The sequence below is a fragment of the Monodelphis domestica genome, chromosome 3, assembly GCF_027887165.1.
Source record: "Monodelphis domestica isolate mMonDom1 chromosome 3, mMonDom1.pri, whole genome shotgun sequence".
In the NCBI taxonomy this organism is placed as follows: Eukaryota; Metazoa; Chordata; class Mammalia; order Didelphimorphia; family Didelphidae; genus Monodelphis; species Monodelphis domestica.
This window is the reverse complement of record NC_077229.1, coordinates 3,089,979-3,232,230: the sequence shown is the minus strand read 5'-3', so window position 1 is coordinate 3,232,230 and position 142,252 is coordinate 3,089,979. Positions and strand designations below refer to the sequence as shown.

Genomic DNA, 142,252 nt, shown 5'->3' with positions numbered 1-142,252 from the left:
TAAAGTCAACCCGGAGATCCAGGCTGGCTGGAGGGAAAAACCTGGGGAGCCCGGCAGTACCTCTGGGGCCCTCGTACCCTTCCATTCATGATGATCAAGAAAACCCCAGAAACTCGCCCCGCCCCAATTCTGCTCCCACTGGACCACCCCAGGTGCAGAACAACCCGAAGTCTGCCACAAGCCCAAAGCCCCCCACAAGGTGCACAACCCTCTGCAGCCGGTCCCTAAGCCACACCCTCCCCGGCCTGCTGCATCCACCTCTCATCCTTTCGTCCCCCAACTCATCCCGGGCCCTATAGAGCCCACCCCATCCTCTTTGGTGCGGAGCCCCTCGTGGGTCTTCAGGTCGCCTACAGCACTCTAAACCGCACCCTTTCCAATTTGACCAAGAACTGCTGCCTAGGCCTTGACTCCCGACCACCTTACCAGGAGGCTATTGCCCTCAACACTTCCTGTACCACTTCCGGGGAAGTAGCCCCCCCCCCCCCATTGGAAGAACTAGCGGTCTGCCATCACTATTGAATCCATCGCCGGCCAAGACACCTGTATGGGGAGCAGACCCCCATCACACAGCTGCCTCAATGTCTCCCATAGGGACCCCCACCCTCAGCCAAATGGTACCTCCCTCCCCAAAATAGTTCTTGGCTCTGCACGACGTCTGGCCTCACCCCATGCATAGCCAGCGCCGCTCTGGCACAGGCCAAAGAGGCGTGCCTCCTGGTCCCTCTGCTACCCAGAATTCTTTATCACTCAGGTGACCAGTTCTATCCAATCTGAGCCAGGCAGGTCTCCGCCCCACTCTGGCCACCCTATTCGGCCTGGCAGGCAGAGGAAGGGCACAGCCTCGTTAGCTTCCCAGGAAGCAGATCTTAAAGCTTTGCAGACAGCAGTCAGGGAAGACCTCTGACACCTAGAGAAGTCCCTGGAGGCCTTAGAAAAGCCCCCCTCCTCCCTTGTGTACAAAATATCAAAGTCTTGTGTGTAAAAGTTCTAAGTAAAGGAAAATAAACCTATAGCTAGCTCGCCCTTGCATAAGGGCCTAATTAAAATGACATCATGCAGTTATTAAAAATATTTCTTCAAGCACTATTTCCCTAAGTATGACTCGGTTGGCCTGATAGAATTGCATGAGACAACAACTTACGTTATAGTAAATCAGAAGAAAACAAACAAGTCTGGGACCTAAAAGAAAAATTAGAAATGACTGAGAAACATCCTAATGATCAGGAGATAGAAGAAATCAAGAATCTAAGCACGGTTAAGACTTACACAACATCTAGTTACAAGAAACCTGGTTGCAGACAAAAACCAGTGCAGAGAGAAACTAGGGAATGTTTCTTTTGCCCCAAGAAAGGCCACTTGATTAAAAAGTGCTTTTAAAGAAGGAACATGTGACTAGTAACAACACACGAAATACACAAACTAGGTACAAAAAGTCCTCTTGCTCTTCTCACTGCACGTTAAAGTCCTCAAAGCAAGCTCTGCACTTGCATGAGATGCAACAGGCTATAAAAGCTGGAGCCCGACCTAAGTACTCAGACATGGTTAGGGAAGAGTTATGAAGCCAGGCCTTTAAGGTATTTTGTGAGTCAAATGGAGATAGAAGAAGTCGTGAGAATGAGGCTGCAGTTAAAACTAATAGAAAAAAAGTTGGGGAATGGTGAAAACTCAGTGTAAGAAAGTGAATCTGTGAGTGAAAGCTATTGCAATAAAGCAAGGGAAAGGCAGGAACAAGTGAGAGAGACAGAAAAGGAAATAAAAGAAATCACGTCACAAATTGCAAATGAGATTACAGAAAAGCTACATAGTCCCCAAACAGGAAAAGAGTGTCGATGAAATAAAAACATTTCTAGAGAACTTTTTCCAGTGTAGATTTGATAATGGGATTGACTTGTGCAGAAGAAAAGGACAATCACAAGAGCCTCAAGCAGGAGTTAGTGACAGATACAGAGGCTCATAATCTCAATTCCCTAAAGGTTACTGTTGCTAAAGACGACAAAGCTTTAAAACCAATCACAGATGACCCCTCACCAAACTTAGTTAATTCTGGAAATAGCTTCATGGCAAAGGTACCCTTTGAAAAAACATCTAGTTTGAATCCAGAAGCTGAAACCTTCCATCCAGAAATGCGTGATTTAGATAAGACAAAATTAAGTGAAAATGAAGCTGAAATTACGTTTGAACACAATCATCCCATTCAAAGTAACGGAGGTGACATAACGGTTAAATTTGAATATGGGGATGGAATGGAGGTCGTAGCAACACCCGAGGATTCCGTGTGACGTGGTAAGTGGCAGAGGGGAATCTGGCCAGAGGAACAGCTATGATTTCGGTTTGTGTTCCATTGCAGTAGAGAATACTACCTCACAGGTAGCCTTCCCAGGAGATGAATTAAACCTAAAAGAATGAACTGATCCAAAAATGCATCTGGGTGAGGGTAGCAAAGACATGAGTAGAAATTCGGTGGCAATAAAGTCTGCTACACACAGGCCAGAACCATATGTAGGGATTACGGTGGGAAAGAAGAACTAGAAGGCCCTCCTAGATCCTGGTGCTTCAGAATCTGTCCTAAAGACATGTCCAGGGATACCGACATCGTGCATATGGTTTCTGTAGCTGCAGCAACAGGACAAATACAGCAGGTCCCTGAGCTCAAAAGCTCTGTGGTTAAACTGGGTCCTCTCACCATAGATCATGCCTTCCTGTTCCTTCCACCATGCCCAGACAGCCTTTTAAGATGAGATTTTTTGTGTCAGATTCAAGCAACATTACAATATGAAAAATCTGGGGAAATTTATTTGCATTTACCCAGGAATTCAGTGAAGCACTAGCCATTGTTGTACTTAGAGCAACTAGAAGAAGAACCTGAAAAGATTCAAGTTTTAACATCTATGGATGACATTCCAACAGATATACCACAAGGGGTGTTTGCAAAACATTAAAACGATGTGGGTCAGATCAAGTCAATTACTCCTGTCAGGATTGAGGTCAGGGAAGGAAAATCACCTAAGATACCGCAAAGTAGAGAAGCAAAAGAAGGGATAACACCTATCATAAATCGTTTGCTTGAGGAAGGCGTATTGAGACCTATGGTCTCTGATGTAGAATTGCAGAACTAAGGAAACTGGGTTTGATTGTGCAAAGAATACAGTTAGACTTTTCGTTGCATCAGATAAAACCAGGTGATAAGGTGCATGTCAAGAACTTTAATAGAGAATCTCCTACAGAACCAAAATGGAGTGGACCAGCTACAGTCGTGATGACAACCCCAATGTCAATAAAGGTTGATCAAAGAGATTATGCTCTGAGCCTCATTTCCGTCTAGGCTGCATTCCAGTTTTCTTAGCAGTTTTTACCAAATAAGGAGTTTTCTCCCAAATTGCTTGTTTGCCACTAGAATGGAGGTATTTTCTTTAGCCTGTCCCATTGCTTTATCTCCTTATCTTACCAGTTCCCCAGCTTTAGGATGACGGCTGACTCGTGATCTGCTCTGAGCTCTGGCCATGCTGCTCCCCACTTTTGATGGCTTCTTTTCATCCTTTTCTTTGATCTTTTGTTTTTCCCAAATGAATTTTGTTATGATTTTATCCAGTCCTGTCAGATACCCTCTTCCTCATGGCATGAGGGGCAAAATTACATTTTTTTCTTCAGGATTATATTTTTGGATTTGATATTCTATGAATTCTGTTCACTCTGAAGCTGCTTCTGTGAAATTTCAATAGTGAAATTTATGGGGACTAAAGTGAGGAGCTCCCCCTCTCTGAGGAGAAATGCTGACATGACTACTGTTTCCAGAAAATCTGTGTTCTGCAATATTCCCAGAAAGCATGGTCTCAGCATTTCCTGTGAGGTGATTGAAGAAGCTAGGACAAGCCGACCTTTGTGCCATGTGCTGAGCTGTTTCCCTCTTGGGAAGGAAGGGAGGGCTTTGGGGCAGCGAGGTGTGAATTGTGGAATCATTCTTCTTGTGACTCAGAGCTGGAGCTGGCTCAGTTCCTTTCTGTTCTGTGTGCCTCATCCAAATTCTGACTGTGAAACTGGACCGCTCATACCTGCTGTTTAGAGACCCTCAGCTAAGGCCCAAGCTTAGGTTGACCCAAAACAGTTAGATTTCTGAGACTGATGGAAGTTTTCTCCTCATTGTATGTCTCAGGTATTGAGTGGGTCTTATCTGCAAACTGGGTCCATATTGATCAATCAGTTATTGCTTCTTAGTTCTTTGGATTGCTTACAGGTATTATAAAGGAGTGGGACCCCTTTTCAGGGCACTTCCTCTGCCCCTGTTCCACATTCCGACTTGGCAAGTCTCTAATCTTTTCTCCAATCAGAAAGCAGATGACCCAACATTGGATTTTTTCCTTTGCATTCATTGGTCTTGTTTACTTTATCTCTTTGAAGGTAAAAAAGTCTCTTTCCCCCTGATTTTTATGTCCAGCCCTAATCCCAAGAAAGGGCCTGGTCCTCATGGGTTAGGCACTTGGCACACATTGCTTTAATAAATTGACGTTCTCCAAAAAACAGAGCTTTGATTTTGCAGGCATTTCGTCTTTCACTTGTCAAGTTAACCTCTTTATTTGCTTCTACACTTACATGCAAATTTGGTCTCTGTGCCACCCTGGACACCTCCACCCCCAGTACAAGTTGTAGCCCACCACACCCCTAGGACAAGTTGACTGCAGGTACCAAGTCTCTCTGACCTCAGCATGAGTCCTCATCTCCCTTTATCCTTAAGAATATTCATGAATGGAACCCACTTCCACACTCAGGTAGGGCCTCCATCCTTTCTCCATCTTCTCAGGCTTTGCCTTCATCTCTGTACCTCTTCCCCTGTATGCTCTTCTCTTTCTGTGATGAATAAGACCACCTTTTCAGTCCTCCTTCCCTCAGCCCTATCTGCAGCCTTTGATGCTTTTGTCCCACTCTCTTCTCCATATTCTCCTCTATTTAGGGTTTTAGGACATGGTTCTGTCTGTCCTGGTTTAGCTCCTACCTTTATGACCTGCGATTGTCTCCTCTCCTGGCTCCTTCTGTGAACTTTAGATTACTCCACTGTACTTAGTCTAACAAAAACAGGAACATCTACACCCATACTGAAGGATTAAGTATTTAGGAGGATGGCCTATGACAGACATGTGCTAGCAAATGACAAATCAGAAACAACTGACAGACCCCTGGGCTGTCCTGAGTCAAGCTTAAGCTACCATTGGTACATGTGAGATGCAGGAAACTGATGTAAAAACCATCTATATATTTCGTGTCACTTCCTCTCCGGGCTCTTTGACGGAGGAGAGGTGGCTTGAGGCAGCGTGCTGAGCATCATGGCATCTTGGTGAGGCTGCTGCTATTGTCTGGGTTTAACAGTGACTTTTCCTTGATACCATACTGTTAGAAACCTAGTAAGGTAGTTTAGGTGAGGCATCTTCTCTGAGCTCTCTCGGAGTTTATGCTGATTCTTCCTCCTTTACCTTCCAAACATCATCCTCTTAGCCTCTAATAATCTTCAGAGACCTCGTGGTGGAGGACTTTGAACTCCCCTTGGCACAGTCCAGGTGGGAGAAATCCTATCCCCTTTCCCTCTCTCTTCTCCTTAATTACTTCCCTCTATATTAAATAAACCACCATAGAGAAGTAGAGTAATGCTACCTGTCAATAAATGGGCTCAGGGGATTTGCCTTTGTTAATTCTCCAAATCCTAAGCAGAAGGTTATATCTCTCTGATAGGTTTGGGGGAGCACAGAACAAAGAGCAGACGGGGTAAGTGATGTCTGTCATAGGATGGAGGGTCACCAGTGGTTATAGAGCTGGGATAATCAGGGACGCTGTGACTGAGTGGAATAATCAATAATAAGGGGCCAGCAGTGCCCCAGCCCTCCTTCTTTCCCCAGACTAAGAAGAGGTTTTTGTGTGAGTACAATGCAAGGTCAGGGCCCCAACTGGGCAGCAAAGCAGACATCTCTGGTAAGTTGAGGGTGAAGAAAGACTAGAGCTGACCCACTGGGGCTCACCTGAATCTTCCAAGGCCAACGAATGGCTTGAAATGAGGCTAGAACAGTGATAAAGGGCTCAAGAGCTGCATTCTGCACTTCCCCTGTCACAGGCTGGCTGAGTATGTAATTAGGAGGCAGAGAAGCAGGTCTCAGGCAATTACCATTGAAAAACAGTTACTGGTAAGTAGAATCCGGATCGAGCCTCACCGAAGGTCCCAGCTTTCCTCCTGAGCATCCTAGTGCTGCTCTTCTCAAGCCTCCATTGGGCTCTTGATGACTGAGCATCTAGTGCTGAGTCTGACACTGACAAAGAGCAGGACCTTTGGGCCCCTCCCTTCTCTGTGGGTCATTTTCCTCCTGTAACTGACCAGAGGTGGGCTCTTCCTTGTGATGTGACTTTCAGCCCTCTATGCTCTGCCTTGGGCTGCTCTAGGAGGTGGTGACATTCCAGGATGTGGCTGTGGACTTCACGAGGGAGGAGTGGCGCCTCTTGTCCCCTCCCCAGAAGGAGCTGTACAAGGAAGTGATGCTGGAGAATGCCCAGAACCTTCTCTCTGTGGGTAAGGAGCCTCTCCCTGCTGCCTGAGTCTACCATCCAAGGGAAAATTACCCTCAGCAGCAGGCAGTGTTGGGAGCAATTTTCAGTCATGTGGAAAGAATGAGGGTTGGTATGGTGAGTCCCAGAGCCAGAGCCCTCCTACTGCCTGGTTCTCCTATAAAAGGACTTTGCATTGTGTAATGGAACCTTGTGTGCTCCATTTGGTGCCCCTGAAGTCTGAGATCAAATGATTGTTGGAGAACCTCAGAGGTGGACGTAATCTCAGAGCTGATTCTGTTTCGCCTCTTCCTGGCCCTGAATTGGGTCTCCTAAACCCATCTGGGAAAAATGTTCAGGTGGGTTTTCCTCCTACCCTCTTTCCCTGTATTGGAGATCTTTTTCTCTTCAACCAGCATAAACTCGTAGCTCACAGCTCCTCAGTGTCCCCAGGAGAGATGGTTTGTCCTTAGTCTTTTCTATTAACCTAAGCCTCCGGCAGAGCCAATGAGGAAGGGAGGAAAGGGATGAAGTGTTTATAATGGCCTTCTCCTGTTCCAGGGCTCTTTCTGATTTTGTCTCACCTCTCCTAGACCCGGATTTTTGTTTCCGAAACCCATCTAGGAAAAGTGTTCAGGAGGGTTTTCCTTCCACCATCTTCCCCTCTAAGGTGGAACTACTATTAGGGATCTTTTTCTCTTTAACCAGCATAAACCCATAGCTCACAGCTACTTGGTGTCCCCAGAAGAGATGGTTTGTCCTTAGTCTTCCTACTGCCCTAATCCTCCAGTAGAACCAGTGAGGAAGGGAGGGATGGGATGAAGTGCTTATAATGACCTGCTCTAGGCCCAGAGCTCTGCCAACAATTTTCTCTGTAATATTCTGGCACTTCTTCCTCACCTTCATCTTCCCAATTCAGTGACAGTAGAACTCCGATTTTTACAGATGAGGAAATAGATTGGATTAAGTGGCTTGTTCTGAGGCGGTTTGTGGCCTGATGTAAATGGAGGCCTTCATTCCTCTAAGCTATCGCCCTGGTCCATTCCCCTTCTAGCTGCCTGTCATTTGCAGATAATGGAAAAACTATGAACTCAATCCAGCCTTCTCTAAAGAAAATGTCCCAGAACCAAAATGTAAATACCCAACCTCCTTTCCGCACCCTAAATGCTGGGGAAACCCCCCTTCAGAGCTCCCGTAGGCACTGCTTGCCCTCCTCTGTGATTATCAGGATGAATGGACTGGCTGAGAGATAGCATTGGGCCCAATGAGCATTGTTGAGTTTCCCAGCAGAGGAGGCAGAGCACCAGAAGAGAAGAGTCCATGAGGCTCAGGGAGGTGTTGGAGAGGGAGGAGAATGCAGGGTAATGGAACAGAAGCCAATTCCTCAACGTACTCAGATCCAGTTTGGGAGTTTAGGAGTTTCTCCAAGAATGGACCAAAAGAGAATGGGAGAAGGGATGGGGTTGTTGCTCATTCCAGGTCCCACAGCAAAGGAACGGGCCCATCCTTCCCTAGTCACTTGCATTACATTCACTGAGGAGGAAGGGCAGACTCCTGTGGGAACCCCATTGACAGTCTCTGAGTGGAATCATTGCACTCCCCAACCTTTCCCTCAAGACAACTCAGTAACATGCTTCTCTCAGTTCTCCTCCCTGACTGTTCCCCATGCCCAGGGCTTTTAGCTCCCCCAGAAAAAGTGATCTCTTATTTGGAGCAGAGCAATGTCACATTGATGTTGGAACAAGAAGGTCTGAGGATCTGGTACCTAGGCGAGGGAGGGGAAAAGAGGTGTGGGAGAGCCATGGTGACTAGAGGCTTCTGTATGCTCTGGTGATTCCAGGGCTATTTTGGGGGGCAGGAGGATCCAATTTGTAATTCTTTTTCAGAGGTTTTCGTAGGGACTCCCTGGGCAAGATTTGGGAGCAGGAGGACCCAATTTGTAATTCTTTTTCAGAGCTTTTAGGAGGGACTCCCTGGGCAAGTCCATGAACCTCTGAGCCTCAGTTTCCCTCTCTGTAAGATGAGGCTATTGGATTCCATTTCCTATTAGCTTCCTTCAGGGGATCTGTCTATGATCCTCTTAAGAAGTCAGTGTTTGGGTCTGAAGGGCCTTGAAGTCTTCTGTAGGTGCCAGAACGGCTGAGCTTATCCTCTCTGGCCTCATTAGTATCCAGAAACATGTATGAGGGCTTGCTCTGTGGTGGGTCCTGGGGTAAGTTATGGGTGACATAAAAGGCTGCAGGGAACATCCCCTGCTCTCCTGGAACTCATCCTCTGCGAGAACAGACAGCAGCATGCCAGCAGTTTTGTAGAAACCCTCTAGAGTCCAGCTCCAGGGCAGATGATCATGAAAAGGAAGTTTTTGAAGGGAAGGAGCACTGGAGAGGTCAAATGGGGGGAGTTGCCTGGGTTTTCAAGAGAGCCAGACTGCGGATTCTGGAGGAAAGTATAGTCGAGTAAACAAAGGAGAAGCACCAGCACAACTCACTGGAATTGGCCATGTCTGGTAGTTTAACCATGACCTGGAGGACAAATGTTGGACAGTACCTCATGTGGAGGAAGAGGTCAAGTTAGAGTGTTTAGAGCATTGGGGACAAATGGTTTATTGGTTCTCAGAGGAAGAGTTATTAGCTCCTTAATGTGGGAAAGGCTGAAGATGAAAGAACCATGGGGGCCCTGCAGGGAGGAATAGATGGACTTAGATGAGGGGAGGTATGGGCTTCTTTGCCTGTGGAAAGAGATTTTGTTTAGCCAGGAGAAGAATGACTATTTCCTCTGATCCTGAGTCCAGAGAGGAAAAGGAGGCAACTGAGCTGGGTGAGAGGTGGAGGATAAGAGAGCTCTGCAGAGAGGTCTACCTCTTGTTCAATGAACTATGAGGCCAAGTTCTGAGCTCCGAAGGTGAGGAAGGGGGTAGAAGAAAGCCATGAGGTAGAGCTGGAGGCCCCGGAAATATTTGGAAGGCTGCCTTGTGAGGTGGCAAAGACAATCCATGAGGGAGATGTAACAAAATTACCTTTCCATGGTGAGCACCCAGCAGAGGTCTGGGGTCCTCAATGTAGAGTAGAGGCAGGTAGCTGGTTTCTTGATTTTCCTTCTGTCCATTGACCTGCAACCCATGAGCAGGAATGAAGATTGCTGCCTTCTTTGGAAGTGATCCAAGGCTAAACATTCCCTAAATCATTAGCTCAAGGCCCTTTCCTGGTCTCTGGTGTTCGGTCTTTGTCCTGAGAAATAAGGGCAACAGAGAGACAGAAACACCACTGAGGCCAGAGCATAATTTTGCCTTCCAGGAGAGAGACCAGAATGGAAGGATTCTGGTAGAACTTAGACCTGATATAAGCCATGGGCCAAGTCAGTAAACATGAGTTAAATGAATATATTCTCGAACCGTGAAGGGGAGCACCAGTCTGGGCTGTCCTGGAGCTCACAATCTAGAATCTTGAGATGGAGGTGGTTTAGAAAGAAGCAATAAATCCTGAATCTCACTGAGGTTATTCAGAGGTAAAGGAGTGTTGGGGAATGGAAATGCATTTAATTCATCAGGGAATTCAGGAACTACAGGAGTAAAGAGAATGCAAGTTTACGGAGAAAAGCAATCAAAGGAGGAAATGATCCATATTCTAATGATAAACATAAACACCATTTGAATATGGCCCCATGTATGTGTCATACACTTTATAAATTTTATCGTTTGATCCTCACAGCAACCCTGGAAATCACTTCATGTTATGTCTATATTATAGTTAAAGAGCCTGGGGCCAGCCAAACTTCTGTGCCTTGCCTATGGTTAAAAATTCTAGCAAGGTTCTGAGGTCCAATGAGAATTCACCACCATCTGTATTGGAATTTTTTTAAAGAATATCATGAAAATTCCAGTATCTACATAAGATGTGAAATAGGAAGAGAATTTTACAAGTATTCTTGCCCATTTTCTTACAAAATGATAATCTACTCAATGTATGAGACACATTTTTAAGCTTGTGAAATGCCATGTTTTTGTTTTTGTTAAAATTGTATTTAGTAGTTGGATTTTATTTAATGAGAAGAGGCATTAAAAAATAATAATAAAATTAAAAGAAAATACGTTTAAGGAGTACGGGTCTGAAGAAAATCTTCTGTACCTTGGATAAATGCAAAAAAGAATACCGAATTTCATCATTTGATCTCAGATAATAGAAAAAAATAATAAGGTTAAACGCAAACATGAAGGGGATTACCTAATTCTTACAGAGAAATTAAATGATGAAATAATAGCAATATTTAGTCTACATGCACCCAGTGGTGTTATGCCTAAGAATAGAGGATTGAATGTATTGATAATGAAAATGAAAGTTAAAATATTGAAAGTGAATTGTCTATTATTGTGGACAGAGCATGCCCCATCACAAGATTTGGTCTCCTTTGCCAGGATTTCAGGTCACGTCACTCATCCAGCCTTTCTAAAGTGATGGTCTGAGATAGGAATGTAATAAAGCTAGCCTGTACCAAGTCCCAGTTTTGTTATGAAGAACCAATGAGATCATATGGGAGACTATTAATTATTTAAATTATTCTTTATCATTGAGGCAATGGCATTTTCAAAGGATGGATTATGCCAATTTAAGCTGGAAGACTTCTTACCTGAGGGAATAGGATATGAAGCAATTTATTTTCTGACAGTCAAGGAAACGAGATAAGAGTAATATATGTGTATATATCTCTCTATAAGTATGTCTTACCGTTTGTTTTGTCTTAGAAGGAGAAATCAGACCTGAAATTAAGGCGAATCCAACAAAGGTGAGCTTTCCTGTGGAAGAAGTGAACCTACAAAGATTCATTAATGAAGGTCCTGATAACTTTGCTTCCAGGGAATTCAGTGTTGCATCTCAAAATTCATCTAATATTGGGGGCAGCTGGGTAGCACAGTGGATTGAGAACCAGTCCTAGAGACGGGAGGTCCTAGGTTCAAATCTGGCCTCAGACACTTCCCAGCTGTGTGACCCTGGGCAAGTCACTTGACCCCCATTGCCTAGCCCTTACCACTCTTCTGCCTTGGAGCCAATACACAGTATTGACTCCAAGACGGAAGGTAAGGGTTTTAAAAAAAAATTCATCTAATATTAAACACCAAAAAATGCATCCTGAGGGAAAATCTAGTGAAAATAATCAGTGTGAAAGGACTTTTATGCATGGAGCCAGCCTTTCTCAACATCAGAGAATCCACACTGGTGAGGAACCTTATGAATACAAGCAATGTGGGAAATCATTTATTGTGAGCTCCAGTCTTGCTAGGCATTGGGGAATCCACTGTGAGGAGAAACCTTATGAATGCAATCAATGTGGGAAGACCTTCAATCAGAGGTTCCATCTTGCTGTACATTGGAGAATCCACGCTGGGGGAAAATCTTGTGAATACAAGCAATGTGGAAAGGTATTCAATATAAGCTCCCATCTTGCTCAACATCAGAGTATCCACACTGTGGAGAAACCTTATAAATGTAAGCAATGTGGAAAGACATTCAGTCAGAGCTCCAGTCTTGTGAAACATCAGAGAATCCACACTGGGGAGAAACCTCATAAATGTAAGCAATGTGGAAAGACATTCAATAGTAGGTCCAATCTTGCTCAACATCAGAGAATCCACACTGGGGAGAAACCTTATAAATGTAAGCAATGTGGAAAGACATTCAGTCAGAATTCCAGTCTTGTGGAACATCAGAGAGTCCACACTGGGGAGAAACCTCATAAATGTAAGCATTGTGGAAAGACATTCAATAGTAGGTCCAATCTTGCTCAACATCAGAGAATCCACACTGGGGAGAAACCTTATAAATGTATGCAATGTGGAAAGACATTCAGTCTGAACTCCAGTCTTGCTCAACATCAGAGAGTCCACACTGGGGAGAAACCTCATAAATGTAAGCAATGTGGAAAGACATTCAATAGCAGGTCCAATCTTGCTCAACATCAGAGAATCCACACTGGGGAGAAACCTTATAAATGTAAGCAATGTGGAAAGACATTCAGTCACAGCTCCAGTCTTGTGTTACATCAGAGAATCTACACTGGGGAGAAACCTTATAAATGTAAGCAATGTGGAAAGACATTCACTCAGAGCTGTAGTCTTGTGAAACATCAGAGAATCCATGCTGGGGAGAGACCTTATCAATGCAAGGAATGTGGAAAAGCATTCACTCTGAGATCCAGTCTTGTTCAGCATCAGAGAATCCACACTGGGGAGAAACCTTATGAATGCAAGCATTGTGGAAAGACATTTAGTCGGAGGTCAAATCTTGCTGAACATCAGAGTATCCACACTGGGGAGAAACCTCATGAATGCAAGCAATGTGGAAAGACATTTCGTAAGAGCTCCAATCTTGTGAAGCATCAGAGAATCCACACCGGGGACAAACCTTAAGAATGCAAGCAAAGTGGAAAGATATTGTCATAGTTTCTACCTTGTTAGACATCAGAAAACCCACACTGTGGAGAAAAGTCATAAATAAAACCAATGTGAAAAGAAATTCAGTTGGACCTTCCGTCTTGCTGTACATCAGAAAACCTATACTAGTGAGAACCTGGAGAATCAAAGCTTTGTGGAAGGATGTTCCTATACAGTGCCAGTCTTGTTATTGCGTAAGGAAATTTCCTCTCTTCACCTTTCTAGGGCAGCATTGTGTAATTACAAATCTGTAACCCTAAAATCGTATTATTAGTACCCTATTCTCATCCTGTTTTTATGTGTTGGCATAATCAGAATATAAATTTGGTGGAGCCCTGCCTCTTTCTCTCTTCTCTTCCTGTGAGGGCAGATGAGATCATGGGGATTTTGGCCCGCTAGAAAAATCTTTGTCATGTAGTTATATTTTTTAGATTACAAACTGTAAAATTACAATGATTCGTGTATTAGTCATTAATTCTAATCTTGTCAATTTTAAAATAATCTACGCACATAATATGTATGAGGATACAGGCACTGAATTTAGGAGTCCTTTTCTTTGGTTCTAATAGCTATAGTCAGAGCTTTCTTCAATATTCAGAGGGGAATGAACTGACACAGCCATGGAGTCCAAAAAGCTAAAAATTCAACTCCAGGGTCTGAGTCCTTCCCTTCCCTAGTGTCCTCATCCATCTTTATTCAATAGGTCACATCTCTGGGATCTCTCATAGTGCAGGAGAATTCTGCACTAAGCATAATGTGGAGGAATCTCTTTTTGGATGTGTTGTAGAACCTGGGCATGCCAAAATGGCAAGGGGGTCTACAGAGATGAATTTTGTCCCCTGAATTTCAGTATTATTCTAGCTAATTGCAAGGACCTGTCCTTTAAGAGTTATCAAGCTTCTTCCCCTGAAGATCTTTCTCGAACAAAAATTTTAAATTTGAATTTTTGTTATAATACAAATCCTCCTGTGAACTTTAGATTTCTCTACTTTACTTAGTCTAACAAAAACTGGAATGTCTACAGCCATAATTTAGGATTGAGTACTTAGGAGGATCACTGATGATAGACATGTGCTAGCAAATAACAAATCATAAATAACTGACAGATCCCTGGGCTGTCCTATGTCTAGCTTAAACTACCATTGGTACAGGTGAGACAGAGGAAACTGATGTAAAAAACCATCTACATATTTCGTGTCACTTCCTCTTTCTGGCCTCTTTGGAGGTGGTGAAGTGGCTGTTGGTAGTGATCTGGGCTTTTCAGCTTCTTGGCATGGTGTCAGCTGTTTTCCCGGTTTAATGGTGAGGTTTCCTTGAAACCATACTGGAAGAATCCACTACTCTAGTTCAGGTGAGGTGTCTTCTCTGAGCTCTTGGAGTTTAGGCTGATTCTTCCTCCTTTACCTTCCAAACATCCCTTATAAAGCCTCTAATCTTCAGAGATCTCGTGGAGGGGGACTTTGAATTCCCCCTGTCACAGGCCAGGCGGAAGAAATCCTATACCATTTCCCTCTTACTGCTCCTTAATTCCTTCCCTCTATATTAACTAAACCACCATAAACTTCCAATCTGACTTGGGTAGTTTATTTGGGAAATTCCCTGCCGACCAAAAATTAATTTAGATTAAGTCAAAACCCAAGAATAATCCCTACTCCCCTGAAGTGGGTGTTGAGAAATGCCCAGTTCTGCTCAGTTTGCATGGTTGAGTTATGGGGGGTGGGGGTGAGGGTGAGTCAATTATGAAAAGAGGAAAAACAAAAGAAAAATATGAAGAAAAATAGAAGAACATTAAACTTTTTGGAGAAAAATATTCAATATCAGAATACAAATACCAAAATCTATGTATATGAAATATTAAGTAACCAACAATAAATTCATAATATGCCTTTATTTGGGTTTAGTACATTTTTAAAAGGCCCTTATATTAGTGTCCAATTAAAGTAATTTCTAATCCCAGAAGTCTGCAGGATAGAATGCAGTAATATTTCACTTACCCATTTGAAGATAAGACTACAGGAAGTTGTCATACTATGAGAAGAAAAAGAACTAGAATTTTATTTTGATAGGAAAGTGTTATTCACTGGTCTTACTCTGTCATTCTCAGGGATAGGGGTATGACAGCCAAACTTTGGTACTTGTCTGAGTATTTCACAAAGAGTGTGGATACAAGGAAGTCCTACGACTTAACATATATCAAGCATTGCAACCTCAAGTCTCACTAGGTTCAAGTCCTTTTGTAATGGCTTAGAACTGCATTAATCCTACCTGAATTGATTTCCTTTTCTTTTTGACCTATGTGATCATTTTGGCACCATTCAGGCGCTCTTTGGCACTGTTCTCCTTGGTATTATCCCATTTTCTAGAATTAGATACAATCATTAATCCCCGTCCCATAATATTTTATCAATAAGTGGCAAAATACAGGAATTCAACAACATGTTCCCAAAAACAGTATCCACTTGTCTTTGGATTATTATCTCCAATGCATGTTATAGGATACAATCAGCCTCAACAGAAGATGTTCTCTTTACATGTGAGCAATGAATCCAATCATTATAGCTTTTGGAGTAGTTAACAATATTAGGACTGGCCCTTCCCAGGAAGGCTGAATTGCTCCAGTATGCTGGAAATTCGTAATATACACCTTGTCTCCTGGGTTCAGGTCATGAAGTGAAAAGTCTGGCTTGTACTCAAACTCCGGATTTATGGAGTTTCATGCATTTGCTCTGTAATTCCTGTATGTAGGAAGCAATAGTAGTGTTTCCCCTAATAGTGATGTATATACAGGGGAGAAATGTGGATATCCAAAAAGCATCTGAAATGGTGAGATGTGTAGGTCTCCTCTATGCCTGCTTGAATGATAAAATAGGAAGAGGGAGAATTTCAGGCCATTTTTAATGTGTCTCAGTGCTGTAAAAATGGAGATTTGAACCCCATACTTCAATCCCCAGAAGTCCTTGGTACTTCCCAGAATTCCCTATAACCTCACCTGAGTGAGAGAACACAATTTTTATTTAAAGAGCTCTCACCCTCCCAAGGCTCTGTTCTTCTGCTTCTAAGCACACTCGTGTCTCTACCTGGCAGGCAAGATGTAAGTGTCTTTGAACGGGCTATTCAGCCCTAGTCACATGCTTTACTTATTTTGTATTTTCTTATTTCCTTGATTTCTAATAATCTTAATAAACCTCACAAAACGTAATGTAAAATGTAAAGGAGTTCCTGCACCTCAATGTCATGAAGGAAGCGGTACAGTGTGTCCAGGAACTGGCCTCCCCATCACTGCTCTTCATCTTTGTTCTGAACGGCATCAAGTCAACCCTGGTGCGCAGCACCATTGCCCAGGAACACATGGGCCAGCTGTTGCACCAGCTCCTCTGTGCTGGTCACCTCACTACTAGCCAATATTATCAAGGGCTCCATGAGATTCTGGAAGTGGCTGAAGACATGGAGATTGATATCCCCTATTTGTGGCTTTACTTGGCAGGACTAGTGACACCGATCCTTCAGGAATTTGGGGTGCCCATGGGGGAATTTTTCAGGGAAATCTCAAAGCCACTGAAAGCCCTAGGCAAAGTTTCTCCCTGCTACTAGAGATCCTGGGGCTGCTGTGCAAAAGCGTGGGTCACAAAAAGGTTGGTGCTCTGTGGTGAGAGGCTGGCCTCAGTTGGAAAGAGTTCCTGCCTGAGGACCAGGACATCTCTGCCTTCGTCACTGAGCAGAAAGTGTAATATATGGGGGCAGCTGGGTAGCTCAGTGGATTGAGAGCCACCCTAGAGACGGGAGGTCCTAGGTTCAAATTTGGTCTCAGACACTTCCCAGCTTTGTGACCCTAGGCAAGTGACTTAACCCCCATTGCCTAGCCCTTACCTCTCTTCTGCCTTAGAGCCAATACACAGTATTCACTCCAAGACAGAAGGTAAGGGTTTAAAAAAAAAAGAAAGAAAAGTGGAATATACACTTGGAGAGGAGTCAGAGTTGCCCCGCCGGCAAGAGCTGTCCCTCGACGAGCTGAGCCAGCAGCTGAAGAAGCTGCTCAAGGAGAGCCCCAACAACCAGCTCATTTACAACTGGATCGAGGCCAACCTGAGCAAGTAACAGGTGGTCTCCAATACCCTGGTCAGAGAGCTCATGACAGTCGTCTGTCATTCAGCCATCATCTTTGAGCACCCCCTCCGGTTGGATGTGGCTGTGCTGAAAGCCCAAGCGAAACTTCTCCAGAAATATGTGAGCAGTGAGCAGGAGGAGCTGCAGGCACTCTATGCCCTCCAAGCCCTAGTGGTCACCCTGGAGCAGCCAGCCAACCTTCTGTGCATGTTCTTCGATGCACTCTACAATGAGGATGTGGTCAAAGAGGAGACCTACAGCTGGGAGAGAAGCAAGGACCCTGCTGAGCAACAGGGCAAGGGGGTGGCCCTCAAGTCTGTCACTGCCTTCTTCACGTGGCTGCATGAGGCTGAGGACAAAACTTAATTTAACTGTTACAGTGCATAATTTGCCAATCATATTTTAACTTCTCTGTTCATTCATTCAACTTGGCCTGCGCTCTGGGGATGATATGGTACATGAAATTTGAGAATTATCTCCAAGCAAGAATATATCTGATTTTGGACAGATTCAGTAAAATGTCTTCCTCTATCTGAATCAATGCCAGTCAAGTTATTTCTTTTTTTTAAACCCTTATATATATACTGTATATTATATATATGTATATGTATATGTATGTATGTATATATATATATATGTATATATATATATATATATATATATATATATGTATATGTATGCTGGCAAGCCAAAGTAAGGATTAGCAATAAAAGCCTCTGTGCCTTGGACTGCAGGAGATGCTTCTGGCCATCTGGCCAGTTGATCTACTATGACTAGACAAATTTTATAATGTTCAGCCTTTGGCACTGTTATGAAATCTATCTGTAGGTGCTCAAAATGTGTCAGCGAAATCAGTTCTAAGAGGGAAGATCCACAGGGGTATAGAATGTGATCTTACCCTACAGGGACAGTGAGAAGGGAAAAACTAAGGGAGGGAGTGGGGCAGGAAGTACAAAAAAGGAGGGAAAGAGTGGGGGAGGGAAGTTAATAGACACTAAAAAAATTGAGATTGAGAAGGGAAGAAAAAGTGAGGGGTGGAAAGATAAGTATAAGAAGGGTGGGGATAAGGGGGACTGATTAAAAGCAAATCACTGATTTAAAAAGATAGTGCAAGAAGAATGGGCAGAACTAGGAGAGGTTGTCAAAATGTTGGGGAATCCAGTGGTGGTTATCATAACTCTGAATGTGAATGGATAGCAGTCTTCTGGAGGGCAGCCTCACAGCTGGACCCGGACTGGACAAGGTTGAGGACTTAACTGAACTAAGGGCCTAGAACTTAAGCCTGGTAAAAATGAGCCCATAGCTCAAGTGTGGTTTTTGAGGGCCCCTAAAATATAACTAAGGTTTAAATATGCCTGGACTGCTATAGAAGTGTCAGTGGGGAATCTGGAAGCCCACAAACGTGTGACCTGGAAACATTTAGTGACCCCCAGTTTAGTTAGCTTGAAGATGATCCTCAGCCCCACGTTCCCTAGAAAGGTAATGAAGCTTCACTACTTTAATAGCTCCTCAGATTCCTCCTCTAGAGCTGCATCAATCTCAGGGATTAAGTCCCCAGAGTCTAGGGTGTAGACCCTTTAAATGTTGATGTGCCAGAGTCTGAGTAAAGGGCTGTAAAAATGGAGATTTGAACCCCAGACTTTAATCCCCAGTAGTCCATGGCACTTCCCAGAATTCCCTGTAATCTCACCTAAGTGCGAGATCACAAATTATTTCAAGGGACTCTCCACCTAATTCGGGTCTCTCTACCTGGCAAGAAAATATAAGTGGCTGTGAATGGGCCATGTACCCTAGGCACACGCTTTTTAATTTTGTATTTCTTTATCCTTGATTTCTTATAATCTTTAATAAACCTCTAGAAATATAATACTTTTAGTAGCAAAACAAATTTAACTGTTACAGTTAAATGGCGACCAAATGGGAAAAACTCAATTTAAAAAAAAAAGATAGCCTCGATAATGATTTCTAAGCCACGTTTCTCCAAGGTTTTTCAGTAAAGCCTCTTGACTCATCTTGCTTCAGCCTGCTTGCCTGCTTGCCTTGCTCCTGCCTGCAGCCATCCACTCCTCCTAAAATCTCACTCTGGCTACTGCTCCTGGACTCTCTCTTCCTCACCTGGTCCCGACCCGGCCGGCCCCAGCAACTCTGGCCTCTGAGCGGATCGCTCATCGCCCCAGGCCCAGGATTCACTTCCACCAGCTGGTAAAAATGGGGGTGATTTTTCTTTAGGCTACAATTAGCCTCCACGTGCACTGGAGGCAGGGGATCACAGGTGAGAAGAAATAAAAAGAAGAAACTTTTCCAAACAGGAAGTTGATTAAAAGCATGGGGTGTTTAAAAGGATATCTTTTGAGTGTACTGATTATGTTACTTCAGGGAAAAAATTCAGTTCCCTGCAACTCTTTGGACCAATTTGGGATTCCACAAACTCAACCTCACTACGGAGGTGGGGGGGGGGGTGGCCGCTCAGTGACTCAGTGGATTGAGAGCCAGGCTTAGAGACATGAGGTCCTTGGTTGAAATCTGGCCTCAAACACTTCGTGGCGGTGTGGCCCTGGGCAGGTCATTTAACCTGCTTTGCCTACTCCTTACCAATCTCCTGCCTTCTGACAATAGGCATCTAAATGGATAATTTAAAAAAACCAGGAGCAGCTGGGTAGCTCAGTGGATTGAGAGCCAGGCCTAGAGACGGGAGGTCCTAGGTTCAAATCTGGCCTCAGACACTTCCTAGCTGTGTGACCCTGGGCAAGTCACTTGACCCCCATTGCCTAGCCCTTACCACTCTTCTGCCTTGGAATCAATATGCATTATTAACTCCAAGACAGAAGATAAGGGTTAAAAAAAAAATTGTTCCCAAATTTGTTGCTTCCCTTCTAATTTTGGATGAATTAGTTTTGTTTGTACAAAAATATTTTAATTTGATGTTATCAAAATTAATGATTTTGCATTTTGGATTTTTTCTAGCTCTTGCTTGGTTTTAAAATCTTTCCTTTCCCAAAGATCTGACAAGTATACTATTCTGTGTTTGCATAATATGCTTATAGTTTCCTTCTTTATATTTAGGTCATTCACCCATTCTGAGTTTACCTTGGTGTAGGGTGTGAGATGTTGAATTAAACCTAATCTCTCGCATACTGTCTTCCAATTTTCCCATCAGTTTTTATCAAATAGTGGGTTTTGGTCCCAAAACCTGGGATCTTTGGGCTTATCATAGACTGTCTTGCTGAGGTCATTTACCCCAAGTCTATTCCACTGATCCTCCTTTCTGTCTCTTAGTACCAAATTGTTTTGATGACCACTGCTTTATAGTATAGTTTGATTTCTGGGAGTGCAAGTCCTCCTTCCTTCCCATTTTTTCCATGATTTCCCTGGATATCACTGATCTTTTGTTCTTCCAAATAAACTTTGTTATGTTTTTTTTTCTAATTCAGTAAAAAAAGTTTTATGGTTGTTCAATGGATATGGCACTAAATAAGTAAATTAATTTGGTTGGATTGTCATTTTCATTATGTTAGCTCGTCCTACCCATGAGGAATTAATGTTTTTCCAGTTGCTCAGATCTAGTTTTAGTTCTGTGGAGAGTGTTTGTACTTGTGTTCATATAGTTCCTGTGTTTGTCTCAGCAGATAGATTCCTAAGTAGTTTATGTTGTCTAGGGTGATTTTGAATGGAATTTCTCTTCCTAATTCTTGCTGCTGAGATGTGTTGGAGATATATAGAAATGCTGATGACTTATGTGGGTTTATTTTGTATCCTGCATATCATTCTGGTAGAAGTAAAATAGTGAGCTGAAGAGTATAAATAAAGGGGTGCTCCTTTATCTTGGAGGCTTATAGGGATACAAATGCCCTGAGATTAACTGCCCAACTTCCATTCACATGTGGGAAGGTTGGGGGTTATAAAATGAGTTTCACTTCAGCTAATGGGCCTTACCTCGTGGTAGAGGCAGGCAAAAATAACCAGATTGTTAAAAAAAATTCCAAAAATCATATTTAAAAAACCCTTAAAATCAAATCATTTGAGGTATTTAGCACATTAAATTTCCAAAGGTTGTTAATACAATTATAACCAGTTCTGAAGTCCATCTATCCTCGGCAAAATAGAAAAATGCTGTTTTTTTTTCATATATGGGCTTATTCACAATAATATTTGTTCAACACAGTTATAGGGGAAAAACAACAGAATTTCAAAACTCAGTACATTCAAAATAAATTCAACCTTCAGTTCAAGCAGAATAATATTGAATCCAGTAATAGATGAACTTAAAATCACAAAGTTAAACAAAACAATGTAATAGAATACAGAGATTTGTATAAACCATTGGAGTCTGAAATGCCTTAGAATATAGCCTTTAGTCTCTTCAACGTTCCTTGGGTTCTTATCCATTTAAATGTCTATTGTCCGAAGGCAGAGTAGTAAAGGCTAGGCTACAGGGTTCAAGGGATCCGTCCAGGGCCCCATAGCTGGGAAGCATCGGAGGCCAGATTTTAGCTAGAGACCTCCCGTCTCTGGGCCTGGCTTCCAGTTCGCTAGGCCACTCATTTTCCTCCCCAAAGTTAAAGTTGAATCATTGGGCTGAGTCTGCTCCCTGTCAGGCAGGTAAAGTCAATGAAATTGCCAGAAGAGTCAAAAATCCTTTTAAACAGCCCATTGCTTTTTAGGTTTCTGTTTCTTCTCTCTAGTCTTTTCTCTCTTTCTCCTCTCTGATCCCCCCATGGCCAATACCCCCATCCACGTGGAGGCTTAGCCCAAGGGAAAATTACCTGGTCTCCTTTCCCTCTCATCTCTCTCCCCTCCACCCACGTGGCCAATACTGTTACCAGCTGGTCGCAATGAGTCCTGAGCGATCTGCTCCAAGGATCTGGGTGATGAGCTGGCTGGGGTTGTGCTCGAGGGTCTGGGGCGCAGAAATAGGCAGGCAGCGGGCCGGTGAGAGGCCAGGAGCAGGAGGGGCTGTGGAGGTGGGCAAGGCCGGGACCAGGTACCAGGTGAGGACGATCAGGGCTGCAGGCTGCAGGCAGGAAGCGGCAGGCTGAGCCAGGTGGGGTGGGCAGCAGGTCCGGAGCCTGTAGCAGCTTTGTGAGGGTAGAAAACCTTGGCCAGAGAGATATGGCTCAAAAAAAAAAATTTCTAGGTACTAGATATTAAAGATTAAATCAGAAGATTCAGAGTTTTTTCTCCCGAAGTGGTTACAACAACTGTAAAGATTAAATTTTAGGGAATATGGGGAGACTGAGGCAGGTAGTAATTAGTTTCTCTCTGCAAGAAGTATCATATTTTTTAGAGGTTTATTAAAGGTTAAAGATTAAAGAATATACAAGTAAGAAACATGTGCCTAGGCCAGAGGCCTAGACAAAATAACCTCACATCATGCAAGAGACTTGCCTGCTCCAAAAGGGAAGTCCAAAAAGAGCCAAGAGAGAGTGCGCCAAAAGCCTTTGAATCAGCTTAAATACCTTCTCGATCTCGGCCCAGGTGAGATTACAAGGCATTCTGGGGAAGTGGAGCAAAGGCTCGTGGGGATTGTAGTTCTGTATTCGAGTCTATTTTTTACATTCTCAAGTTTTTTGATTTGCATTTCCAATTCATTGATCTCTGCCCTCCCTAGAAGTAATGGTAGTCTCTCGGGGATCAAGAATGACAACTGTCTTTGTGCATACATCTATTGATGTACCCTCATGTGGCTTCGAAGTCCAAAGGCTGAGGCGCAAAGTTTGTGGCACATGGGGCATGGGACTCCAGTTGTTACGAGAGGTGAGGTTGTGGCCTGGTTTTGGCGTTCATGCGCAGCGGCAAGACGTCGATGTTGTTCATCTTCAAAGGTGGTGGAGGCATGGTTAATGTGGGTTCGCCTGCTGCTTCTGACAGAGGCAGCAAGTTCTAGTTGCTTTGGTGTCATGCCAACCCACTTCAAGTTGGACTTTAGCTGATCCTTGAATCTTTTCTTTGGTCGGCCTTGTTTCCTGAGTCCAGCTGACAGTTCACCATAGAATACCTGTTTTGGTATTCGCTGCGGGTCCATGCGGATGACGTGTCCAGACCATTGTAGCTGGGTTTTGAGGACCAGGACTTCGATGCTGGTGGAGTTGGCTCTGTCGAGGACTTCCTGGTTGGTGATTCGGTCCTGCTTTGGTCGACTGAAGAGGGTCGGTTGAGAAGCTGACTGAAGTGTTCTTTCCACTTGTTGCTGATGCCTTTTTTTATATTTTATGAGAGTGTCACCATCAGAGGATAACAAGGGAGTGGTGGTGGGTTTTAATGGCCCATAGACAGTCTTGAGGGCACTGAAAAATTGTTTGTAGTTTTTCGTATCAGCAAAGCGCTGGATTTCTTCTGCCTTTTTTTCCCACCATCGGTCTTGCATCTTCCTGATCTCACACTGTGCCATGGCTTGGAAAGACTTGAATCTGTCCTTTTTAGGAGCAGAGTTTGCGTTATTTTGCCACTCCAAAAAGGCTTTGTTCTTTTTGCTCAATAGGTCTTCAATAGCAGTGTTGTTCTCATCAAACCAGTCCTGGTGGTTACATTGTTTGGGGCCTAGGACTGCCTTTGATGTTTTCTTCACTGTGTCTCTGAACTGTTTCCATTTCTCAGTTGAGCTTCCAGTGAGTGGTCCCTTTGCAGACAGCTAGTCGTCCAGGCAGGACTGGAATGTTTGCAAATAAAATGGATCTCTAAGAAGACTCACGTTGTAAAATGCGCAAACTGTCTGGGCGCGTTTTGGATGGCGAGGGACAATGCGCATTTGAAGAGTTGCTCCAACCAATCGGTGGTCCTTCCAGCATTCAGCTCCTCTCATGGCTCTGGTGATCTGTACATCTTGGATGTCTTGCCGGCATACAATGATGTAGTCAATGAGATGCCACTGTTCTGATCGTGGGTGCATCCATGTTTTATATTTGTTCGCCATTCGGAAAACAGTGTTCATGATGGCTAGTTCCAACTCTGAGCATTTCTGAGTAGCAGGAGGCCATTGTTGTTCATTTTGCCCACGCCGTGTTTGCCGAGCACTCCTTTCCATCTTTCATGGTCCTGGCCAAAGGAGGCATTGAAGTCTCCCAGTAGTATCAGCTTGTCATTTGTAGGCACTGAGTGCAGGATTGCACTCAGGTCAGAGTATAACTGCTCGATGGTCTCCTCTGGGCTGGTCAGTGTTTGGGCATATGTGCTGATGATTGTGGCATACCGGTCTTTGCTGAGAGGCAAACGGATCTTCATGAACCTCTTGCTGATGCCCACAGGCAAGTCTGGCAGCTGTTTGAGCAAACTGGTCTTGATAGCGAGGCCAACACTGTGCATTCTGTCTTCATTTGAGGCTCTACCTTTCCAGAAGAAGGTGTATCCAGTGGTGGGTTCCCTGAGTGATCCCTCTTCTGGTAAGCGTGTTTCACTTAAGGCTGAGATGTTGATGTTATATCATGCCAGTTCTTTACCAATTAGAGCTGTTCTTCTCTCAGGTCTTGGGGTATTCTCTCTGTCAAGTAATGTCCTGATGTTCCATGCTCCTAGTAGGAGTTTCTTTGTATTTTGCTTCTTTTGATTTTGACCGCTTAAAGGGATGACCCGCCAGTCGCGGTGTGCTGACCGGCTGTTTGTAGGGCAGGCAATGTTTGGGACACCTTTTCTAGTCTCCTTCATTGATTAGGGTGAGCAGTGCTGTCCTAGAGAGGGCTGCTCAGTCGCCCAGGAGGCTGCCGAACGTCCCTGCTGCCCACAGGGCCGAGTGACCACTGGTCCGTGGGCCGCCTACGTGCAGGATCGTGACTACAACTGCCAGTGGTCACCTCCACCTGTTGCATTGCCACTCCCCCATTGCTGCAGGTCTTGAAGAGGGTGGACGGGGTTAGGATAGATGAGTGTGCACAAAGATACTTGTATGTGAAGGAGATTTAAGTGGAAAAGCTGATGCACAGAGACAGTCCCACTCTCTCGGCGTTGGAAGCCTGGGTCCAGTGGCATGAAAAATTGTTACGCCTGGAGACTTCCTCAGCTGCATTGGATGGCCCTGTTGTCTTTTGTGCTCCAACACACCCTGAGCACTCCACAGTGCTTTGCTGTGTGGCCATCTCAGCCTTTGAACCTTCTTATTGGTTTCTTCCGCCTGTTCCACCGAAGCAGTCTTCACATGCTGGGTGAGCAAAGCCCTGGTTCACCAGGGATCGATGACCCGCTGGCTATCCTCACAAGGTTTAGCCGACCTGTCGAAGCCGTTGCCCGGGGTGTGGCCGCTGCCACATGCTAGCAACTACTGGGAGCCACAAGTGAGAGCTGGGTGTCAGGTGTTGGTCGGAGGCTGGAGAGCTGCCGTAGAAGTGCACGACAAGCCCTCCATACCAGAGATACTACCCCTCCCTGAACACCCCATACACCCCATTTTATTAATATATGCACTCAGGGATATGGATTTTCCTCTAAGTACTCCTTTGGCTGCATCCTATAAGGTTTGAAACAATGTCTCACCATCGTCATTTTCCTCAATTAAATTATTAATTGTTTCTATGATTTCTTCTCTAACTATCCAATTTTGGAGTATCATATTATTTAATTTCCAATTAATCTTTGATTTGGCTCTCTATGTACCCTTACTGGTCAATATTTTTTACTACTTTATGATCTAAAAATGTTGCATTTATTATTTCTGTTTTTCTGCATTTGAGTGCCATGTTTCTGTTACCTAGTGTATGATCTATTTTTGTGAATGTGCCATGTGGTGCTGAGAAGAAGGTATATTATTTTTTGTCCCTATTTATTTTTCTCCATATGTCTAATAACTCTAATTTTTCTAAGATTTCATTCACCTCTTTTACCTCTTTCTTATTTATTTTTTGGTTTGATTTATCTAGATTTGATAGTGGTTGGTTCAAGTCTCCCACTAATATGGTTTTACTGTCCATCCTCTTTCAATTCTCCTAGTTTCTCCATTAGAAATTTGGATGCTATACCATTTGGTCCATACATGTTTATTAGTGATATTTCCTCATTGTCTATACTCCCTTTCAACAGAATATATTTACCTTCCCTATCCCTTTTGATCAGTTCTCTTTTTGCTTTGGCTTTGTCAGATATCATGATTGCAACTTCTGCCTTCTTTCTATCAGTTGAGGCCCAAAAGGTCTTACTCCATCCTTTAATTCTAACCTTATGAGTATCAACCCACCTCATATGTGTTTCTTGAAGACAGCATATGGTAGGGTTTTGGGTTCTAATCCAATCTGCTATTTATCTACGTTTTATGGGTGAGTTCATCCCATTCACGTTCAAAGTTATGATTGTCACTTGTGGATTCCCTGGCATTTTGATATCTTCCCCTAATTCTGACCTTTCTTCTTTAGCTATATGCTTTTGAACCAGTGATTTACTTTAGGTCAGTTCTCCTAGTCCCCTCCCTTTATAATGTTCCCTTTCTATCCCCTCCATATTTATGCTCCCTTCCCCTCCCCCCTCTCCTTCCCTCCCTTTTTATGCTCCCTCCCCCCTTAATTTTCCTTTCTTTCTTGCCCTAATGGATAAGATAGAATTCAGGATCCCACTGGATCTAGATGTTCTTCCCTCTCAGAGTTGATTTCACTGAAAGTAAGGTTTAAGTAATACCACTTCACGCTCTCTTCCTCTCCTTCTCATATGAGATTTCTTCCCTTCCCCTTCCCATGTATATCTTTGTATGGGAAAGATTATTCTATTTAGTCCCCCCCCCCATTTCTTGAAGTAAATCCTAATATTATCAAAGATTCCCCCCCCTTGTTCTTTCTTTACCCCCTCTTTCACCAAATCTTCTTGATGCCCCAATCTTTCCCTATGCATGATTCTTCTAACTACTCTTATGATGCATACAATTTTGAGAGTTACACAATACATTTTCCCCACTTATTAATATATATAATTTGATGTAAATGTAGTCCTTATAGAAGAGAGTTAGACTTAAAGAAAAAATAAGATTTTTCTCCTTTTCCCTTTGTTTCATGTTTACCTTTTCATGTTTCTCTTGCTTTCTGTGATTGGATATCAAATTTTCCACTAAGTTCTGGTCTTTTCTTAACAAATGCTTGAAAATCTTCTATTTTGGTGAATGCCCATACTTTCCCCTGGAAGTATATAGTCAGTTTTTCTGGGTAGTTGATTCTTGGTTGGAGACCCAGCTCTCTTGCCTTTCTAAATATCGTGTTCCATGCTTTGTGGTCTCTTAGTGTGTTAGCCACTAAGTCATGTGTGATCCTTATGGGAGCCCCTCTATATCTGAATCTCCTCTTCTAGGCTTCTTGTAGGATTTTCTCCTTTTCTTGGAAGCTCTTGAATTTGGCGATTACATTCTGGGGGGTTGTCTTTTGGGGATTTAGTATAGAGGGTGTTCTATGAACCCTTTCTATTTCTATTTTGCTCCCTTGCTCCAGAACATGTGGGCAATTTTCTTCTCTAATCTCCTGTAGTATAGCCTTGAGGTTTTTGTTTATCTCTGGTTTTTCGGGCAGACCAATCATTCTCAGGTTGTCTCTTCTTCCTCTGTTTTCCTGGTCTGTGACCTTTTCAGTGAGATATTTTATGTTTTCTTCTAATTCATTAATTTTTGGCTTTGCTTTATTAATTCTTGCTGTTTTTCAAGCTCACTGTATTCCAGTTGCTTAATTCTGGTTGTTAGGGACTGGTTTTGCTTTTCAGCTTTGTCTGCCCTTCTATTAGATGCTTCCAGGTCTTTCTCCAATTGTGAAGTCTTGTCTATCAGACTGCTGATCTCTTTCTCCCATTTTTGTTTCCAGAAGGTTTCCATTTTTTGGATAAGCTTAAATTTGAGTTCTTCCAGAGCTTGTGGATAATTTCCATTTGGGGAGGAATGTTTTGATTTTGTTTGGATTCCATCATCTTCCTCTTCTTTTCCTTGGGTACTCCCGCCATAAAAGTTTTCAATAGTCACTTTTCCCCCTTTCTTTTGGAGGCTTGATTTTGGGCTGTGTGAGCCATTTCCTTTGGTGGTTTTATTCCCCTTTCCTTTTTGGTCTGGGGTCTGGGTGATATGGGCGGGTTTTCTGTGAATTTAGGTTGCCTCAGACTAGTTCTTCCCAGCCTCCGAGGTTTCTTAGAGTGCAGGCCCCTGTGCTCAGCGCAACCCCCCCTGTGTTCAGCACGGCCTCCCCTGTGCTCATGACAACTGCCCCTGTGTTCAGTGCTGCCTCCCCTGTGCTCAGCGCAGGATTCTCCTGTGAAACCTCCCTGAGAGGTCATTTCCTAGCATTCTTTAGATCTCAAGGACCCTGGTGTGCCCCCCCCCAAACAGAGACGTTCCTCACTCTGTCCCAGTGAATACTCTGATACCTTACTCTGGTTTGGTGGGGGAGGAGGTGGAGGGAGAAGGGAGGCGCAGTTCATGTTTTTGTGCAAGTTTTTCCTCCTTCTTATGGTGTGGAAATGTTCAAACCCCACATACCTTCATTTCTGTGGGATCCTGGAGAGTCCCTCCGTTCCTCCAAAGGTGATTTTTATGCTCTTTTGAGGTAGTCTGTTTCGTTCGGTGCCGGGGAGAGGAAGCGATCTGTGTCTAGATTGCAGCCATGTTTACCCGGAAGTCTCAATTTGATATTTAATTAACTGGTTTTGGAGAATCGTATTGTTTAATTTCCAATTAATTTTCAATTTACCTCTCCATGTTCCCTTATTAACTATTCTTTTCATTGCATTGTGATCTAAGAAAGTTGCATTTATTATTTCTGCTCTTTTGCACTTGTTTGCAATGTTTTTATGCCCTAATATATGGTCAATTTTTATGAATGTACCACGTGCTGCAGAAAAGAAGGTATATTCCTTTTTGTCCCTATTTATTTTTCTCCACATGTCTACTAACTCTAATTTTTCTAAGATTTCATTCACTTCTCTTACCTCTTTCTTATTTATTTTTTGGTTTGGTTTATCTAGTTAGGATAGAGGCAGGTTCAGGTCTGCCACTAGTATAGTTTTTCTATCTATTTTGTCCTTGAGCTCCTCTAGTTTCTCCTTTAGAAATTTGGATGCTATGCCATTTGGTGCATACATGTTGAGTACCGGTATTTCCTCAGTGTCTATACTCCCTTTTATCAGGATGTAATTACCTTCCCTATCTCTTTTAACTAGATTTGTTTTTACTTTGGCTTTGCCAGATATCATGATTGCGACTCCTGCCTTCTTTTTGTCAATTGATGCCCAATAGATTTGGTTCCACCCTCTTACTTTCACCCTATGTGTATCTACCTTCCTCGTGTGTGTTTCTTATAGACAGCATATGGTAGGGTTTTGGATTCTAATCCACTCTGCTCTTCGCTTGCATTTTATGGGTGAGTTCATTCCATTCACATTCAGAGTTATGATTGCTAGCTGTGTATTTCCCAGCATTTTGATTTCTGCTCCTGTTCCTGCCTTTTCTTCTTTCACTATTTCCTTCTACACCAATGTTTGCTTTTAAACAGTCCCCCTAGTTCCCACCCTTATTTTACTTCCCTTTCTACCCCGTTCCCTTCTTATTCCCCCCCCTTATTTTCCCTGTAGTCTTTCTAAAATTAACCCCCCACCTCCTACCTCCCTTATACTGCTTCCCTCTCCACCAGACTGTTTGTTACCCTTCTACTCCCCTATAGGGCACAAATCTATTCTCTGCCCCCAGTGGATTGGATTCTTTTTCCCTCTTTGAGTCAATTTCAAAGCACATAAAAGTTGAGTATTTCCTGTCTCCGACCTCTTTACCCTTCCAGTGTATTGATGTTCTCCCCCCTCCCACCATAAGCTTCTTTGTGACATATAAATTTACCCCCATTTGTTTCTTTTCCCATTTCCTTTAATATTAACCTATTTTAAGCTCTAGTTATATATATGTATATATATGCATACTCATGTGTATATATTTATGCATGCATATATCTATATACCTATTTAAGTCTTGTCCTTTCATCCTAAACAGTTTGTCACTGTTCCCTCTAAGTGTTCTTCTTTTTACTGCCCAGGTAATGACAGTTTTTAAGAGTTACCAATGACCTCTTTATTTATAGGGATACATATCATTTTAACTTATTGAGTCTCTTAAAACTTTTTTTGTTTTGTTTTGTTTTTCTTTTTCCCCTCTTTTTTAATTACCTTTTGATGATTCTCTTGAGTTCGGTGCTTGGACATCAAATTTTCTGTTCAGGTCTGGTCTTTTCTTTACGAATTCTTGAAATTCTTCTATTTTGTTGAATGACCATACTTTCCCCTGTAAGAATATAATCAGTTTTTCTGGGTCGTTGATTCTTGGTTGTAGACCTCGTTCCCTTGCTTTCCAGAATATCATATTCCATGCCTTTCTTTTTTCAGTGTGGATGCAGCCAGATCCTACCTTATACTCACTGTGGTTCCGTGGTATCTGAATGACTTCTTCTTGGCAGCTTGTAATATCTTTTCTTTGGTCTGGTAGTTTTTTAATTTGGCTATAACATTCCTGAGTGTTGTCATTTGGGGATTAAGTACAGGACGTTATCTGTGGATTCTTTCAATCTCCACTTTTCCCTCTTGTTCTAGGATATCGGGGCAGTTTTCTTTAATAATTTCCTGTAATATAATGTCCAGGTTTTTTCTTTTGTCATGGTCTTCTGGTAGACCAATGATTCTTTTTTTGTTGTTTGTTTGTTTGTTTATTGTTTTTTTTTTAAATAATATTTTATTTGATCATTTCCAAGCATTATTCATTAAAGACAAAGATCATTTTCTTTTCCTCCCCCCAACCCCCCATAGCCGACGTGTGATTCCACTGGGTGTCACATGTGTTCTTGATTTGAATCCATTTCTATGTTGTCAATATTTGCATTAGAGTTTCGTTTAGAGTCTCTCCTCTGTCATGTCCCCTCAACCATTGTAGTCAGGCAGTTGCTTTTCCTCGGTGTTTCCACTCCCATAGTTTATCCTTTGCTTATGCATAGTGTTTTTTTCTCCTAGATTCCTGCAGATTGTTCAGGGACATTACACCACCACCAATGGAGAAGTCCATTACATTCGATTATACCACAGTGTATTAGTCTCTGTGTACAATGTTCTCCTGGTTCTGCTCCTCTCGCTCTGCATCACTTCCTGGAGGTCCTTCCAGTCTCCATGGAATTCCTCCACTTTATTATTCCTTTTAGCACAATAGTATTCCATCACCAACATATACCACAATTTGCTCAGCCATTCCCCAATTGATGGGCATCCCCTCGCTTTGCAGTTTTGGGCCACCACAAAGAGCGCAGCTATGAATATTTTTGTACAAGTCTTTGTGTCCATTATCTCTTTGGGGTACAGACCCAGCAGTGCTATGGCTGGATCAAAGGGTAGACATTCTTTTGTTGCCCTTTGGGCATAGTTCCAAATTGCCCTCCAGAATGGTTGGATCAATTCACAACTCCACCAGCAATGAATTAATGTCCCTACTTTTCCACATCCCCTCCAGCATTCATTACTTTCCTTTGCTATCATGTTAGCCAGTCTGCTAGGTGTGAGGTGATACCTCAGAGTTGTTTTGATTTGTATCTCTCTGATTATAAGAGATTTAGAACACTTCTTCATGTGCTTATTAATAGTTTTGATTTCTTTATCTGAGAACTGCCTATCCATGTCCCTTGCCCATTTATCAATTGGAGAATGGCTTGATTTTTTGTACAATTGATTTAGCTCTTTATAAATATGAGTAATTAAACCTTTGTCAGAGGTTTCTATGAAGATTTTTTCCCAATTTGTTGTTTCCCTTCTGATTTTAGTTAGATTGGTTTTGTTTGTACAAAAGCTTTTTAGTTTGATGTAGTCAAAATTATTTATTTTACATTTTGTGATTCTTTCTATGTCTTGCTTGGTTTTAAAGCCTTTCCCCTCCCAAAGGTCTGACATGTATACTATTCTGTGTTTACCCAATTTACTTATGGTTTCCTTCTTTATGTTTAAGTCACTCACCCATTTTGAATTTATCTTGGTGTAGGGTGTGAGGTGTTGATCTATTCCTAGTCTCTCCCACACTGTCTTCCAATTTTCCCAGCAGTTTTTATCGAATAGTGGATTTTTGTCCCAAAAGCTGGGATCTTTGGGTTTATCGTATACTGTCTTGCTGAGGTCGCTTTCCTCCAGTCTATTCCACTGATCTTCCTTTCTGTTTCTTAGCCAGTACCAAATTGTTTTGATGACTGCTGCTTTGTAATATAGTTTAAGGTCTGGGACTGCAAGGCCCCCATCATATGTGGTTTTTTTTCATTATTTCCCTGGATATCCTTGATCTTTTGTTATTCCAAATGAATTTTGTTATGGTTTTTTCTAAATCAGTAAAGAAATATTTTGGGAGTTCAATGGGTATGGCACTAAATAGAGCCCCACTGCTCACAAGGTAGACCCTCCTAACCAGCACCTTTGCCCACCCAGAGGTTCCCGCTGCCGCTGCGAGCTCAGCACTCTGGGTTGGGGGGTAGGGGTCCTTGGACCTTCCTTCTGCCTTCTCCTTAGACCCGAGTGTTCTTGGATTCTGGCTTTTGGGGAACGTACTTTTTGATTTCAGTCCAGAAGGAGGGTTCCCCGCCTCTGTCCTGTTGTTAAGTTTGAATTTCAGTCCCCTAGGAGCATTTAGTTTGTGATCAGTAAGGAAAGGTTTTCAGAGGTCTGAACTTTTGCTGCTTCTAAGCCACCATCTTGACTCCACCTCCTTGTATGGCATTTTTAACGCCTATGAACTAATGGATATTTGTCACAATTTATAAAATCATAGAAACATCAAGAATTCTAGATATCATTCTGGTGGAAGTTAAGTAGTGAGCTGAAGATTTATAAATGAGAGATGCTACTTTTTTTTTTGGAGGCTTCTAGGGGTATATGCCCTGGGATTAACTGTCCAATTTCCATTCACATTTTTAGAAATGCGGGAGTTGGGAGTTGTAAAAATGGACTTGAATCCAGGACTTCAATCCCCTAAATCCTTGCTCCACTTCTCACCTGGGCCGAGATTGAGAAGGGGTATTTAACCTGATTGGAAAGGCTTTTGCAGGTCTTTGCTGTTTCCACTTGCAAGCAGATGTGGCGCTTTTGATAATGTAGGTGAGGTATCTAGGGCCCTGGGCCTAGACATGTGCTTTCTTATCCTGTATTTTCTTTAATTCTTAATCTTTAATAAACCTCTAAAATATAATACTCCTTGCAGAGAGAAACTAATTTCTACCTGCCTCAGTATCCCCAAAATTTTAATCTTTACAGGGTTAAATTTGTATTTCACTTCAGCTACTAGAATGGGCCTTACCTCATGTTAGGGGCAGGCAAAAATGACCAAAGATTGTTAAGAAAAACTCTAAAAAACATGTCTAAAGAACCCTTAAAATCAATTGAGATATGTAGCACTTTAAATTTTCCAAAGGTTGTTATAGTACTTTTCTGATGGAGTCCATCTATCCTCTATGTGACAATTTACAAAGTCAAAAATAGAAAAGTTGTTTTTATATGGGCTTATTCAATAATGTTCGTTCAGTATGGTTATAGGGGAAAAGCAACAGAATATAACAGTAGTTAGAGCTCAGTATATTAAAATGATCCAGTGTAACAGAAGAGTATTGAATGCAGTAATATATGAATTTAAAACCACAAAGTTAAACCTTAAGCAAAACAATCAGCAAATGCAATAGAATACAGATAATTTTATAAAACATTGGAGTCTGAAATGCCTTAAAAATATAACCTCATCTCTTTAAAGTTCCTTGTTGTTTTTTTTTATTCATTTAGATGCCAATTGTCAAAAGGCAGGAGATTGGTAATGGGTAGGCAATGGGGGTGAGGCCAGATTTCAACCAAGGACCTCCCGTCTCTAAGCCTAGCTCTCAATTCATTGAGCCACTGTGCTGCTTCCCCAAAGTTGGCTAAAGAGTTGCAAGGAGCTGAATTTTTCCCCTGAAGTAACAGAATCAGTGCACTGAAAAGATATCCTCTTAAAGTAGCCATGCTTTTAAGTTCCTGTTTGAAAAAGCCTCTATCTTCTTTCCCTTTCCTTCTCCCCTCCTGTTACCCCCTGCCCCCCGTCCATGTGGAGGCTAATCGTAGCCTAAGGAAAAATTAATCACCCCATTTTTACGAGCTGGTGGAAGTGAGTCCTGGGCCTGGGGAGATGAGTCAGAATTGCTGGGCGGGGCAGTTCATCTGGGTTGGGATTGCAGGCAGCAGAGCAGGCAGGCCAGGGCTGGGCCTGGGGTGATGAGCAGTCTGCTCTGAGCTAGAGTTTGCTGGGCAGGCAGGTAGTGACCAGGTGAGTGAGATCTGGGTTAAACAGGTCTGGATTGCAGGCAGGCAGAAGCTGAGAAGAACCAGGCTGGCGGGAAGGGCTCAAGAAAATCCGAAGAGGATGGCTGCCAGCCAGAGACTACATCAATATGGTTTTCTAAAAAGGCATCTTGGAGAAACATGGCTTAAAAAAACAAACAAACTAGGCACTAGCTATTAAAGGCTGATCTTAGTTACAGTAGACAAAAGATCAGAAGACTGAGGGTATTTCATTTTTACAAAGTGGTTAGCCAAAACTGTAGCAGTTAAAATTGGTTTCTCTGCTAGAAGTCTTATATTTTTATGAGGTTTTATTAAAGATTAAGAATTAAAGAAAATAAAAAATAAGAAAGCACATGCCTAGGAGGGCCGAATCGCCTATTCACTTACACTACATCATGAGAGACATTTGTCCCTGGAAGCGCAAGCAGGAAGAGAGAGCCAGTAGGCTTTATGGCCAGTTTAAATAGAAATTTTGATCTCACCCAGGTGGGGATCTCAGTGAGATTAGAGGGCATTTTGGGAACTAGAGACAGGACTTCTGGGGATTGAAGTCCGGGGTTCAAATCTCCATTTTTATAATATTATAAATTTGGGTTAGTCAGATCAAGATGGATTAGTGTAGTCTGTGAAACACAGGAGAAGTGGTTCCTTGTGGAACCTGGGAGTTTATTTGGGTGAATTTAGAATCCCTTAGAATTAGAAATCCTTTGTTTCTCCTTATATATTTCAATAAATACTTTATTTTTATAATAAGAGTCTCTTTAGCGTCCTTACACCTGACCCTAAAGGGAAGTACACATTTGATCTTCACTTCATCACTGAGGATACTTTTTATTAAATCTATCAAAAGAATCCGAAAAGTTTCGAACCTATATTGGAACAGTTTATTCATCTAAATATTATATTTTTATTACTCGCTATGATTTATTTTTTTACAACCACTGCTCCAGATTCATGAATCTGACTTGTAAAGCCTGTATATGAGAGGTAATAGAAGTGTCCCTGCCTATTAATGATGTGTATACAGGAGAAAAGGGCTTAGCCTGCATTGGGGGATGTCCAAAAAGCATCTCAAATGGTGAGATATGTAAACCTCCCCTAGGTCTGCTACAAAAATAAAACAAAGCTTAGGGGAGGACTTCAGGCCATTTTAAGTCAGTTTCAGCTCACAATTTTCCAATCATGGGCTTAAGTTCTCTATTCATTCTCTCAACTTGGCCTAAGCTCTGGGGGTGATATGGTACATGGAATTGGGGAGTGATCTCCAGAGAAGAATAAATCTGGGACAAAACAAAATCAGTAAAATGGGTTCCCCTGTCTGAATTAATTGATGCTGGTGGGCCAAAGTGAGAAATAATTTCTCTTTAAAGCCTTTTAGCAACAAAAGGTGCTGGGGCTCAGGGACTAGGAAACGCTTCTGGTCAGCTGGTCCACTATGGCCAGGCAAACTTTGTAATTTCCAGCTTTAGGCATGGTAATAAAGTCAATTTGTAGATGCTCAAAAGGTATGTAAGCCTAAGGACACCCACCAAAAGCATGTTGGTTATATGCTTGGTGAGTGGAACAGGCTACACATACTTTAGAGGCTATGGTAGTTATACCAGGGGCTATCCATACCTTCTTAACAGAGTCTACAATACCCTGAGTGTGAAAGTGACCATTTTTATGCACTAAGATTGGCATATTTAGTAATAAAAACTTCTGGAGAACAGGGGTTTTCCTTCAGAGGACGCCTATACTCCATTTATCTGTTTTGCCTTAAATTGTTGCTTCCATTTTTTGACTTCCTTTTCAGTATAGGAAAGTGATAACTCTGCTTCATTAGTTGTTGTTACTGTTAAAATTAATTCAGGCCTGTTTACAGCTGACAGCTTTGCAGTAGCATCTGTCCAGTCATTTCCCTTAGAGACAGGATCAGTTCCACATGTATAGGCAGAGCAATGAACTAAGCTAGGGCTTCAGTGTAACTAGAGTGCAGAAAGAACTTCATTAATAATTTCTGCATTTGCTATAGTTTTCCCAGCTGAGATTAAAAATCCTCTCTGAAGCCATAACATACCGATTGTATGACAAATTCCGAATGCATATCTGGAGTCAGTACAAATTGTTGCCTTCTTACCCTTGGCAATTATACAAGTATGTTTCAGGGCTATCAGTTCTGTACCTTGAGCACTTAAATTTGAGAATAATGAAGCTAACCACACAGTGGTAAATTCTGTGACTACAGCAGCTCCAGTGTAACATATATTATCCTTCACGAAAGAGAAACCATCAGTAAATAAGACTAGATCTGGATTGTCTAAAGGAATGTCCAGGAGAACTTCCCGTGGCATTTCATCCATGGACATTAAAGTTTAACAGCTATGTAATGGTTCTCCTGAGACTGGCAAATCAGGAAGCAAGGTGGCAGGGTTGAGAGTTGTACAACATTTTAAAATTATATTTTCATTGTTTAATAAGGTTATTCCATATCTTGTGAGTCTTTGATCAGAGAATGCCCGTGTCCGATATCTGAGCAACAATACCTCTACTGCATGTGAGCACATAATTGTTAATGGATATCCCAATACCAAGTCAGCCACCTTAGTTGCCAATAAAGCTGTGGCTTTATTATTATTTTTTTATTATATATGTATATATTATACTAATATAATATTTATTAATATTATTACCTCTAAGGCATGATGGTGCTCCTGAAGCTACTGGCTCCAGCTGGGCTGAATAATAAACAACTGAGCTGGTCCTAGACTTTACGTTAAAACACCTAAAGCCACCCCTTTCTGTTCATGCACATAAAAAATGAATGGTTTATCATAATATGGGATACCTAGAACAGAGGCAGATGAAATAGCTTGTTTTAAATCTGCCAGAGCTGACAAATGTTCTGGTTCTAATCTGAGTGATTCAGTGCCTGAATATTTTGTTAGTACTATAAGGGGGTTTTGCAATTTCCCCATAGCAAGGGATCCATTGTCTACAAAACCCTGTTGCCCATGTGAAGATTAAAATTTAATTCTCCCCTGATTATAACAATGAAAATACTTAACATTTCCCTGATTGTGAAGATTAAATTGTAACCCCTGACTATTTTTAGATTTAATCCCCATAAGTGTAAACACCCTACTTAAAGTTAAGTATGGAGATCTACCCATTTATAGATCTAATTACCAAAAGTGCAAACATCCCACTGCATCATGAAGTGGGAGGTCCATGACCCATGTGTGCGATAGTGAGAGATGAATCAGATTCAACTGAATGCCTCCTGCGCAGTCCTAGAGCAGGACTTCAACTGTGTTTGGTAGATGTAAAATTAGGGGTAGACACAGGAAGTGATGCAAAAGAATCATCTGTAAAAGGAGTTGTTACTTCCTTTGAGAAGACAATTCTTCATTCCTTTGAGTGCTGGCTGGACCTGAGATCCTAATTCCTGGTGAGGGTGATAAAGAATCTGCTGACTGGACTGGCACGTGGTGAGTAGTATAAAAATTAAATTAGTCTCTAGTAAGAAAAATATTATATTTTATGAGATTTATTAAACATTATTAGAAATCAAGGAATAAAGAAAATACAAAGAAGAAAACCATGTGCCTAGGGCTCATTAGCCCATTCAAAACCCCCATGCTTAGCTTACCCACTACATCATTGTAAAATGGAAGAGAGAAAACTAGGTGTAGCTGCCAGTTAAATACTCTTTGTGTTCTCGCCCAGGTGGAGACTCGGGTGAGATTATAGGGAATTCTGTGAAGTACCAAGGACTTCTGGGGATTGAAGTCTAGGGTTCAAATCTCCATTTTACATTCCACCTCCCTAAGGCCCGAGGAAGACTAGTCTCTCTGCTGGGGCTTGTAAACAAACCAACTTTGAAATTACAATAATTTGAGGATAAGAGGAAAAGAAAACAAAAGCAATGATTGCTAGGCACATTGACAAAAAGCCAGTTAGAGGGCAGTCCCCTTTGGCATGAAAGTATACATACAAATAAATGTTCAATCAACCACATCCAAAGTTCATTCTTGATCTTTCTCGTGCAGCTTGTGGACTGTGGAGGCATCGACTTCTCCAAACAGTTCAGTTTCTGGATTCGGAGAGGTACCATGCTTCTTAACCTAAAATTCTTCTCAAAAGGAATTTAAACTTTGCAATTTAAAATAATAATAATATTTTTACATTCCCCCCCCCCCAGGGATCATTTAGGTATGCATGGCTGAGTTCTGAGGTATATGAATCAATTGTCAAAAGAAATAAAAAACATTTAAAAATCCAAATAAAAAAAGATAATTTCTGGATAAAATATAGACTATCAAAGTCTTATGTGTAAAAATTCTAAGTAAAGGAAAACTAAATCTATAACAGGTCCTAGAATCAGGGACCAATTAAAATGATATAAGCAATTAAGGCATTTACCCAGTCAGTAGCCAGGACTACAGAAAGTTTGCCACATTATGAAAGACAGAATAGGGACTAGATTTTAGGAGCCAGGTAGGAGACAAATTTTGGTACTTGTCTGCAAGTATTTTCATGAAGAATATGGATAAAAGGAAGGCCTACATCTTAACATATGTTAAGCATCACAACCTTGAGTCTCACACTAGATTCAAGTCCTTTGTATTGGCTTAGAATTTTCATCAACCTCATCAGGATTGGTTTCTTCATTTTTGACCTGTGTGCTCTTTTGGCACAATTCAGGTTTAGCTTTGTGCTTCTTTGGCCCTGTGCAATGGCTCGTTTGTATATCTTGTCCTGGAATCAGAAAGAATCATTAAGCAAAGTCCCATAATTTTTTTAAAACAATTAGTGGCATCATTTTTAGAGTCTCAAGTTTTGGGGGGCATGCATTGACATTATAGCAAATATATTTTAAACTTATATTACTGCAAATTAAAAAATTAAAGAAAATCTTAATACTGGTGACATGTGCTTCAAATATAAAAAGGAGAGAAAAAATAAAAGACTGAAATAGTATATTGCACAGGTAAGCAAAATGTAATAATAAAAGAGTTTTAAAATTCAAAATTATAGCTTGTAATCATTGACACAGTGTCAGCTAATAAAATGTAGAATACAAAGCTTTCTCACCTAAAAGGAGATCCATTTCCTCTTCATACCTGGCCATGATCCACTGTGAGTACAAGCAAATGAATTTCACAAGGTCACAGTTTTTTTAAATAAAGAACAGTAGTACAAATATGTAGTTATCAATATCCCCAAAATTCTCAATAGCCCAATTAATCACAATAGCAAACAAAAACCACTATCATTTTTTACATGAGTGTGCTGTATGACATTTAAAGGAAATGGATACTTGTCACAATTTTTTCAGGTGTAGCAATGTTTCAAGCTTGGCAAACATGTTTTTAAACAAAGTAAAACTTATTTGGGTCTAGAACATCATCAAGCAATCTAGATATCATTAAAAAATGTGGCAGAGGAGTCTAGGAAAAACCCAAACCTCTGTATAGTTGATATTGGGTAAAGTGAGCTGAAGAGTTATAAATGAGAGATGCTCCTCTTTTGGGAGTCATCCAGGGGTACAATGCCCTGGGATTAATTTCCCAGCTCCTTCGGTATGAGACTGTGATGTCCCATCCATTCAGATTTTTATAAATGTAAAAGGGTGGGCATTATAGTTGTATTTCAGTTCAGCTACTAAAAATGGACCTTATAACAGTTGTTGAAAAAAATATAAAAATCATGTCTAAAAGACCCTTTAAAATCAATTTGAGGTATTTAGCTCAATAAATTTTCCAAAGCTTGTTATACAGTTGTAACCAGTCCTGATGAAGTCCATCTATCCATCCTTTGGGTGATAATTTACAAATTCAAAACAGAAAAAGGGCTGTTTTTATATAGGCTTATTCAATAATATTTGTTTACTATAGTTATAGGGGAAAAGCAACAGAATATAACAGCAGATAAAACCCAGTACATTAAAATGATTCAGTGTAGCAGAATAGTATTGAATACATTGATATATGAACTTAAAACCAACAAAATCAAATCTTAAACAAAACAATCAGTAAAATTCAATAAAATACAGAGGTTTTTATAAAACATTGGAGTCTGAAATGCTTTAAAAATATAACTCCAGCCTCTCTAAAGTTCTTTGGGGTTTTTTTAAATCCATTTACATGCGTTTTGTCAGAAGGCAGAAGATTGGTAAGGGCTAGGCAATGGGTTTCAAGTGACTTGCCCAGGGTCACACAGCTAGGAAGTGCCTGAGGTCAGATTTTAACCCAGGAACTCCTGACTCTAGGCCTGTCTCTCAACCCACTGAGCCACTGAGCTGCTCCCCCATAGTGAGGGTGGGTTTTAGGAATCGCAAATTGGGCCAAAGAGTTGCAGGGAGATGAATTTCTCCCCTGAATCTCAGGTGATATAAGTAACAGAATCAGTGCGCTCAAAAGATATCCTTTTAAATAAGCCATTCTTGTAACTTCCTGTTTGGGAAAGTCTCTTCATTCTCCTTGTTGTCCTACCCTGTGGTCCCCTGCCACCACGTGGAGGCTAATTGTAGCTCAAGGAAAGATTACCCCAGTTTTTACCAGCTCTTGTTTGATTCCAAAGATACACAGGGAAGCTACCAGCAGCCTGGGTCCTGGGGCTGGCCTGGGGCGATCTGGATCAGAGGCCAGAGTTTCTGGGGCCGAGCTGATCTGGGTCAAGCAGGTCTAGATTGCTAGAGCACTGAAGCAGGCAGCAGGAGCCGGGCAGGCAGGGCTTGCCAATCTCTGCCCTTCATCATAGGAATTCTCCAACCCCTTTTCTAGACATTTTATCCTTTGCTAATGTCGGATCATAGCAGGTACTGAGGAAAGCAACCCTCAGACTCTGAAATCTGGCATTTCTCACTAGTTAAAACTGGTTAAACATCAGCTACAAAACCTGGCATTTCAGCACCAGTCAAACATGAATTGCATAGTTGTAAGCAACTCTGTGTATCAGATCTGTAATATTTTGTACTGAGCATCAGTTTTGTGTCTAATTGGTTTTATTAAGTACTCATATTATTCTTAGAACTGTAGCATCATTAACAAGCCGGTCCTCCACTGTGCCACATCCTCCACCCCATGTTGTCATTCCAGGACAGGGAGACTTCTCCCACATTCACCAGTGATGACAAGGTGGACAATGCGGAACAAGGGGCCTGCACACTCTGCTCTCTTCTGGGCTCCGGGAGTGATTCCTGGGCCCTCGGGCAGCTCAGACCCCAAGAGCTCCCCCTGAGGCGCTGCCTCCCTTGTTGGATTTCTCCCTGGGTACAAGGGAGCGCCCAGGACTGGATAAATGGATATTTTGAACCCTAGATTTAAATCCCCAGAAGTCCTTGGTATTTCCCAGAATTCCCTATAATCTCTCCTGAGTCTCCATGTTGAGGAGATCACAATTGATATTTAACTGGCAGTAACACCTCCCACACACTCTTCCCTTACAGTGAGGCAACAAAGTAAGCTAAGTGTGAGGATTTTAAATGGACTAACCAGCCATGGGCACGTGGTTTTATTTCGTGTCCTCTATATTCCTTGATTTCTAATAATCCTTAATAAACCTCATAAGATATAATACTTTTATTATTAGAAATGTAATTTAATTTTTACAGGACGGCCATCGACTCCTCCTTCTTCTTCCCTGTCTGGGCATCCTGTCTTTGCTCTCTGCTCTCCCAGCGACACTCACACCCTCTTCCTCTGCTTCTTTTCACCCTCTTGAGTCACTGCTCAGCCCAAAGGCAGGGAGAAGCCATCGGCCGCCCTCCAGGCCCCCGCAGTCTGACTGAGGAGACCCCTCAGCAGCCGTGTCCAAACCAGCTCTTGTAGGTGGGATGGAGGCCCGCATTGTGGGAGGGAAGCTCTCAGGGCTCTGAGGAGATCGTTAATTCCTGAAGGGAGGATTCAGCTGGGACTGGAAGGAAGCTCCGAGGCCAGAGGCAGGAGGGAGGGAGAACCTTCCCTGCAGGGACACAGACAGCCCATGGAGAGGCCCCGATTCAGACCGTGGAAGGTCTTGGCCAAGGAACAGCCCAGTGTCCCTGGGTCAGAGGAGGAGGAGGAGGGAGGTGTGAGGGGAGAGGAAGGGGCTGGAAGGTCAGTATATGCCAGGAGAGCCTGTTGTAGGAATGGTCAGGGTCCTTGCCAGGCACAGGCTGAATCAGGCAGCTGGGGAGGCCCCAGAGAGCTCCCTGTGGCTTTTGTATCCACTCCTGAGAGGCAACCCCCCCCCCCCTGTCCTGTTGCTGATCTCCCTGACCAGAGAGAGTCCAAGGAGTTTGGGGTGAACCCAGGAAGGACCCTCACACAGAAATGGGGCCTTTTTCTCAGAAGAGGAGCTTTGAGTGTTCTTGAGCAGAGCTGTTTGTACCAGAGCCAGCAGCTGGGAACATTCCTTCTCTGTTCAGTAGAATTCCTCCCTGGTCTAGTCCTTCCCTTGTTGGACAGGCTGGAGAGAAAGGGTGAGTTTCTGGAAGGCCTGGAAGTTTTCTGTGCAAATAGGCTTAGGGAGGTCCCGAGGGAGACGTCCTGGCCTTGTCTCAAAGGCATCCTGCTCAGTGGCAAAGACACAAAAAAATACAGACAGACTGGAGTGCTTCATGTTCTCCTAAAAATCTGCTTTCAACCACCTGTGCAATAACACTGGGGTAAATGTTCTTATTCTCCACATCTCACAGGGGAGGAAACTGAGGCAAACAGAGGTTCAGGTTCTGTGCAGAAGTTGTTCTGTTTTAAGGAGTCAAACTTTTCTTTTTTTTTTTTTTGTAATTGCCTCTATGTCGAGTTTACCTAAGCATTTGTGTCTAAGAACTGCAAAGTAAAACACCTCTGAGGCACCCTCTCATGCCTGACAATTTGGCCATTGTGCCAGAAAAAGGAAGTGATCACTGTGGAGATGTGTGAAATCTGGGACACTTGTGCATAGTTGGTGGAGTTGTTGTCCATTGATTGACCATTTGGGGGGCCACTTGGAACTCTGCCAAAAACGCTTTCAAACTGTGTGTACCCTTTGATCTAGGCACGTATCCTAGAGATCCCCAACGGGGGAAAGAACCTATTTATACACAGATATTTCTATAACAGGACTTTTTGTGGTAGCAGAGAATTGGATATGGAGTTGTGGCGTGTGATTATAGCGTCACCCTGTTGGGTTATGAGGAATAACCGGCAGCAGCATTTCAGACAAACCTGGGAAGACTTCCATGAACTGATGCAAAGGAGGAGCAGAAGCAGGAGAACATTTTATAGGCAACAGCAACGCTGTGTGGTCAGGCAGTTCCCAGACAAAAGCAGTCCCTGGTCAGGAGGATCAATGAGTCAATGATGCGAGATCAGCTGAGCCTTCTCCGAGGATGGGTCCCGAGTGCCCGAGCTCTGCGGAGCACCTTCTCTCCTTCCTTCTGCCTTCCACAGTGTTCTCAGTAAAGACTGATCTGGTGGCAGCTCACTGAGAGACAGAGAGGAGGAGGGAAGGAAGGAGGGAGGTCTCGGACTTTCTAGATCCTCTCTATGCCGCTTGCTCGGCTGGACTTGCCAGAGATCAAGAGATCAGGAAAGGCCAGAGAGCCAGTGACTTCTGGGGGAGCTACAAAAGCCGCCTCCCCCCTCTCCCTCCCTTTTACCTTCTCCCCAGCTCCCCCCTCCGTGGCTCAGGCTCTGGCACGTGACGCGGGCTGCCTGGGACACGGCCACGGGGCCACAGACACGTGACTGACTCCTCCATCCCACCCCGGGGGATTCTGGGATCCCGGCTGCCCTGGAGACTTCCCTTCACACGCCAGAAACTCCTCAGCTTCCTTCCGGAGTGTGGGCATAGGGGTCCGAGGAGATGATTGACAGACGGAGAGGCGGAATGTGCAGAGGGATGCTGGGAAGCTTTTCAACTGACTCGAGGGGAGTTGGAACCGGAGCCCTGGAAGAGTGAAGGAGCATCCTGAGCTCTGATGTTAATCATCTTGAAGCTCGTCTTGTGAAACGTTGGTAGTCAGACAGGACATCTGAGACCTGCTCCCCCTTTTGTCTCTGAACCCCGAGCCTGGCCTGACCCCTAGTAGGGCTTCCTGGCTGCCTGCTCTCCCTCTGGAGGCTGGCTGGGCCCCCCGGAGCACTGTGAAGGACCCCCATGACCCTCCCCCAGCCCAAGGGGGCCTCCAGCAGGCACTTGAAAACTTCTGGGATGGGAGGGCTCTGGGGGTCCTCCTGCAGCATCCCCCTCCCCCTGAGAGCAGGGCTTTGGCTTTGGGCCAGTTTCCTGGCCCATTAGACCCACCTTGGCCTCTTGGCCACATCCGGGCCTCCTTCCTGGTTCTCTCCTCCCCCTTTTTCCTCCACAACCCTCACTGACACCCCCATTCACCTTCCTGATTCTCCTGAGATGGTTCAAACCCCTCCCCAGAACCCACACCTGTCCCCTCCTTGTGGGCCTCGCATTCCCTCTGTTCCCTCCACCATGGGGCCCTGCTCTCCCCCTGGATCTCTCTGCTGCCCCCACCTCCCTCAGGCTATATCTAAGCAGTCTGGGGGGAGGGTCCCTAGGATGATGGGGGAGGGAAGAAGGGGCTGGATGCAGGGGGAGGGGGGATCTCTCCTGCCTAGCCTGGTGGTTTTGGTCCAGGGGGAATCCCAGCCCTGAGGATCAATCTAGGGGGAAAGGGGCCCAGGGATTCCTGACCCAGGTATCCTGACACCCAGCCCCTGCTTAGAGCTTCCTGTGTGCTACCCTCAGAGCCAGCCCTCTATGAGGATCCCTGAGCTCTGCCTTCCTGCCCCCGGACCCCCTCTGGAGCCAAAGCCCTTTCCTGGCCCCCTTCATTGGCTCCCTGGCCCTTGGGTAGGTCCCCATCAGGGAACAGGCCTTAGGCTCCCCAGCTCCAGTTCCATTTAGGGATTCCCAGCCTCAGCTGTGCTAGAAAGTCCCACGTCTCAGCACCCCTTCATCCTGGTTCTCCAGGCTCAGCTGCCCCCAGGAACACTTGAGTCTCCCCAGGGTCCCTGCCTCCCTGCCAGGAGCTCTGTTGGACTGGGTGCCTTCCCAGCCCCTCCCTTGGCTCCCCTTCCCCAGGCTTCCCTGCTCCCCCTTCTGGCACAGCCCTCAGGCCCCTTCCCTGCCAGGGGGGTTTGGGCTCTGCCTGGTCCCCTCCCATGGGAGCTCTCAAAGCCCTGCTGCCTCTTGGGGGTCTGGGAGGAGAAGGGAGGGGACAGAAGAGGAGGAACAGAGGGAGGGGCTCAGCTGCCCCTTCAGACCCTCTTCTCTTCCCAGGATGCCCCCCTCCCTCTGCTGGTAGCAGGCTCTCCCCTGAGGGCAGGCCTGGCCCTGGGTACCTCCTGCGGCCCCTCACCCTGTGGGGCAGCCTCAGCCTGGGAAGAGAAGGGAAAAACTCTTCCCTCTGGGTCCCTTCTCCCTCCCAGCTCAGGGTGCAGAGGCCCAGGCCTGGCCCCAGGAGGGATGGGCTGAGCCAGATCCTGAGCTGGGAGGGAGAACAGGGCAGGTTTCTGCTCAGGTCCCACCAAGAGCATTTGGCCCAGAGAGGGAGCCCAAGGGCAGTGAGGAAGATGAGCTTATCTACACTGGGGGAAAGAGGGGAGGGACTGCCTTGGGAGGGGAGCTGTAGGCCAGCTCCTGCTCCTCAGAAGGGCAGAGAAGTGAGACATTCCCTGAGCCAAGAGAGGCCTGTTGGGAAGAGGTTGGAGCTCCATTTGGGGGCCATAAAGTAGAGGGAAGATGTGTGGGGAGCAGGAGCCTGAGTGGGAGATGTAAAAAGGAATTTTTTATTTCTTCTTTAATTTAACAGAAGACTTGAAGGTCCTCTTAGAGGACCTTAGAGATGTGTAGGGATTAAGCAGCTCAATTACAGGAAGTAGAAACCATAGAGACAGGATGTGAAGTAGAAAAAGACTATAAAAGGGGCCCAGCATCAGACAGATGTTTTGCTAGGGCTGGCAGCTGGGGGGGGGGGGGGGGTCGGGAGATTGCTGCTGTGTGTTTGGTTGGTGGTTGGTCTTTACTTTCTGGAATATAATGTTGAGCTGAGCCTACTGAGAGGGCTTTATGCCTTTAGAGGGCTTTGGGGTTTGGGGGTTTTGGTATGGGCTGTTAGGTTTTTTTTTCTTTCTTGAACGTTCTGGAAGGTGGCTGGTCTTTGTTCACAGACCTAATTGGGATTGTGTTAAACACTGGGTTGGTATTGATTGGGTTGGATCTAAAACTTAATTGATTAAAAGCTACTCCCTTATTTTGCCAAAACTCCTTATTTAGCCCTGACAGAGACGAGGCTGGGAAAGCTGGAGGAGCTTCACCGGGGACTCACTGGGGCTGCTTTGCTGCCTCCACGGGGAGCCTGGAGTGCCCGGGATGGCCTTGGAGAGGGACAGACTCGCAGCCCAGGTAAGTGCATTCCAGCCCCAGATGGGGCCCCCTCAGCCAGGGAGGCCCTTCCCTGGCTCTGACCAAGAGGGCGGGGAAGCTGCTGCCTCCTTCCTGCTGGGCCACGTCTGTCCCCACATCCCAAGCAGGAGGACCAGCCCTTCCCGGCTCTCTGCCCGGCTTTGGGAGTGATTCCTGGGCCCTCGGGCAGCTCAGGCCCCAAGAGCTCCCCCCAGGCGCTGCCTCCCTTGTTGGATTTCTCCCTGGGCACAAGTGAGCGCTGAGGATGACCATTAACCCTTCCCTATCTAGGCATCCTGTCTTTGCTCTCTCTCCTTGCCTGGCGACACTCACATGTTCTTCCTCTGCTTCTTTTCTCCTGTTCTCTCTTGAGTCTGGCCTGGAGCCAAGCCTGAGGGTGTCCCCTGGTCTGTGCCGTCCTCAGGGAAGTCATTGTCCCCTGGAGCTGCTCACTGGCTTCTGCCTCAAGTCCTCTAGTCTTCCCGGGTCTCTCCAGCTCCTTCCTCTTTCCCTCTTCTTAGTCCAAGTCAGCCCATGTAGAGGAGCACCCTGGTGTGTGCCTGGCATAGCTCAGCACAAAGTCAGGGAGAAGCCATCAGCCTCCCTCCAGGCCCCCCCAGTCTGACTGAGGAAACCCCTCAGCAGCTGTGTCCAAACAAGCTCTGTGCAGGCCAGTTGGAGGGAGGCATTGTGGGAGAGAAGGCTCTCAGGGTTCTGGGGAGATTATTGGTTCCCAAGAGGGGAAGCTAGATACATTCCTCTCTGTGCAGTAGAAATCCTCCCTGGTCTGGTCCTTCCCTGGTTGGACAGGCTGCAGAGAAAGGGGTGAGTTTCTGGAAGGCCTGGAAGATTTCTGTGCAAATAGGGTTAGGGAGGTCCTGAGGGAGACGTCCTGGCCTTGTCCCCAAGGCATCCTGCTCAGTGGCAAAGAATGGCATACAGACAGACTGGAGTGCTTTGTGTCCTCCTATAAATCAGCTTCAGCCATCTGTGTATCATTTCACAGTTGAGGTAACTGAGGCAAACACAGGTTAAGATTCTGTGCAGAAGTTTTTCTGTTTTAAGGAATCAAATTTTTTCTTCTTTTTGGTAATTGCCTCAATCTCAGGTTCAACTAAGCATTTGTTTCTTTAAACAGCAAAGTAAGACACCTCTGAGGCACCTTTGCACGCCTGACAATTTGGTCATTGTGCCAGAAAAGGACATGATCACTTCAGAAATGTGTAAAAACAGGGACATTCCTGCATTGTTGGTGGAGTTGTCATCCATTGATTGACCTTTTGGGGACCATTTGGAACTTTTCCCAAAAGGCTTTCAAACTGCATAGCCTTTGATCTAGGCATGTATCCCACAGAGATCCCCAACAGGCGGAAAGAACCTATATATACCAAGGTATTTATATAGCAGGTCTTATTGTGGGAGCAGAAAATTGGAAATGGAGGGACCTTCATTCACTGGGGAATGGCTGACCAAGCTGTGGCTTGTGATTATAGTGTCACCCTGTTGGGCTTTGAGGAATAACCGGCAGCAGCATTTCAGACAAACCTGGGAAGACTTCCATGAACTGTTGCAAAGTAGGAGCAGAAGCAGGAGAACATTTTATAGGCAACAGCAACGCTGTGTGGTCAGAAGCTGTGAACGCCTCGGCTGTTTTCAGCAGTTCAGGGTTGTAAGACAATCCCAAAGGACTCGTGATGAGAAAAACCATCCTGGTCCAGAGAGAACTGATGGACTCTGAATTCAGACCAAAATACGTTTCCCTTTTTTCCTTCCTTTTATTTTCTTTGGTCTGAGATTTCTTCCCAAAATGACTAAAAGGGAAAAATATGTTACGTGATTGCTCAGGTAAAGTCGAGATCAGATTGCTCGCTCAGGGAGACTATTTGAAACAAAAAATAAAGTGAATATTAGAACTTTCTTTATCTGTAATTGGGTAGAATATAAAATATTATTCTACAAACATCTCCCTGTAGCTGAGATGGGTTTGAGCTCTTTCTCTCCTACCTTCTTATAGTGTGATCTTCAATATTTAGCTCACATTTCCTTAAACCGTGTCTAGTAGAGTGTGGTGTTGGCTTATGCTCTGAACCTCATTTCCTTCCCGGCTACATTCCAGTTTTCTTAGCAGTTTTTACCAAATAAGGAATTTTCTCCCAAATTGCTTCTTCTCCACTTGACAGGAGGTATTTTCTTTAGCCTGTCCCATTGCTTTACCTCCTTACCTTACCAGTCCCCCAGCTTTAGGATGACAGCTGACTTCTGATCTGGTCTGAGCTCTGGCCGTGCCGCTCCCCAGCTATCCTGGCTTCTTGTCGACATCTTCCTTGATATGGCTGATCTTTTGTTTTTCCCAAATGAATTTTGTCCTGATTTTATCCAGTCCTGTCACATACCTTCTTCTTCATGGCATGAGGGGCGAAATTACATTTTTTCTCCTGGATTATATTTTTGGATTTGATCCTCTAAGAATTCTGTTCAATCTGAAGCAGCTTCTGTGACATTTCACTAGAGAAATTATGGGGAGTAAAGTGAGGAGCTTCCCCTCTCAGGAGAGATGCTGAGGCTACCATGGCTGCTGTTGCCAGAAAATCTCTGTTCTCAGTATTGTAACGGGTAAAAGTTAGGGTTGGACTGAATATTTAATTTAATTACTAAACCCCAATGAATTACTCAAGTCGGAAGTCAGAATGGCTTTTTTGGTAGATTATTTATAAATAGTGAGAAGAAATTAAGGAAATGAGAGAGAGAATCAGTTGTTTCTGATTTGTCACTTGCTAGCATACGTGGGTCATAGACCGTCCTCCCCCACACTTAATCCTTAAGTGGGGGTGTCTACATTCCTGGCCGCTAAAATTCTTTTTTTTTTATCATTTCCAAGCATTATTCATTAAAGACATAGATCATTTTCTTTTCCTCCACCCCACCCTCCATAGCCGACGCGTAAATCCACTGGGCATTACATGCTTTCTTGATTTGAACCCATTGCTATGTTGATAGTATTTGCATTAGAGTGTTCATTTAGAGTCTCTCCTCTGTCATGTCCCCTCAGCCGCTGTATTCAGGCAGTTGCTTTTCCTCGGTGTTTCCACTCCCATAGTTTATCCTTTGCTTATGAATGGTGTTTTTTTCTCCTGGATCCCTGCAAGTTGTTCAGGGACATTACACCACCATTTATGGAGAAGTCCATTAGGTTCGATTATACCACAGTGTATTAGTCTCTGTGTACAATGTTCTCCTGGTTCTGCTCCTCTCGCTCTGCATCACTTCCTGGAGGTTGTTCCAGTCTCCATGGAACTCCTCCACTTTATTATTCCTTTTAGCACAATAGTACTCCATCACCAACATATACCACAGTTTGTTCAGCCATTCCCCAATTGATGGGCATCCCCTCGTTTTCCAGTTTTGGGCCACCACAAAGAGCGCAGCTATGAATATTTTTGTACAAGTCTTTGTGTCCGTTATCTCTTTGGGGTACAGACCCAGCAGTGCTATGGCTGGATCAAAGGGTAGATATTCTTTTGTCGCCCTTTGGGCATAGTTCCAAATTGGGTGGCTAAAATTCTAAAGAATAAATCGGGTGGAGTTAATCTCAATTTCACAGTATTCCCATAAAGGATGGTGTCAGCATTTCCTGTAGGGTGTGTGAAGAACCTGGGACAAGCCAACCTTGTGCCATCTACTGATTCCCTCTTGGGAAGGAAGGGAGAACTTTGGGTCAGAGAGGGGTGAATTGTGGAAACAGTCTCCATCTTGTGATTCAGTGCTGGAGCTGGCTTGGGTCCCTTCTCCAGTTGTGTGTCTTGTCCAAATTCTGTCTGGGGAGGAAAGTTTATTCAATGGGGAGAATTGGGAGAAAGCCTCGTTACCCTATTTGAACCTCTTCCTGCCTGGCTGGAAACTGGACTGCCTGTGCCTGCTGTTTAGAGACCCTCAGCTAAGGCCGAGCTTCAGCTGACCAGAAACACAGTCAGATTCTGAGACTGATGGGAGGAGTTTTCTCCTGATTGTATGTCTCGGGGTCTCATCTGCAAACTGGCTGCACATCAATCAATCAGTTCTTGCTTCTTTGTACAGACATTGGGAAGGAGAAGGACCCCTTGTCAGGGAGCTTCCTCTGTCCCTCTTCCCCAGGCCGACTTGGCAAGTCCCTAATCTTTTCTCCAGTTAGAAAGCAGATGAACCAACACTGGATTGTTTCCTTTGCATTCGTTGGTCTCGTTCAATTGATCTCTTATGAGGTAGAAAAGTCTCTTTTCCCCCTGATTTTGATGTCCAGCCCTAAGCCCAGGAAAGGGCCTCGTCCTTATTGGTTAGGCAGTTGGCATACGTTGCTTTAATAAATTGATGTGCTCAGAAGAGCAGAGCTTTGATTCCTCGGGCGTTTCATCTGTCACTTGTCACAGTGAAGCTTCTTGTTTTCTTCCTCATTTGCCTGGAAAGCTGGTCCCTGGGTCAAGGCTATCCCAGTTGTCTAAGTGCCACACTGGATACCCCCACCCTGACTACAAGTTGCAGCTTCCCTGCACTCAGGACAAGTAGACTGCAAGCACCAAGGCCCTTTAGCCTCAGTGTGAGCCCTCATCTCCCTTTACCCATAAGAACATTCATCAGTGGAACCCCTTTCCATGTCAAGGTAGGGCCTCCATCCTCTTTCCATCTTCTCAGGCTTTGCCTTCTCTGTTTCTCCTCCCCTGTATGCTCTTCTCTTTCTGAGACAATAGAGACCACCTCCTCAGACCTCCTCTCAGCCCTATCTGCAGCCTTTGATGCTTTCGGCCCACTCTCTCCTCCTCCATATTCTCTTCTTTCTAGTTTTAGGGCATGTCTCTATCCTGGTTAAGCTCCTACATCTCTGACCTGTGATTCTCTGTCTTCCTCTGCTGGCTCCTCCTCTAGTTCTTGTAACACTAGAGTTAAAAGGGTGAGGGACTTCCTCCTGCCCTGTCTTTGGCCCTCTACTCCTCTCCCTCTTCACTTCTTTACTTGGTGATCCCATTAGCTACCAGGGATGCAAGCACCATCTCTCTGCTGATGAGTCTCAGATCTGCATTTTCTGCCCCAATCTCTGTGCTGACCTCCAGTCATCATCTCAAATTTCATTACAGGGATTTCACATTTGGTGACCAGGAGTCATGTTGAGCTCAGTGTGTCCCAAACATGTTGTTCTCTCTCACCTAGACAGAACCTCCACCTTCTAGATAGCTGTATCCTCCTTGTCCCTCAGGCTCAAAACCAAGGAGCCCCCCTTGACTCCTGACTGTCCCTTACCCACATTTCCAATATGGCGCCAGGACCTGTCAGTTTCACCTTTGCAGCATCTCTCCAACATGCCCTTTTGGATCCTGTGTCACTGCCATCCTTCTGAAGGAGGCCCACATCACCTCCCTCCTGAACTATTAAGACAACCTGCCGCTGGGTCTGTCTCCCACAAGGCTCTTCCCACTCCAAGGCCTCCTCCATTCTCCCACCAGAGTGATTTTCCTACAGTTCAGTTCTGATCGTGTCAATCTCCTACTCTATAAACCCCAGTGACTCCCTGTTCCCTCCCAGATCAAATACCAACCATTCTATTTGGTATTCAAAGCCCTCTTTTCCGTGTTCTTATTCATTACTCCCCAGTCTGTATTCTGGCATCAAGGGAACCTGGTCTACTGAATTCTGTCAGCTGCAGACTAAAAAAAAAAATCCTTTTCTTTCTGTCTTAGAGTTGATGGTGAGCATCTCTTGTGTGGCAGAAGCTGGCTAAAACGTAGACAATTGGGGGTTAGTGGCTTACCCAGGTCACATAGGAAGTGTCAGAGGACCTATTTGAACCCAGGACCTTCTGTCTGTAGTTCTAGTTCTCTATTCACAAAAGTTTTCTATTCACCTAACTGCCCCAAAATGGAAGTTTGTTTTTTTAAACCTTACCTTCCATCTCAGGATCAGTTCTCAGATAGAGGAGTGATGAGGCTAGTCAGAGTTAAGTGACTTACTCTGGATCACACAGCTAGGAAGTGACTAAAGTCACATTTGAACCCAGGTCTTCCTGACTCCATATCTGGCACTCTGTCCACCTTGTCATCTGGCTTCGTCTAGTTCCAGGCATTTTCAATGGCTTTGCCTCAAGTCTGGAATGTTTTCCCTCCACATTTCAGATCACTTTAAACTTCCTGTAAGCCCCAACAAAAGACTAAAACTTTCTACAGGAAATCTTCCCTCATCCCTCTCAGAGTAGCTTCATTCTTTTCATTCTTCCCCAATTCTCCTAGACAGAGCTTGATTTCTGTCCATGTTTCTGTATATTATCTCCCTCCCCCACTGGACTGTGAGCTCCTGGAGGGCAAGGACTGTATTTTACCTCTTGGGGTACCTCCTGACCTAGAAGGGCAGAATAGGTGCTAAATGTAATGAAAATGAAAGATTTTGTTTCATGAGATGTCCTGGTGTGGCCCTGTCTTCTCTGTATCTACTTCCTCTTTTCCCCTGTGGTTCTACAATCCAACACAAGAGGCATTTTCCTGAAGCAGAGGGGACACCATAGGAATCTTCCCATGATCCCCTCTGTCTTCAGCTTCACCTTTAGCCCTCCTGGGTTTCCTCCTTACTTCCTTTCTCCTTGTCTGTAGTTTTTTTTTTTAATTAATTTATTTAGTCAATTTAGAACATTATTCCTTGGTTACAATAATCACATTATTCCTTCCCTCCCTCCACCTACCCCTCCCATGGCCAACGTGCAATTTCATTGGGTATTACATGTGTCCATGATCAGAACCTATTTCCATGTTGTTGGTGTTTGCAGTAGGATATTCATTTAGAGTCTACCTCCCCAGCCATATCCCCTCGACCTATGTATTCAAGCAGTTGTTTTTCTTCAGTGTTTCTACTCCCACAGTATTTCCTCTGAATGTTGATAATGGTTTAGATTTCCTCCAAGTTGTTCAGGATGACTGCATTGCCGCTAATGGAGAAGTCCATTACATTCAATTGTGCCACAATTTCTGTGTACAGTGTTCTCCCGGTTCTGCTCCTCTCACTTTACATCACTTTCTGGAGGTTGTTCCAGTCTCCATGGAATTCCTCCACTTTATTATTCCTTTGAGCACAATAGTATTCCATCACCAACATATACCACAATGTATTCAGCCATTCCCCAGTTGAAGGGCATCCCCTCATTTTCCAATTTTTTGCCACCACAAAGAGCAAAGCTATGAGTATTCTTGTATAAGTCTTTTTCCTTATTATCTCTTTGGGGTCCAAACCCAGCAGTGCTATGGCTGGGTCAAAGGGCATGCAGTCTTTTATCGCCCTTTGGGCATAGTTCCAAATTGCCCTCCAGAATGGTTGGATCAATTCACAACTCCACCAGCAATGCATTAATGTCCCAACTTTGCCACATCCCCTCCAGCATTCATTACTTTCCATTGCTGTCATGTTAGCCAATCTGCTAGGTAAGAGGTGATACCTCAGAGTTGTTTTGATTTGCATTTCTCTATAAGAGATTTAGAACATTTTTTCATGTGCTTATTAATAGTTTTTATTTCTTTAACTCAAAATAGCCTATTCATGTCCCTTGCACATTTATCAGTTGGAGAATGGCTTGATTTTTTGTACAATTGGTTTAGTTCTTTATAAATTTGAGTAATTAGATCTTTGTCAGAGATTTTTTTGTTATGAAGATTGTTCCCGAATTTGTTGCTTCCCTTCTAATTTTGGATGAATTAGTTTTGTTTGTACAAAAATATTTTAATTTGATGTTATCAAAATTAATGATTTTGCATTTTGTGATTTTTTTCTAGCTCTTGCTTGGTTTTAAAATCTTTCCTTTCCCTAAGATCTGACAAGTATACTATTCTGTGTTTGCCTAATTTGCTTATAGTTTCCTTCTTTATATTCAGGTCATTCACCCATTCTGAGTTTACCTTGGTGTAGGGTGTGAGATGTTGAATTAAACCTAATCTCTCGCATACTGTCTTCCAATTTTCCCAGCAGTTTTTATCAAATAGTGGGTTTTGGTCCCAAAACCTGGGATCTTTGGGCTTATCATAGACTGTCTTGCTGAGGTCATTTACCCCAAGTCTATTCCACTTGTCTCTTAGTACCAAATTGTTTTGATGACCACTGCTTTATAGTATAGTTTGATTTCTGGGACTGCAAGTCCTCCTTCCTTCCCATTTTTTTCCATGATTTCCCTGGATATCATTGATCTTTTGTTCTTCCAAATAAACTTTGTTATGTTTTTTTCTAATTCAGTAAAAAAAGTTTTTTGGTAGTTCAATGGATATGGCACTAAATAAGTAAATTAGTTTGGTTGGATTGTCATTTTCATTATGTTAGCTCGTCCTACCCATGAGCAATTAATGTTTTTCCAGTTGCTCAGATCTAGTTTTAGTTCTGTGGAGAGTGTTTGTACTTGTGTTCATATAATTCCTGTGTTTGTCTCAGCAGATAGATTCCAAAGTAGTTTATGTTGTCTATGGTGATTTTGAATGGAATTTCTCTTTCTAATTCTTGCTGCTGAGATATGTTGGAGATATATAGAAATGCTGATGACTTATGTGGGTTTACTTTGTATCCTGCTACTTTGCTAAAGTGGTTGATTATTTCGACTAGCTTTTTGGTTGATTCTCTAGGATTCTTTAAGTAGACCATCATATCATCTGCAAAGAGCGATACCTTGGTCTCCTCATTGCCTATTTTAATACCTTTAATTTCTTTTTCTTCTCTAATTGCTACAACTAGTTTTTCTAGTATAATATTATATAATAGAAGTGATAATGAGCATCCTTGTTTCACTCCTGATCTTATTTGGAAGGCTTCTACTTTATCCCCATTGCAGATGATGTTTGCTGATGGTTTTAGATATATACTGTTTATTATTTTAAGGAAAGGCCCTTCTGTTCCTATACTTTCTATTGTTTTCAATAGGAATGGGTGTTGTATTTTGTCAAAGGCTTGTTTTGCACCTATTGAGATAATCATGTGATTTTTGTCAATTTGTTTGTTAATATGTTCAATTATGTGGATGGTTTTCCTAATATTGAACCATCCTTGCATTCCTGGTATGAATCCTACCTGATCATAGTGACTAACCCTCATGATAACTTGCTGGAGTATTTTTACTAGTATCCTATTTAAGAGTTTTGCTTCTATATTCTTTAAAGAGATTGGTCTATAATTTTCTTTCTGTTTTTGTCCTGCCTGGCTTTGGAATCAGTACCATATTTGTGTCGTAAAAGCAATTTGGTAGAACTCCCTCTTTTCTTATTCTGTAAAATACTTATATAATGTTAGGATTAGTTGTTTTTTGAATGTTTGATAGAATTCATTTGTGAATCCATCAGGTCCTGGGGATTTTTTTTTTAGGGAGTTCTTTTCTTTGATGGCTTGTTCAATTTCTTTTTCTGATTTGGGTTTTTTTTTTAGGTCATCTATTTCTTCCTCCATTAGTCTAGGCAATTTATATTTTTGTAAATATTCATCCATATCACCTAGATTGACATATTTGTTGCCATATAGTTGGGCATAATAGTTTTTAATGATTGCCTTAATTTCCTCTTCATTAGAGGTGTGGACTCCCTTTTCATCCTGGATACTGTCAATTTGGTTTTCTTCTTTCCTTTTTTAAATTAGATTGACCAGTACTTTGTCTATTTTATTTGTTTTTTTCAAAGTACCAGCTTCTAGTCTTATTTATTAAATCAATACTTCTTTGACTTTCAATTTTATTAATTTCTCCTTTGATTTTTAGGATCTCTAATTTAGTCTTCATCTGAGGATTTTTCATTTGTTCACTTTCTAAATTTTTTCATTTGCATGCACATTGACCTCTGCCCTCTCTAGTTTGTTAATATATGAAGTCAAGGATATAAATTTCCCTCTGAGTACTGCTTTGGCTGCATCCCATAGGTTTTGAAAGGATATCTCAGAATTGTCATTTTCTTCAATGAAATTATTAATTGTTTCTATAATTTGTTCTTTAACTGGTTTTGGAGAATTGTATTGTTTAATTTCCAATTACTTTTTTATTTACCTCTCCATGTTCCCTTGCTAATTATTATTTTCATTGCATTGTGATCTGAGAAGGTTGAATTTAGTATTTCTGCTCCTTTGCACTTGTTTGCAGTTTTTTGTGCCCTAATAAATGGTCAGTTTTTGTGAATGGACCATGTGCTATTGAAAATAAGTTTTCACCTTTTAGATTTAAGTAAGTTCATAAGTTGCACCACCTTTATAGGTACCTAGTATCCCATTGTATCAATTCTAAAAACAGGCATGGCTTAAAGAACTCCTTTCCTTTATAAGTATGGTTTTCAAGTACCTTCATTGTTTAGCAAGGAGTTTTCTGCCCTAAAGCAGGTGGAATTAAGGTCCTCCCTGTGACAAGGAAATCACTTTAAAAGACTGATATATATTAATTTAAGGTCGCCAAGGAATTCAGCTATGTAATTCCTAAATTAAAACTCAAGTCAGCAGTCAACCTTTTATGGAGTTTAATTACAAACAGGAGGAAGAAAGATATTAGAGATAGAGAGAGAGAGGGAGAGAGAAAGGGGAGAGAAGGGAATAGGGCTTAAATACCCCTTCTGTTTAGGCTGGGCCAAAAGGCCCAAGCCCTTAGATAGCTGAGGCAAAGAAAAGAGATCAGTCCCTATCACTCACGTGACCAAAATGGAGAAACAGTCTCAGGGGCCTCCACCTCTAGCTTCCTTCAGAGCAAGCTTCTCAGAGCACAACCTCTCAGAGCAAAACCTCTCCAACCAACCCCCAGTCCTCAGACCCTGCTATCTTTAAGGAAACCATCCAAGTTCCCTCTCCTCAGTTCTCACATCTACCAATCAATGTTCATGTCTTCCCTGTGCCAATGGTGGCTCTAGCTTAACCCAGGACCGCCCAGAGGTCTGTGGATTTGCACATGTCTGTTGAAGGTCATATTCTCAAATAATTAAATCTTGATCCTTTGCTACAGTCTATGCTGCAGCCCTTCCTAAATCCTGTTACCCTGAGTAGGGTGGAGATTGGAATAATTAAATTTTGATCTATGCTGCAGCCCTTTCCATTGTTCAGCAAAAGGTTTCTGTCCTAAAGTAATCTTAAGAAGGGAGGAGGAGGAACCTCCCTTGCCAATGGGGTTCACATTCCAATAGAGTTCCCATTATCAGTAAGAAATTTTCCAAGTATGAAATTTCCCAATGGTGAAATTTCCAACATTTATAAGTCTAAGAAATTTTAAGGTTTACATCCCATAGCAAGGAGTTTTCACATTCAAGTAGAGTTCTCACTATCTGGTAGGGAATTATTTCAAGTAGGGAATTGGAGGATTCCTCAATGTGGAGTAAAATTTTTAACATTCATAAGTCTGTGAAATTTTAAGGTTTATAGTAACCAATACACAGTATTGATTCCAAGATGGAAACTGGGGGTTTAAGAAATGAATAAATAAATAAATAAATAAATAAATAAATAAATAAATAAATAAATAAATGAATGAATGAATGAATGAATGAATGAATAAATAAATAAATAAATGATCTGAGTTCAGCTCAACCTTCTCTGAGGATAGGTTACCTGGGCTACATCCTGAGTCCCTGAGCTCTCTGCAACACCTTCTCTCCTTTCCTTCCACAGTGTTATAAGTAAAATATGATCTGGTGGCTCATTACCTGACTTATGAGCATTTATTAGTAAAGAGAGAAAGAGATAGAGGGAGGAAGGGAGGGAGGTCTCAGCCGTTCTAGATCTCCTCCATTCAGCTTGCCTCAAGCTGCGCTTGCCAGAGATGAAGAAATCAGGAATGCTCAGATATAAACCCCCAGACCAGAAAATCAGTTCTGGGAGAGATACAAAAGCCCCCTCTCCTTCCCTCACCTGCCTTTTACCTTTTCCCCAGCTTCCTCCTCTGTGGCTTGGGTTCTGGAATGTTGGAGACTCTCACACTGACAGCAACAGGGCACTGGAGGTCCCCTAGAGATTTCTCTTCACACACTAGAAACTCCTCAACTTCCCTCCAAAGCATCCTAAAGCTTCTTTTCTCAAACCTCCATTGGGCTCCTGGACTCAGCTTCTAGTGCTGGCTCTGACACTGACAAAGGGCAGTACCTTTGGGCCCCTCCTTTCTCTGTAGGTCAGTTTCTTCCTGTAACTGACCAGAAGTGGGGTCTTCAGTGTGATGTGGCTTTCAGCCCTCTATCCTCTGACTTGGGTTGCTCTAGGAGGTGGTGACCTTCAAGGATGTGGCTGTGGACTTCACTAGGGAGGAGTGGCGCCTCTTGTCCCCTCCCCAGAAGGAGCTGTACAAGGAGGTGATGCTGGAGAATGCCCAGAACCTGCTCTCTGTGGGTAAGGAGCCTCTCCCTGCTGCCTGAGTCTACCATCCAAGGGAATAACGCCCTCAGCAGCAGGCAGGGTTGGGAGCAGTTTTCAGTCAGGAGGAAGGGACGAGGGCTGGTATGCCGAGTCCCAGAGCCAGGGCCCTCCTGCTGCCTGGTTCTCTGTAAAAGGCCTTTCCTTTGTGTAATGGGGACTTTGGGGACTCCCTTTGATGCTCTTGATGTCTGAGATCAAATGCTTGTTGGAGAATCTCAGAGCTGGGCGTAATCTCAGAGCTGATTCTGTTTCACCTCTTCCTGGCCCTGAATTGAATTGGTCTCCTAAACGCATCTGGGGAAAATGTTTAGGTGGATTTTCCTCCCACTCTCTTCCCCTCTATTGGGGATCCTTTTCTCTTTAACCAGCATAAACTCATAGCTCATAGCTCCTTGGTGTCCCCAGGAGAGATGATTTCTCCTTAGTCTTCCTTCCTATTGCACTAAGTCTCCAGCAGAGCCAGGAAAGAAGGGAGGGAAGGAATGAAGTGTTTATAATGACCTACTCTTGGCCTGGGGCTCTGCCAACAATTTTCTCTGTAATATTCTGGCACTTCTTCCTCACCTTCATCTTCCTAATTCAGTGACACAATTATACCCGTTTTACAGATGGGGAAATAGATTTGATTGAGTGGCTTGTTCTGAGGTATCCACATAGGAGCTGTTTGTAGTGAAATGTAAACTGAGGCCTTCCTGCCTCTAATCCCAGGGCCCTGCCCCCTCCCCTTCTAGCTGCTTCTCATTTCCAGATAATGGAACACTGTGGAGTGATTCCAGACTTCTCTGAAGAAAATGCCCCAGAACCTAACATTCTGGTTCCAGATTGGTTCCCCAACCTTCTATCCCCCTCTCCTTATCCTATATGCTGGGGAGACTCTCCTCCCAAAGGCCCTGCTTGCCCTCCTCTGTGATTATTAGGATGAATGGAATGGCTGAGAATCAGCCTTGCGCCAAATGAGAATTGTTGAGTTCTCCAGGAGAAGTGTTAGAGACTTCCTGAGAGAAGAGTCCCTGAGGCTCAGAGAGGTGTCAGGGAGGGAGCAGCAGGCACGGTGGTGGGACAAAAGCTGATCCCTCAAGGTTCCTGTGTCTGGGGCTTCAGACTGACCAGAACACTAACCTTTGTGTAGGAGTTTAGGAGTTTCTGCCAGAATGGACCAGAACAGGATGGGAAGGGGACTGTTGCTCATTTGAGGTCCACCAGCAGAGTAACAGGCCCATCCTACCCTGGGTTCCTGCACTGCAGACAATTAGGGGTGAGGGCATACTCCTGTGAGAACCTCATGGGCAGAGTCTCTGAGTGGAGTCACTGGACTCTCCAACCTTTCCCTAAAGAGAGCTCAGTGATAAACTTCTCTTGATTCTCCTCCTTGACTATTCCCCATTCCCAGGTCTTCTAGCTCCCCCAGCATATGTCCTCTCTTATTTGGAGCAGAGGGAAGCCCCATGGATGGTGGAGCAAAAAGGCCTGAGGAACTGCTGCCCAGGTGAGAGAGGGGAAAAGAGGTAAGGGAGAGTCAGTGTGACCAGAGGCTTCTGTGTGCTCTGGAAAAGCCAGGGCTAGATTTGGGGAAAGGAGGACTCTAAATCCCAGATCCTGGGCAGCTAATCATGAGAGGGAAGACTGAAGGGAAAGAGCACTGAAGCAATCTAATGGGGGAGGTGGCCTTGGGCCTTGGGAGAATCACTGGCACAACTCACTACAAATGACCATGTCTAGCAGTTTAGCCATGAACCCGAGGACAGACGTTGGATAGTATCTCATGGGGAGGGAGAGATCAAGTGAGAGTATTTGGAACATTGGTGAGAAATGGTTTTTTGGTTCCCAGAGGAAGAGGGTCCTTACTCATTAGTGTGGGAAAGGCTGAAGATAAAAGAACAATGGGAGTCCTGCAGGGAGGAATAAATGAGTTTAGATGAGGGATGGGATGGGCTTCTTTGCCATGGAAAGAGATTTTCTTTAGCAAGCAGAGAGGAAAAGGAGGCAGCTGAGCTGGGTGAGATGTGGAGGATAAGCAAATTCTACAGAGAAATGAGTGTTGGGGAATGGAAATGTATTTAATTCAACAGGGAAATCAGGAACTAGAGGAGTGAAAAGAATGACAGATTAAGGAGAAAAGCCATTGAAGGAGTAAGTAATCCAAATTCTAATGATAAAAAATAAGCAGCATTTGCATATGGCCCTAGTATGTGTCCTATACTTTATGAATTTTATCTCTTTTGATCTTATAGAATCCCTAGCACTCACTTGAAATTATTATGTGCATGTTATAGTTGAAGAGCCTGAGACTAACATAATTACTGTGACTTTCCAGGGATTAAAAATCCTAGCAAATTTCTGAGGTCCAATGAGAATGCACCACACCTGTATTGGGATTTTTAAAAAGAGTTTCATGAAAGTGCTAGTATCTATATGAGATGGGAAATACGAAGGGAATTGTAGGAGCTTTCTAGCCCATTTCCTTACAGAAGGATCCAGGACTCAACTTAGTATATGAGATATCTTTTTAAATGTGGGAAATGCCATGTTTTTATATAATTTGTATTCAGTAGAAGGATTTTATTTTAGTGAAAAGGGGCATTAAAAGAAGTAATGGCTTCTCTCAAGGAGTAGGGAACAGAACAAAATCTTTTATACCGTGGATAAATGCAAAAAAGAGTGCTGAATTTCTTCATCTAATCTCAGGTACTGGAACAAAAAAGGTTGAAAGCAATCATGAAGGGAATTGCATAATGTTTACAGAGAAGCTAGATGATGAAATAATAGGACTATTTGGTCTACATGCACCCAGTGGTGTCATACCTGTGAAGAGAGGATTGAATGTCTAGGCAATGAAAATGAAAGCAAAAAGATTGAAAGTGAACTGTCTAGTACTGAGAACTGAGCATGCCCAGTCACAAGATTGGGTCTCAGCTGCCAGAATTTCAGGTCAAGTCACTCATCCAGCCTTTCTGAGGTCATGGTCTCAGTCATGGTCTGTCCAAAACCCCAGATTTCTTAAAAAGAGACAATGAGATAATATGGGAGGTTCCTTGTTATTTAAGTTGTTCCTTAGCTTTGAGGCAATGGCATTTGCAAAGGATAGATTGTGCCCATTTAAGTTGGAAGACTTTTCGTACCTGAGGAAATAGGAAAGAAAGTGGTTTATTTTCTGACACTTGAGGAAGGGAGTTAAGTTATATATGTCGCTCTATACGTATGTTTTACTGATTGTTTCTTTTAGAAGGAGAGATTAGACCTGAAATGAAGGTGAATCCAACAGAGGTGAGCTGTCTGGTGGAAGAAATGGAACTACAAAGATTCATGCGTGGTGGTCCTGATAGCTTTGCTACTTGGCAATTCTGTGTTGGACCTCAAAATTCATCTCATATTGAACATCAAAGAATGCACCCTGAGGAAAAATCTAGTGAAAATAATCAGTGTGGGAAGACTTTTATGCACAGGGTCAGTCATGCTGGACATGAGAGAATCCACACTAGTGAGGGACATTATGAATACAAGCAATGTGGAAAGACATTCAATGAGAGCTCCCATCTTGCTAAACATCATAGAATCCACACTGGGGAGAAACCTTATGAATGTGACCACTGTGGAAAGACATTCAGTAGGAGGTCCATTCTTACTGAACATAAGAGAATCCACACTGGGGAGAAACCTTATGAATGCAAACAGTGTGGAAAGACATTCAGTCAGAGGTCCCAGCTTGCCGTACATCAGAGAATCCATACTGGGGAGAAACCTTATGAATGCAACCTATGTGGAAAGACATTCAGTCAGAGGTCAAAACTTGGTGTTCATCATAGAATCCACACTGGGGAGGAACCTTATGAATGCAACCAATGTGGAAAGAGGTTCAATAAGAGGTCCAATCTTGCTAGACATCATAAAATCCACACTGGGGAGAAATCTTATGAATGCAACCTATGTGGAAAGGCATTCAGTATGAGCTGCTATCTTTCTGTACATCAGCGAACCCACACTGGGGAGAAACCTTATGAATGTAAGCAGTGTGGGAAGGCATTCATTATGAGCTCCTATCTTTCTGTACATCAGCGAACCCACACTGGAGAGAAACCTTATGAATGCAAGCAGTGTGGAAAAACATTCAGTCGGAATGCCAATCTTGCTGTACATCAGAAAATTCACACTGGGGAGAAACCTTATGAATGTAAACAATGTGGAAAGGTATTTAATATGAGCTGCTATCTTGCTGTACATCAAAGAATCCATACTGGGGAGAAACCTTATGAATGTAAGCATTGTGGAAAGGCATTCAGGGTTAGCTCCAGTCTTGTTACACATCAGAGAATCCACACTGGGGAGAAACCTTATGAATGCAAGCAGTGTGGAAAAACATTTAGTCGGAGTACCAATCTTGCTGTACATCAGAGAATCCACACTGGGGAGAAACCTTATGAATGTAAGCAGTGTGGAAAGGCATTCAGTATGAGCTGCTATCTCGCTGTACATCAGAGAATGCACACTGGTGAGAGACCTTATGAATGTAAGCAGTGTGGAAAGGCATTCAGTATGAGCTGCTATCTTGCTGTACATCAGAGAATCCACACTGGGGAGAAACCTTATGAATGCAAGCAGTGTAGAAAAACATTTAGGCTTAGCTCCAGTCTTGCTAAACATCAGAGAATCCACATTGGGGAGAAACCTTATGAATGTAAGCAGTGTGGAAAGGCATTCAGTATGAACTCCTATCTTTATGTACATCAGAAAATTCACACTGGTGAGAAACCTTATGAATGCAAGCAGTGTGGAAAAACATTTAATAGGAGGGCCAATCTTGCTGTACATCAGAGAACCCACACTGGGGAGAAACGTTATGAATGTAAGAAGTGTGGAAAAAAATTCAGTTGCAGCTCCAGTCTTGCTACACATCAGAGAATCCACACTGGGGAGAAACCTTATGAATGTAAGCAGTGTGGAAAGGCATTCATGGTTAGTTCCAGTCTTGCTGCACATCAGAGAATCCACACTGGGGAGAAATCTTATGAATGCAAACTCTGTGAAAAGACATTCAGTCAGAGGTCCCTTCTTGCTGCACATCAGAGAAAACACTAGGGAGGGACTTCATGAATATAAACAATATGGAAAGACATTCAATGAGAACTCCAAACTTGCTTGACAGCAGAGAATCCACCTTGGGGAGAAACTTTGTGAGTACAAACAATATGGAAAGGTGTTCATTCAGAGTTACCTTCTTGCTAGACATCTTAGAATACACACACTGGAGAGAAAAATTATGAATAGGATGTGGAAAGACATTCAATGAAAATGACAAACTTGCTAGAAATCAGATAATCCACACTGTGGAGAAGCTTTATGAATGCTAGCAGTGTGGAAAGACATCCAGTTGGAGCTCCAGTTTTGCCATATCAACTACACTGGGGAGAAATCTTAAGAATAAAATCTATATGGGAAGATGATTATATTCAGCTCTAGCCTTACCATGTTGTTGAGGAAATTTTCCCTCCCCCCTTTTGGGGCAGAATTGTGTAATTAGAAATTTGTTATCCTAAGAATTGAATCTCAACATCCCACTCATTGTGTTCTTACGTGCTGACACACACAGTCTATAAATTTGTTGGAGCCCTTCCTCTTTTCCTGTATGGGTAGCTGAGAACATGAGGATTTTGGAGCAGCTAGAAAAACTTAGTCATGTGATTCCGTTTTGTTTGAAAATAAGCCATGAAACTATAACTGAAATGTTATGTATTAATTAAAATCTTACATATTGGGGCAGCTGGGTAGCTCAGTGGATTGAGAGCCAGTCCTAGAGACAAGAGGTCCTAGGTTCAAATCTGACTTCAGACACTTCCCAGCTCTGTGACCCTGGGAAAGTCACTCAATCCCCATTGCCTAGCCCTTACCACTCTTCTGCCTTGGAACCAATACACAGTATTGATTCCAAGATGGAAGGTAAGGGTTTAAAAAAAATCTTACATATTTTCAAATAACCATCAAACATATGTATCAGGATACAGGCAATGAATTTAAGAGTTTTTTTCCTCAAATTCCAATAACTAGGTGGGCCTCATTTACTATTCATAAAGGAATGAACTGACAATAATGGAATCTGAATAGCTATAAATTCAACTCCAGACTCTAAGCTTCCTTCCCCTCCCTAGTGTCATCCTCTACCTACATTCCATAGGTCACTTCTCTGGGATCTCCCATAATGAGGTAGAATTCTGTAGTGAGTTTAATGTGGAGGAATCTCATTTTGTAGGTGTTCTAGAGACTGGGCAAACCAAAATGGTGTAAACCTTAAAATTTCTCAGACTTGTGAATGTTAAAAAATTTCCCCATTGGACTGGGAACATTTCCCATTTTGATGTGAAAACTCCTTGCTATGGGAGGACCTCTACTCCACCCATACTTAAGACTGCTTTAGGGGAAAAAAACTCCTTGCTAAACAATGAAAATACTTTAAAAAAACCATACTTATAATAAGGCAAGGAGTTCTTTGAGCCATGCCTGTTTTTAGAATTGATACAATGGGATGCTAGGTACCTAAAAAGGTCGGGCAGGTTTTCTCCTTAATGGGATTAGTCAACTCAGCTGTGTTTTCTCTGGTTCAGACATACTGAGGGGATTAATCGACACAGCAGCATTTTCTCTGGTTTAGACTTACTGAGGAGATTAGCCGACTTAGCTGGAATTCAGATGGGCTGTCCTTTAGGAAACATCTATGGTGATTGGTAGATGGAAGAACTTAGGGGAGGTGACATAGGAAAAAAAACCCTATATAAGAAAAGGGATCTCTTGAGCAAGGGAGCTTGGAGATAGTTCCTTTTGGGAGATCCTTGGAGATAGATTCCTTTTGGAGTGGGGCTTGAAAATAGTTCCTTTTGGGAGGACTCATTCTGAAACATTCAGATTGAGGATGAAGCTGGTGAAAGCAGCTGAGATGATGCTGGCCTGGTGTCACTAGAATCCTTGCTTGGACAGATCTTGTGGTGAGTGATAAAAAGCTGACTGATTTCTCTCTTAAGACTCAGGTCTAGGCCATATTGACTTGAGGCCCTTTGTACTTACTCCTTTCTTACTCTTTCTCCTTTTCTTTAATTCCTCATTGTATTATTAATTAAATTATCTATAAAACCCAGTTGACTTGGGCATATTCATAATTTGGGAATATATTCCCTGGCGACCACCTTATATTTGATTTAAAAGCCAAGACACTGTAGTGAAACATATTTTCAGCGGTCAAATTTACTCACTCTCTCATATCTATCACTAAAGTTTATCCCTCACCAATTTTAATTATAACAGTTTAAGACATCCACTCTTTTAAAAGCCACAATGGGAAGGTGGTCTAGGGAGATTAATTTCTCCCCTGAATTTCAGAATTACTCTAGCTAATTGAAACCAGTGCACCCAGGAACAGTTGCTATTTAAGACAGGTAATGCACTGCTCTTGCATAGAGTGGGCAATGCTTACAAATCTACCTACTTTGTACTTTAGAGGTGTAATCTTCCTTGCCCTCCACTCTAGGGGTAAAATGACAGAGGCCGGGTGTTTCCAGGGAGCTGCTTTTAGGCCAAGTGACTGCGGGCAAAAAATAAGGGTTAGGTGGCTACCAAGCTTGAGAATCACATAGGGGCTTGGAAAAAGGAAAGAGCAGACTGCAAAGAGTAAAATTGGGCTTAACTTAGTTAATTTTACCTCAGTAATCAACATCCTCTACTAACAAAAGACTGAGATTAACTCTTGGGTTTTCTGGAATTCTAAACTGGAGATAGAATCTTCTTGGAGTATCTGGGTTCCTTATCCCAGGTAAAAGAAGCCAGGAGGGTTAGAGCCTAATTGTTGCTCACACACACACACACACACAACCTGACATATGAGGTCACACTAAAAAATGGCTATCAAACTACTGGCAATATGAAGGAAAGGGATTTGTAGTTTCCAAACCTCAAGAGAGCAGCTCCAAGGACTCCTAGCTTGTCAGCAGAAGCAACAGCAATATCAGCAGCAACAAGAGCAGCAGCAGGAGTACCCACACAGTAAGGGAGGGAAGTAGGATCAGCAGGAACAGGCAGCAGGAGCAACAAACAGAAAACTGAAGTTTCCTGGGGGGTGACTCAAGGCCATGGCAGGGAAACGTGATTTCTTTTCAAACGAATCTATTCAGAATTACAGGTTCTGAACCCCACTTCTGTGGTCACCATAAAAGTAAGATTTAAATTAATATCTAATACCTGAATTATATTTTTACAAAGTTACCAACAAAATAGAACCTTGTGACTTATTTGTTCTACCTCCTAAAACGTCCCCTTGTTCATAGCTGCCCTCACAGGAAGAGAAGAGGCAGGGCTACACCGCATTTATATCCTGTATACATCAGCAGGTAACAACAGGAAGAGAGTGGTGTGCTGAGTATTACAGTTCTGAGGGTAACAGAATAGCAAGCTAAATGGAACAATGAGGAAAGTCTCTTCAATCTTTACATCTTTTCCCCCGAGCATTCTCATAATTTTCCTTCTTATACTATAAATCAGAGAAAGTACAGACATTCACACTGAGCTCTTATCTTATTCAAAATCAGAAAATTCACTCTACTACATCATATGTTTCCCTCAGAGTAGGTCCAAATGGGCATATGATTTAAACCTAAAGCGTGATCCCATAAGAAAATTAAGGAATCATAGAATAATTTACCTTTCAGATCAATTTATTGATATGGGAAAATTTTATGACCAAATAAGATAACGTTACAAAGTGTAAAATATGTAATTTTTATTATATTAAATTTGAAACTGAAAACAAAACTAGTGCTACCAAGATTAGAATTTGAAACAAGAAGTTATCATTTGATGTACAAAAATATGTCCAATTAAATATTTATAATTTTCAAAATTCCAACCCTATTCTCGAATGCCTTAATTTATCACTTCATGGTATCTAGATCTAAGGAGGAGTTAATTTAGGAAGGAAATAATGTCTCTGCTCTATAGAAATGATTTGTAATTAGCATCATTTCCTATAGAAGGCTTTCTAAAAATTCCTATGAAGCAAAAATTAAAAGATAACATGATATTGGGGATTTCAAATATGAAATAAAATTATTGACATCCCAGTGACTTCTATTCAGTTGAAAGCATTATCAAAATAATTATCTTATATAGAAAATCATCATGCATCTACCTACTTTATACCCTGAATTGATTGCACTCAGAGGCCAGGGTAAAATAACCAATACACTTATACTTATTTCTACAATTTCTAAACCTATTCCTTACATATCAAATCTTAAGCCTATTTTATATTAAGGTCTGTTCTATATATGGTGAAAATTTATCACACCAGTGCAGAAGGCCAAGCTGAATAGGTTTGTTAGGAGGAGGCCAGACTCCCAATAAAGCTGGTTGTTGATCAAATCAAAGTCTCAGGAAATAGCTTTTTTTGTTTGTTTTTAAACCCAAGAACTCTGATGACTGCAGTGACAGAAAATAGAGCCAGAATGAAAATAGCATGGATGCAAAGCCTTTCACATGGGCATCTTCTTAATGACATAAGTGCTGATCCATCAGGAAAGTAAAAAAGATCACTATGGGTGGTAACTTGGCAATACTCAGTCAGGGTCTTGGGGTTTTTACTGATAATTATGGAGGAATAATAGGAATCAGCAGTTTTGGTTAACTGATATGTGAAAACAAGAGTAGCTCTCCACCTCCTGTGTGACTTGTCTTGTTCTACAAACAAGACCATCCTTCCTCATTTTGTCTGACCTTCTTGTTATACAGCCAAGAGGGGGGTGGTAGGATTTATGGAAACTCCTGGGTTACAGGCTTAAGGTCAGGATGTAAAACATTCGATAACCCCACAAACTAATTATCTTAGCTAGTATTATTATTAGTAGTGCTTGGGCTTCCCCTGGGGGATGGGGGTAAAAGGGGGCTGGTGGCTTATAGGGGGGCGGTAGGGGAAGATCCAATAGAGGCTCCTCAGGGGCTGGGAGGACGGGGGGTGCCGAGGGGTCCGGCTGTTTGCCCCCAGAGGTGGTGGTGGCTCGTTGGTCTAGGGTGAGTGCCGAGGCCTGTATCAGGTCCGTGTAGGGCTGGAGCCAAGGCGGGGGATCTTGGGCTAGGGATTGCCATGTGAGGATGTACGGCATTTGGTCGGGGTGCCCCTCCTTCCCAGGAAGGAGGATCCTCGCCCTCACGGCTGAGATGACGGCCCATCCCACGTACCCCCAAAGGGCCAGCCTACTCCAAATGTGGGCCATTCCACGTTAACGAAGGCTTGGAGTTTCCCTTTCTTCACTCCTAATCCCATGCCCGCCGCCCTCTTTTTAAAATCCCCAAATGCCGGAGGACCAGGTCGATAGGCTGGCTTTGAGAGTTTCCCATTCTTGTTTAGTGAAAGTAATAAGAAAGATGAGGAGGCAGATAAGGAGAGAAAGGAAGGTAAGAGATATAAGGCCACGCGTGGTGAGAAAGAATTCAAGGGGACCGTCAGCCGGGTTAATGTTCCTGTGGCGGGGGAATAGCCCAAACAAATTAAGGTTAAGATTGGGCTTTCTCATGTGCCGGCGGTCGAGTGAGGCGTCCCTGAGTCGATGCGCCGGCGTACTACAACGAGTGGGACTCAAACCCACTGAAGGACTTGAACCTAAAACTGTGGCCTCACAACCAAAATAGGACTCGAACCTGGGGCCAGTACCTGCAGGGTTTTGTGGGGTATGCGTTGGGAGGGAAGGGCGCCTCTTCCCGTATCCAACACCCCGTTTATCGTAGCGTCGAGATGAGACTCGAACTCAGGACACTATGAAAGGACTCGAACCAAGATTTGGTAGAAACTGAAACTAGCGGGTAGGGTTGGGAGGGGTAGCGGGAGGGGTGAATGGGATGGCATTCGCTTCCTCGGTTTCCCGGCTGGGCCCCTGCTGGAGAGACAGAACCGCGGTACCGCCAAGTCCACACTCAGAAACAGGTCTGGAGTTCAGCCGAGTCGCGGGCAAGCCCTCACCCCGGAACGGGATGGACCCGTGACGCTTAGGACAGGTGTGTCGTATAAACCCCGACCAGGAGCACAGTGTGCCACCCTTTGCCTGTATGCGTTTCACAGGGTTTTCCTCCAGCCTTAAAGTATGCCACGCTCTCTCATTCACTCACACACTCAAGCCCAGAACCCCGCAGTTTCGGTTTCAAAAAAAGCCAATAGGGGTCCTGGAGGCTTACCTGCTCGGCGTAGGTCTCCTGCTCTCTGTCTGTGGTTCCTGGACTCCCTGGGGACGAGCCCCCATATGTTAGGGTCCGTTTAGGGGCCAAGGAACAGAACAGACGCTGCAATCGGCACAGAGAGGTGGTTTATTGTAACCCACTTCACAGGCGCAGGGAGGAGCCCAAAGGGAGTTCCTCCTCGAAGCAATTTTAAGGCAGGCTTATATACCCTTGGGGCTGACCAGGGGTCAATATGGTTATGGCACAGGGTGGAGGGGTCAAGGTGGTTACCACACGGGGTGGGGAGGTCAAGGTGTTCATCACGTAGGGTTCGTTGCTTTAGAGGGGGCGCTTATCTACACCAGGTACGTTGGCCTAGTTCCCTTTCACCTGTAGTAGATGACAGGAGAAGGTCGGTCAGTCCTTAACTACAGTTGCAAGACAAGTCTGTGGCTATCATTGGAGGAGCCACATCAGCTCTGTCTGTCAGATAGGGACCCTGTTGGAGCTCTACAACTCCCCACAGGTGGGTGATAATGATTCTGATGCCTTCTAAATGTTTATAAGGCCACCCCATCTTAGGAGAGGGTGCATGGACCTTCCACTGAGCAGCATCCAAATTGTGCACAGAGAATAGAATTCATCATCTAGCTGTATGAAAGACTGAGGTAAAAAAGGACTAAGGGTTGAGAGAGTACCTACTATGTGCCAGGCATGCTGACAAGCATTCTTAAAAATATTTCATTTCATTATCAAAGCAACCTTGTAAAGTAGGTATTAACATTCCCAAAGGAAGCACACAGAAATTAAGTGAGATGCCCATAACAGAAACAATTAGTGTCAAAGATCAGGTTTGAAGTCCGATTATCGTGATTCTAGATTTCAGGCTCTCTCCACAGCACCCACCCTGGGGTGGGGGTGGGGGCAGGAGAGACCCATAGAGGACATCCAGTAGGGAGGGGAATGGGCTCCTTGTTCACGAAGGAGAGGAAGAAGAACCAGTCCTGCAGGTGGCAGGAGAACTGCAAATGATGAAAGCTGAGAGAAGGCCGGACATCTGGGAGAGGAACAAGGATGACACCAGTGTGAAGAGCTTCCGGGAAGGCAGGGCGGAGGAGCATTTGGAACAGCCCATTTCATTCCCGCGCAGTTTGGTCCCAGGACTCTGGAGGGAGGCATTTCCGGGAAGGACTTCGGGCGCCCTGTGGGAGAGGGCTCAGAGGAAGGCCGTGAACAAGGTGGAAATGAGCTTCGCAGGACGGCAAGCTCTGCCCAATGGCTCGCTTTCCCGAGCGGAAGGAGGCCCGGAGTGGCGGCAGGGAATACAAACAAGTTTAGACGGTTTCCCAGAGGGCGGGAAGAACGTTTAAGAAGGAGAGTGTGAGAGGAGCGCCCCGGAGGCGCCCTGGCTGCGAGGAGCCGCTGAGGCCGGGAAGAGGAGAGCTGCGGGACAAAAGCTCCCGGGGCGGGGCGAGAGGAGAGCCACCCGGCCCGACGGCTGGTCTCTAGGGAGCCGCTGCAGAGCAGTGAGCGAGCGGAAGTGGCCCAGGAAGTTGGGGGGCATCCAGGCAGCATCAGAGAACTGGGCCTGCACTGGGCCACCGACAGGCCGCCGTCGGGAGACATCGGAGCGCTCTGCCTTCCGGGGGACAAGAGAAAGCGCGGCAGCGTGGGTGGAGGTGGCGGAAGGGCAGCTGCCGGCAGCCCCGGATGAATCTATTCCTGGACGGACACTCAGAAGGGAGCTCAAGGGCTGATGGGGAAGAAGAGAAGGGACCCAGTCCGGGAAGACAGACTCGGGACGCCGGGAGCCCGGAGCGCCCTACAGTGAGCGGGCGAGCACAGGCTCCAGTGGCCCGTGGACCAACGGGGAGCGGCGGGAGCGGGAGGATGCGGAGGAACGAAGGAGAGAATCCGGGGCATGAAGTGAGCTCTGCTGGGGGGAGGGGAAAGGAGGAAGGACCAGCCTGAAACAGGCGGCGCAGAGGCCTCCGGGAAACCGGAAGTGAAGATCGTACCCTATCTCCTGTCCACCTACGCTTCCAAAGCTTTTCCCGCCGCGGCTCCGACCTCGGCTGTGTTACTCCCTCCGCCCCGCGACTCCAGCCTCGGTAATGAGTGGGGAGGGCGGGCGGGGAGAGCCGGACTGAGTTCGATCCGCCCTTTTACGAGTCCCTCTGGGGCAGACACCTCCCGCCTGTATCCCACCGCGTCCTGGATCCCCCCAAACCGGGAGCCCCTCCCCTCCCCCCCCGCGTCCTGGGACTCTGAAGTTGGGCGGGGCTGGCTGGGGCCGGAGCGGAGCGGGACGGGCTGCACCGGGGTGCGAGTTTCCTGCGGGGTACAGTGTATCCCGGGGCTGCTCTGGTGTCTGAAGAGTCTGCTGTGGCCTCCGGCTTCCTCTTCCAGATCTTCTTTTCTGCTGAGACCTCCGGCCTGGAGGGGGTGTCTGGGGATGGGGAATGAGCCAGTCCTGGATGCAGTTTTACCTCCCCCAGTCAGGACCCAGGAGTCCTGTCTCCCAGTCTCTGGCCCCAGACCCCCGAGCTCCTGCTCCCCCGCCCCTTGGGCAGCCTCAGCTTCAGTCACCCCAAGAAGGCTCTATTCAGGCAATAAGGAGCAGAGAGAGGGTGGAGAGTGAAGAGGAGTTCAGGAGGGCTTCCTGGAGGAGGCGAGATTGTACTTTGCACAATAGGGAAGCCAGAGAGGGCAGTGGTCAGAGCTGGGGAGGGAGAGCCTGTGAGCCGCCCCTGAGGGACAGCCAGAGAAGAGGCTCCAGGCCAGGAGCAGGAGGTGCTGTTCATGGACCCCCAGGAGGCTGGTGTGTCCTGGGGCCTTTAGGGCTGGGAGTGCCCTAGAGCACCATGGATGATTTGATGGGGTCAGGCAGGAGCCAGAGGAAAATCTGAGGGGCTGGAGGTTGTCCAGAAGGGTGAAGAGAGCCCTGGAGGCAGGGATGTGGGGCTGAGGGAGGAGGAGGGTCTTCCCCACCAGGAGGACTGCCCTCTGGGAAGAGGAGCCCAGAGGAGAGTGCCAGGCCTGCATGGGGAGGGCCTGGGTTCCAGGCTCTTGGTGGCTCCCCCTTTTGTCTTTGAACCCCAGGCAGGCCCCCTGGAAGGGCTTCCTGCCTGGAGGGTCTCCCTCTGGAGGCTGGCTGGGCCCCTTGAAGTTACCCTTCCCCAGGCTTCCTTGCTCCCCCTTCTGGTAGAGGCCTCAGACCCCTTCTGTGCTAGGGGGCTTTGGGCTCTGCCTGGGCCCCTCTCTTGGAGGATCCCAAAACCCTGCTGCCTCTTGGTGGTCTGGGAGGAGGGTAGAAGGAAGGGGACAGAAGAGGAGGAATAGAAGAAAGGGCTCAGCTGTCCCTTCAGACCCTCTTCACTTCCCAAACCGCCCCCCCTCTGCTGGTAGCAGGTTTTCCTCTGAGGACAGGCCTGGCCCTGGGTGACTCCTGTAGCCCTTCACCCTGTGGAGATGACTAGTATAACATTAGGAAAATTTCTTTCTCTACTTCTTTCCCATATTCCTCTCCTTTACTCTAGTCTATTCCTATCTCTATTTTAATTAAACTAAATTGTTCATTGTTAAAAGCTGCTAGAACTTTTCTTTCCTCTGGCTTGAAGGGATGACATTAATTTGCTCCTCTACTATATTCTTGTTAAAACTGAAATGATTAAAAGCTTCTCCCTTATTCTGTCAAAAACTCCTCATTTAACCCTGACAGAGACGAAGCCTGGAAAAGATGGAGGAGCTTCACCAGAGGGACTCATTGGGGTTACTTTGCTGCCTCTACAGGGAGCCTGGAGTCCCAGGGAAAACCTTGGAGAGGGACAGACTCCCAGCCCAGGTCAGTGCATTCCAGCCCCAGATGGGAGCCCCCCTCAGCCAGGGAGGCCCTTCCCTGGCTCTGACACAAGATAAGCTGGAAAGCTGCTACCTCCTTTCTGCTGGGCCATGTCTGTCCCCATATCCAAGGCAGAAGGAATAGCCCTTCCCGACTCTCTTCTCCCCTTTGGGAGTGATTTCTTGGCCCATGGGCAGCTCAGACCCCAAGAGCTCCCCCCAGGCAGTGCCTCCCATGTTGGATTTCTCCCTGGGCACAAATGAGGGCTGAGGATGACCATTGATTCCCTCTTCTTCCCTTTCTATTGTTTTAATAATTATAATACATTAATTTAGAGAAGGGGAAGGATCGTAATACAGAGGGAAACATAAAATTATTGAACTTATTTTAACATAAAGGGATAAAGGAAAGGGAGGAATATAAATTTCTTTTACCCACTAAATACAATTTATCTGACTTACTCTAAATTAAACCTTAAGTTATCTAAAGGCAAATCTAACAGGGACCAGTCTCTTACAAAAAGTCCGTGGTTAGCCAAAACCAAGAATCCCAGGTGAAATGTCCACAGAAGGTATTTTCCAAGTTGATGTTAGCTCTTCAATACCTGACCAGGAGAAGACTGAAGAATAACTCCTCACTACAACCAAAAGATATTCATAGGCTTGTATCTTGATAGATGAGCTTCCAGATAATTCAGCCACACCTGTCTCCTTCCTCTCCCAGGTCCAGAGTGACAGTTTTTCTAATTGTAACAAAGAATTCTAACTACACTAGGCTTAGCAAGATCCTGCTTTCATGCCTTGCAGACTTTACTTCCCATTACTGTATTCCCCCCTTTGCACAAAGCTTAAATTGTGTTGAAAACACTATTTTGGCATTTGTGCACAACTAACTTACAGATTACCTAAACTAAAATATCTACCCAAAATAACAAACAACTATACTCGACTATCTTAACTTATCTAATACTAACCAATTCTAGGGATTTTATCAAGGAAAGGAAAGAGGGGATTAAGTAACGAACAAGTACAACCTTCAAACATATGCAAAAGCACAACAACCAAATAACATCAAAAACATAATAAAATAAACACAACTTCCATGCAGACATTAAACTCATAAATACTACCCAGATCAACTAATACAGAACATTCTAATACTATTGTAATGTATAACAGCAAACTTAGAGAAAATTTTGAAAATTATAATAAACACAATATTGCATAAGTTGTACACATAAATTAAACCAAAACATTAAACTCACTTATGTAAACTACCTGTAACAATAGATAGAAGTGAGCTATTTACATAATTTTGCATATATACACATAGTACACACAATATATACATGTATGCTATACATATACACTTCATAGTTACACACGTTACAGATATACATACACTATAATACAATTAATATAAAACCCCAACTTATACACATTATGCATTTACAATTTTTTATGTTGTTTGTGTTATGTAATATATGTTGTTATGTATGTTATAATGCAAGTCAGTATCTAATCTTATCTTAATCCTATCTAACTAAATCCCTTTCATCAAAATTCTTCTTCCTACCTAAATTTCTATACCTAACCATATTTTTGTTTCATGTTTATGTTTCGTTCTGTTGTTACTTTTGCTGTTATGTTATGCTAGTGTAATGTTAGTGTTGTTATTGTTGCATGTAATATTCTTACCACTACTTCAAATCTTTCCTTCTCTTTTCATCTCATCTTGATTGAATACTACTTCTCCAACTCCACAGTAGTGATATATTTGTTTGTGTGAATAAGTTATGTTGTTTAGTGTTATATTACCCCAGTTTTAATCAATTAGTCCATTAATCCTGTGATCCTCTTCATTGCAAATTTTCCACAGTCTTTTAAATTTATAAGTTTCCAGTCTTTTAACAATGTCCATTAATTCCTGAATTCTCTTCATCTGCATTGTCCTCTTCTGCAGGAATGGTCCTCTTCTTACTGATTTTTTTGACTGCAGACTCAATTTGCCTGATGATTCTAACTTTCTACAATCTCTTCTTCATTTCCTTCTTTAATGATTTGTATATTTTCATTATTTAAACCGTGTACTAATTTAATATGTGAACAATGATATCATGAATTTCTACCCAAAACTTTTACCCAAGATGTGGAAACTTAATACAATGGTGTAAGAACCTACCCAACTCTTGTGTTGCTGATGTTTTAGCAAAATTTTTGACATAGACCATATCTCCTGGTTTGAAATCATGGAGAGAATAATCCAATGGACCAGATTGAATTAATACTCCCATATCATGTAATTCTTTGAGTCTTTGTTGTAAAGCACTTAAGTATGAAGCAAGTTGACAATCTCTTCCTAAGAGTTATGTATAGACTGTATTACAAATTTTTGCTTGTAGTGGAGCATGTCGAAAGAGCATTTCATAGGATGATATATGTAAATCTGCTCTTGGTCTTGTATGTAGGTAAAACAAAGCTATATTCATATAGTCCGGGATACACAAAGCTGGTGCAGATAAAATCTCTAAGCTTGCTTAAGGCTTGCAGATATTCAGGTTTGAGTTTCAGAGATTCTGGTTCTGTATTCCTGGTTAGGTCTGTTAAACACTTAGTTATTTTGCTATATGTAGGTATCCATTGGCTACCCAAACCAGCTGTTCCAAGAACAGCTCTGAGTTGCTTCTTGGTCTTAGGTGCACTCAGTTTCTGGATGTCAGCTATTCTTTTCTGCGTGATATTTCTGGAACCCTCTGACAACATAAAGCCAAAGTGATGCTAGGAGGATATCATCAACAAAATGTACTCTTTTACTTTCCTTGAATGTTATAGTTTTTAAGTCTCTTCAGAATTTGTGAGGACTGGCTTGGGGAATCTGTGAATCCCTGGAGCAAACAAGTCCAGGTCCACTGTGTTTTCTCCCAGGTAAAAGCAAAGATCTTTTGAGAATCCTTGTGAATTGGTATTGAGGAAAACGCTGAGCATAAATCTACCACAGTGAAATATTTTGCCTGACTTGGAATAGAAGAGATTGTAGCAGCTGGGCTTGGTACAATAGGATGTGTCTTTACCACGTAATTGTTTACAACTCTCAGATCCTGGATGAATCTTTAGATGACCATGCTATTCTGATCGAGTTTTGGCTTTTTTATTGGAAGTATAGGTGTGTTGTATCCTGAGAAGCAAGGTATTATTATCCCTTCTTGGATTAGGGACTCAATGATAGGTCTGATACCCTCTATTGCATCTTTACTTAAGGGATATTGAGGTACACAAGGAACTGGTCCTTCTTTAGTCCTCACCCTTACTGGAGTAGCTGATTTCAGTAGACCTATATCTGTGGAAGACTTTGACCATAAATCTTCCAGGATATGCTCAGGAATAGGATAGATGGAATCCAAATCATTCTCTGTACTGACTGAATCTAAGAACAGCAATGGAAAAGCTTTCAGAGATTCTTCTGGTAGATGTAGTGACATATCACTAATATCAGTACATTGGATTGTTGCTCATAATTTACACAATAAATCCCTAACAAGAAGTTCATGGAGCAGTCTAGCATACAATGAAACGCATGCTCCACAGATAAAGGACCTAAAGCAATCATTTTAGGTTGTAATTTTGCTACTCTTTATGGTTTTCCAGTTGCTCCTATAACTTCCATAGTACCAACAGCTCTACAGTTTTTAGGAAGACTTTGCAAAACTGGCTCTAGAATCCACCAAAAGATTATATATCTAATCACCAATTGTAACACATATATATGGCTCTGTACTGTTTGGAGGCTGAAATGTTTCTAATACTGGTGCTAGCACAGTAACATCAGAACAAAGCTCAGTTTTTTCCTGACCATCCAAGTTTACATCTGCTTGAATTGCATGATATTACCAGGATTTTGCATCATCAGCTTTTACACTACTCTCATTGGTTCTTATACTCTCCATCTTGGTATCATTGTTCTCATTTATAATTTCATTATTATTATTGAATTTATATTCTTCACTAATTTCCCTTATTTTACATTCATTAGAATTTTCTACTAAGTTTACATTATAATTTTCTCTTTCCCTACAATTATTTACACTAATTATATTATCCCTTGATTCAATTGATTCACTTAAATCATCAACCTCATTGTCATTATATCTATTTTCATTTATACTCAACTCATCCCGTGATTCAATTACAGGTATAACCTGGGTAAACCTTCATAATGAACAGGCACCCTTGCTCTGATTATGCTTTACAATCTGGCTATATTTAGGCCTTGCTCCAGACTTAACCTAGTCCTGCATAATGTTGAGGTTCTGAGCTTGGGGACCTTGGCAACAGGTATTTTGACACATAATTACATTATTCCACCTTGCATAATTATTATTCCATCTATTGTTATTGTTATAATTATTGCTGTTACTCGAATTATTTCCATTATGTCCTCCATATCTATTAATTTTTCTGGCAAACTGGCCTCTAAACCTGGATTCTTTAACAAAATGGCCAACCCCTATTACAGAGAAAGCAATGTTGGGGAGATAACCTGATCTCCTATCCCTCAACTTATTGTAATTACCATTAGGCTTTATTGATCTCAATGCAGCCACTGCTTTGACCTCTTTTATTTCACTTTCCTTAGCCTTTAGTTCTGCTTCCCTAAGCTTTCTTTAAGTTCTTCCATTGTTGTGTCCCTATCACCATATTTTTCTTCATTATCCTTGGTCAAGTACATTGCCTTTCGCTTAATGTCCTCCAGCTCCATTTCTTCCCTGTCAAGGTAGCTATTTTTTAAAAATAGTTTAATTTTGGGTATGGCATTTTTACAAATATCCTCCTTATATGGGAGACAGTCCCCTCTTCAAGGACATCCATATTAAGATATGTCTCGGCAGCCTCAGTGATGTGATCCAAAAATGAGGTAGGTGTTTCTGTGGGCTTTTTGTTTTATGTTTTCAAATTTTGACCAGGCATTTGGCTTTTTTGTATACTGACACATAACGTCAGTTATTGTCTGCCAAATTCCTTCATCACATCATATTGATCTTTATCATTAATGTCCGTATCAATATCTGTCCATCCAGGACACCAATAAAAGGTCTGATCTTGTCTTCTCTATGAATTTTTTATGTTCCCTTTTAGTTAGCAATTCCTTCATCAAGAGGGCAAAATCATTATAATCGGGGTTAAATAGATCTATAGCCCTCTTCATCTCTTTGATTACATGATTGGGCTCATTCACAAAAGCTGGGGGTACATTTCTTAATGGATTCCGGGTCTTCTGGGGTAAATCTTTTATGGGTCTTGATCTGGAATATTTCATACTTTGAGCTACAAGGAGATCTCTTAATGGACATATAGAGTAACCATCCCTCTAGCCTCTTCTTATTGTAACCTGTTCAGATTTTTCTTTTCACCAGTGTTTACATTATTCCCACACACACATTCCATGTTTATAACCTTATTATCTTTTATATATAGCTCCATCTGGTCCAGCTGATTTTTCATATGTATCACCATTCTTGTCTCATACCCCTGCCAATCATGCCTTGCAGCCTTTACTTCCCATTTCTATTCTAGGGATCCTGTCTTTGCTCTCTCTGCTTGCCTGGTGACACTCACACCCTCTTACTCTGCTTCTTTTCACCTGTTCCCTCTTGAGTCTGGCCTGGAGCTGAGACTAAGGGTGTCCCCTGGTCTGTGCCATCCTCAGGGAAGACATTGTCCCCTGGAGCTGATCACTGCCTTCTGTCTCAAGTCCTCGAGTCTTCCTGGGTCTCTCCAGCTCCTCCCTCTTTCCTACTTGGTAGCCCAAGTCAGCCAGTGTGGAGGAACACCCAGGTGTGTGCCTGGCACTGCTCAGCACAAAGGAAGGGAGAAGCCATTGATCATCCTCCAGGCCCCCTCCCTTCCCCCCAGTCTGACTTAAGAGACCCCTCAGCAGCCGAGTCCAAAGAAGCTCTTTGGGGGCCAGATGGAGGGAGGCTCTTAGGGTTATGGAAGATCATTGGTTCCTGAGGGGAGGATTCAGCTGGGACTTGAAGGAAGCTCCCAGGCCAGAGGCAAGAGGGAGAACCTTCCCTGCAGGGAGACAGAAAGCCCCTGGAAAGACCCAGAACTAGACCATGAAAGGTCTTGGCCAAGGATCAGCCAGGAGGCCAGTGACCCTGGGTCAGAGGAGGAGGAGGGAGGTGTGAGGGGAGAGGAAGGGGCTGGAAGGTCAGTATATACCAGTGGAGCCTGTTGTAGGAATGGTCAGGGTCCTTGCCAGTGACAGCCAGAATCAGGCAGCTGGGGAGGCCCCCCCAAAGCTCCCCTGTGGCTTTTGTATCCACTGCAGAGGGTGACCCCTCACCCCCACCCTGACTGGCCTGCTGCTGCTGAGCTCCCTGACACAGAGAGAGTTCAAGGAGTTTGGGGTGAGCCCAGGAAGGGCTTTTGCACAGAAATGGGGCCTTTTTCTCAAAGGAGGAGCTCTGAGTGTTCTTGAGCAGAACTGTTTATACCCAAGCCAGCAGCTGGGTCCATTCCTCACTGGTCTAGTCCTCTTGTTGGACAGGCTGGAGAGAAAGGGTCGAGTTTCTGGAAGGCCTGGGAGTTTTCTGTGCAAATATGGTTAGGGTGGTCCTGAGGGATGTATTAAAAAAAAGATAAAAGAGGGAAGCTTGGACTTTCAGTATGGAGAGGGGCAAAGAGAGAACTTCCTTCTCAAAGTGGGGTTCAGGGGAGACAGCAGATGTAATGGGTTGGCTCAGAGAGAGGAGAGGGAGTCTGAAGATTTTCCCCTGTCTTTCTTCCCTCCTTAGCTAAAGCTGCTCTCCCCAATTCACTCTTGTCCCTCTTGTCTCCCTTCTACTACTTCAGGCCAAAAGGTCTTCCCTTGATCTGTTCACGCACACTCAGCTTGGGGAACAGATAACTTTTAATGTTAACTCAATCAGATAATACAAAAGGAATAACAGGCAGGGAAGAATGGGAAAAGAAAAGTGAGAAAAGGGGGTCCCTTTATCTAAACCCTTTCCCCTCCCTCCTTGAGTTGTGGGGTGTGGGGCTCAGGCTGCCTGAGTCCTTTGAAAGTCAGGTTGACTCACCCCTGGGCAATAGGAGCTGGGGTAAAATCTGCTCAGGTTTCTCTTCAGAAAGTCCATTCAATTGGGAAGTGTTGGGGGGAAAGATTTCCAGTCACCAGCAGGAAAAATGGGTATCCTGCAGGAGAAAATATTTTCCCACCTTCTCTCTTTGGCTTCTCAAGACCAAGAGACCCTCACTGCTCTCCAAGCCAGAGTTTTCTCTCAATTTCACTCCTGCGACCCCTTCCCTGTTGAGGTGATCATTTTCACATACTATTCATCTTGGCACTTTTTCTCTAGTGCCTGCTTCTGTCAAAGGGAGACATCCTGGCCTTGTCAGAAAGGAATCTGGCTCAGTGGCAAAGAATGGGATACAGGCAGACTGGAGTGCTTTATGTTCTCCTAAAAATTCTGCTTTCAGAAATCTGTGTAATAACGCTCTGGGGTAAATGTTCTTATACTCCTCATTTCACAGTTGAGGAAACTGAGGCAAACAGAAGTTTTTCTGTTTTAAGGAATCAAACTTTTCCATTTTTTTGTGTAATTGTCGCTATCTTGAATTCATCTAAGCATTTGTGTCCTTGAACTGCAAAATAAAACACCTCTGAGGTACCTTCTCACACCTGACAATTTTGCCATTGTGCCAGAAAAAAGACATGATCACTTCAGAGATGTGTAAAAGCTGGGGCACTCATGCATTGTTTTTGATTGAGTTGATAACCATTGATTGACCATTTGGGGAGCCATTTGGAACTTTGCCCAAAAGGCTTTCAAACTGTGCATACCCTTTAATCTAGGCCTGTATCCTAGAGATCCCTAACAGGGAAGGAACTTATTTAAACACAGATATTTACATAGCAAGTCTTTTTTTTTTTTTAATTATATTTTATTTGATCATTTCCAAGCATTATTCATTAAAGACATAGATCATTTTCTTTTCCTCCCCCCCACCCCCATAGCCGACGCGTAAGTCCACTGGGCATTAGATGTTTTCTTGATTTGAACCCATTGCTTTGTTGATGGTATTTGCATTAGAGTGTTCATTTAGGGTCTATCCTCTATCATGTCCCCTCAACCTCTGTATTCAGGCAGTTGCTTTTTCTCGGTGTTTCCACTCCCATTGTTTATCCTTTGCTTATGAATGGTGTTTTTTTTTTCTCCTGGATCCCTGCAAGTTGTTCAGGGACATTACACCACCACTAATGGAGAAGTCCATTACGTTCGATTATACCACAGTGTATCAGTCTCTGTGTACAATGTTCTCCTGGTTCTGCTCCTCTCGCTCTGCATCACTTCCTGGAGGTCCTTCCAGTCTCCATGGAATTCCTCCACTTTATTATTCCTTTTAGCACAATAGTATTCCATCACCAACATATACCACAGTTTGTTCAGCCATTCCCCAATTGATGGGCATCCCCTCGTTTTCCAGTTTTGGGCCACCACAAAGAGCGCAGCTATGAATATTTTTGTACAAGTCTTTTTGTCCATTATCTCTTTGGGGTACAGACCCAGCAGTGCTATGGCTGGGTCAAAGGGTAGATATTCTTTTGTCGCCCTTTGGGCATAGTTCCAAATTGCCCTCCAGAATGGTTGGATCAGTTCACAACTCCACCAGCAATGAATTAATGTCCCTATTTTGCCACATCCCCTCCAGCATTCATTACTTTCCTTTGCTGTTATGTTAGCCAATCTGCTAGGTGTGAGGTGATACCTCAGAGTTGTTTTGATTTGCATCTCTCTGATTATAAGAGATTTAGAATACTTCTTCATGTGCTTGTTAATAGTTTTGATTTCTTTATCTGAGAACTGCCTATCCATGTCCCTTGCCCATTTATCAATTGGAGAATGGCTTGATTTTTTGTACAATTGATTTAGCTCATTATAAATATGAGTAATTAAACCTTTGTTAGAGGTTTCTATGAAGATTTTTTCCCAATTTGTTGTTTCCCTTCTGATTTTAGTTACATTGGTTTTGTTTGTACAAAAGCTTTTTAGTTTGATGTAGTCAAAATTATTTATTTTACATTTTGTGATTCTTTCTATATCTTGCTTGGTTTTAAAGCCTTTCCCCTCCCAAAGGTCTCACATGTATACTATTCTGTGTTTACCCAATTTACTTATGGTTTCCTTCTTTATGTTTAAGTCACTCACCCATTTTGAATTTATCTTGGTGTAGGGTGTGAGGTGTTGATCTATTCCTAGTCTCTCCCACACTGTCTTCCAATTTTCCCAGCAGTTTTTATCGAATAGTGGATTTTTGTCCCAAAAGCTGGGATCTTTGGGTTTATCGTATACTGTCTTGCTGAGGTTGCTTTCCCCCAGTCTATTCCACTGATCTTCCTTTCTGTTTCTTAGCCAGTACCAAATTGTTTTGATGACTGCTGCTTTGTAATATAGTTTAAGGTCTGGGACTGCAAGGCCCCCATCATATGTGTTTTTTTTTCATTATTTCCCTGGATATCCTTGATCTTTTGTTCTTCCAAATGAACTTTGTTATGGTTTTTTCTAAATCAGTGAAGAAGTATTTTGGTAGTTCAATGGGTATGGCACTAAATAGGTAAATAAGTTTGGGTAGGATGGTCATTTTTATTATATTGGCTCGTCCTATCCATGAGCAGTTAATGTTTTTCCATTTGTTCAAGTCTAGTTTTAGTTGTGTGGCGAGTGTTTTGTAGTTGTGTTCATATAGTTCCTGTGTTTGTCTTGGGAGGTAGATGTCGGGGACCAGCCCCTTACGACCCCTGAGAGGGAAAGGGGGAGAGAGAGAAGGAACGGGGAAGAGAGACAAAGGTACGGACAGCTCTCACATAGTATGCAAAGAGAAGTCGTTTATTGAGGCAAAAGCATGGTATATAAAGGAAAGGGGGAGAGAGAAAGATTAAAGATGGAGCTTGGCCAGAGGCCAAGCTCCTGCAAGGACAGCCATCGCCTAGCCTGAAAGAGGAGAGAGGGGGAGAGAGAGAAGGCGGAGCCTGCTGGGCTAGATATAGTTTTTGATATGCAAATATACACAGTACATAGGGATGATTCTCATTGGTCAATGACAAGGCATAGGTGTGGTTTCTCTTAACCAGGGGAGAACAAAGAAACCTGTTTTCCCGCCTAACCTGGGAGAAGCTGGGGTCAAGGGTCAGAGGCCTTCCCAGCCATGAGCACTACTGAGCATGCCCAAGACTGAGCAATCTGCACATACTGTTTTCCCCTTGCCCATAGCCAGGAAGCGGTCTGCTACAGGTAGATTCCTAGTTATTTAATTTTGTCTAAGGTGATTTTGAATGGGATTTCTCTTTCTAGTTCTTGCTGCTGAGCTGTGTTGGAGATATATAGAAAAGCTGATGATTTATGTGGGTTTATTTTGTATCCTGCAACTTTGCTAAAGTTGTTGATTATTTCAATTAGCTTTTTGGTTGAATCTCTAGGATTCTTTAAGTAGACCATCATGTCATCCGCAAAGAGTGATAATTTGGTCTCCTCCTTGCCTATTCTGATGCCTTCAATTTCTTTATCTTCTCTAATTGCTACTGCTAGTGTTTCTAGTACAATGTCAAATAGTAGAGGTGATAATGGGCATCCTTGTTTCACTCCTGATCTTATTGGGAATGCATCTAGTTTATCCCCATTGCAGATGATATTAGCTGTTGGTTTTAGATATATACTGTTTATTATTTTTAGGAATGACCCTTCTATTCCTATGCTTTCTAGTGTTTTTAATAGGAATGGGTGTTGTATTTTATCAAAGGCTTTTTCTGCATCTATTGAGATAATCATGTGGTTCTTGCTAGTTTGCTTGTTGATGTGGTCAATTATGTGAATAGTTTTCCTAATGTTGAACCAGCCCTGCATCCCTGGTATAAATCCTACTTGATCATGGTGAATGATCCTTCTGATCACTTGCTGGAGTCTTTTTGCTAGTATCCTATTTAAGATTTTTGCATCTATATTCATTAGGGAGATTGGCCTAGTTTTCTTTCTCTGTTTTTGGCCTGCCTGGCTTTGGAATCAGTACCATGTTTGTGTCGTAAAAGGAGTTTGGTAGAACTCCCTCTTTGCTTATTATGTCAAATAGTTTGTATAGTATTGGGATTAACTGTTCTCTGAATGTTTGATAGAATTCACAGGTGAATCCATCAGGCCCTGGGGATTTTTTCTTAGGAAGTTCGTTGATGGCTTGTTGGATTTCAATTTCTGATATGGGATTATTTAAGAATTCTATTTCCTCTTCTGTTAGTCTAGGCAGTTTGTATTTTTGTATATATTCATCCATTTCTCCCAAATTGGTGTATTTATTGCCATATAATTGGGCAAAGTAATTTCTAATGATTGCCTTAATTTCCTCTTCATCAGAGGTGCTGTCCCCCTTTTCATCTTTAATGCTGTGAATTTGCTTTTCTTCCTTCCTTTTTTTAATTAGATTGACCAGTACTTTGTCTATTTTGTTTGTTTTTTCAAAGTACCAGCTTCTTGTCTCATTTATTAAATCAATAGTTCTATCACTTTCGATTTTATTAATTTCTCCCTTAATTTTTAGGATTTCTAATTTGGTTTTCTGCTGGGGGTTTTTAATTTGATCGCTTTCGAGTTTTTTCATTTGCATTTCCAATTGGTTGATCTCTGCTCTCCCTTGTTTGTTAATATAAGCATTCAGGGATATGAATTTACCTCTGATTACCGCTTTGGCTGCATCCCAAAAGGTTTGAAAGGATGTCTCGCCATTGTCATTTTCCTCGATGAAATTATTAATTGTTTCTACGATTTCTTCTTTAACTAAACGGTTTTGGAGTATCATATTGTTTAATTTCCAATTGGTTTTAGATTTGGTTTTCCATGTACCATTACTAATCATTATTTTTATTGCCTTGTGATCTGAGAAGGCTGCATTCATTATTTCTGCTTTTCTGCATTTGTGTGCTATGTTTCTGTGGCCTAATGTATGGTCAATTTTTGTGAATGTGCCATGTGGTGCTGAGAAGAATGTGTATTCCTTTTTATCCCTATTTATTTTTCTCCATATGTCTATTAATTCTAATTTTTCTAAGATTTCATTCACTTCTTTTACCTCTTTCTTATTTATTTTTTTATTTGATTTATCTAAATTTGATAATGGTTGGTTTAAGTCTCCCACTAGTATGGTTTTATTGTCTATTTCTTCCTTCAATTCTCCTAGTTTCTCCATTAGAAATTTGGGTGCTATATTATTTGGTGCATACATGTTGATTAATGATATTTCCTCATTGTCTAGAGTCCCTTTTAACAAAATATAATTACCTTCCCTATGCCTTTTGATCAGGTCTATTTTTGCATTGGCTTTATCAGATATCATGATTACCACTCCTGCCTTCTTTCTATCAGTTGAGGCCCAGAAGGTCTTACTCCATCCTTTAATTCTGACCTTGTGGGTGTCAACCCACCTCATGTGTGTTTCTTGAAGACAACATATGGTAGGGTTTTGGATTCTAATCCATTCTGCTATTCGTCTACGTTTTATGGGTGAGTTCATCCCATTCACGTTCAAAGTTATGATTGTCATTTGTGGACTCCCTGGCATTTTGATAGCCTTCCCTAATTCTAACCTTTTCTTCTTCATCAGTCCCCCTTGTCCCCTCCCTTGATGTTTCCCTTTTTAGTCCCTCCCTTTTTGTTCCCTCCCCCTCCCCCCTCTCTTTCCCTCCCTTTTTGTTCTCCCTCTCCCCCTCCCCCCCTTGGTTTTCCCTTCTCCTTACCCTTGTTGGGTAAGATAGAATTCAAGATCCCAATGGATCTGGATGTTTTTCCCTCTCAGAGTTGATTTCCCTGAGATTGAGGTTTAAGTAACCCCCCCCCCCCTCTTCTTCTCCTTCTTATAGGAGTTTTCTTCCCCTCCCCTTCCCATGTGAATCTTTGTGTGAGAACGATTATTCTATTTGGTCTTTCTTTACCCCCTATTTATACATTACATTTTCCCCACATATTAGTATACATAGATTGATATAAATGTAGTCCTTATAGAAGAGAGTTTGAGTAAAAGAAGAAGATAACATTTTTCCCCTTTCCTTAATATTTACCTTTTCAGGTATTCCTTGCTCTTTGATTTTCGGTATCAAACTTTCCACAGAGCTCTGGTCTTTTCTTTGCAAAAAGTTGGAGGTCTTCTATTTTGTTGAATGCCCATACTTTCCCTTGGAAGTATATAGTCAGTTTTGCTGGGTAGCTGATTCTTGGTTGGAGACCCAGCTCTCTTGCCTTTCTGAAGATCATGTTCCATGCCTTACGATCATTCAGAGTAGAACTTGCAAGGTCTTGTGTGACCCTGATTGGCATTCCTTTATATCTAAATTGTCTTTTTCTGGCTTCCTGTAGGATTTTTTCTTTTGTTTGATAGCTTTGGAATTTGGCAATTACATTCCTGGGAGTTGTCTTTTGGGGGTTTAGTGTAGAAGGTGTTCTGTGAGCTGTCAGTGGCTGTATTGCCCCCTTGTTCTAGAATCTCTGGGTAATTTTCTTTGATTATATCTTGTATTACGATGTCGAGTTTGCTGTTTATTTCTGGCTTTTCTGGGAGTCCAATTATTCTTAAATTATCCCTTCTCCCTCTATTTTCCAGATCTATCACCTTGTCGGTGAGATATTTTATGTTCTCTTCTAATTTCTTGGTGTTTTGGCTTTGCTTTATTAGTTCTTGCTTTAAAGCCTGGTTTTCTTTTACAGTTTGGTCAAACTGGTTTTGTAGATGCGTGAATTTCTTTTGCATTTTTTCCCACTTTTCCTCCCAGAAGGCTTCCATCTTTTTGGTCATTTCTGATTCAAATTCTTCATGGGGTTGTGGAGAGTTTCCATTTCCTTTGGAAAATTTTGGAGCATTTTCTTGTATATCTTCTTCTATCTGCTCTGTATTTTGTATTTTGGCTCCATAGAATGTGTCCAAAGTCGCCCCTTTCTTCTTATTTTTCTTGGTATTTTGGGGCTTCTGTGCTTCTGTGGAGTTTGCCATCTCTGAATGTGGAGGATTAGCTTTTCTTATCTCTGTCTGGTGTTCAGAGGCTTTAGTCCTGGGCAAATTGTCGGTTCTATGAGCTTTCCCTGGGTTAAACTGAATATGCCTCAGTGGAACTGGAATGGAAGGGTCGGACCACGTTGCTTTCCGGAAGTTGCCTTCAGAATCGCTGGCCGTGAGGCTGTTTCGTTGGCCTGCGGGGGGATGGGCTGCAGCTTCTCCAAGCTCCGAGGGCAGGGACTTTCACTGAGACTTGGATAGCAGGATCCAGCCCTTGAGGCTGTCTTGCTCCAGGCAGTGACTTTCACTGGGACTCGGATAGAAGGCCCTGAGGGTTGTTGTTCCGACCCTGCTCTCTGAGCCGGGCGGCTTTCCGGAGCCTTGGACTCTGCGCTCCTACCCCTTAGGTCTGAGTGATCTCGGGTTCTGGCTTTTGAGGGGAGCCGTACCTTTTGATCCGGGTCCAGGTCCAGGAGGAGGGTTCCCAGGGTCTGTGCTGTTGATCGTCTTGAATTTCGGCGCCTTAGGAGCTTATAGTTTGAGATCGGTCGGGAAGGGTTTTCCGGAGATCTGAACTTTAGCTTTCTCTAAGCTGCCATCTTAACCGGAAGTCCCATAGCAAGTCTTTTTATGGTAGCAAAGAATTGGAAATGGAGGGACATTCATTAACTAGGGAATGGCTGAACAAGGTTTGGTGTGTGATTATAGTGCAACCCTGTTGAGGTATGAGGAATAACAGGCAGCATCATTTCAGACAAACCTGGGAAGACTTCCATGAACTGAAGCAAAGTATGGGCAGAAGCAGAAGAACATTTTATAGGTAACAGCAACGCTGTGTGGTCAGAAGCTGTGAACGCCTCGGCTGTTTTCAGCAATTCAGGCTTGTTAGACAATCCTAAAGGATTCGTGATGAGAAAAACCGTCTGCTTCCAGAGAGAGAAATGATGGACTCTGAATTCAGACCAAAACTTGTTTCCCTTTTTTCCTTACTTTCATTTTCTTTGGTTTGAGATTTCTTCCACAAATGACTAATAAGGAAAAATGTTTTACATGATTACTCGGGTAAAGTCTAGATCAGATTGCTCGCTCAGGGAGACTATTTGGAACTCAAAAAAAAAATGAATGTTAGAAGTTGTTTTTATCTATAATTGGGGAGAAAATAAATGATTATTCACATAAATCTCCCTGGGACTGTGAGATGTGTATGAGATGTTTTTCTCCTACCTTCTTATAGTGCGATCTCTAATATTTGGCTCACATTTCCTTAAACCATGTATAGTAGAATATTCGGTGGGCTTATGCTCTGAGCCTCATTTCCTTCCAGTCTGCATTCACGTTTTCTTATCAGTTTTTACCAAATAAGGAAATTTCTCCCAAATTGCTTGTTTGCCCCTTGACAGGAGGTATTTTCTTAGCCTGTCCCATTGCTTTATCTCCTCCTTATCTTACCAGTTCCCCAGGTTTAGGATGACGGCTGACTCGTGATCTGGTCTGAGCTCTGGCCGTGCCGCTCCCCAGCTATCCTGGCTTCTTGTCATCATCTTCCTTGATATGGCTGATCTTTTGTTTTTCCAAATGGATTTTCTCATAATTTTATCCAGCCTGTCAGAGATCCTCTTCCTTGTGGCATCAAGGGCAAAATTACATTTTTTTCTCCTGGATTATAATTTTGGATTTGATATTCTAAGAATTCTGTTCAACATGAAGACTCTTCTGTGAGATTTCACTAGAGAATGTGGGGAATAAAGTGAGGAAGTTCCCCCTCTCTGAAGAGAGATGTTGAGGCTGATCTGGCTGCTGTTTTCAGAAAATCTCTGTTCTTTGTATTCCCATAAACCATAGTCTCAGCATTTCTTGTGAGGTGTGTGAAGAAGCTGGAACAAGCCAGTCTTGTGCCATCTACTGAGCTGATGACCTCTTGGGAAGGAAGGGAGGGCTTTGGGGCAGCAAGGGGTAAATTGTGGAAACATTCTCCATCTTGTGACTCGGAGCTGAAGCTGGCTTGGTTCCCTTCTATTCAATTGTGTGCCCCGTCCAAATTCTATCTGGGGAGGGAAGTTTATTCAATGGGGAGAACTGAGAGAAAGCCACATTACAGTATTTGAACCTCTTCCTGCCTGGCTGGAAACTGGACTGCCTGTACCTGCTGTTTAGAGACCCTCAGCTATGGCCGAGCTTCAGCTGACCAGAAATACAGTCAGATTCTGAGACTGATGGGAGGAGTTTTCTCCTGATTGTATGTCTTAGGCATTCCTTGGGTCTTATCTGCAAACTGGGTACATAGTGATCAATCATTTATCGCTTCTTTGTTCTTTTGATTGCTTACAGACATTGGGAAGGAGAAGGACCCCTTGTCAGGGAGCTTCCTCTGTCCTTCTTCCCCATCCCAACTTTGCAAGCCTCTAATCTTTTCTCCAATTAGAAAGCAAATGACCCAGCATTTGATTGTTTCCTTTGCATTCATTGGTCTTATTCAATTCATCTCTTTTTAAGGTAGAGGAAGTTTCTTTTCCCCCTGATTTCAATGTCCAGCTCTAAGCCCAGGAAAGAACCTGGTCCTCATTGGTTAGGTAGTAGACATACATTGCTTTAATAAATTGATGTGCTCAGAAGAGCAGAGTTTTGATTCATCAGGCATTTCATCTTTCACTTGTCACAGTTAACCTCTTTATTTTCTTCTGCATTTACCTGGAAAGCTGGTCCCTGTCTCAAAGCAATCCCAGTCCTCCAAGTGCCACTGGACACCCCAATCCCCACTTCATGTTGCAGCCTTCCCGCACTCGGGACAAGTAGACTGCAGGCACCAAGCCTGTCTGGTCTCAGTATTCGTCCTCATCTCCCTTTTCCCATGAGAACATTCATCAGTGGAACCCCCTTCCACGTCAAGGTAGAGCTTCTATCCTTTTTTCCATCTTCTCAGGCTTTGCCTTCTCTGATTCTCCTCCCCTGTATGCGCTTGTCTTTCTGAGACAATAGAGACCACCTCCTCAGACCTCCTTCTCTCAGCCCTATCTGCAGCCTTTGATGCTTTTGGCCCACTCTCTCCTCTTTAATATTCTCTTCTCTCTAGGGTTTTAGGAAATGGCTCTCTCTATCCTGGTTAAGCTCCTACCTCTCTGACCTGTGATTCTCTGTCTTCTCTTCAGGCTCCTCCTCTAGATCTTGTAACAGTAGGATTAGGTTATGGGAGTTCCTCCAACCCTGTCTTTGGCCCTCTACTCTTCTCCCTCTGGACTTCTTTACTTGGTGATCTCATCAGCTACTGGGGATGCAAGCACCATCTCTCTGCTGCTGCGTCTCAGATCTACATTTTCTGCTCTAATCTCTGCTGACTTCCAGTCTTTCATCTCAAATTTCCTTACAGAGATTCCACACTAGGTGACCAGTAGACATCTTGAGCTCAGTGTGTTCCAAACACATTGTTCTCTCTCATATAGACAGAACCCCCATTTTCTCTATATCTGTATCCTCCTCATTCCTCAGGGTCAAAATCCCACGTATCCAATATGGTGCTGGGACCTGTCAGTTTCCCCTTTGTAGTATCTCTCCAATATGCTCCCTTCTGTCCTGTGTCACTGCTATCCTCCTGGTGGAGGCCCATATCACCTCCCTCCTGAACTATTAAGACAACCTGCTGCTGGGACTGTCTGCCACAAGGCTCTTCCCACTCCAAGGCCTCCTCCATTCTCCCGCCAGAGTGATTTTCCTACAGTTCAGTTCTGATCATGTCAATCTCCTACTCTGTAAACCCCAATGGCTCCCTGTTCCCTCCGGGAACAAATACAAACCATTCTGTTTGGTGTTCAAAGCCCTCTTTCTCCTCTTCTTATTCTTTACTCCCCAGTCTGCCTAGCTCTTACCACTCTTCTGCCTTGTAAGCAATACACAGTATTGATTCCAAGACAGAAAGTAATGGCTTAAAATAAATAAATAAATGAATGAATGAATGAATGAATGAATGAATGAATGAATGAGTAAGTGATCTGAGATCAGCTCAGCCTTCTCTGAGGATGTCACCTGGGCTGCATCCCGAGTCCACGAGCTCTCTGCAACACCTTCTCTCCTTTCTCGTGCCTTCCACAGTGTTATAAGTAAAAACTGATCTGGTGGCTCATTACCTGATTGATAAGCATTTATAAGTAAAGAGAGTTTGAGAGAGGCAGAGAGAGAGAGAAAGAGAGGTCTCAGTCTTTCTAGATGTCCTCTATTCAGCTTGCTCAGGCTGGGCTTGGCAGAGATCAAGAGATCAGGAAAGCTCAGAGATAAACCCCCAGCCCAGAGAGCCAGTTAGTTCCTGGGGAGGTACAAAAGCCCCCTGTCCCTCCCTTGCCTCCCTTTTACCTTCTCCCCAGCTTCCCCCCCAAGGCTTGGGCTCTGGCGTGTTGGAGATTCTCACACTGACGATGGCTGCCCTGGGAGACAGCAACAGGGCCATAGATATGTGACAAACCTACATCCCACCACAGGGGCCCTTAGGATCCAGGCTACACTGGAGGTCCCCTAGAGATTTCCCTTCACACACTAGAAACTCCTCCACTTCCCTCTGGAACATCTTAGAGCTGCCCTTCTCAAGCCTCAATTGGGCTCTTCCAGACTCGGCTTCCAGTGCTGGCTCTGACACTGACAAAGAGCAGGACCTTTGGACCCCTCCCTTCTCTGTAGGTCAGTTTTCTCCTGTAACTGACCAGAGGTGGGGTCTTCAATGTGATGTGACTTTCAGCCCTCTATGCTCTGCCTTGGGCTGCTCTAGGAAGTGGTGACCTTCAAGGATGTGTCTGTGGACTTCACGCTGGAGGAGTGGCGCCTCTTGTCTCCTCCCCAGAAGGAGCTGTACAAGGAGGTGATGCTGGAGAATGCCTGGAACCTGCTCTCTGTGGGTAAGGAGCCTCTCCTTGCTGCCTGAGTCTGCCATCCAAGGGAATATCATCCTGAGCAGCAGGAAGGGTTGGGAGCAGTTTTCAGTCAGGAGGAAGGAATAAGGGCTGGTATGCCGAGTCCCAGAGCCAGGGCCTTCCTGCCATCTGATTCTTCTGTAAAAGGACTTTGCATCGTGTAATAGGACCTTGTGGGCTCCCTTTGGTGCTCCTGATGTCTGAGATCAAATGCCTGTTGGAGAATCTCAGAGGTGGAAGTAATGTCAGAGTTGATTCTCTCACCTCTTCCTGGTCTGAAATTGTGTCTCCCAAACCCATCTGGGAAAACTGTTCAGGAGGGTATTCCTCCCACCCTCTTTCCCTCCCTCTATTGGGGATCTTTTTCTCTTTAACCAGCATAAACTTGTAGCTCACAGCTCCTCAGTTCCCAGGAGAGATGGTTTGTCCTTAGTTTTCCTTCCTATTACCCTAAGCCTCCAGCAGAGCCAGTAAAGAAGGGAGGGAAGGGATGAAGCGTTTATAAAGACCTGCTCTTGGCATGGGGCTCTGCCAACAATTTTCTCTGTAATATTCTGGCACTTCTTCTTCACCTTCATCTTCCTAATTCAGTGACACAATTATCCCCATTTTACAAATAGGAAATAGATTTGATTAAGTGGCATGTTCTGAGGCACCTACTTAGGAGTGATTTGTGACCAGATGTAAATGGAGGCCTTTCTGCCTCTAAGCTCTCACCCTAGTCCATTACCCTTCTAGCTGCCTCTCATTTGCAGATAATGGAAAACTGTGTACTCAGTCTAGCCTTCTCTAAAGAAAATGCCCCAGAACCAAATGTTAGGGTTCCAGATTGGTTCCCCGACCTTTGTCCCCCTATGGTTCCCGAAGACCCTGCTTGCCCACACCTCTGTGATTATCAGAATAAATGAACTAGCTGAGAGATAGCATTGGGCCCAAGGAGGATCATTGAGTTTCCCAGGAGAGGAGGCAGAACTCCAGGAGAGAAGAATCCATGAGGCTCAAAGAGGTGCTGGAGACGGAGGAGAATGTAGGGTGATGGGACAGAAGCTGATTTTTCATGGTTGCAGTGTCTGGAGCTTCAGATTGACACAGAACACTGACCCCCCCAGATCCAGTTTGGGAGTTTAGGAGTTTCTTCCAGAATATACTAGAACAGGATGAGGAATGGGGAGGGACTGTTGCTCATTCAGGGTCCCCCAGGAGGGTAACAGGCCCATCCTACCCTGGGCTATTGAATTACATTCACTTAGGGGGGAGCAGATTCCTGTGGGAACCCCATGGACAGAGTCTCTGAGTGAAGTCACTAGACTCCTCTGACTTTCCCTCAAGAGAACTCAGTGACAAGCTTCTTTCAGTTTTCCTCCATGACTGTTCCCCATTCCCAGGGCTTCTAGTTCCCCCAGAAGAAGTGATCTCTTCTTTGGAGCAGAGGGACGCCTCATGGATGCTGGAGCAAGAAGGCCTGAGGAGCTGGTGCCCAGGTGAGGGAGGACAAAAGAGGTGTGGGAGAGCCAGGGTGACCAGAGGCTTCTGGGTGCTGTGGTGAAACCAGGGCTAGATTTGGGGGCAGATGGATCCGACATGGAATTCTTTTTCAGAGGTTTTAGCAGGGGCTCCATGGGCAAGACACTGAACCCTTGAGCCTCAGTTTCCCCATCTGTAAGATGAGGCTGTTGGATTCCATTTCCTGTCAGCTACCTTAATGGGATCTGTCTGTGATCCTCTAAGAAGTCATTGTTTGGGACTGAAGGGCCTGGAAGTCTCCTGCAGGAGCCAGAAAGGCTGTGTTGATCCCCTCTGAGATCTTTAGTATCCAGAAACATGTATGAATGCTTGTTCTTTGCTGGGTCCTAGGTTAAGTTATGGGGAACATAAAGGGCTGCAGTGGACATCCCTTGCCCACCTGGAACTCACCCTCTGCTAGAGCAGATAGCATCATGCCAAAAGTTCTGTAGAAACGCTTTAAATCCCAGATCCTGGGCAGCTAATCATGAGAGGGAAGGCTCTGAAGAAAAGGAGCACTGGAGAGGTCTAATGGGGGAGGTGGCCTTGGGCCTTGGAAGAAGCCCTGGAACAACTCACTACAAATGACCATGTCTAGCAGTTTAGTCATGAAGCCAAGGGTGGACGTTGGATAGTATTTTATGGGGAGGGAGAGATCAAGTGAGAGTATTTGGAGCATTGGTGAGAAATGGTTTTTTGGTTCCCAGAGGAAGAGAGTCCTTAGCTCATTAGTGTGGGAAAGGTTGGAGATAAAAGAACAATGGGAGTCCTGCAGGGAGGTATAGATGGACTTCTTTGCCATGGAAAGAGATTTTCTTTAGCAAGGAGAAGAATGAGCTTTTCCTGATCCTGAAGCCAGAGAGGAAAAGGAGGCAGCTGAGCTGGGTGAGATGTGGAGGATAAGCAAATTCTACAGAGAAATGAGTGTTGGGGAATGGAAATGTATTTAATTCAACAGGGAAACCAGGAACTAAAAGGAGTGAAGAAACTGACAGTTTAAGGAGAAAAGCCATTGAAGGAGTAAATAATCCAAATTCTAGTGATAAAAATAAGCAGCATTTGCATATAGCCCCTAGTATGTGTTATATGAATTTTATCTCTTTTGATCTTACCCTAGCACTCACCTGAAATTGTTATATCCGTGTTATAGTTGAAGAGCCTGAGACTAACATAATTACTGTGACTTTCCCATGACTACAAATCCTAGCAAATTTCTGAGGTCCAATGAGAATGTACCACACCTGTATTGGGATTTTTAAAAAGAGTATCATGAAAATGCCAGTATCTATATGAGGTAGGAAATAGGAAAAGAATTGACAAGCTTTCTAGCCCATTTCCTTACCTAAGGATCATGGACTCAACTTAGTATATGAGACATCTTTTTAAATGTGGGAAATGCCATGGGTTTATTTAATTTATGTTCAGTAGAAGGATTTTATTTTAGTGAAAAGGGGAATTAAAAGAAGTAATGACTTCTCTCAAGGAGTAGGGAACAGAACAAAATCTTTTATACTTTGCATAAATGCAAAAAAGAGTGCTGAATTTCTCCATCTAAGCTCAGGTACTGAAACAAAAAATAAGGTTGAAAGCAATCATGAAGGGAATTATATAATGTTTACAGGGAACCTAGATGATAAAATATTAGGACTATTTAGTCTACATGCACCCAGTGGTGTCATACTTGTGAAGAGAGGATTGAATGTCTAGGCAATGAAAATGAAAGCAAAAAGATTGAAAGTGAACTGTCTAGTACTGTGGACTGAGCATGCCCAGTCACAAGATTGGGTCTCAGCTGCCAGGATTTCAGGTCAAGTCACTCATCCAGCTTTTCTGAGGTCATGATCTGAATTAGGAATGCAATAAAGCTAGCCTGTCCAAATCCCAGATTTCTTAAAAAGAGACAATGAGATAATATGGGAGGCTCCTTGTTATTTAAGTTGTTCCTTAGCTTTGAGGCAATGGCATTTGCAAAGGATAGATTGTGCCCATTTAAGTTGGAAGACTTTTCGTACCTGAGGAAATAGGATAAAAAGTGGTTTCTTTTCTGACACTTGAGGGAAGGAGTTAAATTATATATGTCGCTCTATATGTGTTTCTTTTAGAAGGAGAGATTAGACCTGAAATGAAGGTGAATTCATCAGAGGTGAGCTGTCTGGTGGAAGAAATGGAACTACAAAGATTCATGCACAGTGGTCCTGATAGCTTTGCTTCTAGGCAATTCTCTGTTGGACATCAAAATTCATCTCATATTGAACATCAAAGAATGCACCCTGAGGAAAAATCTAGTGAAAATAATCAGTGTGGGAAGACTTTTATGCACAGGGTCAGTCATGCTGGACATGAGAGAATCCACACTAGTGAGGGACATTATGAATACAAGCAATGTGGAAAGACATTCAGTCAGAGCTCCCATCTTGCTAAACATCATAGAATCCACACTGGGGAGAAACCTTATGAATGTAACCACTGTGGAAAGACATTCAGTAGGAGGTCCATTCTTACTGAACATAAGAGAATCCACACTGGGGAGAAACCTTATGAATGCAAACAGTGTGGAAAGACATTCAGTCAGAGGTCCCAGCTTGCTGTACATCAGAGAATCCACACTGGGGAGCAACCTTATGAATGCAAGCAATGTGGAAAGACATTCAGTCAGAGGTCAAAACTTGCTGTACATCATAGAATCCACACTGGGGAGGAACCTTATGAATGCAACCAATGTAGAAAGAGGTTCAATAAGAGGTCCAATCTTGCTAGACATCATAAAATCCACACTGGGGAGAAATCTTATGAATGCAACCTATGTGGAAAGGCATTCAGTATGAGCTCCTATTTTGCTATACATCAGAGAATTCACACTGGGGAGAAACCTTATGAATGTAAGCAGTGTGGGAAGGCATTCATTATGAGCTCCTATCTTTCTGTACATCAGCGAATCCACACTGGGGAGAAACCTTATGAATGCAAGCAGTGTGGAAAAACATTCAGTCGGAATGCCAATCTTGCTGTACATCAGAAAATCCACACTGGGGAGAAACCTTATGAATGTAAACAATGTGGAAAGGTATTTAGTATGAGCTGCTATCTTGCTGTACATCAGAGAATCCATACTGGGGAGAAACCTTATGAATGTAAACATTGTGGAAAGGCATTCAGGGTTAGCTCCAGTCTTGTTACACATCAGAGAATCCACACTGGGGAGAAACCTTATGAATGCAAGCAGTGTGGAAAAACATTCAGTCGGAGTACCAATCTTGCTGTACATCAGAGAATCCACACTGGGGAGAAACCTTATGAATGTACGCAGTGTGGAAAAACATTCAGTTGCAGCTCCAGTCTTGCTACACATCAGAGAATCCACACTGGGGAGAAACCTTATGAATGTAAGCAGTGTGGAAAGGCATTCAGTTGCAGCTCCAGTCTTGCTACACATCAGAGAATCCACACTGGGGTGAAACCTTATGAATGTAAACAATGCGGAAAAACATTCAGTTGCAGCTCCAGTCTTGCTATACATCAGAGAGTCCACACTGGGGAGAAACCTTATGAATGTAAGCAGTGTGGAAAGGCATTCAGTTGCAGCTCCAGTCTTGCTACACATCAGAGAATCCACACTGGGGAGAAACCTTATGAATGTAAGCAGTGTGGAAAAACATTCAGTTGCATCTCCAGTCTTGCTGCACATCAGAGAATCCACAATGGGGAGAAATATTATGAATGCAAACTCTGTGAAAAGACATTCAGTCAGAGGTCCCTTCTTGCTGCACATCAGAGAAAACACTAGGGAGGGACTTCATGAATATAAGCAATATGGAAAGACATTCAATGAGAGCTCCAAACTTGCTTGACAGCAGAGAATCTACCCTGGGGATAAACCGTATGAGTGCAAACAATGTGGAAAGATGTTCATTCAGAAAGATGAATGCTGGACATCTTAAAATACACACACAGGAGAGAAAAATTATGAATGGGATGTGGAAAGACATTCAGTGAGAACTGCAAACTTGCTAGAAATCAGATAGTCCACACTGTGGAGAAGCCTTATGAATGCTAGCAGTGTGGAAAGACATTCAGTTGGAGCTCCAGTCTTGCCATATCAACCACACTGGGGAGAAACCTTAAGAATAAAAGCTATGTTGGAAGATGATTATATTCGGCTCTAGCCTTACCATATTGTTGAGGAAATTTTCCCTCCCCCTTTTTGGGGCAGCATTGTGTAATTAGAAATCTGTTACCCTAAAAAGTGAATCTCAACATCCCACTCATTGTGTCCTTGCATGCTGACACACACACAGGCTATAAATTTATTGGAGCCCTTCCTCTTTTCCTGTATGCATAGCTGAGAACATGGGGATTTTGGAGCAGCTAGAAAAACTTAGTCATGTGATTTCATTTTGTTTGAAAATAAGCCATAAAACTATAATTGAATTGAGAGCCAGTCCTAGAGACAGGAGGTCCTAGGTTCAAATCTGGCCTCAGACACTTCCCAGTTGTGTGACCCTGGGCAAGTCACTTGACCCCCATTGCCTAGCCCTTACCACTCTTCTTCCTTGGAACCAATACAGAGTATTGATTCTAAGATGGAAGGTAAGGGTTTAAAAAAAAAGTTTACATATTTTCAAATAACCAGCAAACATATGTATCAGGATACAGGCAATGAATTTAAGAGGTTTTTTTTCTCAAATTCCAGTAACTAGGTGAACCTCATTTACTATTTAGAAAGGAATGAACTGACAGTAATGGAATCTGAAGAAGTATAAATTCAACTTCAGACTCTAGCTTCCTTCCCCTCCCTAGTGTCATCATCCACCTACATTCCATAGTCACTCTGGGATCTCCCATAATGAGGTAGAATTCTGTAGTGAGTTTAATGTGGATGAATCTTATTTTGTAGGTGTTGTAGAGACTGGGCAGGTCAAAATAGCAAGGAGGTCTAAGGAGATGAATTTCTACCCTGAATTTCAGGATTACTCTAGCTAATTGAAAGAACCAGTGCACCCAGGAACAGTTACTATTCTGGACAGGAAATGCCCTGCTCTTCCATATAGTGGGCCATGCTTACAAATCTACTTACTTTGTACTTTGGAGGGGTAACCTTCCTTGCCCTCCCGTCTAGGGTAAAATGTCAGAGGCCAGGTGTTTCCAGGGACCAGCTTTCAGGCCATGTGGCTGGGGGCAAAGAATAAGGGTTAAGTGGCTAGCAAGCTTGAGAACCACGTGTGGGCTTGGAAAAAGGAAAGAGCAGACTGCAAAGAGCAAAATAGGGCTAAAAGTTATTAATTTTACCTCAGTAATCAGCACCCTCTACTAACAAATGACCGAGATGAGTTTTCTGGAATTATAAGCTGGAGATAGAATCTTGTTGGAGAATTTGGGTTGCTTATCCCATGTGAAAGAAGCCAGGAGGGTTAGAGGCTAATCCTTCCTAACACACACACACACACACACATACACACACCTGACTTACAAGGTCACACTGAAAAATGGCTACCAAGCTACTGGCAATATAAAGGAAAGGATTTGTAGTTTCCAAACCTCAAGAGAGCAGCTCCAGGGACTCCTAGCTTGTCAGCAGAAGCAACAGCAATATTAGCAGTAAGAGCAGCAGTAGGAGTACCCACACAGTAAGAGAGGGAAGTAGGATATGCAGGAGCAGGCAGCAGAAGCAAGAAACAGAAAACTGAAGCTTCCTGAGGGGTTGGGGGGGTGGCTCAAGGCCATGGCCGGGAAACCTGGTTTCAAACTAATCTACTCAGAATTAAAGGTTCTGAACCCTACTTCTGTGGTCACCATAAATGTAAGATTTAGATTAATATCTAATGCCTGAATTATACTTTTATAAAAAGTTAGTTACCAACAAAATAGAACCTTGTGACTTATTTGTTCTACCTGCTTAAAAGTCCCCTTGTTCACAGCTGTCCTCACAGGAAGAGAAGATAGTGAGAGGCAGGGCTACACCACATTTATATCCTATATATATCAGCAGGTAACAACAGGAAGAGAGTGGTGTGCTGAGAATTATAGTTCTGGGGGTAACAGATTCCAAATTATGCAGCCCACCTGGTATAAACGTAAACTTGACTCAGAGGCATGGATTGCATGATGAAAAACATTGAGTGAGGATAGAATGGCAGTAGGAAAAAGGCAGCAAACAAGTGGAGAGATCATAAGACACAAACAGTGTGCTGCCCCCTGAGCTACCCCTCCGAGTGGCACAGGAAAATTGAAAGACTATGGTTGGCTCCTGAGATGAGATGTGTGAGTTAGTGGGTGGAGAAAACGTTTGATAAACTGAGGCAAGAGCAGATATCCAAACGTTTCTCTTTCAGTTTTATTGCTTGTTTGACTTCCCTGTGAGCATGGCTAGGGTACACTAGGGCTAGGGTGGCCACAGAATAGCAAGGTAAATGGAACAGCGAGGAATGTCTCTCCAATCTTTACATTTCCCACACACACACACTACTTTAAATTAAATATAATTTAGGACCAGTCTCATAATTTTCCCTCTTATACATTCACACTGAGCTCTCACCTTATTCAAAATCAGAAAATTCACTCTACAACATCATACATTTCCCTCAGAGTAGGTCCAAATGGGTATATGATTTAGACCAAAAGAGTGATCCCATAATAAAATTAAGGGATCATAGAATAGTTTACCTTTCAGATCAGTTCATTGATATTGGTAATATTTTATGACCAAATAAGACAGATAACGTTACAAAGTGTAAAATATGTAATTTTTTATATTAAATTTGAAACTGTAAAAACAAAACTAGTGCAACCAAGATTAGAATTTGAAACAAGAAGTTGTCATTTGATGTACAACAGTATGTCCAATTAAATACTTAAAATTTTCAAAATTCTAACCTTATTCCCGAATGCCTTAATTTATCACTTCATGGTATCTAGATCTAAGGAGGAGTTAATTTAGGAAGGAAATAATGTCTCTGCTCTATAGAAATGATTTGTAATTAGCATCATTTCCTATAGAAGGCTTTCTAAAAAACTTCCTGTGAAGCAAAAATTAAAAGATAACATGATATTGGGGATTTCAAATATGAAATAATTGATATTCCAATGACTTCTATTCAGTTGAAAGCATTATCAAAATAATTATATAGAAAATCATCATGCATCTATCTACTTTATACTCTGGATTGATTACACTCAGAGGCCAGTGTAAAATAACCAATACAATTACATTTATTTCTATAATTTCTAAACCTATTCCTTACATATCAAATCTTAAGCCTATTTTATATTAAGGTCTGTTCTATATATGGTGAAAATTTATCACACCAGTGCAGAAGGCCAAGCTGAATAGGTTTGTTAGGAGGAAGCCAGACTCCCAATAAAGCTGGTCCTTGGTGAAATCAAGAGCAGAGACTGCCAAGCCTCAGGAAAATACCTTTTTTTAACCCAAGAACTCTGATGACTGCAGTGACAGAAAATAGAGCCAGAATGAAAATAGCATGGATGCAAAGCCTTTCACATGGGCATCTTCTTAATGACATAAGTGCTGATCCATCAGGAAAGTAAAAAAGATCACTATGGGTGGTAACTTTGCAATACTCAGTCAGGGTCTTGGGGTTTTTACTGATGATTATAGTGGAATGTGTAAGGGGTGTATGGGGTACTCAGGGAGTAGTATCTCTGGTATGGAGGGCTTGTTGTGCCCTCCTAGGGCAGCTCTCCAGCCTCTGACCCTCACCTGACACCCAGCTCTCACTTGTGGCTCCCAGTAGCTGCTAGCATGTGGCAGCAGCCACACCCCAGGCAATGGCTTCGACAGGCCGGCTAAACCTTGTGAGGGGAGCCATCGGGTCGTTGACCCGTGGTGAACCAGGCCTTTGCTCACCCAGCATGTGAAGACTGCTTTGGCGGAACACGTGGAAGAAACCAATAAGAAGGTTCAACGGCTGAGAGGGCGACGCAGCAAGGCACTGTGGAGTGCTTAGGGCGTGTTGGAGCACAAAAGACAACACGGCCACCCAATGCAGCTGAGGAAGTCTCCAGGTGTAATGACTTTTCGTGCCACTGGACCCAGGCTTCCAACGCCGAGAGAGTGGGACTGTCTCTGTGCTTTGACTTTTCCACTTAAATCTCCTTCACGCACAAGTGTTTTTGTGCACACTCATCTATCTTAGATGAAAACGCACAGAGACAATCATCATCCTCTGTTACCGAGAGAACTATTAATAGTGGAATAATAGGTGTCAGCACTTTTGGTTAACTGATATGTGAAAACAAGAGTAGACCTCCACCTCCTGTGTGACAAAGACAACCTTTTACTGTTTTTCTTTCACTTGTTACCAAGATCTCAGTGCCTGAGGAGGGGCTGTTTTGGACTCACAAGAATAGCCCAGCCCACCTGCTTCCTCCTAGTCTCTCCTTGCCTTCTCTGAACGGTTTTAAGATTTAGCCTTTAGGATAATAAATGGCATAGAGTTTAAAAAAGAGAGCAGTCAGTTGGGAAAGGGGCTGAGGCATTTGTGGCTATGGGCATTGGCCTCTTCAACCAGCTACTGTGTGTACAACCTGACAGGGCAACCTCCTCCCATTCTCCTTCAACCCTGTCCCTTCAATAAATCCTTAGTTTCAAGTCAGATTTGGGAATGGCTTATCTCTACAACAGGAAGGGTGTTTGGGTGATTGGGGACAAGACTCAAAGCTGTGATGACTTGATGTTTTCCTCTTTTTCTCTGTCTCATTTAACCCCATCCTGCCTGAGCAGTATTATACTTCTGACCAGGCCTCCCCTGATCCACTCTCCCTTCTCAGTCATTCTTTTCTTACCCTTCTCATTGAGAGGATGCGCATCAATGGGGGACGAGCTGAACAACTTGCAGCATATGATTGTTATGGATAACTGTCTTATAAGAAATCACAAAGGAGGGTAGCTGGGTAGCTCAGTGGATGGAGAGCCAGACCTAGAGACGGGAGGTCCTAGTATCAAATCTGGCCTCAGACATTGCCTAGCCCTTCCCACTCTTCGGCCCCTTGTATTGATTCTAAGATGGAAGATGAGGGGTTAAAAGAAATCACAAAGGTGTGTTTTCAGGAAAGAAACCTGGCAAGACTTCCATGAAGTGAGGTACGACGAAGGGAGAAGAATCAGGCTATCACTGTGCACAGTAGTAACAATGCTGTAACGATGAAAAACTCGGGAAGAACTTGTCGACTGAGGTCTAAACAGGGAGGCAAGAGAATTCCAAAGGACTCCTGGGGCCAAAGCTGTCCAGCTGCAGGGAGAACTGCTGAGCTCAGAGTGCAAGTCAAAGGAGAATTTTCTCCCATTTTTGGTTTGCTTTTGGAGATATGAATAATATTGAAATATGTTGCATTTGATTTCACACACGGAACTGATATATTTTCTGACATGTCGGTGGCTGGGGAAGGAGTTGGAGAAAGAGAATCTGGAACTCAAGAGTGTGGATTAAACAATACTAAAAAGCTGTTTAAAGACAAGATAAGCAGAGAAGCTTCCATGTGATCCTCGAGGCAGCTGCTATTCATTCAGTAGTTCATTCTGATCAGATTCTTCAGGAGCCCGTGGACGGAGCACAGCAGGATCTTGTGGCCTCAGCTATTTCCGGAAGTCTGTCGAGTTCACATCCTGCGTCTCCAGGACCCTCTCTATGCATCTCCTTTTCTTGTTGCCTTTCAATCTTTCCCCAAATCAGGTTATTTCTAGAGTCCCATCTCCTCTGTGTGTGTGTTGGGGGGGGGGAGGCGCGGGGCTAACTCTGCCTTCTAATTCCCTGAGTGCCTCCCACCGTCGCCCTCTGCGGCTGGGGCTCCCTGGCCCTGGAGGCCGCGAAAAAGATGCTTGGAGATCCCCATCCGAAAGTGTCCACTGTGGCCCCCCAACGAGCCAGAAGTCGTGGGGCTCTGAGCATCTGGGGCTGAGGCTGTGGCCAGCTCACATGGCCGTCAAACTCCCCGCCTGGAAGAGGAGCAACTTTCCCTGCTCCCTGCTCCCCTCCTCCCCTGCTTTGGGTCTGCAGCTCATTCCTCCAGCCTGGCCCCCTCGGTGCCCCTGTGGAGGGTGCAGACTTCCATCCGGCACCCGCTCTGGTTACCAAGACCTCCGGAGCTTCTGGGGGTGTGCAGCTATTCTCCTCTGGGCTCCGGCCCACCCCGCTCCTCCCTCTGGCTCCAACCCAGATTCAGAGAACTTGTCTCTCTCTTGTGCATTTTGCCCATGCCGTATTTGCCGAGCACTCCTTTCCATCTTTCATGGTCCTGGCCAACGCGGGCGTTGAAGTCTCCCAGTAGTATCAGCTTGTCATTTGTGGTCATTGAGTGCAGGACAGCACTCAGGTCAGAGTAGAACTGCTCAATGGTCTCCTCTGTGCTGATCAGTGTTGGGGCATATGCGCTGATGATTGTGGCATACCGGTCTTTGCTGAGAGGCAAATGGATCTTCATGAGCCTCTCGCTGATGCCCACAGACAAGTCTGGCAGCTGTTTGAGCAAACTGGTCTTGATGGCCAGGCCAACACCATGGATTCTGTCTTCACTTGAGGCTCTACCTTTCCAGAAGGTGTATCCAGTGGTGGGTTCGCTGAGTGATCCCTCTTCTGGTAAGTGTGTTTCGCTTAGGGCTGCGATGTTGATGTTATATCATGCCAGTTCTTTACCGATTAGAGCTGTTCTTCTCTCAGGTCTTGGGGTATTCTCTCTGTCAAGTAATGTCCTGATGTTCCATGCTCCTAGTAGGAGTTTCTTTGTATTTTGTTTCTTTTGATTTTGACTGCTTAAAGGGATGACCCGCCAGCCGCGGTGTGCTGACCGGGTGTTTGTAGGGCAGGCAATGTTTGGGACACCTTTTCTAGTTCCCCTCCCTTGATTAGGGTGAGCAGTGCTGTTCTAGAGAGGGCTGCTCAGTCGCCCAGGATGCTGCAGAACGTCCCTGCTGCCCTACAGAGCTGAGCGACCACTGGTCCGTGGGCCGCCTACGTGCAGGATCGTGACTACAACTGCCAGTGGTCACCTCCACCTGTTGCGTCGCCACTCCCCCATCGCCACAGGTCCTGAAGAGGGTGGACGGGGTTAGGATAGATGAGTGCACAAAGATACTTGTGCGTGAAGGAGATTTAAGTGGAAAAGCCGATGCACAGAGACAGTCCCACTCTCAGCGTTGGAAGCCTGGGTCCAGTGGCACGAAAAGTTGTTACACCTGGAGACTTCCTCAGCTGCATTGGGTGGCTGTGTTGTCCTTTGTGCTCCAACACACCCTAAGCACTCCACAGTGCTTTGCTGCGTCGCCATCTCAGCCGTGGAACCTTCTTATTGGTTTCTTCTGTCTGTTCCTCCAAAGCAGTCTTCACATGCTGGGTGAGCAAAGCCCTGGTTCACCAGGGGTCGATGACCCGATGGCTCCCCTCACAAGGTTTAGCCGGCCTGTCGAAGGCGTTGCCCGGGGTGTGGCCGCTGCCACATGCTAGCAGCTACTGGGAGCCACAAGTGAGAGCTGGGTGTCAGGTGAGGGTCAGAGGCTGGAGAGCTGCCCTTGAAGGGCACGACAAGTCCTCCCTACCAGAGATACCACCCCTCCCTGAGCACCCCATACAAAGTGAGGCCACCTCAGCCCCTGCCAGCACCTCCTGAGCCCGCCCCTGCCTCAGCCCCTGCCCCACCCCTCCTTGGGACTCCAGGTCAGAGAAGGGAGGCGGAGTTAGAGGAGGGAGCAGGGGGTGGAGGGAGATGGGGAGGGGGAGGGAAATAGGTGGGGGGGAGGGGCGATGGCAGGAGCCTGAGAAAGGGGAAAAAGGGCAAAAGGGCTGCCGAAAAGAGGGAGGAGATGCCGGGAAGGTGAAGCCTGAGGAACCTGGGGGAAAGGAGAGAAAGCAGGGAAGCGGGGAGGATACCTCGAAGAAGGAAACCGCGTGATGGCCGGGGAGAAGCGCCAGGAAGCCTCACTGGGCAGACGGGGGGGGGGGGGGGGGGGTGTGTTCCTTGACAGGATACGGAGAAAGGGAGCCCGACACCGGAAAAAGCCCGGATCTGGCTGGAACGGACCAGGAACCCCATTCGCGGGTCTTCCTGACTGGCTTCGGGAAGCAGCGCCCGAGAAAGTCCCCATTGGAGCACGAGTGCCCACCTGGAGATCGATCTGCTACCCAGAATGCCCCGCGCGGTGCCCTCGCGCCCCCTTCCTGCCTGGCACAAAGCGGGAATGCAGAGACCCCGAGGAAAGCGCAGGGCCCCGAGCTGTGTTAGGAGAGAGAAGAGCTGGGAACTGGGGACGCCTGAGGCCTCGGGAGCCTTTACTGTCTCCTGAAAGCGAGGAGACCTGAGCGGCCAAGCACTAGCTCCAGCGGCCCAGTAACCCTTGGGGGAGGGGCGTGGCGTGACGGGCCCTCAGTGGGTGCGGAGGAATAAAGGGGAGGGCTGGGGGGCGGGGCTCACACCGGAGGATGGAAAGACAGGCTCAGTAGGAGGGGAAAGTGGAGAGGGGGAGGGCCAACCCCAAGGTGGCGCAGAGGCCTCCGGGAAACCGGAAGTTAAGATCGCCGCCAGTGCCCCCTGCTCCATTTCCAAAGCTTTTCCCGCCGCGGCTCCGTACTCGGCTGTGGAGCTCCCTCCGTCCCGCGCCTCCAGCCCCGGTAATTAGGACGTGGTGCCGGGGGACTGCGGGAAGGGGGGACCCGCGCGGGGGGGGGTGGCAGAAGAGGGTGCCTGGTGTGGGGCGGGCGGCAGAGAGCAGGACTGAGTTTGATCCGAGTCCTTCTGGGGCCGACACCTCCCGCCTGGGCCTCCTGGAGCCCACTTCCTGGATCTCCCTAAAGCCGGGAGCCCCCCCCCCCCCCCCACGGCCCGGGACTCTGCAGCTGGGCGGGGCTGGCTGCGGCTTGTAAGGAGGTGGGGCGGGAGAGAGCCGGGGTGCCAATTTCCTGTAGAGTACTGGGTATACACGGGGCTGCTCTGGTGCTGACTGCGGACCGCTGTGGCCTCCGGCTTCCTCTTCGGGATCTTCTTTCCTGCTACAACGTCCTGCCGGATGCAGTTTTACTGCGCCCTGTCCGGACCCAGGAGTCCTGCCTTCCGGCCCCTGAGCCCCAGACTCCCTGGCTCCTGCTCCCCCGCCCCTCGGGCAGCCTCAGCTTCAGGCACCCTAAGCTAAACAGGCAAAAATGAGCAGAGAGGGCGGAGAGTGAAGAGGAGCTCTGGAGGGCTTCCTGGAGGTGAGATTGTCCTTTGTACTGTAGAGAAGCCTGGGAGCCGCCCATGGGGGGACAGCCAGAAAAGGTGCTCCTGGCCAGGAGCTGGAGGTGCTGTTCATGGACATCCCCCCTGACCCCCCCCCCCAAGCTGCTGTGTCCAGGGGCCGAGGGGGTGGCAGGGAGGAGGGGGATGGGTCCATTAGGCCTGGGAGGGACGAGGGCCTACCCCATAGGGAGGACTTCCCTCTGGCAAAGAGAGCCCCACATGGGCCTCAGGGGAGCCCAGGAGAGGGTGGTGGGCCTGCATGCTGAGGGCCTGGGTTCCAGTTTGGCTTCAGATCCTTCCTGTGCTCTTGGCAGCTCCCCCTTTTGCCTTTGAACCCCAATCCTTCCCTGGCCCCCTGGAAGGGCTTCCTGGCTGGAGGCTGGCTGGGCCCCCCTGGAGCATCTGGAGGGACCCCCATGACCAAGGGGGCCTCCAGCAGGCTCTTGAGGCCTTTTGGGATGGGAGAGCTCTGGAGGTCCTCCTGTAGCCCCTCCCCCAGAGAGCAGGGCTTTGGCTCTGGGCCACTTTCTTGTCAGATTTGATCCACCTTGGCCTCTTGGCTACATCCTTCACCTGCCTGAATATACCTATATGGCTCAACCCCACATTCCCTAACCCTTTCCAACCCTCTTCAGTGTGGGCCTGCTTTCCCCACCTCGCTCAGGCAATATCTGTCCAGTCTGGGGCGGGAATCTCTAGGATGGTGGGGGAGGCAAGGCGCGGCTGGATGCAGGGGGAGGGGGGCGCTTTTCTGCCAAGTCTGGTGGGGTATGTCCCAGGGGGAATCCCAACGCTGGGGTCGAGCCTAGAGGGAGAGAGGGGCCATTCCAGGGGCCCAGGAATTCCTGACCCCTGTCCCCTGCTTAGAGCTTTCTCTGTGCTGCCTTCAGACCTAGCCTCTGGGCGGATCCCTGAGCTCTGCCTTCCTACCCCCGGCACCCCCCAGGAACGAAAGCTCTTTCTGGGCTCCCTTCACTGCTCCCCTGGCCTTTGGGTCCCTTCCTTGCTCCCCATCAGGCCTTGATCTCCTTGGCTCCAGTTCCATTCAGGGATTTCCAACCCCAGCTGGGCCAGAGGGTCTCAGGTGCCCTCCCCAGCTCCTAGGGAGACCCCAGCATTCGTTGTTGTTGTTGTTGTTGTCAGTTTATTTTATTTTTTATGTTGTTGAAAATTTTATTTAGTCAATTCAGAACATTTTTCCTTGGTTACGAGACATGTTCTTTCCCTCCCCTCCATTAGCCAACAAACAATTCTACTGGGTTTTACATGTCTCCTTGATCAAAACCTATTGCCATATTGCTATGTTTGAACTAGGATGATCCTTTAGTCTAATTCCTCAATCATATCCCCATCAATCCATGTATTCAAGCCATTGTTTTTCTTCTGCGTTTCTGTTCCCACAGTTTTTCCTCTGGATGTGGATAGTGTTCTTTCTCATAAGTCCCTGCGAGTTGTTCTGGATCACTGCACTGCTACTACTGGAGAAATCCATTACCTTCAATTGTACCACAGTGTATCCGTCTCTGTGTACAATGTTCTCCTGGCTCTGCTCCTCTCGCTCTGCATCACTTCCTGGAGGTTGTTCCAGTCTCCATGGAATTCCTCCACTTTATTATTCCTTTTAGCACAATAGTATTCCATCATCAACATATACCACAGTTTGTTCAGCCATTCCCCAATTGGAGGGCAGCCCCTCATTTTCCAATTTTTTGCCACCATAAAGAGCGCAGCTATGAATGTTCTTGTACAAGTCTTTTTCCTTATTATCTCTTTGGGGTACAAACCCAGCAGTACTATGGCTGGATCAAAAGGCAGACAGTCTTTTATTGCCCTTTGGGCATAGTTCCAAATTGCCCTCCAGAATGGCTGGATCAATTCACAGCTCCACCAGGAATGCCTTAATGTCCCAACATTGCCATCGTTTTAAACAATTGCCTTAATTTCCTCTTCATTAGATGTGAGGTCTCCCTTTTCATCTTTTATACTGTTAATTTGGTTTTCTTCTTTACTTTTAAAAACTAGATTGACCAGTACTTTTTATATTTTATTTGTTTTTTCAAAGTAGCAGCTTCTAGTCTTATTTATTAAACCAATAGTTCTTTGACTTTCAATTTTATTAATTTTTCCTGATTTTTAGGATCTCTAGTTTTCATCTGAGGATTTTTATTTGTTCACTTTCTAGTTTTTTAATTTGCATGGCCAATTCATTGACCACTGCCCTCTATAATTTGTTAATATATGATCTCAAGGATATAAATTTTCCCCTGAGTACTGCTTTGGCTGCATTCCATAGATTTTGAAAGGAAGTCTCATCATTATCATTTTCTCCAATGAAATTATTACTTGTTTCTATGATTTGTTCTTTAATCAATTTTGGAGAATCGTATTATTTAATTTCCAATTAATTTTTAATTTGCCTCTCCTTTTACCCTTACTAATTATTATTTTCATTGCATTGTCATCTGAAAAGGTTGCATTTATTATTTCTGATCCTTTGCACTTGTTTGCAATGTTTGTATGCCTTAGTACATGGTCAGTCTTTTTGAATGTACCATATGCTGCTGAAAAGAAGCTGTATTCCTTTTTGTCCCCATTTATTTTTCTCCTCATATCTACTGACTAATTTTTCTAAGATTTTATTCACTTCTCTTACCTCATCCTTATTTATTTTTTGTTTTGATTTATCTAGTTTTGGTAGAGGAATGTTCAGGTCTCCCACTAGTATAGTTTTTCTATCTGTTTCCTCCTTGAGTTCCCCTAGTTTCTCCTTTAGAAATTTGGACGCTATGCCATTTGCATACATGTTGACTACTGATATTTCTTCATTATTTGTACTATCTTTTATCAGGATGTTCCCTATCTTATGACTAGATCTATTTTTACTTTGGCTTTGTCAGATATGTTTGCGACTCCTGTCTTCTTTCTATCACTTGAGGCCCAATAGTTTTGGCTCCATCCAATTACTTTTACCCTATGTGTGTCTATCCTCCTCATGTGTATTTCTTGTAGACAACCAATGATAGGATTTTGGTTTCTAATCCACTCTGCTATTTCCTTCTGTTTTATGGGTGAGTTCATTCCATTGACATTCAGAGTTATGATTACAAACTGTTTTTTTCCCCAACATTTTGATTTCCACTCATAGTTCTGCCCTTTCTTCTTTCACTATTTCCTTCTACGTGAGTGTTTTGTTTGTAATTGGTTCCTCTTATTCCCACTCTTATTTTACTTCCCTTTCTATCCACCCTCCCTTCTATTCCCCTCTTATTTTCTTTATGGTCTTTTTAAACTACCCCACCCCCCACCCTCTCCCTCCCTTGTATTGCTTCCCTCCTCACCAGTCTGTTTATTACTCTTCTACTTCCCTATAGGGCACAAATCAGTTCTCTGTCTCAATGTATTTGATTGTTCTTTCCTCTTTGACTCAATTTCAATGCACATTAGAATTGAATATTTCTTATCTCCAACCTCTTTACCCTTCCACTGTATTGCTGTTCTCCCCCCTCCTGCCATGCACTTCTTTGTGACATATAAATTGACCCCATTTTGTTTCTTTTTCCATTTCCTATACAGTTTGTCACTGTTCCCTCTTAGTATAAAACTCTTCTAGCTACCCAGGTGATAATAACAGTTTTTAAGAGTTACCAATATCCTCTTTTCTTGTAGGGATACATATCATTTTAACTTATTGGTTCCCTTAAAAAAAAAGTTTGGTTGGGGTTTTTTTGCCCTTTCTTTACCTTTTGATAATTCTCTTGAGTTCTGTGTTTGGGAATCAAATTTTCTGTTCACATCTGGTCTTTTCTTTACAAATGCTTGGAAGTCTTTAATTTTTTTTTAAATGACCATAATTTCCCCTGTAAGAATATAGTCAGTTTTGATGGATAGTTGATTCTTGGATGTGGACTTAGTTCCCTTGCTTTCTGGATTATCATATTCCATGCTTTTCAGTCCTTCAGTGTAGATGCAGTTCATGATATCTGAATGACTTTTTAGAAGCTTGTAATATTTTTTCCTTGGTCTGGTAGTTTTTTAATTTGGCCATAACATTCCTGGGTGTTGTCAGGTGATCTGTAGGTTCTTTCAATCTCCTCTTTTCCCTCTTGCTGTAGAATGTCAGGGCAGTTTTCTTGGATAATTTCCTGTAGAATGATGTCCAAGTCTTTTCCTTTGTCATGATCTTCCAGTAGCCCAATGACTCTTAAGTTGTCTCTCCTGAACCTTTTTTCTAAATCTTCTGTTTTGTGGATGAGGTGTTTTATATTTTCCTCCATTTTTTTCATTCTTTTGATTTTGCTTTATAGTTTCCTGCTGCCTTGTGAAGTCATTTACTTCTAGTTGTTGTATTCTAGTTTTTAAAGCTTGAATTTCATCCCTGACTTTTTGGTCATCCTTCTGGTCTGATTTTCTTTGGAGGTAATTTTTTATCTTCTTTGCCTTATCTTTCATCTCCTTTGCCTCATTTTCAAGCTGACTAATTTTGGCTTTCAAGACAATGTTTTCTGTTTCCAGATGATTTATTTTGCTTTTTAAGTTCTTTTCCCAGTTGTCTTCAGCCTCTCTTAATTGTTTTTTGAATTGTATTTTGAATTTGTCCAATTCACTGGAGTTTCTGTGTTTTTACTTGGTGTTCCTTGATCCTCCTCTGTTCCATTTACTCTTTGTTCATTGCCTGGATAGAAGCAGCTAATTGTAATTTCTTTTTTCTTTTTCTGTTGTTTGCTCAAATTTTCCTCTTCTTTCTCCCCTGTAGTCTTGCTCCTCTCATATGTGCTGGATCTGTAGGTTTGGGCTATTCTGTCCTGAAGGGGCTTCTCTGCTCTGCTGATTGGTCACAGATTGAGCCCTGATGTCAGGTCTTCCCCAGCTGTCAGCAGAAGCTGAAAAGGAATTGAGCTTCCCACCTTGTTATTAAGGTGTTCTATAGTAATTGCAGCCTTCACCCTTGAAGTTTAGTCAGCAGGCTCTCAGATCAGTCTGTGGGGGAGGGGTGTTGGAGTTTGAGCTTCCCTGCCCTCTGAAGGCTTCTTAACTGCCCTATGGATAAGATTAAGCCAGGGCGGAGTTGCTCTTACAGAGCTAGATGTACCCTGAGGAAAAATCCTTAGGAAGGGGGAGGTAATATGGAGTGTCTCAGCTGTGATTGGACTGCCTTCTCTGAACTTCTCCTCCAACTGCCTCTCCTCTGCCTGTGGTCAAAGCCCTGAACCTGGCACAGCTGTGCCCACAAGGTACTCCCTCTGAACTAGCCTCCTCACTGGCCTAGAGATTCCAGCCACCATTGGAGGCTCAATACTATTGGTGTGGGAGGGGTCCTGGGACCTTCCTTTTTTCTTCCCCTTAAACCTGAGTGTTCTAGAATTTAGGCTTTTAGGGGGAGTACCTTTTAAGTTGAGTCCAGCAAGAGGGTTATTTAGCTCTGTCTTTTTGTTAGATTTGGTTTTCAGTCCCCTAGAAGCATTTTTTTAATCAGTGAGGAAAGGTTTTCAGAGGTCTGAACTTTCGCTCCCTCTATGCTGCCATCTTGACTCCCGCATGCACTCCTTTATCCTACTTCCCTAGGTTCAACCACTCCGGGGAACACTTGAATCATTCCAGGGTTCCTGCCCTTCTTGCTAGGAGATCTGATGGACTGTGTGCATTCCCAGCCCTTTCCTTCGTTCCCCTTCCCCAGGCTTCCCAGCTCCCCCTTCTGGAAGAGCCCCTCAGTCCTCTTCCCTGCCAGGGGCTTTGGGGCTCTGACCAGGCCCATCCCATGTGGGATCCCAAGGCCCTGAGGGTCTGGGAGGATAGGAGAAACAGAGAGAGGAGGATTATCTGCCCTTTGGACCTCCTTCTTGTCCCAAGCTACACCCCCCACCCCCAAGTTGGTAGCAGGCTCTCCCCTTAGGGAACACCTGGACCTTAGTGACTCCTGTGGCCCCTCACTCTGTGTAGATCCCTGTAGGCAGCCTTGGGCCTGGGAAGAGAAGAAAAATCCTCTGCCCTCTGGATCTCTCCCTCCCCAGCTCGGGGTGCAGAAGCCCAGAACCTGGGCCCAAGAGGAATGGGGCTGAGCTCCATCCCAAGCTGAGAGAGAGATCAGGGCAGCTTTCTTCTCAGGTCCAACCAAGAGCAATTGGCCCTGAGAGTGAGCACAAAGGCAGTGAGGAAGATGGGCTTTTCTGCACTTGGGGAAAGAGGGGAGGGAGTTCCTGGGAGAGGGGCTCCAGTCCAGTTCCTGTTGCTCAGGTCAAAAAATTCATACATTCCCTGGACCAAGGGAGGCCTGTTGGGAAGAGCCTTTGCTGGAAATCCATTCAGGGAACCATAAAGTGGTGGGAAGGTAGGTAGGGGCAAGACCCTGAAATAGGAGATGTTAAAAGGAATTCTTTATTCCTTTTTTAATTTAACAGAAGACCTGGAGGACCTCTTGCCATAGACATGTGTAGGCACTAACCAACTCACAGTGATAGGAAGTAGAAACGATAGAGACAGGAAGGAGGAACCATAGATACAGAAAGTGAGGTAGAAAAGAGTTAGAAAAGGGGCCTAGCATCAATTGGTTGGTCTGTCAGTTGGGGAAGAAGTTTGCTGCTGTGTGTTGGATTGGTGGTTGGCATGTATTTGCTGGGCTGTTGGGTTTTTTTTCTTTCTTAAATGTTTTGGAAGTTGGCTGGTCTTCATTGACAGACCTAATTGGGGTTGGATTAAACACTGATTGACTTGGTTTTGATTGGGCTGGGTTGGGTTGGAACTTCATGGGGTGGTTGTTATTAGCGGTAGTTATAGATAGATATAGGCAATTTTAGGTAGTAAATATAGGGAGTTATATGATAACTAGTATAGACATTAGGAAATTTTCTTTCTCTACCTCCTATATTTCTTTCCTTTAGCATATTCATTTTGCTATATTCTTTTACTGTCTATTAATTAAACTAAATTGGTAATTGTTAAACGCTGCTAAGAGTTTTTCCTCTGGCTTAAAGGGATAATATTAATTTATGACTTTACTATATTTTCATTAAAACTTAAATGATTACAAGCTTCCCTCTTATTTTGTCAAAACTTCTAATTTAACCCTTACAGAGACAAGACCAGGAAAAGCTGGAGGAGCTTCACCAGATGGATTCACTGGGGCTACTTTGCTGCCTCTACAGGGAGCCTGGAGTCCCAGGGATGGCCTTGGAAAGGGACAGACTCCCAGGCCAAGTAAGTGCATTCCAGCCCCAGATGGGATCCCATCAACCAGGGAGGCTGTTCCTTGACTCTGACACAAGACGGGCTGGGAAGCTTCTCCCTCTTTCCTGCTAGACCATTTGTGTCCCCACATTCCAGGCAGGCAGGAGGAACAGCCCTTCCTGGCTCTCTTCTTGGCTTTGGGAGGGATTCCTTGGCCCTTGGGCAGCTCAGACGCCCCCCCCCGCCCCCCCCCCCCCCCCCAGCTCTGTCTCCCATGTCAGATTTCTCCTTGGGCACAACTGAGAGCCGAGGATGGCCATTGACTCCTTCTTCTTCCCTGTCTAGGGATCCTGCCTTTGCTTTCTCTGCTTGTCTGGCGACATTTGCACCCTCTTCCTCTGCTTCTTTTCACCTGTTCCCTCCTGAGTCTGACCTAAAGCATAGCCTGAGGGTGTCCCCTGGTCTGTGCCATCCTCAGGGAAGTCATTGTCCTCTGGAGCTGCTCACTGGCTTCTGCCTCAAGCCCTTGAGTCTTCCTGGGTCTCTCCAGCTCCTTCCTCTCTCCCACTTCTTAGTCCAAGTCAGCCCGTGTGGAGGAACATCCTGGTGTGTGCCTGGCACTGCTCAGCCCAAAGGAAGGGGGAAGCCATCGGCTGCCCTCCAGGCCCCCCCAGTCTGACCATTCAGCAAGAGACCCTTCAGCAGTCAGGTCCAAACCAGATCTCTGGGGGCAGGATGGAGGGGGGCATTGTGGGAGGGGATTCTCTCAAGGTTCTGGAAGATCTTTGGTTCCCACAGGGAGGATTCAATTGGTACTCCAAGGAAGCTCTAAAGCCAGAGGCAGGAGGGAGAACCAGGGAGACAGGCAGCCCATGGAAAGGCCCCGAATCAGACCATGGAAGGTCTTGGCCAACCATCAGCCAGGAGGCCAGTGTCCCTGGGTCAGAGGAGGGGGAGGAGGGAGGTGTGAGGGGAGAGGAAGGGGATGGATGGTCAGTATATGCCAGTGGAGCCTGTTGTAGGAATGGTCAGGGTCCTTGCCCATGACAGCTAGAATGAGACAGCTGTGGAGGCCCCCAAAGAGCTCCCCTGTGGCTTTTGTATCCACTCCAGAGAGGCAACCCCCCTCCCCCACTAGCCTTGTGCTGCTGAGCTCCCTGACCCAGAGAGAGTCTGAGGAGTTTGGGGTGACCCCAGGAAGGGCCCTCACACTGAAATTGGGCCTTTTTCTCAGAAGAGGAGCTTTGAGTGTTCTTGAGCAGAGATGTTTGTACCAGAGCCAGCAGCGGGTCCATTCCTTCTCTGTTCAGTAGAATTCCTCATTGGTCTGACTTTTCCATTTTTTTGGTAATTGCCTCAATCTCGAGTTCATCTAAGCATTTGTATCTTTAAACTGCCGAGTAAAACACCTCTGAGGAACCCTCTCACACCTGAAAATTTGGCCATTGTGCCAGAAAAAAGGATATGATCACTTCAGAGATGTGTGAAAGCTGGTACACTCGTGCATAGTTGGTGGAGTTGTCATCTATTGATTGACCATTTGGGGGGCCATTCACAACTTTGCCCAATAGACTTTCAAACTATGCATACTCTTTGATGTAGGCATATATTCCAGAGAGATCCCCAAAAGGGGGAAAGAACATATTTATACAAAGATATATAGCAGGATTTTTTGTGGTAGCCGAGAATTGGAAATGGAGAGACATTTATTAACTGGGGAATGGCTGACCAAGCTGTGGCGTGTGATTATAGTGTCACCCTATTGGGCTTTGAGGAATAACCAGCAGCAGCATTTCAGACAAACCTGGGAAGACTTCCATGAACTGATGCAAAGGAGGAGCAGAAGCAGGAGAACATTTTATAGGCAACAGCAATGCGGTGTGGTCAGAAGCTGTGAACGCCTCGGCTGTTCTCAGCAGTTCAGGGTAGTAAGACAATCCCAAAGGACTCGTGATGAGAAAAACCATCCTGGTCCAGAGAGAACTGATGGACTCTGAATTCAGTCCAAAACACGTTTCCCTTTTTTCCTTCCTTTTATTTTCTTTGGTCTGAGATTTCTTCCCAAAATGACTAATGAGGAAAAATGTTTTACATGATTGCTCAGGTAAAGTCGAGATCAGATTGCTCGCTCAGGGAGACTATTTGGAACTCAATTTTAAAGAATGAATGTTAGAAATTGTTTTTACCTGTAATTGGGGAGTGTAATAGTTAAAATAGTTGAGGCCATAAACTGTAAGATTAAAATAGTGGAAGACATAAATTGTAGTAGATAAAGAGTTGGAGAGTAAATTTGTGACCGCAGAAAATATGTTTTCACTACAGTGTCTTGTTTTTAAATCAAATATAAGGTGGTTGCCAGGGAAATATTCCCAATTATGAATATATCCAAGTCAACTGGGTTTTATAGAGAATTTAATTAATAATACAATGAGGAATTAAAGAAAGAGAGAGACAGAGAAAGGAATAAGTATGAAGGGCCTTAAGCCAACATGGCCTAGACCCGAGTCTTAAGAGAGAGAGATCAGTCAGTCCTTAATCACTCACCACAAGATCTGTCTAAGCAAGGATTCAGACACCAGTTCAGCCAGCCATCCTTCTCCAGAGAGGGATTCTTCTGACTGTCCTCAAGAGACTGTCCCAAGAGCCTGTTTCCAGAGCTCTCCCCCAACAGCCTCCTTAGAGACTCTTCCAACAGCCTCCTTAGAGACTGTTTCTCTTAGGAGACTGTCATCTCCTTATATGGGGAATTTTCTCCTTTGTCACCTGCCCTAAGTTCTTACATCTACCAATCCCAGTACACGGTTTTCAAAGGACCGCCCATTCTTAGTTCACACCTAAGAAGGTGTGGATTTTTGAGTAATTCACATCAGGAAAGCTCTGAGTAAGTTCTCACCTCTTTGCTCCTTGTAAGTTCACAAGTTGCCTATGAAGATAGGTACTTAGCACCCCTTTGTATTAGTTCTAAAATGGGCATGGCTTACGTATGGGTGTAAGTATTTTTCATTGTTCAGCAAGGAGTTTACAACTTTTATCTTCCCCTAGGGCAGACTTAAGTAGGTGAAGTAGAGTTCTCACATTCCTGATCTAAGTCCCTTCACTGCCCAAATTAGGGAATGGTCCCAATGGGGAATGGTCTTAACCCAACCTTATGAAGTAGGGTCTGAGAATTTAAGGTTCACAGGAGAAAAAAAAAATATTCTACGTACATGTCCCTGTACCTGTGAGATGTCTGTTTCCTACATTTTTATAGTGTGCTCTTTAATATTTGGCTCACATTTCCTTAAACCGTGTCTAGTAGAGTGTGGTGTCGGCTTATGCTCTGAACCTCATTTCCTTCCCGGCTACATTCCAGTTTTCTTAGCAGTTTTTACCAAATAAGGAATTTTCTCCCAAATTGCTTGTTTTCCACTTGACAGGAGGTATTTTCTTTAGCCTGTCCCATTGCTTTACCTCCTTATCTTACCAGTCCCCCAGGTTTAGGATGACAGCTGACTCGTGATCTGGTCTGAGCTCTGGCCGTGCCGCTCCCCAGCTATCCCGGCTTCTTTTCATCATCTTCCTTGATATGGCTGATCTTTTGTTTTTCCAAATGGTTTTTCTTATAATTTTATCCAGCCTGTCAGAGATTCTCTTCCTTATGGCATTAGGGGTGAAATTACATTTTTTTCTCCTGTATTATGTTTTTGGATTTGACACTCTAAGAATTCTGTTCAACATGAAGACTCATCTGTGAGGTTTCATTGGAGACATTCATGAGGACTAAAGTGAGGAGCTTCTCCTCTCTGAGAAAAGATGCTGAGGCTGACCTGGCTGCGGTTTCCAGAAAATCTCTGTTCTCAGTATTCCCATAAAGCATGGTATCAGCATTGCCTGTAGAATGTGTGAAGAAGCTGGGACAAGCCGACCTTGTGCCATCTACTGAGCTGATGCCCTCTTGGGAAGGCAGGGAAGGCTTCGGGGCAGGAAGGGGTGGATGGTGGAAACAGTCTCCGTCTTGTGACTCAGTGCTGGAGCTGGCTCGTGTCCCTTCTCTTCAGTTGTGGCCTCGTCCAAATTCTGTCTGGGGAGGAAAGTTTATTCAATGGGGAGAATTGGGAGAAAGCCTCGTTACCCTATTTGAACCTCTTCCTGCCTGGCTGGAAACTGGACTGCCTATACCTGCTGTTTAGAGACCCTCAGCTACGGCCAGAACTTAGGTTGACCAGAAACACAGTCAGATTCTGAGACTGATGGGAGGAGTTTTCTCCTGATTGTACGTCTCGGGGTCTCATCTGCAAACTGGCTGCACATCAATCAATCAGTTATTGCTTCTTTGTTCTTTTGATTGCTTATAGACATTGGGAAGGAGAAGGACCCCTTGTCAGGGAGCTTCCTCTGTCCCTCTTCCCCAGGCCGACTTGGCAAGTCCCTAATCTTTTCTCCAGTTAGAAAGCAGATGAACCAACACTGGATTGTTTCCTTTGCATTCGTTGGTCTCCTTCAATTCATCTCTTTTAAGGTAGAAAAGTCTCTTTTGCCCCTGATTTTGATGTCCAGCCCTAAGCCCAGGAAAGGGCCTCGTCCTTATTGGTTAGGCAGTTGGCATACGTTGCTTTAATAAATTGATATGCTCAGAAGAGCAGAGCTTTGATTCCTCAGGCATTTCATCTGTCACTTGTCACAGTTATGCTTCTTGTTTTCTTCCTCATTTGCCTGGAAATCTGGTCCCTGGGTCAAAGCTATCCTCAGTTCTCCTAGTGCCACACTGAACACGCCCACCCGGAATACAAGTTGCAGGCCCCCCCCAGGACAAGTAGACTGCAGGCACCAAGGCTCTCTGGCCTCAGTGTGAGCCCTCATCTCCCTTTTCCCATGAGAACATTCATCAGTGGATCCTCCTTCCACATCCAGGTAGGGCCTCCATCCTTTCTCCATCTTCTCAGGCTTTGCCTTCTCTGTTTCTCCTCCCCTGTATGGTTCTCTCTTTCTGAGACAATAGTGACCACCTCCTCAGTACTTCTCTCAGTCCCATCTACAGCCTTTGATGCCTTTGGCCCACTCTCTCCTCCTCGATATTCTCCTCTCTTTAGGGTTTTAGGACACGGCTCTCTCTGTCCTGGTTTAGCTCCTACCTCTCACACCTGGGATTCCCTGTCTTCTCTGCTGGCTTCTCTAGATCTGTTAAGAGTAGGGTTATGCTGAGGGAGTTCTTCCAGCCCAGAAAACCAGTGCTGGTGCAGTGTAAGCACTGAGATCCACATAAGAACTAAAGAGGACTTGCATATCCCAAGTGTATGAGCCCCCAGACAGATAGGTAAGTATGTGATCATTTACTCCCTCTGTGATAGGTACTTTTTCATGCCTACACCCCAGGCTTCAAGGTCCCCCAAAGGGCCTCCACTTCCCCTCCCCATCTCTGTCTACCCCTCATAGTTGAGCTGAAAACTAGAAAGCTCTCTTCTCTCCCAACCTCCATCTTCCCTCCTGGCCATTGAACCTTTTCTCCTAACATATTTCTCTATTTTCTAAGCTTTTTTTCAAGCCAAGTAATCTGTAGGTGAGCAGCCGGCCTGGACCACATTGGATTTCCTCCCAGCACAGCTGAAGGTTGCTTTTTCTCTTCCAAAGCCCCTAGTGCTTACGATAGACACATCCATCCCCAGAGAAGGAAGGTGCCATCGATCCTGGGCACCTGAACCTTTCCTGCACCCTCCACCTCTACAAGCCCGGGCTACGATTGTTGGTGTGAGCCACACTATCCCATGTCTGGCCAAGACTGGGGCAGGTCCTGCTGCAAGCACCCCAGCATGCTGAGAATCCTGCTTAGCAGCTTCCTGGTACTTCGAGAGCCTTCCCCCTCTCTTCACCTTGTCCATCAGAAATAAGTCACAAGACATGAGATCTTGAAAAGGGCTTTAGCACCCACTAGGGGTACCATCATGCTTTTAACCACCATAAGCGATGTCAGCTGCTTTAATAAGACCTTCCCCACCATTCAGAAGGCACCGTGTTCATATACCCCTTGGCTAGGATTCTTCACCTTATTTCACTTCACCTTCTTGTAAGCATCTTGAATCCTTCCACATTGCTTACTGATACCTTTGCCATCTGGATACCCCATCACTGATAACATCTTAGAATCCAATGAAGGTTGAATCCATTAAGGAACTGAGCCTGACGAATGCACATTCCAATGTCCAGGTCCAACCTCAGTCCTTTCGGGGTTATCTCATCATCCTAAACCTTTACACTCTCAGGAGCTGCTAAAAAGCGCTCTCCAAGTTAGATGCAGAAACACGGGGGATGTGGTGACTAAAGACTGGGCTTCTGATGGAGTTTTTCTCATTTTTAGTTGTTTGGAGTTCAGTGACATTCCTTCTGAAAGCTTTGGCTGCCTGCAAGCCTTTCTTCTGTTAATATTAACCTCACCTGACCCAAGGATGTCCAGTTTTACAGAAAACATTCCTTATATAAGTAGAGTAAAATCTCAACTGCCCCAGACTCGTTCATGACGTATAAATCTCCTCCCTCAAAGGCTCAGAAGAGAGGCTCCAGAGGAGGGGAGAGGGGAAGGGCCAGCCCCAAGGGGCATGGCATAGTAATATAGCCCCAGAACTGGTGTTGCAGAGGCCTCTGGGAAACCGGAAGTTAATATCACAGTCAGTCCCCCCTCTTCCTCCACTTCCAAAGCTTTTCCAGCCTTGGCTCCTTGGTGGGCTATTGAACTTAACCCCCTCCCCGCCACCCCTACCCCCAGCACCTCCAGCCCTGGTAATTATGAAGTGGAGCCTGGTGGCAGGGAACAGCAAGAAAGGGGGGCTGGAGTGGGGAGGGTTCAGAGGGAGAGGAGCCTGGGGGTGGGCGGGAGGCAGAGAGCATTGATGAGTTTGAATCCTCCCTTTTAAAAGACCCTCTGGGGCAGACTACCTCTCATCTGTGCCTCCTGGATCCCCCCAAAGCCGGGAGCCCCTCTCCCCCACGCCCCACCCCCCCAGGTCCTGGGACTCTGCAGCTGGGTGGGGCTGCCTGAGGCCAGAAAGGATGTGGGGGACCTATGGGATTTTCTTTCCTGCCTGGAGGGGGTGGGAGGGTTGGGGACCAGTGCTAGATGCAGTTTTTCCTCATGTTGTAAGAACCCAGGAGTCCTGCCCCCCAGCCTTTCGGCCTTAGACCCTTGCTCCCCCACCCCTTAGGCCCCCTCAGCTTCTGTCACTCCAAGCCTGCTCTCTTCAGGCTAAACATATTAATCATTGAGTTATTGGTTCTTTGTTCTTTTGATTGCTTAAAGATATTGGGAAGGAGTGGGACCCCTTTTCAGGGAACGTCTTCTGTCCCTCTTCTCCATCCCAACTTGGCAAGTCCCTAATCTTTTCTCTAAGTAGAAAGCAGATGAAGCAACATTGTATTATTTCCTTTGTGTTCATTGATCTTATTTAATTCATATCTTTTAAGGTAGAAAAGTCTCTTTTCCCCCTGATTTCAATCTCCATTCCTAAGGCCAGGAAAGGGCCTGGTCCTTATTGGTTTTATCCATGTGTCTGTTTATTGTCTCCCTCCCTTACTGGACTGTGAGCTCCAGGAGGGCAAGGACTGTCTTTTGCCTCTTGGGGAATCCCCAGAAGGGCAGAACAGGTGCTGAGTGTAGAGGGAATGGAAATGACAGTTTCTGGTCCTTGAGATACCCTCATGTATCCCTGTCTTCTCTATCTACCTCCTCTTCTCCCCTGTGGTTCTGCAGTCCAACACAAGAAGTATCCTCCTGGAGTGGATGGGTGGACAAGATTCTTCCCAGGATCCCCTCTGTCTTCAGCTTCACCGTTAGCCCTCCCAGGTTTCCTCCTTCCTCCCTTTCTCCTTGTCTATACTTTTTCAAAGAAGCCTCTTTCTGCTGTCTCTGATGTTCTGCTGCTGCTACTGTTGTCTTCAGATATTCGCTCCTGCATTTCTGCTGCTTGGGGTAGAAGCAAATGATCTCTTCCCTTTGGGGTCTCTTCCTAACAACACTGCAGACTCCACTTTACTAGTGAGCGTCTACTGTTCTGTCCAACATTGGGAAGCTCCCATTTGTAGGTGTTGGGAGTGAAATTTCAGCAAAGGGTAAACTGAGGCAGCTCTCCAAGGAAGAGAAGTAGAGGAATACGTGCCTGTCAATAAAAGGGCTCAGGGGCTTGCCTCTGTTCATGCTCCAAACCCTAAGCAGAAGGTTAGATCTCTCTGATAGGTTTGGGGGAGCACAGAACAAAGAGCAGACGGGGTAAGTGATGTCTGTCATAGGATGGAGGGTCACCAGTGGTTATAGAGCTGGGATAATCAGGGACACTGTGACTGAGTGGAATAATCAGTAATAAGGGGCCAGCAGTGCCCCAGCCCTCCTTCTCTGCCCAGACTAAGAGGAAGTTTTTGTGTGAGTCCAGTGCAAGGTCAGGGCCCTGACTGGGCAGCAAACCAGACATGTCTGAGATAGGTCGAGGGTGAGGAAAGACTAGAGCTGACTCCCTGGGACTCGCCTGAATCTTCCAAGGCCAATGAATGGCTTGAAATGAGGCTAGAACAGTGATGAAAATCCCAAGAGGTGGATTCTGCACTTCCCCTGTTACAGGCTGGCTGAGTATGCAGCTGAGACAGGAGACAGAGAAGCAGGACTCAGGCAGTTAGCAGACAAAAACAGTTACTGGTAAATAGGATCAATAAGTAAATAATCTGAGATCAGCTCAGCCTTCTCCGAGGATGGGTCACCCGGGCTGCATCCCGAGTCCCCGAGCTCTGCGGAGCACCTTCTCTCCTTTGTTGTGCCTTCCACAGTGTTCTCAGTAAAATATGATCTGGTGACTCATGACCTGACTGATGAGCATTTATTAGTAGAGAGAAACGGGGGGGGGGGGGGGGGGGGGGGATTTCTCAGGTTGGGCTTGCCAGAGATGAAGAGATCAGGAAAGTTCCAAGAGAAACCCCCAACTTAGAGAGCCAGTCAGTTCCTGGGGAGGTACAAAAGCTCCCTCTCCCTCCTTCGCCTCCCTTTTACCTTCCTCCCAGATTCCCCCTCTGTGGCTTAGACTCTGGCACATTGGTGACTCACACTGACACTGGCTGCCCTAGGACACAGCAACAGGGCCACAGACACATGACTGACACCTACATCCCACCATGGGGGCCCCTGATATCCAGGCTGCACTGGAGGTCCCCTAGAGGTTTCCCTTCACACACTAGAAACTCCTCTGCTTGCCTCTGGAGCATCCTACAGCTACTCTTTTCAAGCCTCCATTGGGCTCTTAAAGACTCAGTATCTAGTGCTGGCTCTGACACTGACAAAGGGCGGGACTTTGGGCCCCTCCCTTCTCTGTGGGTCAGTTTCCTCTGTAACTGACCAGAGGTGGGCTCCTCATTGTGATGTGACTTTCAGCTCTCTGTGCTCTGCCCTGGGTTGCTCTAGGAGGTGGTGACATTCCAGGATGTGGCTGTGGACTTCACTGGGGAGGAGTGGCGCCTCCTGTCCCCTCCCCAGAAGGAGCTGTACAAGGAGGTGATGCTGGAGAATGCCCGGAACCTGCTCTCTGTGGGTAAGGAGCCTCTCCCTGCTGCCTGAGTCTGCCATCAAAGAGAATATCTCCCTCAGCAGCAGGCAGGGTTGGGAACAGTTTTCAGTCAGGAGGAAGGGAGGAGGGCTGGTATGCTGAGTCCCAGAGCCAGAGCCCTCCTGCTGCCTGGTTCTCCTGTAAAAGGATTTTGAATTGTGTAACAGGACCTTGGAGGCTCTCTTTGGTACCCCTGAAGTCTGAGATCAAATGCTTGTTGGAGAATCTCAGACATGGATGTAATCTCAGCTAATTCCATCTTGCCTCTTCCTGGCCCTGAATTGGGTCTCCCAAACCCATCTGGGAAAACTGTTTAGGTGGGTTTTCCTCCCACCCTCTTCCACTCTATTGGGGATCTTTTTCTCTTTCACCAGCATAAACTCATAGCTCATAGCTTCTTGGTGTCCCCAAGAGAGATGGTTTGTCTTTAGTCTTCCTATTGTCCTAAGCCTCCAGCAGAGCCAGTAAGAAAGGGAGGAAAGGGATGAAGTGTTCATAATGATCCGCTCTTGTCCCAGACCTCTGCAGAAGGTTTTCTCTGTAATATTCCAGCACTTCTTCCTCATCTTCATCTTCCTAATTCAGTGACACAATTATTCCCATTTTATAGATATGGAAATAGATTTGATTAAGTGGCTTATTTAGAATCACCCATATAGTAGCTGTTTGTGGTGAAATGTAAACTGCAGCCTTTCTGCCTTTAATCCCAGGACTCTTCCCCCTCCCCTTCTAGCTGCCTTTCAAATCCAGATAATGGAAAACTATGGATTGAGTCCAGCCTTCTCTGAAGTCAATGCCCTATAACCTAACATTCTGGTTACAGATTGGTTCCCCAAACTTCTCCCCCATCTTCTTCCCACCCTATATGCTGGGTAGACTCCCTTCTAAGAGGCCCTGTAAACTTCCAGCAGGCCCTGCTTACTCTCCTCTGTGTTGGTTAAGATGAATGGACTGCCTGAGACAACATTGGGCCCAAAAAGGATTGTTGACTTCCCCAGGAGAGAAGGCAGAGACTACCCCAGAGAAGAGCCCCCTAGGCTCAGAGATGTGTCAGGGAGGTAGGAGCAGGCAGGGTGATGAGACAAAAGCCATTCCCCCTATGTTCCTGTGTCTGGGGCTTCAGACTTAATCCAGAACTGTGATCCTTGGACCCAGTGTGGAAGTTTAGGAGTTTCTGCTAGAATGGACCAGAACAAGATGCGGGAGGGGGGCTGTTGTTCATTTGAGGTTCCCCAGCAGGGTAACAGATACATCCTACCCTGGGCTCCTGCATTTCAGGCAATAAGTGGTGGCGGCAGACTCCTGTGGGAACCCCGTGGACAGAGTCTCTGAGTGGAGTCACTGGACTTCCCAACATTTCCCTAAAAATAACTCACTGATGAACTTCTCTCTATCATTGTCCCTGACTAATTTCCCCATCCCTAGGACTGCCAGGTCCCCCAGAAGAAGTGATCTCTTCTTTGGAGCAGAAGGAAACCCCATGGATACTGGAACAAGAAGACCTGAGAAGCTGCTGCTCAGGTAAGGGAAGGGAAAAGAGGTGTTGGCGAGCCAGAGTGACCAGAGGCTTCTGTATGGTCTGGTGAAACCAGGAAGAGCCACTTAGAATTCTTTTTCAGTGGTTTTATTTCATCTCATTTTATTTTTTATTTTCATCTTTTTACTGTTACTTTTTTAAATTTAATTTTATTGACTCATTAAGAAAAAATTTCCATGGTTACATGATTCACATTCTTTCCCTCCCCTAATCCAAACCTCTGCTATAGCCAACCTGAAATTCCACTGGGTTTTACATATGTCTTTGATCAAGACCTATTTCCATATTATTGATATTTGCCTGAGGGTGATCATTTGGAGTCTTCATCCCCCATCATATCCCCATTGACCCATGTGATCAAGCAGTTATTTTTATTTTGTGATTTTAGATTGAATTTCTCTTTGTAACTCTTTTTTTAAAAATTAATTTATTTAGTCAATTTAGAACATTATTCCTTGGATACAAGAATCATATTGTTTCCCTCCCTCCCCTCTCTCGATCCTTCCTGTAGCTGACATGCAATTTCACTGGGTATTACATGTGTCCTTGATCAAAACCTATTTCCATGTTGTTCATGTTTGCATTTTGGTGATCATTTAGAGTCTCCATCCACAATCATATCCCCTTGACCCATGTAATCAAGCAGTTGTTTTTCTTCGGTATTTCTACTCCCACAGTTTTTCCTCTGGATGTGGATTGTGTTCTTTCTCATAGATCCCTCCAGGTTGTTCAGGATCACTGCATTGCCATGAATGGAGAAGTTCATTACATTCGATTGTACCACAGTGTATCAGTCTCTGTGTATAATGTTTTCCTGGTTCTGCTCCTTTCGCTCTGCATCACTTCCAGGAGGTTGTTCCAGTCTCCATGGAATTCCTCCACTTTATTATTCCTTTTAGCACAATAGTATTCCATCACCAACATATACCACAATTTGTTTAGCCATTCCCCAATTGAAGGGCATCCCCTCGTTTTCCAATTTTTTGCCACAACAAAGAGCACAGCTATGAATATTTTTGTACATGTCTTTTTCCTTATTATCTTTGGGGCATAAACCTAGCAGTACTATGGCTGGTTCAAAGGGCAGACAGTCTTTTATTGCCCTTTGGGCATAGTTCCAATTTGCCCTCCAGAATGATTGGATCAATTCATAATTCTACCAGCAATGCATTAATGTCCCAACTTTGCCACATCCCCTCCAGCATTCATTACTTTTCATTACTGTCATGTTAGCCAAATCTGCTAGGTGTGAGGTGGTACCTCAGAGTTGTTTTGATTTGCATTTCTCTGATTATAAGAGATTTAGAACACTTTTTCATGTGCTTATTGTAGTTTTGATTTCTTTACCAGAAAATTGCCTATTCATATCCCTTGTACATTTTTTTGTACATTTGATTTAGTTCTTTATAAATTTGAATAATTAGACCTTTGTTAGAGGTTTTTGTTATCAAGATTGTTTCCCAATTTGTTGCTTCCCTTCTAATTTTGGATGCATTGGTTTTGTTTGTACAAAACCTTTTTAATTTGATGTAATTAAAATGATTTATTTTACATTTTGTGATTTTTTCCTAACTTTTGCTTGGTCTTAAAAATCTTTCCTTTCCCATATATCTGTATATTATTCTGTGTTCTCCTAATTTACTTGTAGTTTCCTTTTTTATATTCAAGTCATTCACTCATTCTGAGTTTATCTCGGTGTAGGGTGTGATATGTTGATCAATCTCTCCCATACTGTCTTCCAATTTTTATCAAATAGTGGATTTTGGTCCCAAAAGCTGGGATCTTTGGGTTTATCATAGACTGTCTTGCTGAGGTCACTTACCCTAAATCTATTCCACCGATCCTCCTTTGTGTCTCTTAGCCAGTACGAAATTGTTTTGATGACCACTGATTTATTTATTTATTTAGGGCCCTTACCTTCCATCTCAGAGTCAATATTATGTATTGGCTTCTAATAATTAAAATAGTTGGTTGTCATAAACTGTAGTGATCAAAATAGTGGAAGACTTAAATTGTAGTAGATATAAGAGTGGATGAGTAAGTTGTGACCGCAGAAAATATGTTTTCACTACAGTGTCTTGTTTTTAAATCAGTATATAAGGTGGTCGCCAGGGAAATATTCCCAATTATGAAATATACCCAAGTTAACTGAGTTTTATAGAGAATTTAATTAATAATACAATGAGGAATTAAAGAAAGAGAGAAAAAGGGGAATAATGAGAAAAGGATAGGCCAGCCCTGGCCAACCCAGTCCTAAGCCCTTAAGAGAAAGATCAGTCAGTCCTTAATCACTCACCACAAGATCTGTCCAAGCAAGGATTCTAGTGACACCAGGCCAGCTTCATCTCAACTGCCTCCACCAGCTCAATCCTCAATCTGAAAATATCTGAGCTCCTATTTAAAGGGCATTTTTTTCTATGTCACCTCCCCTAAGTCCTTATATCTACCAATCACAGTAGACATTTTTCAAAGGACAGACCATTCTTAGTTCACACCTGACTAATCTTTTTGAGTAATTAACAGCAGGAGAGCTCTGAGTAAGTTTTCACTTCTTTGCTCCTTGTAAGTTCACAAGTTGCTTGACCTTTATATAGGTATTTAGCACCCTTTTTATATTAGTCCTAAAATAGGCATGGCTTAAGTATGGGTTTAAGTACTTTTCATTGTTCAGCAAGGAGTTTTCTTCCCTAAAGCAGGCTTAAGTATGGGTGGAGTAGAGGTCTTCACATTTCTGATCTAAGTAGAGTTCTCACATTCCTGATCTAAGTGGCTTCACTGCCCAATTGGGATGGTCCCAATGGGGAATTTTTAAGGTTCACAATCCTAACCTTATGAAGTAGGGTCTGAGAATTTTTTAAGGTTCATAGGCTCCAAGATAGAAGAATGGTAAAGGCTAGGTAATGGGGATTAAGTGACTTCCCCAGGGTCATACAGCTGGGAAGTGTCTGAGGTCAGATTTGAACCAAGACCTCCCATTTCTAGGCCTGGCTCTCAATCCACTGAACCATCCAGCTGCCCCTGATGACCATTGCTTTATATTATAGTTTGAGATCTGGGACTGCAAGGCCTCCTTCCTTCACATTTCTTTTTAATGATTTCCCTGGATATCCTTGATCTTTTGTCCTTCCAAATGAACTTTGTTTTGGTTTTTTTTTTTTCTTTTAAACCCTTACCTTCTGTCTTGGAGTCAATAATGCGTATTGATTCCAAGGCAGAAGAATGGTCAGGGCTAGGCAATGGGGGTCAACTGACTTGCCCAGGGTCACACAGCTGGGAAGTGTCTGAGGCCAGATTTGAACCTAGGACCTCCTGTCTCTAGGACTGGCTCTCAATCCACTACGGTACCCAGCTGCCCCCTTAAAAAAGTTTTTTTATTCAATGGGTATGGTACTAAATAAGTAAATTAATTTTGGTAGGATTTTCATTTTTATTATGTTAGCTCATCCTACCAATGTTTTTCCAGTTGTTTAGATTGTGTTTTAATTGTGTGGAGTGTTTTGTAGTTGTGTTCATATAGTTCCTGTGTTTGTTTAAGGATTTTATATGGAATTTCTCTTGTCTAATTCTTCCTTCTGAGATGTGTTGGAAATAAAAAGAAATGCTTATGACTTATGTGGGTTTATTTTGTATCCTGCAACTTTGCTAAAGTTGTTGGTTATTTTGACCAACTTTTTGGTTGATTCTTTAGGATTCTTTAAGTAAATCATCATATCATCTGCGAATAGTGACAGGTTGGTCTCCTCCTTGCCTATTTTAATACCTTCAATTTCTTTTTCTTCTCTAATTGCTACTGCTAGTGTTTCTAATACAATGTTAAATAATAGAGGTGATAATGGGCATCCTTGTTTCACTCTTGATCTTATTGAGAAGTCTTGTAGTTTATCCCCATTGCAGATGATGTTTGCTGATGGTTTTAGAAATATACTGTTTATTATTTTTAGGAAAGGCCCCTCTTATAGTTTCTAGTGTTTTTAATAGGAATGAGTTTTGTATTTTGTCAAAGGCTTTTTCGGCATCTATGGAGATAAATTACGTGATTTTTGTTGGTTTGATTATTAATATGGTTAATTATGTGGATGGTTTTACTAATAATGAACCATCCTTGCATTCCTGGTATAAATCCCACCTGATTATTATGATTAACCCTCTTGATTACTTACTAGATTCTTTTCCCTAGTATTCTATTTAAGATTTCTGAATCTATTAATAATCTATTATTATTTAATAATCTATTAATCTATTAAGGAGATTGGTCTGTAGTTTTCTTTCTCTTGTTTTTGATCTGCCTGGCTTTGGTATCAGTACCATATTTGTGTCATAAAAGGAATTTGATAGAAGTCCTTTACTTATTTTTTCAAATAGTTCATGTAGTAATGAGCCTGGTTGTTCTTTAAATGTTTGATAGAATTCACTTGTGAATTCTGACCCTGGGGATTTTTTCTTAGGGAGTTCTTTGATGACTAGTTCAATTTCTTTTTCTCTTATGGGATTAAATATTCTATTTCTTCTTTTAATTTAGGCAATTTATATTTTTGTAAATATTCATCCATATCACCTAGATTTTGGTACTGCCATATAATTGGGCAAAATAGTTTTTAATGATTGCTTTAATTTCCTCTTCATTATAGGTGAGGTCTCCCTCTTCATTTTTTTTCCTCAGTCTAAAATCCATATAATTGTGAAAGTTTTATGTGAATATTTATTGGTACAGTAACATATAATTTCATTTAGAAACAAATATGCTTGAGGTTTTTTTTTTTTAATTTGAACATTATTTTATTTGGTGTCCCTCTTCATTTTTTGATACCGTTAATTTGGTTTTCTTCTTTCCTTCATTTTTCATTAGATTAACCAGTACTTTGCCTATTTTATTTATTTATTTTCAAAGTACCAGCTTCTAGTCTTATTTATTAATTCACTAGTTTTCACTTTTGATTTTATTAATTTCCCCTTAAATTTTTAGAATTTCTAATTCAGTGTTTATCTAGGATTTTTAATTTTTTTCTCTTTCTAGTTTTTAAATTTGTATACCCAATTCATTGACCTCTGCCTTCCCTAATTTGTTAATATATGAATGCAAGGATATAAATTTCCCCCTGAGTACTGCTTTGGCCGTATCTCATAGATTTTGATAGGAAGCTTCATCATTGTCATTCTCTCTCTTTTTAAACCCTTACCTTCTGTCTTGGAGTCAATAATGCGTATTGATTCCAAGGCAGAAGAGTGGTAAGGGCTAGGCAATGGGGGTCAACTGACTTGCCCAGGGTCACACAGCTGGGAGGTGTCTGAGGCCAGATTTGAACCTATGACCTCCTATCTCTAGGCCTGGCTCTCAGTCCACTGAGCTACCCAGCTGCCCCCCATTGTCATTCTCTTCAATGAAATTATTAATTGTTTCTATGATTTGTTCTTTAACCAATTTTGGAGAATCATTTTTAATTTCCAATTAATTTTTTATTTACCTCTCCATGTACCTTTTCTTATTATTTTTATTGCACTATTTTATTGCATTTATTACATTTTATTGCAAACTGGACAGTTTGCATGTATTATTTCTGCTCTTTGGCACTTGTTTGCCATTTTTTCTTTATGCCCTAGTACATGGTCAATCTTTGTGAATGTTCCACATGCTGCTGAAAATATATATTCCTTTTTGTGTTTATTTTTCTCCACATATCTATTAACTTTAATTTTTCTAAGATTTCATTCACATCTCTTACCTCTTTCTTATTTATTTTTTAGTTTGATTTGTCTAGATCTGATAGAGGAAAGTTCAGATCTCCCATCTATTTCCTCCTTAAGCTCCACTTGTTTCTCCTTCAGAAATTTGAATGCTATACCATTTGATGCATACATATTGAGTAGTGATATTTCCTTATTGTCTATACTGCGTTTTATCAAAATGTAATTATCTTCCCTCTCTCTTTTAATCAGATCTGTTTTTACTTTTGCTTTGTCAAATATTATGATTGAGACTCCTGTCTTCTTTTTTCTGAGTTGATATCCAATAGATTTTGTTCCTGCCTTTTACCTTTACTGTGTGTGTGTCTACCTGCCTCATATGTATTTCTTGTTGACAACCTATGGTAGGATTTTGGTTTCTAATTGACTTTGCTATTTCCTTCTGTATTATGGGTGAGTTCATTCCATTCACATTTAGAGTTATGATTGCCTCCTGTGTATTCCCCAACATTTTGATTTCCTCTTCTAGTCCTGCCCTTTCTTCTTTTGCTATTTCCTTTTACAACAGTTGTTAGCTATTAATCAGTCCTCATAATTCCCACCCTTATTGTACTTCCCTTTCTTCCCCCTTCCTTTTTATTCCCCTCTAATTTTTTTATGGTTCTATTAAATTCCCTCCCCCACTTTCCTTCTCTTTTTGTACTCCATGCCCTGCTCCTCCACCTTGGTTTTTCCCTCTTCAACTCTCCTGTAGGGTAAGATAAAATTCAATACCTCAATTAATCTAGATTCTCTTCCCTTTTTCCGAGGTTTTAGCAGGGGCTTCCTGGGCAAGTCACTGAACCTTTTAGTCTGTTTTCCTATCTGTACCATGAGGCTGTTGGACCCCATTTCCTATCAGCTCCCTTCATGGGATTATTTTGTGACCCTCTATGAAGTCAGTGTTTGGAACTCAAGGGCCTGGAAGTCTTCTGCAGGTACCAGAAGGGCTGTGAACTTTTCCCATCTCAGATCTTTACTTTCCAGAAACACATATGAGTGCTTACTCTCTGCCGGGTCCGAGGCTAAGTTAAAGGGGACATAAAGGGTTGTAATGGACATCCCCTGCCCTCATGGAGCTCACCCTCTACTGGAGCAAATAGCCGATGCCAACAATTCTGTAGTAGCCCTCCAGATTAAAGCTCCAGGGCAGCCAATAATTAGAGGGAAGTCTCTGAAGAGAAGGAGCACTAGAGAGGTCTAATGGGGGGAGGTGGCCTGGAGCTTCAGGAGAGCCAGACTGAAGATTCAGGGAGGAAGTACAGTAGAGTAAACAAGGGAAAGGCAATGGCACAACTCACTGCAAATGGCCATCTGTAGTAGGTTAGCCCTGGACCTAAGGACATATGTTGGACGATATCTCTTGAGGAGGAATAGATCAAGTGAGAGTGTTTGAAGCATTGGGGAGAAATGGTTAATTGGCCCCCAGAGGAAGAGAGTCATTAGCTCAATGGCATGAGAAAGACTGAAGATGAAAGAATAATGGGGGCCCTGCAGGGAGGAATACATGAGCTTAAATGAGAAATGGGCTACTTTACTTTGCACATGGGAAAAGATTTCTTTTAGCTATGAGAAGAATGACCTTTTCCTCTGATCATGAGGCCAGACAGTTTAAGGAGGTAGCTGAGGTAGATGAGATGTGGAAGATAAAAGAGTTCTGCAAAGAGGTCCAGCTTTTGTTCAGTGAAATAAGAGGCAAAGTTCTCAGGTCAGAAGGTGAGGCAGAGAGTGAGAGGAAGCCACAAAGCAGAGCTAGAGACCAGGGAAATATTTGGAAGGCTGCTAAGGTGTGTGACAAAGGGAATTCATGAGGGAGATGTCACAGGATTGCCTTGCTATGGTGAGGACCCAGCTGAGGTAAGGGAGCCTCAATGTAGAATGGAGCTAGGCAGCTAATTTCCTCATTTTCCTTCTCTCCATTGATCTACAACCGATGAGCAGGAGTGAAGCCTTCTGCCTTACTTGGAAGTGATCCAGAGCAAGCTTTCCCTAAGTCATAAGCCCAGGCCCTTTCCTGGTCTCTGGGGCTCAGTGTTTGTCCTGCTGTTGGACAATTAGGTGACCACAGCATCTCACTTTAGGGAAATATGAGATCCTAGAGCAGTCATTGACAACCTTTTGAGGTTGGTGTGCCAAAAATCATCAAAAACCAAGCATAACTATTGTGGTGTGTCACTTTGAGAAAAAAACCCCCATAATTTTGCAATATTTATAGTTTAAATAATAAAAATGTATTATTGTAATATATAACTAATAAAGCAAAAACTAATTTAACTTACCTTCTTAGTGACTTCTTTGTTCATCTGTCAGTTCTTTTTTTTTTTATTAGTCTTGATATTTAACTTGTGTGGGGTGCCATGAACCATGATAAGTGAGGGAGAGGGGGAATTCTTTAACTGACCTGCCTGTTAATGACTTTTTTGTTGCTGAATTTCATTAGCTAAATCTTCAATTGAAGGTTGGTATTTTGTACACTTCAAGCCCAAGCAAGTGCTACTAAGTTCATCTGTCAATCTGTTTCTTTTGTTGGTTTTGATATATTTTAATGCTGAGAATTAGGTCTCACAAAAATTCATAGAGGGAGAATTTTTGTGTAAAGCCATTGCTGTATTTTTCAGGGTCCTGAAAGTGTCTGGTAATGGGTTCCAGGCACTCCAAATTTCCTGTTTTTAGTGGCAATCCTCATAATTCTGTGAGCAGCACCCATATTATAGACCCTTGTCTCTCCCAGCCTCCCCCTCTCTTATCTCAGTAATGATGGTGAATTAGAAATCCACATCATACTAGAACAGTAGATTGGATGATGATTGCTGTATTTATGTGGTTGCTGGTAATGGTGATCACAGGACCCCCAGAGATGCATCCCCAGTGGCATTCTGCTGCTCCCCAGAAGTGAGGTCAAAGATCGCATCTTGGCCTAACCTGAAGTCCCAGAACTAAACGCTCTGTGCTGGAGTTCTGTTGTTCTGGCCTACAGCTCTCTAGCACAGTGTCTATACTACACTACAGCAAATGTTTTGTACTCAGCTACTGTGCCTAGCTGTGCAAATGCCAAGGATTAAATGTCCTTCTCAGCATGAGGCCCCATACTTCTCTGTATGCAGCCTCATGAAGCCGTGTTTGATCAAAAATGGCTAGGAGTGTCATAGGTTCTCCATCAGGGTCCTAGAGAGAAGTCTCTGGGATCTTCAGGATTGGGTCTTCTCTAGTTCCAATGGAGTTATTGTTGATTGCTGAGAAATAAAGTCAAGGGAAGGACAAAAACATGAATGAGGCCAGACTTGCCTTTCAGGAGAGAGACCAGAAGGCAAGGCTCCTGGCAGAGGTTGGGTCCGACATAAGCCTTGTCAGTAAACATGTATTAAATAATAAATATGTTCTAGGAACCGTGCTAAGGCCTGAGTGCACAAAGGAAGGGAAACATCAGTCTGGGCATCCCTGGAGCTCACAATCCAGAACCCAGACTCAGAGGTGGTTCAGAAAGAAGCAACAGATCCTGACTCTCACTGAGATGATCTACAGAAAAAGAAATGTTGGGGAATAGAAATGCATTTAATTCAACATGGAAATTAGGAACTGGAGTAGTTAAGAAAATGAAAGTTTAAGGAGAAAAGCAATCCAAGAAGGAAATAATCCAAATTCTAATGATAAAAATAAACATCACCATTTGCAAATGGCTGCCATGTGTATCATATGCTTTATTATTATTCTATTAGATCCTCGTAGGAATGCCAGGAGTCACCTGATATTATTATGTACATGTTATAGTTGAGATGGCTGAGACCAATAGAATTCCTGGGTCTTGCCCAGGCTTAAAAGTCCTAGGAAGTTTCTGAGGTACAATGAAAATGTATTGGGATTTTTAAGAAGAATATCAAGAATATCAGGAAAATGCCTTGACAAAACTGCAGGGAAAATTAGAAAACAATATGGGAGAGATTAGGTTTAGATCAACATCTCACACCTTACACCAAGATAAACTCAGAATGGGTGAATGACTTGAATATAAAGAAGGAAACTATAAGTAAATTAGGTGAACACAATAGTATTCTTGTCAGATCTTTGGGAAAGGAAAGATTTTAAGACCAAGCAAGAGTTAGAAAAAATTATAAAATGTAAAATAAATAATTTTGATTACATTAAATTAAAAAGGTTTTGTTCAAACAAAACCAATGCAACCATTTGGGGGAAAATGTTTATAACAAAAACCTCTGACAAAGGTCTGATTACTCAAATTTATAAAGAGCTAAATCAATTCTACAAAAAAGCCTTTCTCCAGTTGATAAATGGGCAAGGGACATGAATACGCTGTTTTCAGATGAAGAAATCAAAACTATTAATAATCACATGAAAAAGTGTTCTAAATCTGTTATAATCAGAAAAATGCAAATCAAAACAACTCTGAGATACCACTTTACACCTAGCAGATTTGCTAACATGACAGCAAAGCAAAGTAATGAATGTTGGAGGGGATGTGGCAAAATTGGGACATTAATGCTGTTGGAGTTATGACATATTTTTAAACATAGGGAATTCCATGTTTTTGTTTCAATTCTATTTCGTTGAAGGATTTTATTTTAGTGAATAGAGACATTTAAAGAAAAGTAATGGCTACTCTCAAGGAGTAGGGAACAGAACAAAATCTTCTATGCCTTAGATAAATGCAAAAAACTGCTGAATTTCTTCATCTGATTTCAGATACTGGAACAAAGTGTAAGGTCGAAAGCAGTCCTGAAGCAAATTATATAATACTTACAGAGAATCTAGATGGTGAAATAATAACATCATATTTAGTCTACATGCATCCAGTAGTGTCATGTCTATGAAGAGAAGATTAAATATATAGAAAATGAAAATGAAAGCAAAACGATGAAAGTGAATTGTCTAGTACTGTGGATATAGAAAGAATGCCCAGTCACCAGATTTGGTCTCAGCTGCCAGGATTTCGGGTCAAGTCACTCATCCAGCCTTTATGAGGTCATGATCTGAGTTAGGAATGTATGGAAATTAGCTGGTCCCAAATCCCAGATTTTTTTATGAAGAGTCAGTGAGGTTATAGAGGAGGCTCTTTGTTATTTAAATTGTTCTTTAGCTTTGAGGTAATGACATTTTCAAAGGATGGATTGTACCCATTTAATTTGGAAGACTTTCCTTCTTAACTGAGGAAATAGGATATTAAGTAGTTTATGTTCTGAAAGTTGAGGAAAGGAGAAAGTTATATAGGTGTATATGTTACTCTATATATTTTACTCTTTGTTTCTTTTAGTAGAGATGAGACCTGAAATAAAGAACACTCCAACAGACATGAGCCTTCCTGTGGGAGACATGCACCGACAAAGATTCATGAGTCACGGTCCCAATAACTTTGCTTTCAGAGAATACTGTGTTGCACCTCCAAACTCATCTCATATTGAACATCAAAGAATGCACCCTGAGGAAAAATCTAGTGGAAATAAGGAATGTGGAAAGATTTTTATGCACAGGGACAATCTTGCTAGATATCAGAGAATCTACACTGAGGAGAAATCTTATGAATGCCAGCAATGTGAAAGGACTTTCAAGCGGAGCTCCAGTCTTGCTGTACATCAAATAATCCACACTGGGGAGAAACCTTATGAATGCAAGCAGTGTGGAAAGACATTCAGTTGCAGCTCCGCTCTCGCTGTACATCATAGAATCCACACTGGGGAGAAACCTTATGAATGCAAGCAGTGTGGAAAGACATTCAGTTGCAGCTACTATCTTTCTGGACATCAGAGAATCCACACTGGGGAGAAACCTTATGAATGCAAGCAATGTGGAAAGACATTCAGTCAGAGGTCCCATCTTAACTTACATCATAGAATCCACACTGGGGAGAAACCTTATGAATGCAAACAGTGTGGAAAGACATTCAGTCGGAACTCCTATCTTGCTGTACATCAGAGAATCCACACTGGGGAGAAACCTTATGAATGCAATCAGTGTGGAAAGACATTTAGTCAGAACTCCAGTCTTGCTGAACATCAGAGAATTCATACTGGAGAGAAACCTTATGAATGCCAGCAGTGTGGAAAGGTATTCACTGTGAGCTCCTGTCTTGTTGTACATCAGAGAACACACACTGGGGAGAAACCTTATGAATGTAAGCACTGTGGGAAGACATTCAGTTGTACCTCCAGACTTGCTCAACATCAGAGAATCCACACTGGGGAGAAACCTTATGAATGCAAGTGGTGTGGAAAGGCATTCAATTCCAGTTCCCATCTTGCTGTACATCAGAGATTCCATACTGGGGAGAAACCTTATGAATGCCAACAATGTGGAAAAGCATTCACTGTGAGCTCCCATCTTGTTGTACATCAGAGAATCCATACTGGAGAAAAACCTTATGAATGTAAACAGTGTGGAAAGACATTCAGTTGCAGCTCCGCTCTTGCTGTACATCAAAGGATCCACACTGGGGAGAAACCTTACGAATGTAAGCAGTGTGGAAAGACATTCAGTTGCAGTTCTCATCTTTCTGTACATCATAGAATCCACACTGGGGAGAAACCTTATGAATGCCAGCAGTGTGGAAAGACATTCACTTGCAGCTCCACTCTTGCTGTACATCATAGAATCCACACTGGGGAGAAACCTTATGAATGCAAACAGTGTGGAAAGACATTCAGTCGCAGCTCTGCTCTTGCTGTACATCAGAGAATACATACTGGTGAAAAACCTTATGAATGATCAAAGTAGAAAAAAATTGGTCATTTATTCTTTCTGTTCATCATAGAATTCACACTTGTTGAGAAACCTTAAGAATGGAAGCAGTGTTGAAAGGCATTTGGGGAGAGCTACCGTGTTGCTATACATCAGACAATCCATTCTGGGGAGAAGCCTTATGAATGCAAGCAGTGGAAAGACAATTAGACTGAGATCCCATCTTACTTTACATCAGAGAACAGGCACTGGGGACTAATAGTATGAATGCAAGCAATGTGGAAAGAGATCCAATATGAACTTTGCTTTTGTTTTACAACATAGAATCCACACTGGGGAGAAACATGTATGCAAGCTACATGGAAAAATGTTCACACAGTACTCCAATCTTGCTATTTGAAGGAAATTTACCAGCTGACATTTCTAGAGTAGCCTACCTGGCGATAGCCAAACCTTGGCTCAGAAGCAAGGATTTTGTGATGGGAACCATTTGTTGATGATACGATGGCAACAGGGGAAATGCACCAATAGATACAAGAAATCACAAGATTGGGGGTAGGGTGGTATCTCCTGCACTGATCCCTGTGTTGACCCCCTGGGTGGCCCAGGCAAAATATTCAGCCACAGTTGACTCTTTTAATGTGACTTGTGAGAGTTAGTGGGCAGAGGAAACAATTGATAAATTGAAGCAAGAGCAGATTTCCAGGGTCTTCTCTTCTAGTTTAGTTAATTGCTGGACTTTTTTGTGAGCATGGCTAGTGTGCCCTAATGGTGGCCACAGGGTATCAAGCTAATTGGAGCTGTGAGAAAAGTATCTATTTTTCCATCTTATTCCCTTATCTTAGATTAAATAAAATAAATTTAGGGCAAGTCTCATAATTTTTCCTCTTCTACTATACATCACAGAAACCACAGACATTCACACTAAGCTCTCATGTTGCTCAAAATCAGACAATTTATTCCACTATGACATCAGCTCTCCTGGGTCCAAATTGGGTATGATTTAGACCTAAAGTGTGATTCCTGAGGAAATTAAGGTAGCATAGAATAGTTTACTTTTCATATCTGGCTTTTCGTAAAGAACTTATGAACAAATAAGAAATTGATAACATTGTGGGGTATAAAATAATTGTTTTTATATTAAATTCAACTGTATAAACAAAATGAATGCAACCAAAAAAAAGTTATTAGCTATACCATGTGTCCAATTAAATACTTCAGTTAAAAAAAAATGAACCCTATTCTTGAATGCTTTAATTCATCATTTCATGGCATTTAGGCCTAAAGAGGAATTAACCAAATGCAACCAAAATTAGAAGGGAAGCAACAAATTGGGAAAGTCTTCCTAACAAAAACTTCTGACATAGGTCTAATTATTCAAATTTATAAAGAGCTAAATAAATTGTACAAAAAAAGCCATTCCTCAATTGATAAATGGGCAAGGGACATGAATAGGCAATTTTCAGTTAAAGAAATCAAAACTACTAATAAGCACATGAAAAGGTGTTTTAAATCTTATAATCAGAGAGATGCAAATCAAAACAATTCTTAGGTGTATTGAACTAATAAGACATGGGGTTGGTTTTATGAGGGTGAATAAAAAAATAGAATATTGGTTAATTTCATTGTTCAAAAAAGGAACATCCAATTAACTATCAAAAATAAAAAGGGTGGTGGAGTCAATATGGTGACTTAGATGACGTAAATGTCCAGACTTCTGAAAACCCTTCCACACCAATCAATAACAAAGTTGTTCGATGGAACAGAAAACCAAATCTAGCAATGGGACAGAGCTGGGGAACCCTCCTGCTCAATTCAACCTAAAAGGTATGCCAAAGCCTGAATTCTTGAACTCTCAGGTTCAAGGGAAAGGAAGAAGTTAGGTCCCAGGACCCCTCACCCTCACCTACAGTACTGTGTCTTCTGCAGTGGCTAGAATCTCTGGGTGAGCAAGGACACTAGTCCAGAGGGAGTACTTTGCTGGCACAGCTCTGCCAGGCTCAGGGTGTTGAACACAGGCACTATGATCAGATGGGATTTATACCAAGAATGCAAGGATGGTTTAATTTTAGGAAAACCACATAATTGATCATAACAATCAGCAAACCAACAAAAATCACATGATTATTTCAGTAGATGGAGAAAAAGCCTTTGACCAAATAGAACACTCATTCCTTTTGAAAACATTAGAAAGTATTGGAATAGAAGGACCTTTCCTAAAACTAATAAACAATTATTACAGGTAAAATGTATGGTTGAGACGGAATATATTATATTAGTGGTCGCCAGGGATTTAATTCTAAATTCCAATGAAATACTCAAGTCAGAATATAATTCTATGGTGGCTTATTTACAATAGAAGGAAGAAACTTAAGAATGAGGGAGAAGAGAGGAGGAAGGGAAGAAGATCTACACTGGCCTAGTCTGAGCCAGGGGGAGTTCCAAGGCCTCAGCCAAGGGCCTTCCCAGAGACTGTTGCCTTCAGAAGCCCAAGGAAAAGGGGAGTAAGCCTTATCCACCATGTGATTGGCTCAGGGAAGCAGTCCCAGGTCTCATGCTCCTCCAAGTCAAGTTCTACTGCCACAGTCCGCCAAAGCTGTTAAGGACACCAAAAACCACCAAAGCCCCTCACAGGAAGTGATGCGAAATATAAAGGCAGTTCTTTACACCACTTCCTTTGTCTCACATGTAATGGTGACTTAAGCTTGGCTTAGGACAGCCCAGGGGGTCAGTTGTTTCTGATTTGTCACTTGCTAGCACATGCCGGTCATAGGCCATCCTCCCCTATAGTTAATCCTTAAGTGGGGGTGTGGGGGGTGTGTGTATACATTCCTGGTTCCTATAATTCTAAAGACTAAGCAGGGTGGAGTAAATCTAAAATTCACACTATCTAAATATCTAAAATCATCAGCAAGCATCATATGCAATGGGGACAAGTTAGAAGCATTCCCAGTAAGATCAGGAGTGAAACAAGGATGCCCATTATCACCTCTATTATTTAACATTGTATTAGAAACACTAGCAGTCGCAATTAGAGAAGAAAAAGAAATTGAAGGCATCAAAATAGGCAAGGAGGAGACCAAGCTATCACTCTTTGCAGATGATATGGTGGTCCACTTAAAGAATCCTAGAGAATCAAAAAGCTAGTGGGAATAATCAACAACTTAGCAAAGCTGCAGGATACAAAGTAAACCCACACAAATCATCAGCATTTCTATGTATCTCCAACAAAGCTTAGTAGCAGGAGTTAGAAAAAGAAATTCCATTTAAAATCATCCTAGACAATATGAAGTACTTAGGAATCTATCTGTCAAAACAAACACAGGAAATATATGAACACAACAACAAACCACTTTCCAGACAATTAAAACTAGATCTAAACAATTGGAAAAACATTAATTACTCATGTGTAGGTTGAGCTGACATAATAAAAATGAGAATCCTACCCAAACTAATTTACTTAATTAGTGCTATACCCACCAAACTACCAAGAAACTTTTTTACTGAATTAGAAAAAAAAAATCATAACAAGGTTCATTTGGAAGAACAAAAGATCAAGAATATGAAGAGAAGTAATGAAAAAAAAATACAAAGGAAGGTGGCTTAGCAGTACCAGATCTTAAACTGTACTATAAAGCAGTGGCTATCAAAACAATATGGTACTGGCTAAGAGACAGAAGGGAGGATGAGTGGAACAGAATTGGGGTAAGTGACCTGAGCAAGACAGTCTACGATAAATGCAAAACCCCCAGCTTTTGGGACAAAAATTCACTATTTGACAAAAACTGCTGGGAAAATTGGAAAACAGTATGGGAGAGATTAGATTTAGATCAATATCTCACACCCTACACCAAGATAAACTCAGTATGGGTGAATGATGTGAACATAAAGAAGGAAACTGTAAATTAAATGAACACAGAAT

At 43.6% G+C, this 142,252-nt stretch overlaps 4 protein-coding genes and 1 pseudogene across 10 annotated transcripts; all 5 read left to right on the top strand.

The window, feature by feature from the left end:
- The first annotated feature begins 11,615 nt into the window (after positions 1–11,615).
- LOC103096424 (zinc finger protein 420-like) lies at positions 11,616–13,240 on the top strand. Its single transcript, XM_016432903.2, has one exon. It carries the CDS (start codon positions 11,639–11,641, stop codon positions 12,920–12,922), a length of 1,284 nt encoding a protein of 427 aa, XP_016288389.2. The 5' UTR covers positions 11,616–11,638; the 3' UTR covers positions 12,923–13,240.
- Positions 13,241–15,721: 2,481 nt separating this feature from the next.
- On the top strand, positions 15,722–17,416 carry LOC100017412 (eukaryotic translation initiation factor 4 gamma 1-like; annotated as a pseudogene).
- A 26,615-nt stretch (positions 17,417–44,031) lies between these two features.
- Positions 44,032–68,404, top strand: LOC100617559 (zinc finger protein 420-like). 3 transcript variants are annotated; one of them, XM_056821250.1, is made up of 6 exons: positions 44,038–44,255; positions 46,535–46,663; positions 58,855–58,981; positions 60,399–60,494; positions 61,078–61,138; positions 62,232–62,357. In XM_056821250.1, exons 2-5 carry the CDS (start codon positions 46,631–46,633, stop codon positions 61,116–61,118), a joined length of 297 nt encoding a protein of 98 aa, XP_056677228.1. In that variant the 5' UTR covers positions 44,038–44,255; positions 46,535–46,630; the 3' UTR covers positions 61,119–61,138; positions 62,232–62,357. The 3 variants fall into 3 exon arrangements, with proteins under 3 accessions (XP_016288367.2, XP_056677228.1, XP_056677226.1); XM_016432881.2 differs by lacking the exon at positions 61,078–61,138 and having other exon boundaries at positions 44,032–44,255; positions 62,232–68,404; XM_056821248.1 differs by lacking the exons at positions 44,038–44,255; positions 58,855–58,981; positions 61,078–61,138 and having other exon boundaries at positions 46,306–46,663; positions 62,232–68,404.
- A 1,611-nt stretch (positions 68,405–70,015) lies between these two features.
- Positions 70,016–101,324, top strand: LOC100617521 (zinc finger protein 420-like). 3 transcript variants are annotated; one of them, XM_007490167.3, is made up of 5 exons: positions 70,016–72,300; positions 73,911–74,033; positions 92,811–92,937; positions 94,338–94,433; positions 96,558–101,324. In XM_007490167.3, the coding sequence occupies exons 2-5, from the start codon at positions 73,929–73,931 to the stop codon at positions 98,237–98,239; spliced, it is 2,010 nt and encodes a 669-aa protein (XP_007490229.2). In that variant the 5' UTR covers positions 70,016–72,300; positions 73,911–73,928; the 3' UTR covers positions 98,240–101,324. The 3 variants fall into 3 exon arrangements, with proteins under 3 accessions (XP_007490229.2, XP_056677229.1, XP_056677230.1); XM_056821251.1 differs by lacking the exons at positions 70,016–72,300; positions 92,811–92,937 and having other exon boundaries at positions 73,920–74,033; XM_056821252.1 differs by lacking the exons at positions 70,016–72,300; positions 92,811–92,937; positions 94,338–94,433 and having other exon boundaries at positions 73,951–74,033; positions 96,558–98,603.
- Positions 101,325–106,895: 5,571 nt separating this feature from the next.
- Positions 106,896–139,200, top strand: LOC100617486 (zinc finger protein 883-like). Of its 3 annotated transcripts, none has more exons than XM_007490169.3 (5): positions 106,896–107,069; positions 114,742–114,864; positions 124,244–124,370; positions 125,811–125,906; positions 136,913–139,200. In XM_007490169.3, the coding sequence occupies exons 2-5, from the start codon at positions 114,778–114,780 to the stop codon at positions 138,355–138,357; spliced, it is 1,755 nt and encodes a 584-aa protein (XP_007490231.2). In that variant the 5' UTR covers positions 106,896–107,069; positions 114,742–114,777; the 3' UTR covers positions 138,358–139,200. The 3 variants fall into 3 exon arrangements, with proteins under 3 accessions (XP_007490231.2, XP_007490230.2, XP_016288374.1); XM_007490168.3 differs by having other exon boundaries at positions 136,910–139,200; XM_016432888.2 differs by lacking the exon at positions 106,896–107,069 and adding an exon at positions 107,147–107,648 and having other exon boundaries at positions 136,910–139,200.
- The last annotated feature ends 3,052 nt before the right edge of the window (positions 139,201–142,252 follow it).

Excerpts from the sequence above, each read along its gene's own strand:
- LOC100617486 (XM_007490168.3), top strand. The coding sequence starts at position 114,778 with ATGGATTCACTGGGGCTACTTTGCTGCCTCTACAGGGAGCCTGGAGTC. Across the intron at positions 124,371-125,810 it reads CCGGAACCTGCTCTCTGTGG|GACTGCCAGGTCCCCCAGAA; the intron begins GTAAGGAGCCTC and ends CCCCATCCCTAG. Across the intron at positions 125,907-136,909 it reads CCTGAGAAGCTGCTGCTCAG|TAGAGATGAGACCTGAAATA; the intron begins GTAAGGGAAGGG and ends TGTTTCTTTTAG.
- LOC103096424 (XM_016432903.2), top strand. The coding sequence starts at position 11,639 with ATGCATCCTGAGGGAAAATCTAGTGAAAATAATCAGTGTGAAAGGACT.
- LOC100617559 (XM_016432881.2), top strand. The coding sequence starts at position 46,631 with ATGGCCTTGGAGAGGGACAGACTCGCAGCCCAG. Across the intron at positions 58,982-60,398 it reads CCAGAACCTGCTCTCTGTGG|GTCTTCTAGCTCCCCCAGCA; the intron begins GTAAGGAGCCTC and ends CCCCATTCCCAG. Across the intron at positions 60,495-62,231 it reads CCTGAGGAACTGCTGCCCAG|AAGGAGAGATTAGACCTGAA; the intron begins GTGAGAGAGGGG and ends TGTTTCTTTTAG.
- LOC100617521 (XM_007490167.3), top strand. The coding sequence starts at position 73,929 with ATGGAGGAGCTTCACCAGAGGGACTCATTGGGGTTACTTTGCTGCCTC. Across the intron at positions 74,034-92,810 it reads GGGACAGACTCCCAGCCCAG|GAAGTGGTGACCTTCAAGGA; the intron begins GTCAGTGCATTC and ends GGGCTGCTCTAG. Across the intron at positions 94,434-96,557 it reads CCTGAGGAGCTGGTGCCCAG|AAGGAGAGATTAGACCTGAA; the intron begins GTGAGGGAGGAC and ends TGTTTCTTTTAG.